At 45.9% G+C, this 137727-nt stretch overlaps 3 protein-coding genes and 1 non-coding gene across 5 annotated transcripts; 2 read left to right on the forward strand and 2 right to left on the reverse strand.

Annotated features, from left to right (window-relative positions):
- Positions 1 to 11597: 11597 nt before the first annotated feature.
- On the reverse strand, positions 11598 to 39170 carry Plekhd1 (pleckstrin homology and coiled-coil domain containing D1). The gene is made up of 13 exons (XM_041658600.1): positions 38797 to 39170; positions 28931 to 29024; positions 28428 to 28517; positions 28155 to 28231; positions 27340 to 27431; positions 26391 to 26443; positions 17884 to 17978; positions 16457 to 16550; positions 14732 to 14910; positions 14147 to 14279; positions 13308 to 13452; positions 12750 to 12899; positions 11598 to 12520 (listed from the first exon to the last, which is right to left on the reverse strand). Exons 1-13 carry the CDS (start codon positions 38943 to 38945, stop codon positions 12354 to 12356), a joined length of 1518 nt encoding a protein of 505 aa, XP_041514534.1. The 5' UTR covers positions 38946 to 39170; the 3' UTR covers positions 11598 to 12353.
- Positions 39171 to 48830: 9660 nt separating this feature from the next.
- Trnag-ucc lies at positions 48831 to 48902 on the forward strand. The gene has a single exon. It is a non-coding gene; the product is annotated as a tRNA-Gly (tRNA).
- Positions 48903 to 51055: 2153 nt separating this feature from the next.
- Slc39a9 (solute carrier family 39 member 9) lies at positions 51056 to 108024 on the reverse strand. Its single transcript, XM_041657997.1, has 7 exons — positions 107189 to 108024; positions 86264 to 86372; positions 73823 to 74023; positions 69610 to 69678; positions 66626 to 66711; positions 56558 to 56692; positions 51056 to 54956 (listed from the first exon to the last, which is right to left on the reverse strand). Exons 1-7 carry the CDS (start codon positions 107282 to 107284, stop codon positions 54726 to 54728), a joined length of 927 nt encoding a protein of 308 aa, XP_041513931.1. The 5' UTR covers positions 107285 to 108024; the 3' UTR covers positions 51056 to 54725.
- Positions 108025 to 108282: 258 nt separating this feature from the next.
- Positions 108283 to 118806, forward strand: Erh (ERH mRNA splicing and mitosis factor). 2 transcript variants are annotated; one of them, XM_041658000.1, is made up of 4 exons: positions 108283 to 108432; positions 111504 to 111591; positions 115601 to 115721; positions 118306 to 118806. In XM_041658000.1, exons 1-4 carry the CDS (start codon positions 108430 to 108432, stop codon positions 118406 to 118408), a joined length of 315 nt encoding a protein of 104 aa, XP_041513934.1. In that variant the 5' UTR covers positions 108283 to 108429; the 3' UTR covers positions 118409 to 118806. The 2 variants fall into 2 exon arrangements, with proteins under 2 accessions (XP_041513934.1, XP_041513933.1); XM_041657999.1 differs by lacking the exon at positions 108283 to 108432 and adding an exon at positions 108492 to 108847.
- Positions 118807 to 137727: the final 18921 nt, after the last annotated feature.

The following is a 137727-nucleotide window of genomic DNA, read 5'->3' on the forward strand; positions in this document are numbered from 1 at the left end:
TAGGGCTAGTTTTGTGAGGCACGAGTATCTTCTCGTTTGGGACAACATCCCCAACGAGACAGCAAGACACACAGGTTGAAATTTTGTTTCCTCTTCTCTGGAAAGTTCTCTGCTACTGGAACTCTTCTCTATTCCTCAACGTTGCTTACTGTGTGCGCCACGGCTGTCACTTTTGTTCAGCAGCATCCTTCAGCCAGACTACATTTCCCAGACTCCCCTGCAAAAAGATATGGCCAAACTTCAGCCAATTAAATGAGAACAGAAGTGCACTTCCAGGCTCAAGGAACAGGGAAAATTCTTATGAGCAACTGGAGACACCAATCCCAGGATAACCTTGGAAACCTAAAACTGATCATCGAAATGTGACTGTCATAGAAATCTCTGGATGCCGTGTAAAGGACTCTGTACAATTATCTCGAGTGGACCGCTAAGGTGGTGCCTCACTTGCTCATTGCTAACCCCTGCACTGTAACAGAGTTCAGTCCACAGAACATATCATTCAGCCCAAGACACCATGGAGGACATGACACTCCGAGTTTATAATCCCATAAGAAACAAAGAAACTATGACACTTAGAACTTCCGATTCCGAGTCACTGAAAAGAGATACGGTATTTCTTATTACAGGTATGACGAGTCGGCGATTGTAAAACCGGAAGTGGAAATGAAATACAAGGAAACCCAGGGAAAAATCAAGGGACCAGGGGAACAGAAAGGCAGTCCTCTCCCCAGAGTCTGGTTGAAATCTGTTGCCAGCTAGGAGTCGAGAATTTAGCACAATTAATAAACTATTCTGAGGACAGCCTACATAAGGATGGTATCTCCTTTACAGAGTATTCCAAAGAAGAATGTTAGAACAGGGACTGGAAAGCTGGCTCTGTGATTGAGAGCACTGGCTGCTCTTGCAGGGAACCGGGGTTGGATTCCCAGCACCTACATGGCAGCTCATAACTGTCTGTAACTCCAGTTCCAGGGGATCCAGCACTCTCTACTGGCTCGGAACCGAGCCCAAGCACACAATCCACATACATAGACTCAGGCAAACAGAAATATAAATAAAAATAAATAAATCTCTCTTTTAAAAGAAGAATATTAAAGTATCAATAAATCATGCTGAAGGCCTAGGCACATATGACTTTAATTATGGCTTTGCTCTCTTCTCAGATGTAAACCTGTGATTTCTCAGAATCTCACAAACAAGACTATAAGCTTTCCTTCCAGGAAGAACATATCTCCCTGCAGAACCTTGTGACTCATGGTTTCATGGGTAACTATGGGGACATGAGAAGGGAGAGCAGCCTGCATCCCGGAGTGGTTGCTTAGCTGAGAAGCAAGAATTCAAGCACAGCCAACACTTGGAACCTACTCTATTAATTATTAATTAATATTCCTTCCATACATAGATACTGTATGTTAAAATAGCAGAGACCCTCAGTTTAAGGCCTGCATGCATATGACCTTAGGTAGGGTTTCAACCCTCTCCTACACATTGCCCACGAATTTCAAACTGACTGTAGAGACTCTACCCTCCTGTGGGCCCTGTCTATTCTAATTGTACAGGTGCCCTCCAGGAACCACCAGAAATAAGACAGTGACTTCCAACTTCACCCAAATCCTATCAAACTCCACCTAAATCCTATATATGACTAATATAAACTTGATAAGCTGTGTCTCCTCGGAGGAGCCCCCTTCTGTAGGTCTTACACTCTTTCTCTACTCCTCAGGGTTACACTTGTATTAAAATATTTTGAATAAAATCTCAAACTCTGTTTAATACACTGGATAGTTCTGAAATTCTTTTTTGGCATTGAAGCCATGAATCCTCATTTGACCTGAGTTAAGGTTCCTGGAATATTCTAGAACTCCTGGGGTTGCTGAAGGTGATGGTGGGGAGTTACAGTTCTAACTTGTACCCCACAAACATGGCAGTTTTCTTGATCCACCTATAGTCCTACCCAATGCACCCCAGCAACTACCCTATGATCTCATTTTACTGACAGAAAGAGAGAAAACAGTTCCTCAGAAAGCCTTTGAACAGCGGGACTTCAGAAGTCACCCAAACCCAGCAAGTGTTGCCGTGACCAACAAGCTGGGTCCCACTTGGCACTTGGTGGGAAAGATTCAACTCTTGCAAGCTGCCCTCTGACATCCACTTATCAGCTCCCTCTTCTCTCTCTCTCTCTCTCTCTCTCTCTCTATCTATCTATCTCTCTCTCTCTCACACACACACACAAAATTAATATAAAAAGTATATATACAACTATTGTTCAAACAGCCGCCACTCTCTTGAGAAATCTACACTTGGGTGTAGCTGTCCTTTCCCTAAGCATCTATTTCTATTAATGCTCACGGTTAAATGCTTAAATATCTTCTCAATGCACTCCAATTCTAGGGCCTGGGGAAACAGTTTAATGATTAAGAACACTTGCTGCTCCAGAGGGCCTGAATTCAGTTTGGTGTTAAGCATCTCAAAGGAGGTTCTGATTTCAGAGGCTGAATAGCAAGGGAAATGGGCCAGAAGTTTTTTAAAAAAAAACTACGCTCTTGATCCTCAAAGAACAGTCATTGAAAGAATGAGTAGATGCCTCTAGTTTTTAACCTGGCATTTAAAAATGCTTTTTGACTCTTTTAAGGTCAAAGCCCTTAGGTATGGGAACCCCATCAACGACAACGCTGAGCTGGTTGCTTACTAGGTCGCTCCTGATAGACAGCAGAAAGTCCAAAGGGGCTAAGCAATAGTGAATGAGCTCACATGGTAAGAAGTCCTGAAATCAGATGGGTCCAGGGCAGTTACCTCCAGTTTCTCAGCAATTCTGGAGGGAGCCAAGATCCATCTCTGCCTGGCCATCCTGCTGTCCTGCACACGCTGGTGTGGTCCCCAGGTCAGTTTTCCTCATGGTCCCAAGTGTCATGGTCAAACATGGCCAAGTCAGTGGTGAGAAGGGACTGTGACTTTCCCATGACTCACCTCAAGGAGGAAACCTGTCCCAGGAGTTCTCTGGCAGACTTGGGTCTTCCGCATCCTCTTGGCCAAGTGCCTCCTCCTGAAGCAATCTCCAGCAGAGAAGGATAATTGCCATGGTTACATTGGGCCAATTAGGATGTATCCTTGAGCTGGAATACAGTTCACCTTCCTCTAGGGGTGAGTGCCTGGAAACCAACCAAGATGCTATTCCTGCGAAAGAAGTGACCCGGTGGCGAGAGGTACTTATCAGAAGGCACCAAACATTTGACTATGAAGTTGCTTAGTGCCACTCCCATCGCAAACACACATTGTCAGAGGAAATATCTCCCACAGGACATCAATATTCATTCTTATACCAAGTTATGGTCACTGTGGACAGTGATAAAGGACAATAAGTCATGTACAAATTGGTAAGTAAACACAATACAGCTAGCAAATGCCCCACCCAAAATGAAGGAGGAAAAGAATCTTCTGCATAGATACACACACACACACACACACACACACACACACAAATACACAAAAAGCCGGGCATTTCAGTACATATTTGGAAAGCTGCAATGCACAAATCCCTAAGAACAATGGCCACCTTTCCCTGAGTGTCTTTTACAGCCAAGCTTATTCATATTGCTTGATTTTTGAGACAGGCTCTCAAATCCGCTAGGCAGCTGAGGATGACCTTGAGTTTCTGGCCTTCCTGCTTCTTCTACCTCTGTGTGAGGATAACAGCCACACGCCCTCTTCTAGTTTATACAGTACTGGGGATTGAACCCAGGATTTTGGGCATGCTAGGCAAGCTCTCTACCCGCTGAACCACGTCCTCAATTCCTGCAGCTACCCTCCAAAGGAGCTGTTTCACACAAGGTCTCCTTAACACTGAAGCTGAATGTCCCATTTTTGCAGCGATACCATAATCACTCACCAGAAGCAAACTCTAGAAGAAATCAGAGGCCACAATAGAATCCTCAGACGAGCAATGTGGTAATTGTTTCTGCCGTGTTACAGGAAGCGGAAAGAGTGGGTTTCATTGTACCAACTTCCACCCACATGTTCATTATCGAATGCTTAGTAGAAGGCAGCATCCTGGGTCTTCATCCTGGACGACAGGCCCAGGAGCAAAACCACTGGCCGCTTTGTTGAAAGGCTTATTGCTGTTCAAAGTTATTTTCAGATGCGTTGATAAAAACAAACAACAAACAAAAGAGAAGCACTGATAATTTCCCTTTAATTTTATCATATGCCTGAGAAAACTTAAATTTGCAATATTGAACATTTTAACAGCCTGTGCCCATAACAAATAGGAAGTAGACTTCTGCCCCATGCCCTTTGCTCGTATCATGCACTCCCTACACACTTAGGACAAATGCCTCCAGGGATGAATGGAATCCCTTCGGCTAGAGCCTGGGTGGCGGTTGCATTCCCCCCCCCCCCCCAAAAGGATCATGAGTGGTGCTGCTATTTGTTTCCTGAGAAGGTGACATTTTCCCCAGAAAGCATCTCCAGAGGTGGGAAGCTGCCATCTACACCGGAACTGGAGGAGGGCTGTGAGAGGATCCAGTCACACGTGTGATAATGATGTTCCAGCGAGCGTTACATTCCCAGGGTGTGCTACAAAGACAGCTGCCTTGAGCTCCAAATCCTTAGCTTCCTTATTTCCTAGTCATGTGACCTTGGGCAAGTCCCTTAACCACTGCAGACTTTTTTTTCTCTTATAAACCAAGGAAGGGGTGTTGCGAGAACACAAAAGAGAAATCAGTGTGAAAGTGTCTGGTATATAATGCACTCGATCCAAACAGAACCTTTGTTTTCTATCCTAAAGGGAAGAACGACCTACAGATTCAAGCCAATCACACAACACTGCGTAGCCACAAAGCCGCAGCTCACGTTCCCACCTGGGTCTGCGGGCCTGATCAGAGCGTGCTGCCATCTGCTGGGAAGAAGGAGGAAATGAACAGCCAAGCATCCCTTAACTTTAGCAGGCGGCCAGAATGGAGGAAACACTGAAGAAAAAAAGGATAGGAACTGGACTATGTATGACCTTGTGTCCTTAGAGACCGGCAGAGCCCCCCCCCCCCCCCGCCCCTGCCGCCCCGCGCGCATTGGCCTTGTCAGAAGAAATGTATTTCAATTCGTTCTTATTTTTTTTTTTTTTTTGGTTTTTCGAGACAGGGTTTCTCTCGTTCTTATTTTTTAAGTGTTAAGATATTACTGAAGGAAAGAACTGTAGGCACTGCCACACTGTACAGCATGAATGAACCTCGAGGATATTATGCTCCTGAAGTAAACTAGTAAAAATAGAATCTGGTTAAGAGCATCAGGTGCTATCGCAGAGGACCCTGGTTTGGTTCCCAGTGCCTGCATGGTGGCTCACAACCATCTGTAACTCTAGTTCCAAGAGATCCAGTTCCTCTCCTGGCTCCTTTCGGGTGCTGGGAATGAATGCACTGAACACACACACACACACACACACACACACACACATGCACACGCAGGCAAAACAGTCATAAACACAAGATAAAATAAATCTTTAACAAAACAAAAACAAACAAACAAAAATGGGTCCACAAGATGTCTCAGTGGGATCAAACACGAAGACTGGTGATTCCTGTTTGATTCCAGAAACCCACGTGGTGGACGGAGAACTGGTTCCAGCAAGCTCTTCTCTGACCTCCACGTGTGTGCTGCACAGCACATATGTAAAGAAAAAAAAAACAAAGATTATGTAGTTCACTCTCTTGAGCTAGCTGTATCTAGAGTTGTCGTGGCCCAGGAAGAAGACTGGTGGTTGCCAGCCCAAGGAGTGGAGTGAGGGAATTATTTCTTCCAGGGTTCAGAGTTTGAGAGCATCCCGGAAACTGATTGCACAACCACATGAATATAGTCAACTTCACTAAGCCACCCGTGTGGTTTACCCCTTCACGGGGTAAATTTTGTCTGCACATTTAAAAAAATTGTTTATTTATATTTTATATATGAGTGCTTTGCATGTATTCTTGAATGCCAGAAGAGGACATCAAGTTCTATTCCAGATGGTTGTGGAGCCACCATGTGGGTGCTGGGAATTGAACTCAGGACCTCTAGAAGAGCAGCTAGTGTTCTTAACCTCTGAGCCATCTCTCTAGCCCTTGTTTGCACATTTTACCACAATGAAAAACAAAAAAACAGTAAAGGACAGAACCAAGCCCATGGACGGTGCATGACTCCACACAACAGAACCACAATAAAAACTGACATCACGAAGATGGGGAAATGACCTCAGACATGGATGAAGGTAACAATGGACATATTCTATTTACTAGAAAAGCTGTCCACATGGCTTTATTATTTTTCTTGAGGTCATAAATTGGTTCTGTTCTTACCTCAAGGTCAAAATTAATGAATTGATATTTGAGACAAGGTTTCACTGTGTATCCCTGGCTATCATGGAACTCACTCTGTAGACCAGGCTGGCCTCAAACTCACAGAGATCTGCCTGCCTCCATGTGCCCAGTGCTGAGATTAAGGGCATATGCTACCACAACTGGCTCAAACTTTTGTATTTCAGATTAATTTTGAGGACAGTGTGGTACTGAGCTCAACCAACCAGTGTGTTTTCCCTGAAGCCTATTTGCCAGATTCCTATAGGCTACAGAGCAGTTAAGTCCTGGGTTATGGAAATCCATAGCCTCCAGGGCTCCAGGTGTCTTCATGCGATTGAAGGGGCCTCTCTTCTGCTGAATAAAAACATATAGATACAGAAATCATTATAAATTGTGGGTCTCCAACACCACAAGGCCAGCAAGTGGCCAGCAGAGGCCTGCCCTTCACCATCAGGACCTCCCACCACCTCTCCACAGCAGCAGGGAGGGAGGCAAGGTCCTCCTCGGGGTCTTGTCACTTCAGGCACTGCTTAGCAAGGGACAGTCTTTGCAGACACTCCAAGTCATGGCTGGGACAGGTAACAGCAGGACTCATAGACCAAAAGCAGGTATCAGGTCCCCTAGAACCATGAATTCCCAAAACACAGTCACCTGGATGGCTCCTGGAGCCCCTGGGTGTACAGTGTCTGTCTCTGAGCAGCCCTGAGTCACTTTGGCCTCCCAACCTGATCACCAGGTTACCCCCACGGCAAAGTCACCAAGACACAGGACAGACTGTATTTCCAACTGTGGGGCTCTGGGAGAGATAGATTCATCACCAAGGAGTTTGGTTTACTAGATCTCCATTCCAGGATTCCTGGACTTGGCCTGTTGTCTAAACTTTTGAAGGACCAGCATTCGATCCCACTGGACAGAGTGGATTTCACTTTCTACGAGGCTAAACCAACTTTTTCCTCTCTCAAAGTGTTACCTCTAGAGCCCTCCACAAGAGGTGGGGTTAAGGAAGTAAGTAGCTCTTCCCTGAGTCAAAGCTGTGGGGTTCTGACTTTGGGGAGACTCTGCAGAGGGCTGGAGAGTTCCATGCTGGCAGGGTCACATGGCTCCATGAACTCTGCTGGAGGTTCCAGGCAACTGCTTTGTCCTGTAGTTTGACAACTGCTGCCGGGTTAGATCTGGTACCCTAGGCTGCTCCTGAGACTGGGGCACGTACTACCCTCCAAACAGGCTGCCCTGGTCAGACTGAGCTGTGAGCAAGCAATAGTTTGAACGTATTATCTCCTTCCAGAGATGGAGACGGGAACCTTGGAGGCAGCTCAAAACACCCCAAGATCAAGTTCTCAGCACAAAGGAGATTTATTTGCCCCAGAGGGACAAAGGGCAGGGAATAAGAGACAAAGACAAGAGACAGAGGATGAGAGAGAAGGGGAAGAGAACAAAAGGAGGAGGGCAGGGGTATTTGTTCCAGAGTGGAGGAAAAAGGACTGTCTCTGGAGAGAAAGGAGACAGACGAGGCTCATAGGAAAATGGCAGCTTATAAAGAGAGATGGGAAGCCTCATGTTGGCATGAGGTGTTTCATTTTAATTGGGCATGTTAATTAGGTGAGCCAAAGGGGGCTTTGATTGCTGAACTTCAATTCTTTGATAAGTGGACCTTAGTAGTCAGACTCAGGAGGAGGAAGCAGCCAAATAAGGAACTAGACCTTGGTGGTTGGCTAGTTTTAGGAATATAATCTAATGGTTTTTAGCAAGACAGAGGGAATGGGGAGAAAGGCAAGGCCTGCCAGAGCCATGCTTGCTATGCTCAGGCTGGCTAGATCCCTTCAACAGGTCCTTCCCTTGGCGGGATCATGGGATCTTCCCAAGTCTCTTGCCTTCTCCTTCAACATGTCTTTGAGTAGTAAGAGGGTTAATATTGTCAACTTGTCAGTATTGAGGATCACCATGGAAACAAACCTCTGTGAGAGATTATCTAGATTAGGTTCATGGATGTTGGACCATTCCCTGGAAATGTGGGCGGGGCCATTCTATGGGCTGGAGTCTGGGGCTCAGGGTACAGAGCTAACCCATAGCTTTCCCCGCTCTCAGCTTCCTCCCTACAAAGGCAGCGTGGCAGCTGTGGGGAAACCTTTTCTGGAAACACTCTCGGCTTCAGAGGCTGAACTTTTGCCGGCCTTGCAACCGAGTTAATAATATACCTGGAGACCACTTAGAGCTATGTACTTAACCTGTTTCCCTCTGTGTATCCAGCCTGTTTGTCTTGCTTTAAGAGAACAGCATAGCCAAGCTTGCTGGGCCTTGGACTTGCCCTGTCCAAGCTAAACTGAGTGCACGGTTTTACTCTCAGACCATACTCCCTCTTTCTCTTTTGTGACTCTTTCATGACCCTAAACTGTGGTGTGTGTGTGTGTGTGTGTGTGTGTGTGTGAGAGAGAGAGAGAGAGAGAGAGAGAGAGAGAGAGAGATCAGTCAAATCATCAGATGAAAGCGGAGCATTGAAAACAATGATTTAATTGTCCTCCTAAATGATGGAAACAGCGCATAGACGCAGGTTGGCAGCATCTGTCTGCAGTTTGGCGTGCTATTCTGGGACGCTAGGGTTCAATAAAGTCAATTCTTCCCTTGTAAAGTCTGGTTTAAAGGAATTAACTCGGGCGATTCCTCAATCCTTTCCTATGCCGTGTTTTCTGTGTTGTTCAATTAATACAGAGTTAAGCCCTTAGGGGCAGACAATGGATGCAGGAAGAGAAGTCAAGAACTCCCATTTGGGATCGCTCTTGGTACAGATTGTCCCAAGAGGAAGACTCTCATCTGAGGTGGTACTGTCTCAACCAGCTGCCCCAAGCTTCTGTTGCCATGACTTCCCCACCGTAAGGGACTGTGCCCTCAAGCTACAAGCCAGAACAAACCCTTGTTTTCGTATTGGGTATTTGGTCACAGAAATGAGAAAAGTCCCTAAAACTGTGGCAAAGCATTAGACGCAAGTGACTCCCTCCATGACTATGTATCCTCCCGGGAACATTCATGATGGGACAAGGGGAGCCCATGGGTATGCTGACCAGGGCAGTACAGACCAGGGCAGCCTGGCTTGACACTAGGAAACCAGTCGAATAGCAGGCTTCTGTACTTGATCCAGTAACTCATTTCTGGCTCTCCTGTTATGAAACAAAGCAGAAACCTCACCAGAGCATTTGACTGTCCATTTCTGGTGTGGATATTGAAGCTAACGACAGTTGGTTTCTTTCAGGCTGCCCCGTAGTCCCTACTCAGATCAGGAGAAAATCCTGCTGATTGTCCTATAACATGGTGACATCAGGACCTCGGGTGGAAACACATATCTTTCAGCTAGTTATTAAGAGGTCAGTCACAGGAGATAAACAGTGGGGAGTTCTTTTGGGGGACTATGCAAAAAGTGATGCTTCAATTCCATGGGTGGCCTCCAGGGGGCAGCATCTCTCTAGAAATGACTCCACAGCATACTTCAGAAACACAGCAGGAAGTAACACATTTAATTAATTGGCCAATGAATAAGAGTTACTTTTAGAAATTGCTACATAATTTTAATACTATCTATCATGTCAATATGTTTCCAGTGAGTAATTCCAGCCCTCCAGATTTTTATATACAGATGCTGCATGTGCATATGCTGTGTTAGGTATGGTTGGAGATAACCCAGACTTGTCTGAGGATGGGCAGTACCAAGTGAGAAAGGGAGGTAATGAACTAGGGAATTGGTTGGTGCTCGTGTCCAGACCCCCTGCTGCGATTTGAGGCTGTCTCCTCCCAGACTCTTGTTAAAACCTAATTGCTATTACCACAGTGTTAAGAGTGGGACCTCAGAGGTTTAGGGGGGCTCTGCAGGAGCGAGGCAGCATGGCAGCGGGTTTTGGAGGCTTTGTCTTGAGACAGGGTCTCAGTGTGTACCCCAGACTGACTTTGATCTCAAACTTGAGGTGGGCCCCCTGCTTCAGCCCCTTGAATGCTGAGATTACAGCCCAGTGGCTTTCCTGCCTCATAAAGTACTTAGTCTGGCTGGGTGCCCTCAGGAGGTGGAAGCAGGTTACCCTCAGTGACCCTGAGTTCAAGGCCAGCCTGGGCTGTAGGACCCTGAATAAAAACAGGATACAATACACGCTCGCAGCTGCTCTGTTATAGCAGAACTTTTTTTTTTCTGGTTAATAGCTTGCCCAGGAAAATCAAAAAGCATTTGAAATTTTCCCCAAGAGCAAACTATTATTAATTCTTTAAAAATGAACAAAACAAGTAATCTTGGTTTTATAAATCTTCATTTCAAAATCCATTCCACATACACATATTATCTAGACGAGCGCCAGGTCTATGCGTGTTTATATACATTTAAAGCTTTGTATTTACACACAAATGCACTGACTCCGAAGCACCCTACCTGAGACCACCCCCACCAAAAAGGACTGCTGAGGACAGGGTAGCCTGGGCCTTGGCAAGGGCTCCTCTCAGGGCCTGCTTCTCCTGTCCCTCCCTCACACTTCAGTCTTTCAAAATATGGGTGCCTTTGTCCCACTGGTGTCTGAGCACCCAGCCCCTTTTAACCACTTTTTAAAAGACTTATTTATCCCATGTGTATGAATGCTTTGTATGTATGTATGTACATGCACCGTGTGAGTGTCCGGTGCCTGTGGAGGTCAGAAGAGGGCGTTGGATCCCCTGGCAGTGGAGTTACGGGTGGTTGTGAGACACCATGTGGGTGCTGGCAAGCAAATCTGGGTCCTCTGTAAGAGAACCAAGGGTTCTTAACCACGGAGCCGTATCTCTCCCCCACCCCCGTCTTGTTTGGAAAGAATGATAGACTCAGGCAACTTGTGAGGGATGGGCCCCGAAGACTGTCACAGAGGAGCATCACATTCCACAGTCCTTGGCCTCCTGAAAGGTAGAGAGAGCTCTTCCACAAAACCTGCAGGCTGGTGTTAGTGCCGCTATGACAACAGTGAACCAACCCGTGGCTACTGGCTCACCGCAGACCCAAGTTCCCCTGTGGTGGGTCCACGGCTGCGCTAATTCACTGAGTGAAGCATCTGCAGGGAGTGGAGACAGACAGGTGAGCCAGCTGGGAGGGAGGCACAGCTCTGTGATCTCTGGGCAGCAGGACCACATTAGCCTGAGGCAGCTGTAGCTCTGCCTGACTGTGGATAATACAGGAGCCTCGGCTGCCTTGCTCCTGATCCAGCTGTGCGGACTTCAGGGGAAAAAGCCGCCCCCCCTCCCCCCCCCCCCCCCCCCCGCCCCAGTCGAGGGCTCCCACTCAGGGCTGGGAAAGAACCGAGTGGGATCACATGCTTCTCCTGCTCCTCTTACAGGTTGTTGAGGCTGAGAAGATCACTTGCAAATAGGAGAGCAGCCCCCAGGAAACAGATACCGCAGAGAGGGTGTGGGTGCTGTGAGCCTGGGGTTGTGTCTTAGGGCCTACTCTCCCCTCTCCAATGACATGGAATAAGTGAGGGGCCCGGACAAAAGTTGCAGAGAGGAACAGGGGTAAAGAGAGTTTGGGGGTGTCCCGTGACCAGGGGCAGAGCAGCAGGATCACAGATGGGTATGGTGGGTACCAGGGAAGTCTTTCAGTCCTCAGCCAGTGCGCAGGCCCTGCGTGTCCTTGCGGAATAAACATTTCTTTTCCTGACCAACGGACACTACACATGGTCAGGGCTCATCATGACAGCCAGGTAGCACCCAGTCGGACCCACCCACCCAGTGGAGACCCAAGGTCAGGGCTTCAGCCTGGAGAGATGGCTCAGTTGTTAAGAGCACACTTGTGACTCTTCCAGAGGACCCAGATTCAATTCCCAGCACCCAAATAGTGGCTCACGACCATCAATAACTTCAGCTCCAGGGGCTCAACACTTCCTTCTGATCTCCAAGGTCAGGACTTGGTGAGGCAGAGGGACGTATCACCTCCTTTGAGAACGAGTGTACCCCTTCCTGGTGGTGCCCTGGCAGAGAGGAGCCAAGAGGAGTCAGGCTTCCCCCCTCCCCTACCAAGGAGGTGGAGGAGGATTCCCATCATTTCCCTCCCCGAGGGAGTGCAGAGGCCCCAGGCTGGGTGGCCATGATGTGGTAGATGGATTCCCGGAAGCGCTGGTCTCGGCTTAGCCGCTTGGCCACCTCCTTTAGCTCTTCTATGTTGTTGGCTTCTAGCTGGGAGGCCATGAAGGACTGAGATGGCTTCACTGGGGAGACAAAGACCCATTGCCCCGTGAATGGCACTTCCCCCATGCTGAGCCCACCCTTCCTCCCTCATCCCAGCCCTACGTGCTGGTGCCTCCTGCCAAAGGCTGGTAGAGCCAGGTTCAAGAACATATCATCCAGCCTGTCTACTTGGTCTCAAACCTGTTGTCTTCCTGCCTTGCCGCCAACAGCCTGCGCTACCTGACCCCGCGCAGGCGTATGAGTGCTCACTGTCATTCCAGGAAGTACTGGACCGGCGACGGTGGAAACGGCAGCTCTTGATGCGGCGAGTGGCTGCCTTATGGATGTACACGGAGTTCTTCATGATGACGGGCATCTTGGCCTCCAGCTCGGCATTCCGGATGCACTCCTCAAAGAACCCTGTGGTGGCGGGAAGGAGCCATTGAGGGTATCTTTTTCCGGGCCTGTCCTTCCCCACCTAAGTGCTCATTTGGTCAGGTGGGAGGTACGTTGATCTGTCCTTTACAGAACACAGTTCCTCCACACACCACACACAGTCTGTAGCCAGCACAGAGAAGATCTGCTGGGAACAGAGCTTTTGAAAAGAGGACAAAACTCCAGGCTTTCCTCCCATTACCTCACCCCAGGCCCAACTGCCACAAAGCGGCAGTGCCTAAGGGACTCCTACAGGACGGTGTCTGGTGTCCATAATAAAGAACTCCAGGAAGGATCACCTCACACGCGCAGGGCCTGTTCCAGGTTCTAATGGGTTTGGGATTAAGGGGCTGAGCTCCGGGATTGGGGCTGGGCCCTGGAGGGAGGCCTTACTTTTCAGGTGGCTCACGTCAGCCCGCATCCTCTCTTCCTTCTCCTTGTTCCGAACCTTGGAATTAAGCCCTTGTTCCAGGCTTCTCAAGGCTGCCTCTGCCTCTCGAAGTCGTCTCTCCAGGTCCATGCGCACCTTCACTTCAGCCTGGATGGTGGGACAAGCGAGAGGGAAGCTGAGTCCAGGAAGCAGTCGCCACCTCCCCCAAAGCCTTCCGTGATGGCTTGTTTTCTTTGCTAATTCGACCTGATTTAGGGTCACCTAAGAGACCCACTGTGTGAGGGCATCTCCAGAAAGGTTTAACCAACCAAGGATGCACCCTGGGTGTGGGTGGCACTGTCCCATGGGTTAGGGTGCCAGACTGAATAAAAAGGAAAGGGGAGAAGGTGTAGATTCATCTCTCTGCATCCTGACTGCAGACACAATGTCACCAGCTACCTCACTCCCACCAGCATGCCTTCCCTATCATGACAGACTGCATCCCCTCAAACCACGAGCCATCCTTCCGTTAGCTGCTTTTGATAGAAATGTCATCACAGCAGGGAGAAAAATGGCTAGTATCCCTTTCCCTATCATCCTGGGCTTAACGGTCTTGGGTGGGCGTTTCCATGTCTTGGTTCCACACCTTACCCAGGACCCAGATGGCTGGCACGGCCCTGTTCCTAACACTTGCCTATCAATGATAGAGCGATTGCTGCCTCCTGTGATAAACCCGCCCCTGAATCTGGCCAGCTGGCCATTCTGGGAGAGGAGTGTAGGGTAGCTGTGAAGAACAGGGACGGGAAGGCGTCCCTGGCTGTGTGGAAGGGCCCAGAGCACAAGGCCCATGCGGGCTGCACACCTTGAGCTCCCGCTCAGCCTGCTGCTTCTCTGCGGTCAGCTCCTGAAGTGAGTTCTGCAGGGCTTGAGACTGGCTTGAGTAGAACTCCCGCTCCTCCTCCAGGGCCCTTGAGCGTTCTTCATTCTCCTTCATCCTGTGGGCAGGAGGGGAGCTCACCCAGGGGTCGCTCACAAAGGGGGTTGCCCCTGCCAGAGACATGGCTAAAGAAGGGCTGCGTCCTCTCTGGGTCCAGTCAGATAGGGGAGGAGGGAGGTGATGTGGAGAGATGGGAGCCCTAGACTTAGAGGTGCAGGGATTGCTACTTCCCTGAACTCAGGACATCCTCCAACCCCAGTGAGCTCAGTTTCTTCATGGGTTGGGTGGACAGACGCTAAGGGAACCTGCTGGCCGTCCATGGGCACTGCTCTGAGGACTTGATGATGCTCTGAATGATTTGTCAAGTCAACTTTGGGAAAGCCAGGTCATGGGCAAAAAGGAAGTGACCCGTCTTGTCAATGACAGCTGGAATTCAAATCCAGTTGTATAACTTGAGGGTAGTGACAGCTCCCAAGCTGCTGAACGACCCAGTGGTCTCGGGTGCCTCACCGCTTCTCTGCTAGAAGCTTCTCTGCCAAAAGCTCCTGCATCCGCTCTTCAATCTGCCTGAGGTTGCTATGGAGACCATCACTGGCAAGTGGCTGCTCACTCTGATTGGCCGATGGCTGTGGCTGGTTCTTATCTTCCTCCAGCATCTCTAGGGTTTTCTTCTTCTCTAGGGAGAGTTCCTGGTGCAAAGGCAGGGAAGGATGAAAAGGAGCATGGGTTAACCCTCCAGCGTGACTGTCCTGGTCTGCTCGCAATTCCGGGGAGTGATCAACTACTCCCTTGGTCCTCCATGCTGGGCACCTTACAGGCCTCATTCCAAGATCTCCTTTCTTACAACATGTCCTGGCTACTCCTCCATCAAGACAGACAGACAAGGAGGAACCCAATGTGACTTCCAATAGAGATGGTACCTATCAGGGCCAGGTCCCAAGGCCTCAGGGCTACATGACTCTCTGAGGTCCTTGTTCCTCGAGGAGAAGGGAGATGTTACTGGGCTCATGTGAAGATGCCCGAAAGGACCAGCACAAGAGTTCTCTGCACTATCAGCCAGGATTTTTTTTTTTTTTTGATTTTTCGAGACAGGGTTTCTCCGTAGCTTTTGGTTCCTGTCCTGGAACTAGCTCTTGTAGACCAGGCTGGCCTCGAACTCACAGAGATCCGCCTGCCTCTGCCTCCCGAGTGCTGGGATTAAAGGCATGCGCCACCACCCGGCTCAGCCAGGATTGTAACATGACAAGGAAACTCTGGGGTTGGAAATACCCACGGTAATCACTTCCCATGCCAGGGAAAGATAAACAAACCAAGGCTCCGGTCACTCCAGGGAGACTAAAACTCTCACAGCCTTCACAGCACTTCATGGATTCAACTAAGATGTACACAGGTCCCAAGCTCCTTTCAGGTGCTGGACTTCAGGAAATGGCTAAGACACGGCCAAGTGAAGTCCACAGTTTTGAAAATACAACCCAGCGTGTTAATCCTATAACGGATGTACAAATTCATGGGAACACAGAGCAAATACCTGCCCAGAAGAATCAAGGAAGCTTGACAACAGAGATATTTTAGCTTAGTCTGAAGACAAACAGTTGCCAAACAAGAGACAAAAAAGATATACATTGTGTAGAAGCAATGGTAGGGTGGAGGTGTGTATGGGGGTGTCAAAAACCTTGCTTTCCTTAGGGACATGCTCTCAGTAGTTGGAGCAGGGGCAAGGGATGAAGGGGTAGCAGGGAAGGATGGGGGGGGGGTGTTGTACTTGCATGCTATGCTAAGAAGCTAGGCCTCTGTCCTTGACACAAGCTGCTTGCCCCTGCCCCTCCACCCCTGCCCCTCCCAGTCTCTTGTATCAGATGAAGGTGACCTGGAAGTCGATTTCCCTTAATGCTCAGTTTCACCCAGGAGCGGCTAAGTGAAGGAACCACAGAAGGATGTGGTGAGTGAGGCTATCGCCCACTCTGATCAACCCGGCCTCTGGTATAACCCCAGCACTAAGAGAGCAGGTTTCCCGAGGCCGTGGTCATCACAAGGGCAAGCCGGAACGTTTGTTCTGGGTCTGGGAGGAACCAGTCCTGTGCCAGACAGAGCTCCCAACCATCCACAGACAGGGTCCTTTAGATAGACTCTTCACGCTCATTCTCCTGTGGGTACCTTCCCTGGGAGATATATGGGAAATCCAGTATTATATAGCCCCACCCACCAGCTCGCCTCCTGGGCGAGCAGCCCCCTCACCTCCAGCGTGTGCTGTAAGGATTCCGTGAGGTGCCTCAGCTCCTTCTTCTCCTGTTCTACACCCTTGAGGCATCTTGCGGTGAGTTCGAGCTCCCTGTGGGGATGGAGAGCTGGAATGGCAACGAGCACCCTTCCCAGCCTCTGCACTCAGACACCTTCTGTCGTACCTGATGCGGCTCAGCAGGGCCCGTGGACAGCCAGCACTCTGCAACGCTGGGCACTGAAAACAGCTGCTGAGTCAGGGCTGCAAGGGCGGCTCAGCCAAATGAGGTGGGTTCGCTAACCAGGTACAGTAAGGTCCTGCAGCTGGGGCCTTAGCTTCCAATTCAGTGTCTAATAAGTACTTAGGGAGATTCTCTTATTTGTATGCTAATTAGAAAAAAAAGAGTCTCTATTCCTTCTCCCCATATATAACTAAATGACTCCCTTTAATAAGGTCCTTCTGGGCTGTCTCTGATAATCCGTGGTGGTGGTGGTGGAGATGGGGATGGAGATGGGAGGGGGTGGTGATGATGGTGATGATGGTGATGGCATTGCTATGACACCGAGCACCATCCATCACAGATGTAGTTTCCAAATTCTGGACAGACTACATCTGAATCGCCTGGGCTGGGGATATACACATGTCCTACATTCACAAGATTATAATGCAATTAATGCCTAGAATGGGCAACTAGATGGGTAAATAATACATCAGACTAAAGATCCCAATGAGTCATTAACTAAAGTGCGGAAGGACTGCAGGAGAGATGGAGAACGTTGCGGGTATTTTTGGGGCAGCACTTCTAGGCCAGGCCAGTTTGCTGCCAATAACTTGGGTAAGTGGCTCTGGCAAAGGTAGGAGGGGCTTGGCCCGTAGGGGAGGCTGGCCTGCACTCACCCACGACTCACACTCTTGTTCATACCTTTGCAAGAGTGATGGGAAATGACCTGCTAGGGACGGAGAGATGGCTCAGCTGTTAAAGGCCAGGCTCCCAACCAAAATGATAAGAAATGACCTACTGAGGGGGGTGGTTATTTTCTGGGCATACTCGAGATCTGGAGCATATGGAAAGACCAGGTCATAAGTGGTTTCCTGGCAAAGCCCTCTCCAGGTCTGACTGCACATGACTGCCAAGGCTAGAAAATCCCCCGTTATCCCTCACAGGGCCAGGGCATCCCCCTGTTCCCCCCCCACCACCACCACCACCACCGGCATTGCCCATCCCAGGGCCCGGTCAATTCCATCCCTTCCTATCCCTCCCAGGGTCTGGGCATTCCCCGTTGCCCCGCCCCCCGGCATGCCCCGCCCCCGGCATGCCCCGCCCCCGGCATGCCCCGCCCCCGCTGCCCGCCCCCCGGCATGCCCCGCCCCCGCTGCCCGCCCCCGGCATGCCCCGCCCCCGGCATGCCCCGCCCCTGCTGCCCGCCCCCAGGCCCTCGGTCACCTCTTGATCTGCTCTTGCTCAACTCGCAGCTCTTGCACCACCTCCTCGAATTGCTGTTTCTCAGCCTCCAGCACCTGGTTCAGGCGCTCAAGCTCCTGAAGAGAAGAGGAAAGTCAGAGGAGACACAGGGCTCCTAGGCTCAGGACGATCCCTCCTTTCGCTAGCCCAGGGGACACCCCAGGGTTTGGAGCATAAGGACAAGCTTGTAAGTTCCGAGGAGCCCAGGCTCCATTCAGCGCACGCAGTCTCAACTAACCCAAAAGTATGATGAAGCTGGCCGGGAAAACGGTTAGCAAGAGGAAAGACAGACAGATTTAGAAATGATCCCAACAAGGGTCTTCCGACAGATGTGACTGTAATTCTGGATGTTGTTCCACTGGGCAACTCTAGGGGTTAGCATCCCAAAGTGAAACTGTCTTCTCATTTTCCAGTTCCAAATTACTCTCTGGTCACCTGGGGGCTTTGTTCTCAAACAGAATGGCATCCTTGCTAGGGAGGGGCACTGCCTATGGAGGGCGATGTTGCCATTGGCTTTGATTCAGATGGGGAAGAAAATATATAGAGGGGAATATCTGATTTTAATCCCCACACCTAGGTTTCTTATCTGCATAAGTTACTTCTTTCTCATCTAATCTTTCCTGGTACCTGGCTACAAACTGCCTCAGTTTGCTAATGTGGTCACCACCTGGGCAGCTCCCTGGCGTTCTGGTGCCCCTGGGCACATGCCCGGCTACAGTACACTGGGTATAGGTAGCTGAGCTCGTGGGAGTAGCTGAGGCCAATGGAATGTGAGCAGGAGGGCAGATAGCTTTTGAAAAGATGATGCATGGTAGGCTATGGTTCCCCCTGGCATAGGTAGGGGTCCCCTTAGCCTGGATCCCCAGGGATGAGGACAGATGAAACAGAGCTCCGACCAGTCCAAGTAGCTGTGTGAGAAAATACATTTGCGCTGTTAAAAGCCATGGACATACGGGGGCTTTTAGTTACTGCAGAAGCTATGACCTAGCCTATAGCTATATTTGACATATCTTATCTAGATAAGATACAAATGAAATTTGTATTCTTGCAATATACCCCCTCCCACAACTGAAGAAAACTTCAGACCTTAAAAAAAAAACAACAACATACATATGAAGCCAGGCAGTGGTGGCACACGCCATTAATTCCAGCTCGAGAGGCAGAGGCAGAAGCAGACGGATCTCTGTGAGTTCGAGGCCATCCTGGTCTACAAGAGCTAGTTCCAGGATGGGCTCCAAAGCTACAGAGAAACCCTGTCTGGAACCCCCCCCCTCCCCAGTCAGAAACTGTGTCAGTTTTGAACAACCTACAAAAAGTCCCTACCCTCTGTCACCTCTGCCCCTCCCTCAAAGCCACAGATACAAAAACATTGGCAAATAATGGGAGGTTTTGTGGAAATCTTCACAGGGAACCAATAGCAGGGCTCACCTCATTTAGGCAACAAAACTCTGCTCCTCTCCCTGCCTCTCGAGTCTCCTCTGTGCTTGCTCAAACTTTCCCTCCCTTCAACAGCTGCCTCGCTCCCGACCTTTACCACACTTTCTTCCAGGGTCTCTCTAAGTCTCAGAGACCTATGGAACCCAGCCCACAAAATAAGGGCTAGCACACAGTCCTGAGCCAAACAGAAGACCAGCGGGGCCAAGGGCAGCAGCCAGCATCTGGTCAGTCCAGGTTTCTACAGCGCACTTGGAGAAGCAGGCAACCCGTGTTGCCCACCAGGTCCATTTCAGCCCACATCTGCCTCCTTCCCAGCTTCCCTCACCAAATCCAGCTTCTCCTTAGACCATCAAATACGACTAATTTCTTTTCCCTTCAGGTATTTAGAAAGAAACAGTGTGTTCCCAAGTCTCCTGTCCTCCAAGCTAAACACATCTTGTTTGCCATGCTTCACAGACCGTGATTTCTCGTCCTCAATAAAACTAATTACATCCGTGAAAAGAATGCAGCTGCAGGGGCCCCTGCTCAGGAAGCCTTGATACAGGGAGGATTCTTCGCAAGGAATTTACAGGCCCAGTGCAATTCCAGGAAATAGCCCGGTGAGATTCTTTTCTATTCATCCATGCCACATCTATTTACCAAGCGCATACTATGTTCCAAGCTCCTGCTGGGCTCCACATGGAGGATCTGAAGATGTTCTTATGGAGCCCGTGGCCGAGCGTAGCTACTGAGAAACCCTGCCCAGGATTTTAGAGCAAATGTAGGAATCCAGTAGTGCTGAAATAATCAGACATCTCAGAGAGTACTACAAAACAAGATACATGTCCTGCAGGACAGGGACTCAGTTCCAGGCCAAGCTCTCCGGGGTGGAAGTAGAACAGAAAACTCCACGAAGGTTAGAATCTGATGATTCTTGAGCTGAGAGACAAAGATGGGCAGATAAATGGGTTGGAGATTTAGCTCAGTGGCTTGTCTAGTAAATACTGGAGGAAAGAACATTCCAGATGGAAGGAATACATACAAAGAATACATACAAAGCCCCCGTGGAAACACGTTGCCTGGAAGAACTAAGCCAGGCCCAGATGAGACATGAGGGCAAATACGATGGGAGAGAGGCTGGGGTCAGAGAAGCAGGGAGGCTGGTAAAGGAGACACTGGAAGTCATCTCTGACTTGGGTGAGGGTCTTACTGGGTTTTGGGTGGTTTTTTTTTGTTTGTTTGTTTGTTTTCCCTGAACAAGAAGCAAAGAACATTTTGTTGTTTGGTCATTTTGTTTGGATATATAGTGAGACAGACTATCCTAGACTGGCTTTGAATAAGTTCCCCAGCCCAGTCCAGCCTTAAATTCACAATCCTCTAGCCTCTGCCTACTGAGTGCTGGGATTGCAGCTGTGCACCGTTGCAGCAGCTGCAGTGAACATTCTGAGAACAGAAGGATGGTGATGCGCTTTCTTTTCCCTTTAAACACTGAGTTGGCTACTTTGTAGAGGAAGAGACAAAAACGTAGAAACAGTTTAAGGGCACCAGGTGGGAGGTGGCAGCACCAGTGCCTGCTAGTGGTGGCTCTTAGAAGTAGGGTGGGAAAGAGAGGAAGGAGGGAGGACAGGGTGAATGTAGCATGATCCCCAAGTTCCTGGCTTGAATAAACCATGGGTGGTACATACCCTGAGATGGGTATGTGAGAGGAGACCCAGTCCTTTCTAGGAAAGGTAAAGGCAAGACATCTTGATCTCAGACAAGGTGTGCTCTCAGCATCTTTGGAAGTCTGGCTGGGATGTGAAGTCAGCTGTTGGGAAGCAGAGGATGGACGGCAACAGAAGGAAGGGACTGGGGATATCATCCTGGGAGTCATTTGCACACAAATAGCAAAATGTAGTGAGGGACTGTAGTCTAGACAGCCTTAAGACCTAGAGCAGAGAGAGGAGGGGAAGTTCAAGTACTGTGCAAGACAGCACGGTCTGCAGAGTTGCCGGGATGGTCGCACAAGTTCATTCACACAAGCTGCTTGTAATTTAGTAAGTGCTTATCGCGTGCTCCCCAGGCCAGGCTTTCAATCTTAGCACTCACAAGGCAGAGGCACGTGGATCCCTGTGAGTCAGAGGCCATTCTGGTCTGTGTAGTAAGTTTCAGGCCAGTCAAGACAACACAGAGAGACCCTGTCTCAAAATGAGGTATAATACACAGTTTGAAGAGACTATCAGAGTCAGATGGGAAGACTGTTAAAATTATCAGACCAGCGGGGCTGGAGAGATGACTCAGTGGTTAAGAGCACTGACTGCTCTTCCAGAGGTCCTGAGTTCAATTCCCAGCAACCACATGATGGCTCACAACCATCCATAATGAGATCTGGTGCCCTCTTCTGGCCTGCAGGCATACATGTAGACAGAACACTGTATACTAAATAAATAAATAAACTTAAAAAAAATTATCAGACCAGGAATTAAAATCAAAAAACAAACCCAACTGTAGGTTATATACTAAAGACTTTAATAGAAAAAATAGACATGTAAAAATAGATGACTAATATATGTAGGGAGATGGATTTTTATACACATACATGCACACACACAAACGTGCATGAGCGCACACACACACACCAAATTCAAAATTCAAAACACAAGACAATTGGATAATCGCCAAGTATGATGGTGTGTTCTTGTAATCCCAGAACTCAGGAGGAGGATGCAGGAAACAAAGATGATCAGGAGTTCAAGGCTGGCATAAACTACATATCACTCTGCCTCACAAAGCAAGCTAGAAAAGAAAACTCAAAGCAAAATAATAAAGCCACACCAGGAAACAATAAAGAATGCCTTTGCTGAGAGAAACTTCTAACTACACCAGAGAGCTTGCTTGTCATGCCTTCCCACGTGTGTACAGGCAGGACACAGCGTACACCATCAACTGGCAGCTGCCTATAGAAGAGGCCTCAGAATAAAACAGTCCTTTTGACAACTTGATTTTTCATTTTCTAGTCTCCAGAACTCTGTGAAATATATTGCTCTTGTTGAAGCCACTTGGCCTGATTTTTTCATGGTAGATTAAACTGAATAAAATCGATAAACCACACTATTCAATGATGGCAGTATTCCATCAGGATCAATGAACCGCACCATTCAACAAGGGCAATATTCCACATTATTCCCAAGCTCGCAGAGAATAGTCGCCAATAGAGTCTGGACTCTGCAGGAGGAGAACAGCTTAACAAATTTAAAAAACTAGAAACCACATAATGTTTGATTTTAAGCAATAATGAGATTATACTAGAAACTAAGAACAAAACAATAACAAGAAAATCCACAGTGACTGGCGATTAAACAATATTTTCCTGAGTAACATGAGCTGAAGAAGTGATTTCAAGAGAACTCCCCCCAAATTAAATATTGAGAACTAAGTCTTTTAAAAAAATTAACATTCCTTGTCACTTATTCAAGTGAACTGACAGTGTCTGCCCACACAAAAACTATCTCTGAGCGTTCATAGCAGCTTCACTCAACCCAGAGGTCCGCCTGTGGGAAAAGAGATAAACCAAGGTATACACCCGGGTAACAAATTTATTCAGCTCTGAGAAGAAACCAGTGTTCAAGCCATGCAAAGGCATGGTGGTCGCTTAAATGTACCTCACTGAGTGAAAGACGGTGAACTGAGAAGTCACGTGTGGCATGCGACTCCAACTCCATGAGCTCTAGAAAGAGCAAAACTTGGAGACAGTAAAAAGATCAGTGGTTTCTGGGTTAGGGGTGGGAGAGATGAACACACAGAACACAGGATTCTTAAGGCAGTGAAACTATTATTTGTGATATTCCAGTGGGGAATTAGTGGCGTTTTACACCTGTCAACAACTACAGAATATGGTATACTGAGTAAAGCCTGCTTGGTGGTGGTGGTGGCGTACGCCTTTAATCCCAGCACTCGGGAGGCAGAGGCAGGCAGATCTCTGTGAGTCTGAGGTCAGCCTGGTCTATAAGAGCTAGTTCCAGGACAGCCAGGGCTACACAGAGAAACCCTGTCTTAAAAGAACAGAGAGAGATAGAAAGAGAGAAGGAGAGAAGCCTGATGGCCCTAGCAGATAGGCCCAGGCAGCTCCCCATGAATTCTCGGCTAAAAACACTTAGGCTAAGAGCCCAAGGATCTCTCTTGGAAAATGCCATGGCTACAGGTACATGGTCACACCATCATATGGAATATTTCCCTGAATTCTAGTCTGTTTAGCTTCTCGGTAACCCAGAAGAACACAAAGAAGCAATTACTTTTATTAAGCATTGGAGATGAAGAACACAACGTCCAGAGGAATCAGATGACAATCACACCAGAAGTGTTGAAGCTGAAACTCTACCGGTCTCCTGGCTGTAGATTCTGAGGTTCCCTATGGTTCAGACTATCTCCCAGAAACCTCATACTTATCAGAAGAACCATCTTGCCTCTGGGATTCAGAATTCTTGCTATGTAGCCCCAAACCCCTTTGCCAATTTTGGATCTAGGAGGGGAAGGTACTCGGGACAAGTAGACCTACCCTATAGGTGAGCTACCTAAGGAAGAAAAACATTTAGGCACAGGGACTCAGTGTGACCAGACCAGGAGCAGAATGTGGGCTCTGTTTCTGGCCTAGAGCACATCACCGACAGGGAGCTTGACCCTTGTGTAGTTCTCTTCCTGCTGCCGGCTCCAAGCATCCCCCACCATACCAACATCTGGGCTTGCACCTTACTCATATTCTGTAGCTGCCAGCGTCCCACTTCAGTGTGGCATTAGGGAGGCCTGTGTGCCCTGGGTCTCTGCTGCCCTAATTTCCAAGCTAAGACCTAAATAGTGTGTCTAAATTTTCCTCGGGCCAATTTCTGCCCCAGATTCAACCTCTGTTGGCTAAGTGTCCTCGCCCCATTGGGGGCGGTGTCTCCCACTCCATCCCATGCTGGGTCTCCCAAGTCACCTGTCCTTAAAGTTTCTGACAGTATACCAAAGTCTCACTTTAAATGTACAGGATGCTATGGAGAAAAAGATCAAACTAACGGAATCTAGATGAGAGTGTGTAAACCTTAGGGTTCAAACTCACTATGGTGAGACCAACTCAGGGTCCCACTCCCTCATTTGCTCTTCCTGGGCACTGGGCACACATGTGGTGCACTGACGTGCATGCAGGCAATACACCCACACACATAAAATACTTTTGGGGGGGTGGGTTGAGACAGGGTTTCTCTGTGAAACGGTCCTGGCTGTCCTGGAATTCCCTTTGTAGACCAGGCTGACCTAGAACTCACAGAGATCCACCTGCCTCTGCCTCCTGAGTGCTGGGATTAAAGGTGTGGGCCACCATTGCCCGGCCATAAAATACTTTTTAAAGACACTTAATCCCATTTTCTACTCCAAATTAAAACCTTAAACCTTATGCCGGGCGGTGGTGGCACACGCCTTTAATCCCAGCACTCGGGAGGCAGAGGCAGGCGGATCTCTGTGAGTTCGAGACCAGCCTGGTCTACAAGAGCTAGTTCCGGGACAGGCTCCAAAACCACAGAGAAACCCTGTCTCGAAAAACCAAAAAAAAAAAAAAAAAAAACCTTAAACCTTGTTTTTCTTTTATTTGTAATCAACAAAAAGACTCTAAAGTCTATTTGGAAGGCTAAATGGGCACAGGAGGTGAAATTTTGGAAGAAAAATGGAAGTGGAGTCCTAGTGGCTTGAAATGAAGCCATAATGTAAAGCTGCCAGAATCAAAGTTGGCTTAGTCTTGCTTTTTCCATGGTTGCCATGCTCTCCTCTCACACTGGATGCTGTGACAGGACCTGGGGGTTTGAGACTTGTGCTTCTGACTTCAGGACATGTTTGAGAGTCCCATGAGGGCGGGTGGGGAAGGAGCGGAACTCCTGAGCTGAGTCAGTCAGGCACTGAGCTACAGCTGATGGCCTCAGCCCTGTGGCTGACCTGGAAGAGGACCATAAAAAGGGACAAGGCTGAAGGCAGGGGGTTGGGTCAGTCTCTGCCGTGAAGGCTCCTGTGAGCACCACTCTGCCAGGCCAGGCCTCACCCATGCAGGAGTTGCCCATAATTGAAAATAACATGAGCATCCCACGAGCTGAGAAAAACAGCTGCTCACTGAGCACACACTGCACGCACAGTGTGCCAAATGCTTTCAGTGTAACATCGTGCCTCATCTTTACAACATCCCTGAAAGGATGGATTTCATTATTTTCCTCGGGTTTTTGGATGAGAATATTGACATTCAGAGAGGTTAAGTAACTTGTCAGGGACCATCAAGTTAGAAGGACTAAGGCCACATACAACCCCAGGAAGCTGACTCCAGGGCTCCCCGCTTACTTACCACATGCCCTGCCCTTCAGGTGTGGGGACGGAACAAATGGTCAAATGGTTGAGACAAGAGTCCCCTTGGCCTTCAGGCTGCTTTAAATCTGTGTGAGCCTCCACAAGGCTTGTACTGCTGGTGCCAACAGGATGAAGGGATCTCTGATGTTCTCAGACCCCATCACTCTTATGTACCAGAAGCCCTCACCCCAAAACCGAGGCCATTACATCATCCTATGGATACCAGTAAAACTGCCTATGAAGTATTCAGACGGCTTTGTCTCTAAGACCTGCTCACTCATTTTTTCCCGAGGGCTCATGGGAGAAATGTTGCTTCCCACCAAGATGCTGGAGCAAGATGAAGACACTGTCCTCTGATGGTCTCGCTGCTCCATCCCACCTGAGGTCCCTCAGGCAAGTCTCTGGATGCCTAGTGCCCCCCACCACTAGTACCATCCCCTAATGTGGTGGTTCTCCACCTTCCTAATGCTGAGACCCTTAATTACAGTTCCTCACATTGTGGGGGCCCCCCAACCATATCATTATTTTTGTTGCTATTTCATAACTGTAATTTTGCTAATGTTATGAACCAAACTGTAAATATCTGTGTTTACGGATGGTCTTCGGTGACCCCCGTGAAAGAGTCATTTGACGCCCCTGCCCAAGGGGTTGTGGCCCACTGGATGAGAAATATTGCCCTAATGGCATCCATGAGGGGGAGCTGAGTCTTCCTGCGCAGTCACACTGGTGCTTACCTCCCTCTGCTCCCTCTGAAGGCACAGTTCTTCTGTCTCCTCCATCAGCTTGTCTGCCAAGGCAAACACACACTCACTGAAAACAGCAGGGTCCTGAAGGCAGGGGCCTTAGGTGGCCTCTGTCACCTAAGCCATCTCCCAGGGAAGGGGTCTGCCCTCCTAGTCAGAGGTAGGGTCCTGCTCTGCTGAGCAGAAGCTGTCCCACTGGCCCGAGCTGCCTTTCGGGTCATCTTCCCTGTTCTGTGCACCCATAGATCCACAGAGGACTTGACCGCGGAGGCTCGGATGGGTTTTCAAAGCCTGTGGTCTCTGCGGTTTCCTACTGTCTTGCCCGGTTAGTCAGAGAGGGCACATTCCAGGTAAGGGAGGGGTGAGGAGCCGGGGTCCTGGATGTCTCAGCCGGCTCCCAGGAAGAGGATCAACCCACGCTCATCATCTCCCCATGTCATTGAGGGTGTCATTGAGCAGACAGAGCATGGGGGCTGGATCCCTGCAGCTAGGTTTAAAGTGACTATGGTTAGAGATGAAGAGGATTGGCACAGGACTTGAGACTCAGGCAGGATAATATTTTTTCCACTTTTAGGTCCTTCAACCGAAGGCCTGACACGTTCACACACCCAAGGATTTTCCCTTTAAACTGCGCTCCACCCTATGTCTAACACGAGGGACCATTTTGGTCTCTTCTCTAAGGAAGAGGAAATTGAAGTTTATAGAGACTGGGTGACCTACAGATCCACACAACAGAAAGGTAAGTGACAGAGTTGGGTTTAAAGCCGAGTTCCTGGTCATGAGTCTCTCCTGCCTCTAGCTTCCTGGTCAAAAGGACATTTATCGCACCAAAATGCGCTCTAGGTGTCAAGCTCCCTGCCATTCCCCAGAGAGATCTCCCGTACCACTCTTCTCTGTCTGTCACCCAGGTTCCCAATTCCAGCTCACCCCGGTAACCAACCTAAATATTCCTGCTTCTCCTTAGCCAGCTGTAGCCCCTGTGCCTCCAGGCTTTTGATCATAGCTTCTCCTAACTGGGCATTTTTCCAGGTCCTGTCGAGGGAAGACAGATGGGAGAGAGGAGAAATACAAACAGTTAAACCAGAAGGAAGGCCCGGGGAGAAGGTGGTTGTACATTTTCTGTTAGCCTCTCTTCTGCCCCACAGAATCTTGGTTCAGTCTGGCACCCAGAGCTCTGGGCAGGCCACCAGCATTGATCAGTTACAGTAACTGGAGGCTGAGGTTGCAAAATGGGCCACAAGGACAGAGCCAAGAGCGCTCACAGAGGAGGGAAGAGGCTGTTTCTCTCGCAGCCTTCTACGCCACTGCATGTCCACCGTCTGATTCAAAGCTGGGTACTCGGTGTTATTGTTTGGGTTAGAAGATGAACTGGCTTGAACGGGCACGGGCTGTGTTGGTCACGTGGGTTCTGTGATTTGTAAACACCATCTCTGGTCCTTGCTAGGGTTAATTACAGGTCTCGGCAGGCAAGGTGGACATACTGGGGTGTTGAGTATGAGGAGCAATGATTGATTAACGCCTGAGAATTGGAGGCTTGTGGTGTCCACATCTGCCACCTGTCAGTGCAGACGCCTACCCGAACTCACCACCTAGGGCACCCTCATAGACGATCTATGGTTCTTCCCATACACCTTAGCCAGCTCCCACAGCCCTGTCTCAGGACCCAGCAAAGAGGCAGGTGGGTAGACCAGTCTCGCCCATCCGCTCTCATCCTGGCCCCTCAGAGACCCTGCTGGCAGACACTCAGACACTTACACCTTCCCAGACTCCTGCAGCATCTCGAGCCATTGCGTCTGCTCAAACTCAGACTCAGCAGCCAATAAGACATTCCCCTGCCGGGAAGAGGAGCCAGAGTGAGAGGTAGCAACTCCAAAGGAGAGGGAGGCAATCTCTTCTCTTCTCCCGCCCCCCAACAGGCCTGGGCCCTGACAGTCCTTTCATGTTGTACTATACAGGGTTATTTCCAAGGGATCAAGACAAAGCTCATTTGTCCTGTGGACCCTGGGCTAGGGGAAGGTCCCCACTCACATGGAAGTCCTGGTGTGAGATCTTCATGGCATAGGGCATGCTGGGCTCTTCTCTGGCCTCCACTAGGCAGCCGCCCAGTGGGATGACACCCTGAGGAAGAAGCAGAGCAGGCAGTTCCCACCCGACCCAGCTCACATCACTTAAGAGTCCCAGGAGGTCCTGGAGAAAGCCAAAGGCTTTGCTAAGCACTGCAGACGGGACCACATCCCAGGGTTATGATACCAAGGCTAGAACTGACTCCCAGAAGGAAGAGAGCTAGGGCTGGCACTGTGACTCAGGAAGAGTGTGTGTGTGTGTGTGTGTGTGTGTGTGTGTTTGTGTGTGTGTGTGTGTGTGTGTGTGTGACGGGGGACCCAGTGCAGAAGCTAGAAGGCATGTCTTGAGCCCTGAGAGGATTTGTCCTCCACATTCTACCCAAATCACACAACAGATAGTTCCCTAGCATCCCCGAGTGTCCCCAGTGGTCCCTCCCTCGCTGTGGCCCTGGAAAGGAGCCTCCTTACCTTAGGATGTATATTAAAGTATTTATTGGTCTCGAAGCTCTTTCTTTCACTCTCAGAGTAGTAAAGCAGGAAGCTTTCTTTGATGATGAAAAACCTAGGGGGGGGGGCATGAGAAAATGGTGAGATCTTGTGGGCCAAGAATACCCTTGGGGGCCCTGGACTCACGTGGAAGCCCGCGGGGACCCTAGCTCACACTGCACATGGCTCAGAGGGGCCTCAGATGACCTTCTGTATAGGCAGTGAAGGAGAGAGGCTCGTGGCTGGCTTCCAGGGCTGTCCCTTCAGTTCAGTAGGAACCTGTTGTCTTTCTCCTCAGGTCCCTTTACCCTCTGAACTACCCAGTACTCCAGTCACGTGGGAGCGCCTGTCTAGGTGTGGATGGACGATGAGACACACGGTTCTAGATGAGTGTTTTGGTGTAATCAAATGGAATCGGGTATCAACTGCTAAAGTCTGCAGCCCTGATACCCCAAGGTGATCCCTGCATTCTCTTTTGTTTCTGACTGCTCACATCCTCTTTCTGGGACTCAAGTTTAACTTGGAATCAAAGTGGCCATGGTACTTTCTGGGTACCAGGGAAGCAAATCCTCCATGCCAACAGGTACATTCTTTGACCTGTCTTGGGGACCCTTACAGAACTATCAGTGGAAACTTTAGGAAACCAAGTGTGCTCCAGGGGGAGCCCCAGTTAGGTCACAAAGCTCCCAGGGCTTAAAAATGCCAGAGTTCTCCTTCCTCCAGGGACACTGCTCTGATGTGACCTGAAACGGATCTGGAGGGATCCTGAGTTGTGAGGCATGCACCTGTGCATGCATATGTGTGTGTGTGTGTGTGCATGCATGTGTATGTGTGTGTGTGTGCACATGTGTGTGTGCACTCCTGGGCGTATACACAGGGAAAAGTTCAGAGCAGTGACACAGTGGAACCTGCTAGGACAGACTCACAGTGGTCAACGGTGTGACTCTCTTAGCTGCTTAGCATTCAGTGACATGACACTGGCGACAATAGAGGCCACAGCAGGAGTATTTGTACTATGAAAATCAAATGCTGCAGAATCACCCCAAGAGCCTGTTATTAAACTGTTCCCTTCTGATGAGGAGCTTGAGAAGATGCTGGTGGCATCAAGAAGTCAGAGGACCCCTTCAGGTTCCACCATTCCCATGATCTTTCCTGTGACCACAGCGACTTATGGGGCAGAGTGGAGGGGCAACCTGAATGGCTGCAGCAGCCCCTTTCCCGAGGGAACTTAAGCTCAACTTCATACTTTGTTGTGAGTTCATAATTTTGTTCTCCCACTCCCTTTTGAGATGGAGGTCTTGCTGTGTTGCTCAGGGTGGTCCTGAAATCATAGACTTGAGCAATCCCCCCATCTGCTGAGACTGCAGAGCAGTCTGACTTCAGCCCATTTTCTGTGTTGTGCCAACCATCCAGTAGCCACAGAACAAATGCAGTCCTGGCAGACACTGTGTTTGGGTTCTTGCACTTGGCACCGAGTACTCCCTGGCACACCTGAGTGCTTCTTTATCTGGAGAGGGTCACTGGGTTCCTGAAGGGTAGGACCATGCCATATCAGTCCCATGGGAAAGACAGATGTCCTCCGATGGTTCCAAAAGAAAGTTACAGAGTACGTAAGAGCTTAGACCTTCCATTTTCCAGCTTGGGGATGGGGAGTTTGGATAAAGACACTCAGCTCCCTGACCCTCAGTCTCTATAGAAGAGAAATGAGGACACCTGCATTCTGGGATGGAAGTGGGGACTGAATGAGACCGGAGTCATAACCTTGCTCATGTGTGAAGGACCCAAGGTGGGGTGGAGTGATGCATGGCCTGGCGAGGTCCCCTGCAGGAAATGCAGGCAAGCAGAATAGAGTTGCCTCCCCACTCCCACAATAGTATGACACGAACCCCTTTCTATGTTGACTCCCTATCTGCAGAGGGATTCTGTGTCTGCACACAGGATTTTTAGGCAGTATCTATGGTTCAGCGAACTAATAATTAGGCAGGACCACGATCTAATGGAACTGTGGCTTTATAAAAGAGGAACCTGGACTGGAGGTGTAGATAATGGTCGTTAGTTAATGGTCGTTTGTCTAGCATTCTCCAGTACCAAGTAAACTAGCATTGTAGTACACACCGCTAACCTCAAATACTCAGGAAGTAGAAACAAGAGAATAAGAAGCTCAAAGTCAGCCTCCGCTATGTAGTGAGTTCAAAACCAGCCTCAGCCACATGAGGCTCACTAGTGGCATATGCCCCTAATCCCAGCATGTGAGTCGCTGAGATCCAAGGACTACAAGTCTGAGGTCAGCCTGAACTGCACAGAGAGCCCCTATGTCAAGAAGAATCAAAAAAAGTAATCTCCGAAGAGAAGGCAGATACCTCAGACACAGGGCCCACAGGTACCAAAGTCCGGGCTGAGCTGTACTTGGTTCTAAAAGGAACCAGAAGGCTGGAGCAGAGGAAGCAAGACTGCCATCCCTATATCTAGACTACCGAGGGCCTGGGGCTACTGTGATAGCAATAATGGCAGCACTTACATTTACTAAGCCCTTACCGCCCCAACCTACCCGACTCTACAGTTACCCTCCCAGGCAGGTGCCCCATGCTTCCTGTGTGCAGACACAGAGCAGAGAGCTGGCACAAGGACCTGAAACTCCCTGGTAGAGATTGGCTTTCTCTCAGAGTAAAATGTCCATGTATGTGTGTGGTGGTGGGGCTTCAGCAGGAGTGACGTGACCTGACTTACACAGTAAAAGGCTAGCCCTGGCTACTGCATGGGAAACAGATTGTCCTGGCATAAACAGGGGATCTGCTAAAAAGCTATCGCCACATATCACTGGATGCAAGTGGTATGTAGAGTGGATCGAGGCATGTAGAGTTCCAGGATCTTCCTGACACACAGGGCGTCCCCAGAGGCTACCCCTCTCCTAAAGCAAGCCCAGAAAGGCAGAGGAGAACACTCCAGGCAGCCTCTGCTCCACGGCGGCCACACTTCAGCAGGCTGAGAGTCGACATGGACTGCCACGTGAGCCATACCCAGCACAGACCTAGAGGCCGAGGGCCAGCTCCTACCCACCATGGCTCATCTGACAAGACCCACAAGATCTTTGCTTGTCAAACAGCTGTGGTGGTGGCCACTCTGGTTGATGTCTTTTGGCTTCTCAGCAGCTGAGACCCTTGCAAGTCTAAAGAGGCGTTCCTCTTCTCATACCTTCCTTCAAAGTTGCCCTGTTCTAGACACCCTCATTCAGGATGCAAGGCTGGGGCGCCCCTTTTGGGTCCTGCAGAGCTGGACAGCCAGTGTAAGGGCTGGTCACAGCTAATACGTAATTTCTACGTATTAGCTTCTGTGAGGCTGAGAGCCTGCCTCTCGGAACAATGCTGGAGGTGAGGGCTTTCACTTCCGGTTCACAGGTGAGGAAAGAAGGGCTTGGATGTGAGGTAACACACAAAGCCCTACAACTGCAGATGAAGGATCGAAACCCAGAACAATCACACCCTCCTCCCACCCCCTATATGGCTCGCGGAGCTGCTGTCCTGGCTCAGGACACACACCCAGAAGAGAGACTGTAGGAAACCAAACTGCAGTAGGCAAGGTGGGAGTCCATTAGATACCAGCAGTGGTGGGGCAAGGATCTAGTCTTCTAGGCCCCAGGTCCCGTGAGGAGCTTGAAGACGATAATTAAAGGCTATTATTTCTCCTGCCTGGGAAGGAGGGAAATGAGCCTCATCACACAGAGGCTTAGCTCCTAGCAAACACACGAGAAAAGTTCATTAGTCCTCTGATTACTGCGATTCCTTATTCTTAAGCTCAGCGTCTGTGCAGCCAGCCACTCTGCCCCCCTTCCCATTCGGGCTCACACAGCAGCTACCGAAGAGAACATGGCTGCAGGCCAACTGGCTGGCTTCTTGCTTTCCAAACACATGTCACAGCCATGTCCTCCTCCTGTCTGAAGCCTCCCCACCTCCACATCTGTCCTTGGAGAAGCTTTACTGTCAGCTTTTGCTTTTAGCTCTCCTGGTTACAGGAAGCCTGGAGTGTGTGCGCGGGAAAGGTTTCATGTCGGTCCTGGCTGCCTCCTCTCTCTAGAGGGTTTATTAGCACTACTATCATTATTATTTTATTATTGTGTCTCAGATGCTCAGGCTGGTCTCAGAATCACCGTATAGCTGATGCTGACCTCGAACCTCTGATCTTTCTGCCTCCACTCCTGAGCACTGTGGTTATTTATCGGCGTGAGTCACTATGCCTGGTTTATGGAGAGCTGAGAATGGAGCCCAGGGCTTCATGTGCACTACACAAGCAATCTACCAAACGAGCCATGCCCTCAGCCCCTACCCTGCTATTTCCACCCCCAGATGGAAGAATTTAGAAGTCAGCAAGGTAGGCCCTTCGCTGCACATACTGTATTGACATTATCTTATTTAAATGTCTCTACGTGATGGGTGGGATGTTTGTTTCCTAGTACACTGGTAAAGAAACTGAACCACAGTGAGACCGAGCCGCTGGTGAGTGGTAAACTCGGAGCTCTGTTGCCAAAGCTCAAGTTCTCGGCTGCCTGTGCCCTGTGCTGCCAGTACTCCCCACCACCATGTCCTGCTGTTGGCTCCCTTGAGCTGATCACTGCGGAACGGCTGCAGTGCCCACTTGGCTCAGGTCAGAGACCTGTTATGGTGCCAGTTGCCCCACCTAAGCAGGTGCCGTGCTGGGCCCTGACAGCTCAATGAATCTCTGCCCCGAAAGAGCTCAAGAGTTGAGTGCAGGAGAGAGCATGTGTAAAGAAAGAATTTTAAAACGGCTAATGTATATCAAGCTCCTTCTTGGCACCAGGCCCTGTTTGATCAACCACAGGTTGTGTAGTAATTCATTCGCTGCTTATTCAAGGTCGGTGACGGAACTGGAATACAGAGAAATTCAGGATATGCCCCAGATCACACAATGGGTGAACGGGGAAGCTAACAGTATTGAGTGCTAGACTATAGGGTGACACCGTCAGGCCATCGGAATACACAGCTGCACAGAGTGCCAGATGCCGTGACCCTGCGGAGCACCGGGGTGCATTAGCGTGACGTTATAACATAGCAGGGTGCGTGGCAAAGTTACACGGCACCTGGAGAATACACGGAGATTACAAAGGACCAAGACACGGAGTAACAAGAGAAGTCGGTGTGAAAAGCAGAAGCAGCTTAGGGTTTGACCGAGGTCTGAGCGGAGGTCATAACGGAAGAGGGTTTTGAAGAAGAAAAGTCTTAAGAAGTTGGAGGAGGGGCTGGAGAGCAAGCGACGTTCTCTAGACATAGAAGGGCATCTGTGGAGAACAGTGTGCTCAAGGTTATAAAATATGTCTGCTGTTATAAGCAGATAAGCTCTAAAGGGGTGGCAGGGGAGGGGTCTGTAAACAGGGGCTGAGAGCGGGCAGCCCCCACACCCTGCACAGATAGCAAACAAGTCCTGGGAGGTCAATTTGTGGTTTTAGAATTAAGAGAGGTGGCCCTGAGGAGGTCACATCTGGGCAAAGGGGTGAAGCAGTTATTAGAAGGTAAAAATCAACAGAACACACTGAATAGTCAGACAGGAGCAGGATGACCTAAGTCCCATGACACCACGGCCAGGATGTTAGTCTGACTGACAGGATGACACACAGGTGTCATCTAACATGATGGATTTTCAGAGCGTGGCTTCCCTTCCCTCTACCCTGTGCTCTGAGTCTAAGGGCCCAACCAGAGCTTAGTGGTTAAGGCTGGTCTCCTGAGAGAGCCAGTGGAGGCAGAGAAATATGTTCAGAGCACACATGCCATGTATATCAGACAGGCCTGGGGCTGTTAAAGAAGGACCAGCCTGGGGCTGGAGAGATGGCTCAGTGGTAAGGGCTACTGGCTACTTTTCCAGAGGACCTGACCTGGGTTCAGTTTCCAACACCTACATGTCAGCTCACAACCATCTGTAACTCCAGTTCCAGAAGATCCAATTCCCTCTGTGGCACAGCATACACAAGATGTACAGATATACATGCAGGCAGAACACACACACACACACACACACACACACACACACACACGATACAAGTAAGTAAAATCTTAAGAAGAAGAGGAAGAAGAAATCAAAGCAGCAGCAGCAGCCAGTCTGGTGTCCTGAGCTCCCTGAGCTTTGTTTTGGGGATGTAGACCGCATGAGAGAAACTTGAAGTTGCGGACATCACGTAGGACGGAAAGGAGGTGTGATGGTGAATACAGAGGAGGGAGGGCCTCAGTAGCATGCATGAGTCTGGGTCAAGAAAGTGGCATTGCTTGTATATTGTATACATACATACAAGCAGGCATGCACAAACAGATGTAAATTTAAAAAAAATTGATAAAACCTAAAGTCAACACACAAAAACTGGAAGAAAGGTGTCAAATAAAATAGGCTTCAGAAAACAGAGCAAAGAGCCCGCCTGAAGGCGCTTGCCCTTCTGTGATGTCCCTTAGCTTCCACATTGCCACACTTTCCCTTAAGCGTAGTTTGCTCTGCTCCCAAGACCATGTGATTAGCGGTAGGAGGCAGTGGAGATGGCTGGGCTGCAGGTGGGGAGGCTGAGGAACCAGCCAAGTTCCACCTGGAGCATACAACACCTGCTGGGGAGTATAAGCTACAGGACTTAGACTTCTGTGGGAGTTTCCGTCTTGGAGCCAAGGTTATCTTGCTCCCAAGAGGGCAGCAGGAACCTACCCAAGGTCTGGTTTCCCAGCAAGGAGAGGGCGAGCCAAGTTCTGGAGGCACCATGGTGGTCTGTGGAGGCTGAAAACTGCAGGTCCATTTCCACCTTGTCTGCTGGTCAGAGAGTTTGGAGATTGACAAGCATAGTTGTATGTCCTAATGTAGGAGGTGACTGATTCTTTTGAAATTAAGATAGTTCAATACCATCCTGACAGGTGGTCAGGATATGTATGGTCAGGATATGTACGGTCAGGATATGTATGCAAATGAATTTCTGCTCCTTCTGTTGTAACCAGGGAAGGGTGGTCTTCAGCAGCTGTGACTTAGAGATCTTAGCTACCTAGAGGACAGAATGCTAGTGATTTGATGCCTCAGAGTGATAAGGCCACTGATTGTGTGAGTTATCCTTTTGTATCATGTTAATAAAGTCTTTTGTTACCTTCTCCCCCAGTTTACATAGGGTAAAAAGCTGTGGAAAAATAAACACAGGTGAATTTCAGGATTTCAGTCACTGGAATGCCCTCCTGATTCTTTCTATGTTTTCTGTCTTATTATTTTTATGTGTCTTCATATTCTTTATTTATATCTCTTCAATTCTCACGCCCCTACTCTGGTTAGAAGTAATTTTTGTGGAGGCCCGTCCTCGACAGTGGTCTCAGAAGGGCATCCCATGAACCCCTTGCTGACCCTGACTGAAGCCAAGACCGTCCCCTCCTCCTGCTCAGAGCACCTCGGTCTCTGCATCTGCATTTCTGCTACCCCCAGAGGAAGGAGGGGGCTGTGGTCATTTGTTCCCTAGACACCTCTCAAACCCCTCCTTTCTCTGTTAATGAACTCTTCGATTCCCTTCTTTCTGTCCAGAGGAAAATAAACTAACGAGGAAGGCATCTTCCCACTGCAGTGTGGGCAAGGTGGGGATAGAAATGGGGGACACTGGACGCTCCCCCTAAGACAGAGCCTGAGGAGGAGAGGTTTTACAGAACTCAGCCAGCCACAGCCAGTTCCGTCCTGCCTAATGGTTGGTTATTTATGCAGCCCCGGGCCTTTCCAGGCTCTTCCCCTCAGCTGCCCACTCGGGCATCGATCTCCCTAATGGCAAGTCTCTGCAGTGGTGGGTGTTGGCTGCCCTGTCCCGAGCCTTCCTGTGGCCACTAATTAGCTGAGGTCCAGAGACTGCACTTCACAGATGGGAAACTGGAGCCCGGAGACCCTGCCAGGAAGCAGGAGAAGGCTGGCTGAGCTGGGCATGGGGCCTAATTCTAGATTCTGACTTTTTGACGGCTGTTGCTGACTCAAGGGGAAATCATGTGTGTTGGGGCGGAGGATGGGGAGGCATTCTCCCAGAGGTGGGAACACAAAGGTCTAGAGCTGGCAGGTAAGATGCTGTTTTCTGAGCCGCAGAGCAGGGAGAGTCTTTGCATGGTGACAGCCCTGGAGTGAGGAAGGTGAGGGGTTGGCAGTGTCTTTCAAAGGGTACAGAGTTTGGCTTGGCACTGGGACCTATTGTTTTGACTTAGACTGGTTTGTTTTGGGTAACTGTAGGGACAGCAGATGGAGTTTATCAGGGCCCCAACCCAAGTGCCCCAGCGTCTACAACCATGATTTTAGCTAACAGGTTTTCTGACATTTATCCGCCCCAAATCAACTGTGTATGCAGTAGCCAGGTCCCCCATACTTGCAGGGGAAAAGAGAACCAGGAGACCCAGCTAAGGGATCCCAGGCACCTGCCACATCATGGAAGCCACCAGGTGAAAATGCCTGGCGGGAAAAGTCTTAAACAAGGACAAAAAGTCAGGCCCGATGGAGAGAGAAGACTGCCTGAGGTAGCTCAGGACATTCTGCACAATAGCTACCCCACGCCTCACCAATGCTCAAGCTCACAGGACTCACACAAGTGCTGAGGCAGAGACTGGATGCTCCTGGCCCTCGGTGGCTACAGTTCCAATGGTGCAGCCCTGGGAATCTCTCATAACCTTCACCCTGCTCCAAGCCTTCACTTAAAGTATCAGAGAGAAACTCAACTTGGGAGGGACTGGGGGGGGGGCTGGATCCCATTAAATCCCCAAGAGAAATCAGCCAGAAGTAATAAAAGGGTATGAAACGTCTCCGCAAAACGTGAAAGCCCATCCACACCTCCATTTGTTCTGAGGTCTTACAGGAATAGTAAATTATTCATCAAAAATCGAACATCTGCACTAACCACCACCACCACAAGCACATGACCTGCGGTCCTGAAAACGTCCGAGGCACTCAGACTCCTGGTGTGGGATGGAGAAAGGGCTGTGGTCCCAGGAACGGTCCCTCCCTCCAGGGAGGGGCTGGGACAACGTCTTGAGTTTTCTAGACACCAGCAATAAATCTCAGTTAGCTTGTGGATGAAAGCGATGAAGAAAAACGGTCCATTGCCCTTGCAGCCAGCTTTGGGAGGTTCCTGCACATCCAGGTCTTGTTCTCCGTCTCCCAATACCTGTCAGGGCCGTTTGTACGTAGAAAGTCGTGTTTATCTAGGGCCTTCATTTGGCGTTGCTGAGAACGGGGCCAAGGTTGCTCTGTGTCTCCACAATACTACTCCAAACATCAGGGGTGGACAGGACCAATCTACCTTCTCTCCCACTCCAACTTCAGGGCTGTGTGTGTGTGTGTGTGTGTATGTGTGTGTGTGTGTGTGTGTGAAGGCACAGTTGGAGGGGTTGTGGTTACAGGTTTGTGGTTCACTCTGCTGAGTGTTACAGAACGCCAAGTGATCTGCTGAACAGAGAGTGGCACCCGTCTCCCAGCCCACTTTAAGCCTCAACAAAGGGATGGAATTGGCTATGGAGGTCTCTGCAGAATCTCTGGCTGTTGACGGGAAGTCTCCTTCTGCCAGTCTCCCCCAACTTAACCTCAGTCTCTCTAGCCCACATGCAGCCTCGCCACTTGGGACCCGGGACTCAGTTCATTCCTCAGGGAATTCCCGGCCACTATAGGCCAGTGATTTCATTCTAACTTCGGCGGCCAATTAAAGTCGCACATTGGGGGACAGCACAGGGAGAAACTAGCTGGGCGGGCCAAGGTCACAGAGGAAGGCTGAGGCAGGGCGGTGACTAGAGGAGTGGGAGGGGTCCTGAGGCCCCGGGGCTCCCTCCCAAGGCGGGGAGGGGAGGTCTCCGGGGACCGGGGCACTCACTTACCGCCTGGACCACTTGGCCGACGATCTCCCGAACGGCCGCTTCCACAGAACCCCGTAGAGCTGCACTTTGGTGCTGATGTCCAGCGCGTCCGCGTCGGCCTGCTCCAGGGACGGCGATGGCGACACAGAGTTAGACTTGGACGTGAACATCCTGTCTTGGAGGCGCTGCCCCGGCCGTGCCCACCCCTTTCCTGGGACTGGAAGGGACAGGGAGGACAGCGAGAAGCAGTGGGCGCGACGAGCAAAGGCAGCTCGGGACGCCGTCGGGGCTCGTCCTAGCGAGCGGAGCCGGACGCCGAGGGGCTCGGGAACCGCAGCCAGCGCCTGGGACGAAGCTCGGGAGCGCCGCCGGCTGGGAGGGAACTCCGCGGGGAGGGCAGCTCCGCCGTAGGCTCGCAGCATCCACTCTCCCCCACCCCCTCCCGCGCAGGCAGCCTCAATTCTGGTGGCCTGGATTGGCTGGGAGTGGCAGGTGAGCCGGCCGCAGGCCAGCGGCGAGCGCCAATGAGGGCAGGCGCCGGCTGCAGAGCTCAGCTCAGAGAGTCCTCAGGGTCCCGGCCTGTCGCTCGGCCGGGGATTTGGCCATTGCACCTCCCCATACCCACCCAGGCGCCCAGCACTCTCCCAGTTCCTTATAATCTGTGGCCCCTACGTCAAAACGAGGGCTGGCTAGGTGTGCGTGGTGAAGAGCAGGGTCATTTGCAGAACTGGACTTGTGATTCCCACTCAGGCTTTCAATGACTTTGCAAACCTCTGGACCGTGTTTTTCTCACCTGCTTGGGGCAGGCCGGTGTCCAGCTAAAACTTTTTGGTAAGTGCCCAAAGACCCGCCTTGTAGAAAAGGTTCCAGCAAGGTTCAGGACCCTTCCCTGTCCCCACAGGTGGGTTTCACTTTGCACTGCTGCGCGACTGTCTGGACCAGATCGAATTTCTTTTCCTGGCACTTGGCAGTCTGTGCTGGCATTTGACACTCGGCGTCAATCTCAAACTGTCAAGGCAGCTTGTGTTCGTGATTTATCTGTGCGTCTCCGGTGCTCCACAGGGCTAGGTGCTCTGTCCCCTTCTGCTCTCAGTGAGGGCATTTGTTGACCGCATCACTCTGGCCAGGCCTCAGGACTGCCTTTGGCCTCCTTCTCTGCAGGTGGAAAGGCACTCCAAAAGTGAAGAAAGGGTTTGTTTGCATACTGGAGCCGCACCCCTCCCTCTCCCCCTTTGAGTCTTTTCCAGGTTAAGAACCCACCAGCCCTCAGAGGCAGCCATAATTCACCGATGCCCTTAGTGAAATAAAGAAGTGAAACTGCATCAGAGTTAACAAATAGATGGGTAATCTGAGAGCCAGATCACTTTGCTCAGACTTGATGAATTTGCCCTGAGCAAGCAACATTGAGGTAGTTAGTATACCATATCTCCAGGGCTCATTTGATGAATGCGAACCCCATGTAACCACCACCCAAAGCAAGAGACCGACCTCTCCAGCCCTAGCACCCTTTCCAGTCAACCCACAATCTTGCCTCACTTTTCATCGTTTGCTTAATTGCCTTAAAATATTTGACCTGAATGCCCTAAAAAAGGCATCCTTCAAAGACTTCACTGTCACCTTCTCTTGTTGTCTTATCTGCCCAGCTTTTCTTCTTTATAGTCTATAAAACTGTTTTTATCTTCCCGAGAATCAAGCCTGGGGCCTTCTGAATGCTCGGCAGCTGCCCTACCATTGAATTGCATTGTCCCTTGCAGGCACTAGGTCCCTTGCAGGTGCTCAGGCCCTTGCAGGTGCTCAGGCCCTTGCAGGTGCTCGTTTATAATCCTGATCCTGGATGCTTTACTACTTTAGGAGGCCTGCAAACACAAACAAACCAAACACACACACACACACACACACACACACACACACACACACACAATGGAAACTTGCACCAAGAGCCTTTGGTACTGTGTTCCCTGGAGCACAGCAGGACCTTGAATTGCAGGTGGTAAACACAGGAAGTAGCACGCACTGGCACTTGCTTTTCCAGGGAAGCAGGTGGCGAAGGCACCCGACTTGCGTCCAGAGGTTTCTATGGCTTCTGGGCTGCCTTGCTGAGGCAGCAGTAGCAAGGGTGCCCACTGCAGTGGGAGTCACTTGGAGTCAGAATCCTGGCAGCACCTGACAGCAGCAGCTAATGCTCTGTGGCATGGGCAGGGTTTGAAGGATTGTTCTAGAAACTCCCCCTCAAGCCTGGCTCTCTGGCCCTCCTGAGAGCCTTTTAGCAAACTCATTCTGTCTCCTGAATCGGGTCAGTGGCAGCCCTGGCCTTGTGGTAAAGGCCAGTGATGAGCTTGTGAGCCATGGCACGGGTAGAGCCACTCGTGAGAAATTTTTCAAGGGGAGGGGCTGAAAAAGCCCAGGGGCTCCTGGGAAATGTTCTGTGATGGAAGAAACGGAGCCTAGGTTTCTTTAATGGTCGAGAGAAGCCAGTCTTGCTCATTTCATCTGCGTGCAGGGTATCTGGACAGCCTTCAACTAACAGTTAAGGTTGGGTAGAAAAACTGTAAGAGGCACGCAATGAGATACTTCAGCGGTTCTCTTCCCCTTGTCAGACAGCCCGGATGCCGCCAGGTCAGGCATGGGCAAAGCTTTTCTGTTCCCACTGTGTTCTCTGCCCAGTTGACGGGTGTCTTAGTGCACAGAGTCCTGGGGAAGACAAACAAGCCAGGCCAGAGGACGAGTAGGTGGGGGGTGCCTAAGCATTCTTTTCTTTATTCCTCCCTTCCTTTCTTTCCTAGAGATAGAATCTTGCTATGTAGCCCAGTGTAATAAGAGACTGTTGTTTCCTGACAGCTCAGACCCGAATAACCATATAGAAACCATATTAATTACAACACTGTTTGACTGATGTCTCAGGCGTATTTCTAGCTAGCTCTTACAACTTAAATTAACCCATTTCTATTATTTTATATTTACCACGAGGCTGGTGGTTTATTACTCCTTGCTTCTTGGGCAGTTACATGGCATCTGCCTTCTTTGGCAGCTACATGGAGTCTCTCTGACTCCACCTACTCTCTCTATATATCTCTGTTTGGATTTCCCACTTGGCTTTACTCTGCTAAGCCATTGGCCAAAACAGCTTTATTCATCAAACAATAAAGCAACACATACACAGAAGGATATCTCACATCGGCCCTGGTCTCAAATTTGTTATCCTCCTGCCTCCACTTCTGGAGTGCTGGAATTACAGGCATGTACTACATGCTTGGCCAGGATGACCCAGTCTTAGCATTCCAATGAGATTAGGGTGGAAACTCAGGCTAAAGGTTGCCCCCAGCCTCCTGGTTAGGTGTGGTGCTGCTGTTCTCAGTGTACCGTCTCCAGTTCACCTAATTTAGCTAATTGTGGCAAGAGGCTAAGGGCAACACTTGAATCTTCATTGCCCCATGAGAAAAATCAAGATGAAAAAGGTTTATCTAACTTTTAATTCAAGTCTGTTGAGTCATATGTCCCCAGGAATTTATGGACTTCTAGATCTTCCATCTTTTTGGAACACAGGTTTTCAAAAATATTCCCTAATAAGCCATTTGTATCTGCTGGAACGGCACCACGCCCCACCCCCATGCCTTTCATCTCTCTTTTCTCAGACAATGTCTCGCTGTGCAACCCTGACTGGCCTGGAAGTCACTGTGAAGACCAGGATGACCTTGAATTCATACAGATATCCTCCTGCCTCTGTCTTTAGAGTACTGGGGTTAAAGGTGTGTGCCACCATTTCTTGCTCTAATCTTCCTAATATTGATCTTCTCTTTTTCTCTTATGATGAGTTTTGCTAGGCTTCCTTAGCCTTATTCCCCAGGGAAAGGCGAGTGTGTTTATCTGCCTGTTCCACAGCCCCATGACACAGGACAATCAGACGCGATGGGAGTCAAGTAAAGCAGAACTTAGTTTATTACTGTGTCAGCTTATATAGGTTAAGTGACATCATGTGATGTAGGGGCAACTTCAGCCAATGAGAGACAGCCAAGCCCTCCCTCTGGCTGGAGGGGTATTTTGCTGTCTCATCCTCGGTAGCTTTGAGACTCCCTCAAACTCAAGCCAGGCTTTTCTCTGTCCTACAGGCCTCGCCCTGAGATAATTTTAGCTCAACAGAGCTTGGCTAAAAGCTGCCAATCTTGTTTGTCTTTCCAAAGAACAAACTCTAGGTGTGGGGAGGTGGCCCTGTGGTTAAGGGCATTTGTTGCTCTCTTGTAGAGGACAAGGGTTCAGTCCCCAGTACCACATGGTGACTCACAACCGCCGGTAACTCCAGTTCCAGGGGATCCGGCGCCCTCTTGTGACCTCTGTGGGCACCAGGCACACATGTGGTACACATACATACATGCAGGTAAACACTCATACATATAAATAATCTTTAAACTATTTCAAAAGAACTGTTTAACTTTTTGTATCTTCTCAGTGTGTTTCATCACTATCTTCTGCTTTGGCATTTGGCTTGTTCTTGTTTGCTAAGACGCTGAGGTGCACTGTTTAGTTGTTTCTGTTTTTTAAGTTATCTACCACTCAGGAGAAACACTTCTGTAATCCAAGTATTCGGGAAGCTGAGGCAGGAGGATCACAGCTTGGAGATCAGACTGGGCTACATAATGAGACACTGTCTCAAAAAAAAAAAAGTTGGGCTGGAGAGATGGCTCTGAGGTTAAAAACACTGACTGCTCTTCCAGAGGTCTTGAGTTCAATTCCCAGCAACCATGTGGTGGTTCACAACCATCTATAATGAGATCTGGTGCCCTCTTCTGGTGTGTAGGCAAACATGCAGGCAAAACACTGTATAATAAGCAAATCTTTAAAACAATAATAATAATAATAATAAGTTGTGTACCCAAGGTTACATAGCTAGGCTTTCCCTGAAACATGCCTGGGTCTGTGTATACATGTGGAGTGGGGCAAGCTGTCGATCAGACATCTTGATTTGCTCTGAATCTAGACTTTCCCACTGCAGTTCACGGCTTGTCAACTGTAGTGGGAACTTGGGAAATGCTAAGCCACTTTGAGTATTCTCCATGTTAGTCATTTCTCAATTGAGAACTTACCTGAGGGTTCTTTAAGGGTTATCTAAGGGTTCTTAGGATGTATTTTACGTGTTCATATGTTTAGTTGGGTGAGTTTTGTGTGCACCATGTGCAGGAGCCCTGAGGAGGCCAGAAGAGGGTGTCAGACCCTCTGGAACAGGAGTGTTAATACCCCACTCTACGTGAACAGCAGCCTCCAGGAAGGAGCTGTGTGAGGGAAACCTGATGGGGTTGCAGCTCTCGGCTCTTAGACACAAGACCAACTTCCACACTCAGAAAAGACAATAAAACATTCCCTGAAGGGAAATGGAGACAAGGGCTTCCCTGGCATCAGACCCTGACTGGGCTGCAAAAGCTTCCAGCAACATGTTCAAAAGTTCTTCCCACAGTGTCGTCTCCTCAGCTCCCTACCCACTCTATCCCAGAGCCCCACCCTCGGGCACACAGACCATTTCCTCTGTTTCCAGGCATGCTCCAAGTGAAGGACCCAGGAATGATACAACCTGGTTTCCCTGAGCTACCACAGCACCCAGGTATCCCTATAGGAGCAAGAAGTAGAAGTGGCTAGCTCTGGGCTAGCTCTGGTCAAGCCTGGAGCAGCATCATGTCTCCCTCCGCTAGCACTAATTGCTGGGCTCACATAAAGGCTGTGGCCAGTTTCAGATAACCTTGGTATAGTGGATCTTTGCCTGTTCTACTCCAGCCCACTGCTTGGTTTAGAGTTTCTCTCCGGTGACTGCTGCTCTTCTTTACATGAGCTACTTCAGGACAGGGACGGGGTATGTAGTAGGCACAGGACAGGGACGGGGTATGTAGTAGGCACAGGACAGGGACGGGGTATGTAATAGGCACAGGACAGGGACGGGGTATGTAGTAGGCACAGGACAGGGACGGGGTATGTAGTAGGCACAGGACAGGGACGGGGTATGTAGTAGGCACAGGACAGGGACGGGGTATGTAGTAGGCACAGGACAGGGATGGGGTATGCAGTAGGTACAGGACAGGGATGGGGTAATGTAGTAGGCACAGGACAGGGATGGGGTATGCAGTAGGTACAGGACAGGGATGGGGTAATGTAGTAGGCACAGGACAGGGATGGGGTATGTAGTAGGCACAGGAATGGGGTATGTAGTAGGCACAGGACAGGGACAGGGTATGTAGTAGGCACAGGACAGGGATGGGGTATGCAGTAGGTACAGGACAGGGATGGGGTATGCAGTAGGCACAGGACAGGGATGGGGTAATGTAGTAGGCACAGGACAGGGACAGGGTATGTAGTAGGCACAGGACAGGGATGGGGTAATGTAGTAGGCACAGGACAGGGATGGGGTATGCAGTAGGCACAGGACAGGGATGGGGTATGTAGTAGGCACAGGACAGGGATGGGGTATGTAGTAGGCACAGGACAGGGATGGGGTAATGTAGTAGGCATTCGGCAAGTGCCTAGTGCATTGACGCATCTTTGCCCAGTGGTTTTCTGCTTTTGTTGGTCAGCCAAATGGAGACCAGTGTCTCAAGCTCATAGCTTCCTCACCTATAAGATGGAATCTGTGGCTTGTCTGAGAATGATGTGGAAGTTGCTTTTCCATGACAGACTTTGAGACATTGGCTGTGAGAGCCAAGGGTAATCACTGGGCTTCTGAGGGCCTTGTGTTCTCAGCCTTTGCTACTCTCCACTCCCAGCATGAACTCTCTCCCACACAGCAGGATCATCCAGAGTCCAGGCTTACCGGTTGTCCCCCATCTGATCTCAAAGTCCAAAGCTGGCCACGTGAGCTGGCAATACCCTCTGCTGGTCGCCACTGCCTTGACTCTAGCCCCCGACTCCTGACCTTCAGCTGTAATACCTGACACACACACACACACGCACACATGCACACACGTGCGTGTGTACACACACACAAGAACACTCGCACTTGCACACACACACACACACACGTTCTGATGTTTTGTCATTACTCCTGCGTCTTTTCTCTGCTCGCCCTTCCTTTGGTCTAGAATGTTGCTCTTCCTTCTTAGTTCTGCTCACACTCAGGCCAAACGACTCCCCTGTAATGCCTTCCCCACGTCACGCCCTGATAAACTCCTTTTTGTTGTGCTTTGTTTCTTCTGTGATTGGATTTTCTAATGTCAGGTGCGGTTGCTGTGCAAGGCTTGGCTGCCTCCAGAGTAACCTTGGAGAGATGTGTCCTTGTCTCGTTTCGGTTTCTGTGAAAAAAATACTTCAACAAAAAGCAACATAGGAAACTCTTTACCTGGCTTTTTTTTTTTAAATATTTATTTATTTATTATGTATACAATAGTCTGTCTACATGTATGCCTGCAGGCCAGAAGAGGGCACCAGACCTCATTACAGATGGTTGTGAGCCATCATGTGGTTGCTGGGACTTGAACTCAGGACCTTTGGAAGAGCAGGCAATGCTCTTAACCACTGAGCCATCTCTCCAGCCCCCTTTACCTGGCTTATAATTAACTCCAAATTACAATCCATTTTTGGTAGGTCAAGGCAGGAATGCAAACAGCCAATCACACCACATCCATGACCAAGAGCAGAGCATATAATCGCTTGCTTGCTTAGTGTTCAGCTAGCTTTCTCTACTCACACACAGGCCAGAGCCTAGCCCATGGTACCCATCCACCATCAATTAACAGGACAGTCTTCCACAGGCATGCCTACTGCTCTAGGTAATTCCTCACTGAGACTTCCTCCCAGGTGATACTAGGTTGTTAAAATTAACCAGTGCAGGAGGTAATGTGGGGTGCATGCACCAGGGGTCAGGACAAAGCCAGGGAAAGTTGAAGGTAGGGGAGGCAAATCAGAGCATGGAAGACTGGTCCCCACCAGCCCTGCAGGAAGGCTTGCCTGCCCAGAGCATGCCCACCTGAGGCCACTCTGCGGCCCCCGTTAGAGATTTCCCTGGCAGGCTCCCTTGCACCAGTCTCAAAGATCAGCTTGTTCTCATCATCATCAGGCGGCCTGTTGCTCTAACTGCCCACAGGTGCTCACACCCAAGGATGCCAGGGTCGATGTTTCTGGGGGGAGCTGGAACACCTTGCTGTCCTGCCACTTCCCAGCACTAATATGGGCTTTGGGGACCCCAGGGCAGCACTCGGGCAGCAGACTTCTCAGAAATGCATATGCTGCTGCCTCTTAAAGGGTGCTAGGTGGATAAAAATACATATATTAATTTAGCTTCTATCCAGGCAGTGGTGGCACATGCCTCCTAGCACTCAGGAGGCAGAGGCAGGTGGATCTCTGTGAGTTCGAGGCCTGGTCTACAAGAGCTAGTTCCAGGGCAGGCTCCAAAGCTACAGAGAAACCCTGTCTCAAACACACATACACACACACACACACACACACACACACACCACACACACACAATTTAGCTTCTAAGAAGATGGGTATTTTATTTGGGTCTTGGTAGATATGTTGAGTTTGGCTAGTAAAGCCGTAAGCCATTTATTGTTATAATCTTACATGTTCCTAAAACATCCCCGAGGGAGATCCAGGGAGTTGGTCCCTCATTAGAACTGAATACAAAATTCAGCAGGCCAGATAGGCACCAGTGTTAGTTCCAGCTTCACTCAATAAAAAGGTTGAAGGCAAGTTACTTTGAAACCCTCTAGAACTCACATATCAAAAGGGGGCCCTATCACATGGTTTGGTGGTGCATATCTGAAGTCCCAGCAATTTGGGAGGCTGAAGCAGGTGAATCATGAATTCAGGGCCAGCCTGGGCTACACAGTGAGACCCAGCCTTAAGTGGGGAGAGGGCCTTCCACTACTCAGCACCATATTAGCTTGGGATGTTGGTGCAAGTCCCCCAAGGTTGATTTCTGATTCTCAAAGTACTGAGTTAATCTGTCTATGACCAACATTCAGGATAATCCCCTAAACATACCTAATCTTGTAGGACAAGGGCTGCAACAGAAGAGAATTTAAAAAGGCATGCTTCTTCTGCCCCTACCTTTTATCCTGAGCCTAGAAGATCCAGCTAAACCACAGCCAGGAGAGATGGCTTAGTGGTCAAGAACACTTGCTGCTCTTTCAGAGGACCTGGGTTTGATTCCCAGCACTGACATGATTCACAAACATCCCTAACTTTGGTTTGGATCCAAACCCTCTCTGGTCGTCTGAGGTTACCAGACAAGCACATTGTGCACATATAAGCATGCAGACAAAATGCTCACGCACATAAAATAGTATACACACACACACACACACACACACGCACGCACACATTTTGATGAGAATGGTAGTGGTCTATGCACAGAGGAGGGTGGTGGGCAGGGTCACTCTTAGGACATGCCTTTTTTTATAGCTCAGGAGCAGAGAGAACAGGAACATTGGGGAAAGGCCAGAGGCAGGGCGAGTCTGCCAGGGTGAAGCAGGACTCTGCTCAGAGTGTGGAACAAGGGAGACTTTAGTCCCTGGTCAGTAATTCAGGGAGACAGGAATGCAGGCATGGGAAGGGGAACATCTCCCAATCACTAGAATGAAGAGACCCAGAACTCCCCAGCTACTCCATCCACGTATCACCCATATGGCGACCAGGCAGGACCGCGCCTGGCAGGGGACACTGATATGACCCACTTATCTCTAGAATTTTATATTTCTCTGAACCCTCTCTCCCCTTGGCAGGATCCCATGTAGTCAAGGCTGGCCTTAAACTCCAGATCTTCCTAAGAAATAACACAAAGTAAGGACTGCTCGCTACTTGGCTAGCGTCTTTCACTCTCCCAGAAGTGAGGGCAGGGTACAATGCTAACTCCCTGACTTCAGATTTCACTTCTCTAAGAGGTGGCAGGGACCACAAGTAGTGTGTCCTCTTTGCTGGTTTTTATCTTTTTAAATTTTTATTATTTATTTAATTTTAAAAGCTGGCTTTATTTGTTAAAACATAAACAAAATATCACTGTAGGCAATTGTCAGAAGAACCAAGTTATGGAATCAGCTTAGCCACTTATCAACAGATAAATGGTTAAGGAAAATGTGGTGGCATTGGTGGTATAGTGGTGAGCATAGCTGCCTTCCAAGCAGTTGACCCGGGTTTGATTCCCGGCCAATGCACAGTACCCACCTTTTGGGGGCTGGAGAGATGGCTCAGAGGATAAGAGCACTGACTGCTCTTCCAGAGGTCCTGAGTTCAATTCCCAGCAACCACATGGTGGCTCACAGTCACCTGTAATAAGATCTGGTGCCCTCTTCAGGCCAGCAAGCATACAGATAGACAGAACACTGTATACATAATAAATAAATCTTTAAAAAAAAAAAGGAAAGAAAGAAAATGTGTATGCATATGTAACAGGAGGAACGGCCTGGCTATCTTACACCCAAAATAATCACACAGAAACTGTATTCATTTAAACATTGCCTGGCCCATTAGTTCTAACTTCTTATTGGCTCATTCTTATATCTTAATTTAATCCATTTTTATTAATCTGTGACTGTGGCTTACCAGCAAGATTCTAACCAGTGTCCATCTCAGGCAGGAGATCCATGGCATCTGCCACTCTGCCCTTCTTCCCAGCATTCAGTCTGTCTACTCCTCCTACCTAAGTTCTGTCCTATCAACTAGGCCAAGGCAGTTTCTTTATTCATTCTCCAATGAAAGCAACACAGAAACAGAAGGAACTCCTACACCATGTACACATGGTGGAATATTATTTGGTCCTAAGGAACAAAATTACAACCTTTGCAGGGACACAGGTGGAACTGTAGATCACTGTGCTATGTGCAATAAGCCACACAACAAATACTACATCTTATCTCAGCTCTGATCTCAATTTAAAAGAGATCACCCACCTCAATCCCAGACTCTGCCTTTATTCCCCAAAGGAGGCAGACTTCTGAATCTAAGGCTGACCTGGTCTACATAGTGAGTTTCAGATGAATTCCGACTACATAGTGAGACCCTATCAAAAGAAGGCAGACAGTTTGGGAAGGAGCCAGCAGAAAAGGGAGAGGAGGGAAAACAGAGGGCAATAAAGGGATTAATATGATTAAAGTGCATCATATTATCTGTAGGCAGATGTCATAATGAAATTCCTATTTTGTACAATTATATATATGATATATATATTATAAATGATATATTAAATATATGATTTATTGAGCTGGGGGGTCTCGTGCAAACCAGGCTGGCCTTGAACTATGCAGTGAAGAACGACCCTGAACTTCTGACCCTCCTGCCTCTACCTGAGTGCTAGAATTATGGGCACCAGCCACCATCCCTGCTGCATACAGTATTGGAAACTGAACATGCAGGGTCTCTTGCATACCAGACAAGCATTCTACCAACTGAGCTACATCCCAGAGCCTGTCGTTTTTGTTGTTTGGTTGGCTTTGCTGAGACAGGGTCTCACTCCTTAGCGCATCTTGAATTCATGGCAGCCTAACTGCTTCTGCCTCTACAGTGCTAAGTCAACAGGCATGGGCATGCCATTAATAAATACAATAAACATGTTACTAATAAATACAATTTAAAAAAACAACTCCATGTGCCAGTGAGATCGCTCAGTGGGTAAAGGTGCTTGTGGCTTGTCAAGCAAGCCTGGCAGCCCAAGTCCAAACCAACCCAGAGGAGGAAACTCATGAAAGTTGTTCTCTGCCCTCCAGACTGAGGCATGCCTGCGCCTGACCGCCCCCATGCCTAATTCAAATGTCAGCAATTCCATTTAAGTATCTTTCTCCAGACACAACTGATCAGAGCATTTATATGCTCATATAACACCCTTAACCTTTGGAAGGGGCACATAATGATCCACTTGCCTGCTTCTCTTTTGGAAAAGCTACTTTTATAAATTAATATCTGCTAATGAGCAGCAAGAAAGGAGATGATTACCACTGGGTTTGTCTTTTGGAGCAGTGGCATTCAGGGTTCCTCATTTCCCCTCTCTTTCCTCCTCTGTCTAAAGGGTACCCTTCTTCTGTCCTTTACAACCTACCATTACCTAAAAATATTTATATTTGTTTTTATGGGGGTGGGGCACACATACCACAGTACACATGTGGAGATCATAGGTCACTCATAGGAGTTGGCTCTCTCCTTCCACCATGTGGGTTTCAGGATTGAACCCAGGGCACTGGGCTTGGCAGTAGGTGTCTTTACCAGCTGAGCCATCCTGACTACCCACCTGTTTGATTGTTCAAATCTGCATCAGGCCTGGTTGCCAAACACAAATACTGCCATTGTATAAATAAAGAACCATTCACATAAGATGTGCACTAATAAAAATTTAATATCATAAAACAAATCAAAAAACAGCAATTTTGAAACCATTCACAATTAAAGTGGAAAGAGACAAAATTATAAGGCAGCCATCCATGGAATGAATTTATGTGTACAAAGGATCCAGAAAAGGAAACATCTGAAATCACCGTTCAGGCCACCAGACCAGGAGAACTATGATGTCACCACACCCTCAGACTCCCGGCCTACAGGAAGACATCACCAGACAAAGAGCGGACAAAACCAGTCTGTTCAGCAGCTGTGCTGGACTGAGCACATCTAAAGCAGCGCTACGTGATCTGCCAGTCCTGTCCCTGCAGCCACACACCTGCGGGGCTCCTGAGCTGAACTGCAATGTCTCAAGCACAAAAAGGTTGTCGTTGTACAGTATCTCCACCAGTGCTCTTCAGGGGCGAGGCCCATCTGTGCTGCGCAGAAACCTGCTGCTGCAAGCCTCTCTTGTAGAACGGCTGCCGAGGGCGTGGCCCTGGGCTGCAACAGTCTGGGGCTCTGGTTTGTGCTGTTGGCATACAGTTCCCATGATCACAACTTCACTACCATGAGTTTCAGGGCTTAACACACTCTGTCGCTGGTGTGTCCCTCCTAGTTCTAACCCCTGAAAAAGAGACCCAGTCAGGGACAGACTGTTTTTTTTTTTTTAATCTTTTTCCCTTTTCTACAAGAAATGGCACCTTTTCTTTTCTTTTCTCTAATAATCCAAAAACCCCAGAGCAGGCTGACCTGGCTGTCTTTAATTGAGAAATTTGAAGACTAGGGTGGAATGGGGAGACACACTGCCTCGGTACTGTTCCAACTGCTGGTGTTCCAGGCCAGAATGTCTGCCTGTAAGACACAAGCTGGCAACAGCACAGACAGAAAAGCAGAATCAAACAGGAACACCGCTGCGACACTGGGGACCCAGTGAGGGGAGTGGATCAGTGTTTTCAACTTATAGTTGCCTTTTAGCAGCATGACTGGAATCTGAAGTACATCCATGTCTCCCAGAGAAAGGGGCTCCAATTGTAATTAAGACTGCTTTGGTTATGAGGAAGGATGGCCCATGCTTTTTATGTAGTACTTCTTTGGTAGCCCATAACTCCACTGGTAATCACGGCAGCAGCCGAAGCATCACCAATGTGTTCAAATGTGTTATCGCATTAAGGCATCCACACCTCTGGAGGGAGTTTTGAGGAGGAAAATGACAGAAACACGTTGGAAAGTGAACATCAAGGTGGCCTCTCTGAGGTCACTGCCTGCCCGTGAGCAACCTCTCCCTCCCTAGACAGAGGCTCTTACCCTACGGCATGGTTCCTGCTGCCTAAAATGCATTGGACCCCTATTAAGGTTCTATGGCTATTTGAGCCTGATGTCCAGGGAAGGGATGAGTGGTTCCCAGGCAGCAGCTCAGGGCCTGCGAAGGGCCCCAGCTTTGGAAGGCTCATTACCACTGAGGTGGGGGTGGGGGGCAAATTTAGCAGTTTGATGGTTCAGTCCTTGCCAGAGTCCAAGGCCCAACCCAGCAAGATATTCTAACCAAGCTTAGAAGCAAGATGGCAAGGCACTGCTGAGTGAAAGAGGCTCTGGCCAGCGCAACAATCCCTGACTACTACATGTAGTAAGATGACAGAGGTTACTTCGATTCAAACCAAACCAGACACAGAAATTGGCTATTTACTTGACACAGTAAAGTTTCTAGAAAGAATCATGATAACTGTACTTTGGAAGGACTTGATGAGCCCAGACCTTTCCCAAGTTAGCTGTTTGTGCCTCATCAGGAGTCACCCAGCTCCCACACTGCACGCCTTCTGTCACCTCACGTGGGCTGCAATGGCTACCAGCCTCCAAACAAAACTGCACTTCTGCTAACTTTCTTCACTGTGGCCAGCAGAGGGCTTGCGAGTTTAATTCCACAGCTGCTGCCCTGGTGGCAGTTTAGGAGAGAAAAGGAAACCACAGGCATGCTGGCAGTGTCCTAAAAATACAAATGACTGGAGCCACTGCGCTGAAGAAACTAGTCTTGGCTCTCTCTTTATGTAAAGTGTTTTGACATGATACAGAAAATATAAATTAATACAGTATTATACACTTGTCTGACAAAACAGGGTTTAGGCAGATTTTGGCAAACATGGAAAAATCACCTTCGTTTGTTGAATACTTTCTCTGTCTCCACTGCTTAAATTATCAAAGTATTAGTGATATGTCAACTCACACATGAGGAGGTGACATTTTTAAGGGCTTGAAAAAGTGGTATTTGCCACCAAGGTAACTCATTTGAAGGAAATGAAGAATAGGGACAGTGCTGGCTGTCTTTATCATCATGGTTCAGAAGTGGTTGTCCTGATGAAAAGTCATCTCACACCAGTCCTGACATCAGCAGGAGCAGTGAGCAGCACACAGGTAGCGGGCAGGAAAGAGCACAGCACGGGGAGAGTGGACACTGACATGATTACAGGAGCTTGAGGCCAGCAGCGGACACTCCCTTCTGACGCTCCTGCTGCTCCTGCACAGGAGCTGAGCAGAGGACAAGGACTCAGCCAGAGGGACTGCCGGCTGCTAAAAGAAATAACAGCAGTTCTCAGCCTGTGGGTTTGTGACCCCCACAGGTGTTGCATATCAGATATCTACATTACAATTCACAGCAGTAGCAAAATTACAGTTATGAAGTAGCAATGAAAATAATTTTATGGTTGGGGGTCACCACAACATGGGGAACTGCATTAAAGGGTCATAGTATTAGGAAGGTTGAGAAGCACTGACTTAGCAGAAAAGGACAACACACTTTGTAATAGTGTTACTTAATAAAAGGCTACTACAAAGATGTCAGTTACTAGCCAAATTCCTGGAAAATTTAACATCCCTTAATTCACTGTGATCACGCTGTTGTTGAAGGCTGTGCCTGAACAGATCCTGGCTCCTCAGGAAGAATGTGCTGCAGACAGGCATCCTGCAAAGGCTACTTCAGGAAAATGCTGTAAGATACCGGACCCTCTTCAAAAGCCAGCCCCACCTTCACTGCCCTACTGGCAGGGTAGGCTCTGTTTAGGGAGGCACGTGCAAAGGAGATGCTCAAGACTCTAGACATCTTTCGCTGGACATCTCTCTCAGGTACAAGTCAGCTTGTGTCTTCTGCCCTTATTTTCCTTACTCTAACCTCAAATTAATTACCATCACCTTTAGCATCAAGAGGGTGAGTGTTGCCACCTTCTCTCAAGGTGTGTGGCACAGATGCTAAAGCACCAGTCAGAGACGGTGGGACCCATGTTAAAAACCAACGGAGAAAGTGGTAGAGCCTCTACACTAAGGGGAAAAACTTTAGCATAATTACAGAACACTGTATTGTCATAATTACTATTTCATTGTATGAAGTTCTCCACTTTTCTTTAAAACTAAATTCCATCTTCCCTGAGAATAGGGTTAAGAGAAACATCAAAACTCAATATGTCAAAGTCCCTTTAAAAGACAACACAAAGTCTCTGTCTGACTATAATGTTCCTGCTACGCGCTGTTCCGCTTCTCCACGATTGACCCTCATCTCCCTCGGACTCTAGGAACACGGTGGAGATGGGCAAGGTGAGACGAGACACTGAGGAAGTGAGGGGCGTCCCACGCTTGCTCTTCTTCCTGGATGGCAATGGCCGTGGACTGAGGCTGGAACCTGAACGTTAATGCTGGTGTCCTATTGATAGGATGAGTGGAATGAGGCACCCCAGAACCAGGGCGGCCACCTCGAGGCGGCTGAGGCCTTTCCCTCCAGTGGAGTCTGCTTTGTGGCTGTGCCCCATTCCACCCACTTCAGGGAGGACGTGAACAGTGGCAACATAAAGAAATGTCCCAGCAGAGAACAGCATGGCCACTCCAGTGGCATTGACCTCTGAAAGGGCTTCTTTGCTGCTCTGTGAATTAGAAGAGAGAACGAGGAAAAAAGTCACATCAAAGTTGGAGACAGGAAGATGTCCCAACTAAATCTGAGTATTTATTTATGCTTGGTGCTGCTTGGTACATGGAGGCATCTTGAGATAGAAAATTCAAGGGGAGGTCTCAAATAAAAGACTGAGAACACCAGTGACAACATGCAATCACAGATTTAAAATTTATTTAAAATTCATAATTTTCATTATACAGATACTATGATTTGAGAAAATAATAAAATAAAAAAAAATCAAGCTAATTAATATCTACGCTTGTGTTTTTGCAGGAAGAACATTTAAAATTTACTCTTACCATTGTGAAATGAAAGCTGTATCAATAACAGCTGCTTTTCAAAGCCACTTTCAAGTGCTGGTTAGGAGGTTTCACTTATGTCTGAGATGAATCTCAGAATTTTAGTCATAATTCATTAGTTCTAACATTTAATAAGTATCCTCTATGTACCAGGCCAGGTGCTTGAGACAGACTAATCAAGATGCAACAGAGGCAGGCGGATCTCTGGGTTTGAGGCAAACCTTGTCTACATTAAGAATTCTAGGACAGTTAGGGCTACACAGAGAGACACTGTCTCAAAAACAAAACACAACAGAAGTACGCAATAGCTGCCCTCACAACATTTAAAATGTATCCCATTCATTTGTAGCAGGCTTTCTAGAACCAGCAGTCCCCAAATCATGACATGGAGACTTATTATTAATTATCTTATGCTTGTTCCACTAGCTCTTACAACTTAAATATAACCTGTTTCTCATCATCTACATTTTGCTTTGGGGCTTTTTACTTTTCCTTCAATCCTGCTGCTCCTGCTGCTTCTGTGGCTCGCTGGCTGGCTGCTACCTGGCTGGCCTGGGGCATCTCCCTCTTTTCTCCCTTGTTCTCTCTTCTCCCCCAATCTAGATTCCTCCTCCTACTTAATCTCTTTGCCTACCAGCCCTGCCTATCCCTCTGCTGTCTAGCTATTGGCCATTCAGTTTTTTATTAGATAAATCAGGTTCCTTAGGCAAGCAAGATAAAATAAATGTAACACATCTTTACATAGTTAAACAAATGCAGAATAAATAAATGTAACATCTTTGCCTAAAGTACTACTCCACAACATTCAGTAATCTGGGTTTGTAGTTTTTGATTATTTAAGACAAGGTCTCATAATATAACCTGGGCTAGGCTTGAACTCTCCTGCCTCAGTCTCCCAAGTGCTGGGATTACAGACATGTGCCACCATACCTGTGATCATTTGCTAATCTTTATACAGCCAGCCACAGTCTTTTCTATTAAGAAGAGTAAATCTGTGTGCCCAGGCCATTGGTTAAAACTTCACACCTTGTCCCAGACACAGCATGTACTGCCATGCTTCCTGTGGAAGGTTCTGAAGCACAGCAGTCAGTGAAGAGATACTTGTATTTGAGAAGAAACTATCAGGGCTGCATCATGTTTCAGTAAGTTTATGGTTTTGTGTTGGGTCAGTCATAGCTCTCAGTCCCATTAGTTCACGTGCTGCAGACTTTACATCTATATCTATGTGGGGAACTAGGTACATGACCGTACAGTAAGGGATGCTCACACTTACCTTACTTAATCCTAAGTATGTCAGCATGGACATGGCTGGTGCTGCCAATGCAAATACCAGCAAGTGCTTTCTAATTCGATTCCGCTCCAGGCCAGCATGGATCAGGAAGGAAACCAGCCCAAATGCTGCTGGAGCCTGGAAATGACAAAGTAGCCCTTATTATCACTTGACAAATAGGGCTTGCTTCCATCTCAAGAAACATACGGTGTCGTCTGTGGCCTGCCTGCACCAAGCGGGGTAGGCGCTTTGCCTGCGGGCTGCCCAACCAGCACGGAGGCCTGATCTTTCGGCGCCAGGAGACCCAGCATTGGGGTGAGTTTCTGGCCCACGGCGCCAGCCTGGGACGGGGAGCTCGGGGGTTTCTTGGCCCCCTGTCCTGCTTGGGCTCTCTGCTGCCTCTTTCTTCCTGGCCCACCCAGCTTCCGTCCAGACCCCTCCCCACTTCGCCCCCACTGCCCTCTTTTGGCGCGTAGCATCGCCCAGCGCAGCCTATCTGGGCGCTGGGTCCGAGTAGCCGGGGCTCCCGGGGGGCAGCAGTTCCTTTGTTTCTGTGGCCTGCCTGCACCAAGCGGGGTAGGCGCTTTGTCTGCGAGCTGCCCAACCAGCACGGAGGCCTGATCTTTCGGCGCCAGGAGACCCAGCATTGGGGTGAGTTTCTGGCCCACGGCGCCAGCCTGGGACGGGGAGCTCGGGGGTTTCTTGGCCCCCTGTCCTGCTTGGGCTCTCTGCTGCCTCTTTCTTCCTGGCCCACCCAGCTTCCGTCCAGACCCCTCCCCACTTCGCCCCCACTGCCCTCTTTTGGCGCGTAGCATCGCCCAGCGCAGCCTATCTGGGCGCTGGGTCCGAGTAGCCGGGGCTCCCGGGGGGCAGCAGTTCCTTTGTTTCTGTGGCCTGCCTGCACCAAGCGGGGTAGGCGCTTTGTCTGCGGGCTGCCCAACCAGCACGGAGGCCTGATCTTTCGGCGCCAGGAGACCCAGCATTGGGGTGAGTTTCTGGCCCACGGCGCCAGCCTGGGACGGGGAGCTCGGGGGTTTCTTGGCCCCCTGTCCTGCTTGGGCTCTCTGCTGCCTCTTTCTTCCTGGCCCACCCAGCTTCCGTCCAGACCCCTCCCCACTTCGCCCCCACTGCCCTCTTTTGGCGCGTAGCATCGCCCAGCGCAGCCTATCTGGGCGCTGGGTCTGAGTACCCGGGGCTCCAGGGCGGGCAGCAGTTCCTTTGTTTCTGTGGCCTGCCTGCACCAAGCGGGGTAGGCGCTTTGTCTGCGGGCTGCCCAACCAGCACGGAGGCCTGATCTTTCGGCGCCAGGAGACCCAGCATTGGGGTGAGTTTCTGGCCCACGGCGCCAGCCTGGGACGGGGAGCTCGGGGGTTTCTTGGCCCCCTGTCCTGCTTGGGCTCTCTGCTGCCTCTTTCTTCCTGGCCCACCCAGCTTCCGTCCAGACCCCTCCCCACTTCGCCCCCACTGCCCTCTTTTGGCGCGTAGCATCGCCCAGCGCAGCCTATCTGGGCGCTGGGTCCGAGTAGCCGGGGCTCCCGGGGGGCAGCAGTTCCTTTGTTTCTGTGGCCTGCCTGCACCAAGCGGGGTAGGCGCTTTGTCTGCGGGCTGCCCAACCAGCACGGAGGCCTGATCTTTCGGCGCCAGGAGACCCAGCATTGGGGTGAGTTTCTGGCCCACGGCGCCAGCCTGGGACGGGGAGCTCGGGGGTTTCTTGGCCCCCTGTCCTGTTTGGGCTCTCTGCAGGGCCTCTACTCCCCGGGTGCTGCCTCTTTCTTCCTGGCCCACCCAGCTTCCGTCCAGAGCCCTCCCCACTTCGCCCCCACTGCCCTCTTTTGGCGCGTGGCATCGCCCAGCCCAGCCTATCTGGGCGCTGAGTCCGAGTAGCCGGGGCTCCCGGGGGGCAGCAGTTCCTTTGTTTCTGTGGCCTGCCTGCACCAAGCGGGGTAGGCGCTTTGTCTGCGAGCTGCCCAACCAGCAGGGAGGCCTGATCTTTCGGCGCCAGGAGACCCAGCATTGGGGAGACCCAGCATTGGGAGAGCCAACATTGGGGAGAGACAGCGTTTGGTAGGCAAGGAGACCTAATCCGGTAAAAGAAGATCCATAGGGAGCATTTGGAAGAAGAGATGGGCCGACGTCAAGGCAAGAATTCGCCCAACAAGCTGAAAAGCAACATGAAGCTACCAGAAACAAGCGACCTCACAACGGGAGGACAAGAACCCCTTAATCAAGAGGAAGGAGAAAAGATTGACTTCATGAAAGTGATTGACACCCTTAAACAGCATGTAAAAAACGCCCTTATAGAAATGGATGAGAAATATAACAGAAAGTTTGAAGAATTGAATAAATCAGTGAATGATACCCTAGAAAACCAAGGAAAAACAATCAAACAGATAATGGAAACAGTTCAAGACCTGAAAACTGAAATGGAGGCAAAGAAGAAAACACAAACAGAGGGCCGTCTGGACATGGAAAATCTAGGTAAACGAATAGAGACTACAGAAACAAGCATAACCAGCAGAATACAAGAGATAGAAGAAAGACTCTCGGATTCTGAAGATACCATAGAGAAAATAAACACACTGATCAAAGAAAGCAGCAAGTCCAACAAACTCTCATCACAAAACATTCAGGAAATATGGGACACAATAAAAAGACCAAACCTAAGAATAATAGGAGTAGAAGAAGGAGAAGAAGGGCAGCTCAATGGTCCAGAAAATCTATTTAATAAAATTATAGAAGAAAACTTTCCCAACCTAAGGAAAGATTTTCCTATGAAGGTGCAAGAAGCATACAGAACACCGAATAGGCTGGATCAAAAAAAAACATCCCCTCGCCATATAATTATCAAAACACAAAGCATACAAAATAAGGAAAGAATATTAAGAGCTGCAAAGGAAAAAGGCCAAATTACTTATAAAGGTAAACCTATCAGACTTACACCTGACTTCTCCATGGAAACCATGAAAGCCAGAAGGTCCTGGTTAGATGTACTGCAGAAACTGAGAGACCATGGGTGCAAGCCCAGATTACTATACCCAGCCAAGCTTTCATTCACTATAAATGGAGAAAATAAAATTTTCCAGGATAAAAACAAATTTAAACAATACGCAGCCACAAATCCAGCCTTACAGAAAGTAATTGAAGGAAAATCACTAACCAAGGAGTCCAACAATGACCACAATACCTCAGACATCTAGAGACCCTTCACCAACACAAAACAAAGAAGGGAAACTCACAAACTCTACGACTAAAAAAAAAAATGACCGGAGTTAACAACCACTGGTCATTAATATCACTTAATGTCAATGGACTCAACTCACCTATAAAAAGGCACAGGCTAAGAGATTGGATAAGAAAACAGGATCCAACATTCTGCTGTTTACAAGAAACACACCTCAACCACAAAGACAGGCACCTACTCAGAGTAAAGGGCTGGGAAAAGGCCTATCAAGCAAATGGTCCTAAGAAACAGGCAGGTGTGGCCATACTAATCTCTAACAAAGTTGACTTTAAACTTAAATCAATCAGAAGAGATGGAGAGGGGCATTTTATACTCATAACAGGAACAGTTCATCAGGATGAAGTCTCAATCCTGAACATCTATGCCCCTAATATAAAAGCACCCACGTACATAAAAGAAACATTGCTAAAATTCAAGGCAGCCATCAAACCGCACACACTAATAGTAGGAGACTTCAACACTCCTCTCTCACCAATGGACAGGTCAATCAGACAGGAACCTAACAGAGAAATAAGAGAATTAGTGAAGGTAATGAATCAAATGGACTTAACAGACATCTATAGAACATTCCATCCAAATAGGAAAGAATATACCTTCTTCTCTGCAGCTCATGGAACCTTCTCGAAAATCGACCACATAGTCGGTAACAAAGCAAACATCCACAGTTACAAAAAAATATTAGTAACCACCTGTGTCTTATCAGATCACCATGGATTAAAGTTAGAATTCAACAATAATGCTACCCCCAGAAAGCATACAAAGTCATGGAAACTGAACAGTCAACTATTGAACCATAGCTGGATTAAGGAAGAAATAAAGAAAGAAATTAAAGTCTTCCTGGAATTCAATGAAAATAAAGAAACAACATACTCAAACTTATGGGACACTATGAAAGCAGTCCTAAGAGGAAAGTTCATAGCACTAAGTGCCCACTTAAAGAAAACAGAGAAAGCTCACATTGGAGACTTAACAGCCCACCTGAAAGCTCTAGAAAAAAAAGAAGCAGACTCACCTAGGAGGAGTAGAAGACTGGAAATAATCAAAATGAGGGCTGAAATCAACAAAATAGAAACACAGAAAACAATACAAAAAATCAATGAAACAAAAAGCTGGTTCCTGGAGAAAATCAACAAGATTGACAAACCACTATCCAAGCTAATCAAACGGCAGAGAGAGAATTTGCAAATTAATAAGATCAGAAATGAAAAGGGGGACATAACCACAGACACAGAGGAAATTCAGAGAATCATTAGATCTTACTACAAAAGCCTATATGCCACAAAATTGGAAAATGTAAAGGAAATGGATACTTTTTTAGATAAATATCATATACCAAAGTTAAATCAGGACCTGGTGAACAATCTAAATAGACCTGTTAGTCGCGAAGAATTAGAAGAGGTTATCAAAAACCTCCCTACCAAAAAAAGCCCAGGACCAGATGGTTTCAATGCGGAATTCTACCAGATCTTCCAAGAAGATCTAATACCTATACTCCTTAATGTATTCCACAAGATAGAAACAGAAGGGTCATTACCAAACTCCTTTTATGAAGCCACAATTACTCTGATACCAAAACCACTCAAAGACTCAACCAGGAAAGAGAACTACAGGCCAATCTCACTCATGAATATCGACGCAAAAATCCTCAACAAAATACTGGCAAATCGAATCCAAGAACACATCCGAAAAATTATCCATTATGATCAAGTAGGCTTCATTCCTGAGATGCAGGGCTGGTTCAACATACGAAAATCTATCAATGTAATCCAGCATATAAATAAACTGAAAGAAAAAAACCATATGATCATTTCATTAGATGCTGAAAAAGCATTTGACAAAATTCAACATCCATTTATGTTAAAAGTCTTGGAGAGATTAGGGATACAAGGGTCATACCTAAATATAATAAAAGCTATATACAGCAAGCCGACAGCTAACATCAAATTAAACGGAGAGAAACTCAAAGCCATCCCACTTAACTCAGGAACACGACAAGGCTGTCCACTCTCCCCATACCTCTTCAATATAGTGCTTGAAGTTCTAGCAATAGCAATAAGACAACATAATGGAATCAAGGGGATTCGAATTGGAAAGGAAGAAGTTAAACTTTCGTTATTTGCAGATGATATGATAGTGTACATAAGCGACCCCAAAAACTCCACCAAAGAACTCCTACAGCTGATAAACAGCTTTAGTAATGTGGCAGGATACAAGATCAACTCCAAAAAATCAGTCGCCCTCTTATACACAAAGGATATGGAAGCAGAGAGGGAAATCAGAGAAGCTTCACCATTCACAATAGCCAAAAACAGCATAAAATATCTTGGGGTACATCTAACCAAGGAAGTGAAAGATCTATTTGACAAGAACTTTAAGGCATTGAAGAAAGAAATTGAAGAGGATACCAAAAAATGGATGGACCTCCCTTGCTCTTGGATTGGGAGGATCAACATAGTAAAAATGGCAATTCTACCAAAGGCTATTTATAGATTCAATGCAATCCCCATCAAGATCCCATCAAAATTCTTCACAGATCTGGAGAGGACAATAATCAACTTTATATGGAAAAACAAAAAACCCAGGATAGCCAAAACAATCCTATACAATAAAGGATCTTCTGGAGGCATTACCATCCCTGACTTCAAACTCTATTACAGAGCTACAGTAATGAAAACAGTGTGGTACTGGCATAAAAACAGAGAAGTCGACCAATGGAATCGTATAGAAGACCCGGATTTTATCCCACAAACCTATGAACACCTGATTTTCGATAAAGGAGCTAAAAGTATAAAATGGAAGAAAGAAAGCATCTTCAACAAATGGTGCTGGCACAACTGGATGTCATCTTGTAGAAGAATGAAAATAGACCCTTATCTATCACCGTGCACAAAACTCAAGTCCAAATGGATTAAAGACCTCAATATCAGCCCGAACACACTGAACCTGATAGAAGAGAAAGTGGGAAGTACCCTACAGGAGCTGGGCACAGGAGATCGCTTCCTATGTATAACCCCAGAAGCACAGACATTAAGGGCAACATTGAATAAATGGGACCTACTTAAACTGAGAAGCTTCTGTAAAGCAAAGGACATAGTCAATAAGACACAAAGGCAACCTACTGATTGGGAGAAGATCTTCACCAACCCCACAACAGACAAAGGTCTGATCTCCAAAATATATAGAGAACTCAAGAAACTAGACTTTAAAATGCTAATTAACCCAATTAAAAAATGGGGCACTGAACTGAACAGAGAATTCTCAGCAGAGGAAGTTCAAATGGCCAAAAGACACTTAAAGTCGTGCTCAACTTCCTTAGCAATCAGGGAAATGCAAATCAAAACAACTTTGAGATATCATCTTACACCTGTCAGAATGGCTAAAGTCAAAAACACCAAGGATAACCTTTGCTGGAGAGGCTGTGGAGGAACGGGTACCCTCATCCATTGCTGGTGGGAATGCCATCTTGTGCAACCACTGTGGAAGTCAGTGTTTCGGTTTCTCAGGAAATTCGGGATCAACTTACCCCTGGACCCAGCAATACCACTCCTGGGAATATACCCAAGAGATGCTCTATCATATGACAAAAGCATTTGTTCAACTATGTTCATAGCAGTATTATTTGTAATAGCCAGAACCTGGAAACAACCTAGATGCCCTTCAATGGAAGAATGGATGAAGAAAGTATGGAATATATACACGCTAGAGTACTACGCTGCGGTAAAAAACAATGACTTCTCGAATTTTGCAGGCAAATGGATGGAAATAGAAAACACTATCCTGAGTGAGGTGTCCCAGACCCAAAAAGATGAACATGGGATGTACTCGCTCATAATTGGTTTCTAGCCATAAATTAGGGCCACGGAGTCTACAATAGGTGAACCTAAAGAAGCTAAGTAAGAAGGTGAACCCAAGGAAAAACATATAGTTATCCTCTTGGCTAAGGGAAGTAGACCCAATTGCCGGGGAGAAAATTAGGATTTTGGGGGTGGGGTGGGATGGGGGTAAGGGGAGATGGGGAGAGAAAAGGTAGAAGGGAAGGAGGGGGGACTTGGGGAATCAGGAGAATTGGGATAAAGGAAAGGTGGATAGGGGAGCACGGAACCACAATTCTTAGTTAAGGGAACCACTTTAGGGTGAGCAAGAGATTTGACCCTAGAGGGGCTCCCAAGTGCCCAACATGAGGTTCCCAGTTAGTTCCTTGGGTAGCTGAGGACTGGGAACCTGAAATGACCCTATCCGAGAGCAATACTGACGAATATCTTGCATATCATCATAGAACCTTCATCTGGTGATGGATGGAGACAGAGACAGAGACCCACACTGGAGCACTGGACTGAGCTCCCAAGGTCCCAATGAGGAGCAGAAGGAGGGAGAACATGAGCAAAGAAGTCGGGACCACGAGGCGTGCACCCACCCACTGAGACAGTGGAGCTGATCTACTGGGAGCTCACCAAGGCCAGCTGGACTGTGACTGAAAAAGCATGGGATAAAGCCAGACTCTCTGAACATGGCGAACAATGAGGGCTGATGAGACGCCAAGGACAATGGCACGGGGTTTTGATCCTACTTAATGTGCTGGCTTTGTGGAAGCCTAGCCAGTTTGGATGTTCACCTTCCTAGATATGGACGGAGGGGGGAGGACCTAGGACTTGCCACAGGGCAGGGAACCTGGACTGCTCTGTGGACTGGAGAGGGAGGGGGAGAGGAGTGGGGGGAGGGGTAGAAGGTGGGAGGAGGGGGAGAAGGGTGGGAGGAGGGGGAGGGAGATGGGAGGCTGGGAGGAGGTGGAAACTTGTTTTTTGTTTATGTTTTTTTTCTTCTTTTCTTAATAAAAAAATTATTAAAAAAAAAAATTCAAAAAAAAAAATTAATTAATTAAAAACTTTAAAATAAAAAAAAAAAAAAAACACTAAGCCCTTCACTCTGAAGACTTTCTGCTTCTTTGAGACTTTCCATTTCCCATCATATGTTTTTGAGAGTAATTTTTTTTCAAAAGATTTTTGGTGCTAAATTTTTTTTTTTTACAGTAACTTAAATGTTGGATTTGTAAGTAGTGAATTGTCAAAAGGAAAGGCAAGAAAAGAAAGGAAGTGTGCAGAGCCGACAATGCTCTTCGTCCATGTGTACATGGAGTCCCCCAGGGTCTTGGGATTGGACCAGACAGCCACTATTTAGGGGGTGGCATGAATGTGCCTTGTCATGCGAGGAAGAGAACAGAGCAGGGCTGAACTGGGGGTGATAAAGTGACATGCGGGGTTTCAGGTACGATCCTCAACAATGTCTCTAGCTCTCATGATTGCGGAGTGCTGTGGGAATCTGTGGAGATGGTTTACTTGCCATAAAGATAGAAACTCTGCTGATGGGATCCTAGCCACACTGCAGTACAGATACTATGGCTCCATACTGATTCCTAAAGGTGACTAACCTAGTTAGAATTACAGAAGTTGCAAATGTATTTTAACAAAGAAATACGTGGCATGATGCTTTAAAAAATCCTGTATTCCTCAAGAACAGAACTGTTGTGTGAAAAGGGGGGGATTTTGTTCAGGGATATATCTGTATCTCTATATATCTCTATGTAAAGGAATATATGTAATATATATTAATAAAGGAAGCTGTTATATATAAAAAAAAAAAAAAAAAAAAAAAAGAAACATACGGTGTCATCTGAATATGAACGCTCATTACAGAAACCTAGGCATCCCACCAAGAGCAAGCTTGCCTTTTAGGGATCAGTGTTCCCACAAGATAAGCCTGTGTGTGTCCATATATATGCATCTTGTAGAACTGTACAGAAAATTATTTGGAATTTTTAAATTCTTATTTATTATTATGTGTGTGAATGTAACCACCTGTGCACCAGTGTGTGCGATGACCAGAGGACAACATTGGGGAACTGGGCTTGTCAGACTTGCTCAGCAAGCAATTTTACCCACTGAACCATCTCTTCAGCTATGTGAAAAAAATTCTATGAAAAATAGAAATTGAGAGCCAGGTGGTGGTGGTGCACACCTTTAATCCTAGCACTCGGGAGACAGAGACAGGCAGATCTTTGTGAGTTCAAGGACAGCCTGGTCTACAAGAGCTAGCCAGGGCTGTTACACAGAAAAAACAGAGAAATCCTGTCTCGAAAAACCAAAAAGAAAAGAAAGAAAGAAAGAAAGGAAGGAAGGAAGAAAAAAAGAGGGCTTGAGAGATGGCTTGGTGGTTAAGAACACTGGCTGCCCTTTCAAAGTTCCTGAGTCCCAGCAACCACATGGTGGCTCACAATCAATGATAATGGGATCCTGTTCCCTCTTCTGGCATGCAGGGGTATATGCAGACAAAGCACTCATATACATAAAATACATAATAAAATAGATATTTTTAAAAATGGAAATCAGTAAGAATTTATCCCTTTGTATATATGATAATACAAAAAAATAAAGCCCTTCAAATAAGATTTTAAGAAAATAATAGTAAAAAAATTAGCTATGAGCAGACATATTTAATTCTGTTAAATAGATAGCAATTAAGAAACAAACAAACAAAAAAGGCTATCAAGATGCCTCAATGGGTCAAAGTGTTTGCTACGAAGGCCTTGAGACCTGACTGAGTTCAAACCCCAGGACCCGGTCAAAGGTAAAAGGAGAAAACAAACTTCACGCTAATGGTCATACATGTATATGACCATGTACACACACACAAAAATAAATACATTTTAAAAGCTAAAAAAAACCCCAACAACCAAAAAACAAAACAAAACAAATAAAACCCCATATATCAGAAATACTTCTAGGACCAAGACAAATTTTAATTACAAATATGTTCAATACCCAATCTTGGCTTACCTTGTGTAGCATTATCGCCACAAACACAATTAACTGAACGCTAGTCTGTGAAGTAGAAGCTGCTGCTCCCAGAGCTACACCATCCGCTAAATTTGGAGACAAGGAAAGAGAAGATGCTATGAAGGACACAAGTGCAGGGCTGGGTGCATGGGCTCCAAAGCCAGGCAGAGTTGGACTTGGTTCTAGGGAAGTTACTCAACCTCTCTGAACTTCATCTTTAAGATGGGGCAAAACATGCATTTTTAGGGCCTCGTGAGGGTGAAAAATGAAAGAAAATTCATCTTAGCAAAGAGCTTAGCATCTGGCCCTGAGTAGTCCGTATGTTAGCTGTTTTGATTGTTAAAAAGAAAGTATGAAACACAGACAACTACTGAGGAGTCAAACTGTAATATAGTAGTGCTAAAGAATCTCAAAGGAAGCAGCTTTCTGTCTTCAAGGCTTGAGGCCTCAACACAGATGATTCACGTGGGATGGGGACTGCCTTAGTTTGGGTTGCTATCTCTGTGATGAAACACCATAACCAAAGCAATTTGCAGAGGAAAGGGTTTATTCAGCTTACACTTCCACATCACTGTTCATCAACGTTAGTCAGTTCTGGAGCTCCAGCAGCGCTGGAACCTGGAGGCAGGAGCGGATTCAGAGGTCATGGAGGGGTGCTGCTTACTGGCTTGCTCCCCAAGGCTTTCTTAGCCTGCTTTCCAGGACCAACAGCCAAAGGATGGCACCACCACAATGGACTGGCCCCTTCTCATCAATCACCAATTAAGAAAATGCCCTACAGCTTGATCTTACTGAGGCGTTTTCTCAATAAAGGCTCCTTCCTTTCAGATGACTCCAGTTGTGTCAAGCAGACATAAAATTGGCCAGCACAGGGACTTTGGCTGAATGGGTGTGTGGAAACACAGTTTAGGAATGGAGTTGTATGAGGAGAAGTCTGAGTGCTTTGAGAATACTGCCAAGAAAACAGGACAAAAGTCTTGTGACCTCAGTTGGTTCCAAACACAAAACTGTTCTTGGAACGTAAAGTTTTTGCGCTCTTCCCAAGTGTGGTAGATAGGAGTGAGTTCAGATTGCTCATTGTTGCTTGCTGTTGCTTCTCAAACATTTATCCTTTATTATGTCTCTAAAAACATGCTTTTGTCATGTGCGGCTTATCCTTACAATTGTATACTGATGGAGGTGGGTCTTGTATCTTATCTGTTGCTTTCACTGGTTAACTAATAAAGAAAACTGCTTGGCCTGATAGGACAGAAAATTAGGTAGGCGGAGTAGACAGAACAGAATGCTGGGAGAAAGAAGCCGAGTCAGGCAGTCGCCATGATTCTCCCACCCGACACAGCCGCAGGTTAAGATCTTCCCTGGTAAGCCACCTTGTGGGCTACACAGATTATTAGAAATGGGTTAGATCAATATGTAAGAGCTAGCCAATAAGAGGCTGGAACTAATGGGCCAGGCAGTGTTTAAAAGAATACAGTTTCCATGTAATTATTTCGGGTATAAAGCTAGCCGTGCGGGCGGCCGGGTACCAGGAACATAGCCCGCCGCTCCTACAACAGTATACAGCTTGAATTCATGAGAACTTTATTCATGTGACCTTTCCTTTTTTTAAAAGATATATTTTTATTATTTTTAGATTATGTGTACGTGTGTAAGTGTGTCCAGGTGCTCGTGTGGACCAACAGTATCAGATCCCCTTGGAGCTGGAGTTGGAGGTAGTTGCAATGCCTGCTGTGGGTGCTGGGAACTGAACTCAGCTCCTCTGCAAGAGCAGTACATGCTCTAAACAACTGAGTCACCTCGCCAGTCCCATGCAACCTTTCTTTTTTTTTTTTTTTTTTTTTTTTTGGTTTTTCGAGACAGGGTTTCTCTGTGGTTTTGGAGCCTGTCCTGGAACTAGCTCTGTAGACCAGGCTGGTCTCGAACTCACAGAGATCCGCCTGCCTCTGCCTCCCGAGTGCTGGGATTAAAGGCGTGCGCAACCACCGCCCGGCCCATGCAACCTTTCTTACCCTCAGAGTAAAATGCCTGGGGCTCTGAAGAAAGTTGGCTATTGCATGAGACTTTAGTCTATTGCATTTATTGGCTCCATTCTCCCAGGTCCCACTGCCTCCGGATCGGTGACATCAGTGAATTTTATTAGAAAGCAGAAAACAGCAGGCTAGGAGTGAGCTACTTTTCACACGCCTTTATTTGATTCTGACAGAATCCTACCATCAGGGTCTAGGTTTGGGTTGTGGTACTAAAGCGAGTCCCATCAGCAATGCTGAGTCTTCTGCTTAGACCTCAGCCTACATGGGGCAGCAGAGCTGTTTGGTGCTGAAATGCCCAAGCTCGTCTCCAGAAAGATCTTAGGGCAGAGGTCAGCAAACTTCAAGCCCAGGCAGGAAATACCTGGTCTCTTGTAACTACTCAACTCTGTCACTACTGCACAAATCAAGCCACAGGTGGCATATAAACATATGAGTACAGCTATCTTCCAAACAGCAGCAGTATTACTTTAAATGGCATAGTTTCCCAGTGACATGAAATATCCTTTCTGTTTGGTAGTGCTGAGGCTTGAACACAAGCCATTCACACACTAGACAGATGTTTTTCCACTGAGCTACAGTCCAGATTCTTTTGGACAGGGTCCGGATATATAGCTCTGGCTAACCCTGAACTCTAAGTAGCTCAAACTGATCTTGAATTTGTGATCCTACTGCCTCCACTTTCTCAGTGCTTGGATTACAGGTGTGTGCCCCATGTCCACCTTATACCTTGTGTTTAGGTATCAAAAATACAGAAATCACATTAAAGGAGGCCACTAAAATTTGAAATAAATATATACATATATCAACATACATATATATGGTTTAATATGTGTATGTAAAAAAAAAAAACAGAAATCGCTCTCAGCTTGTAAACACAGATAACAGGGCCGTGCTCAAGCTAGAGGGCTTTGTTCAGCACCCTCCCCAAGAGCATTCACTGCACCCCAGACTTACCTGCAGCGTGGACAACCAGCCCCAGCGTGGTGGTAATTTTGGAACTGCTAGGCCTTGCTGTTTCTGGATCTACATGAGAATGAGAAAGAATCATAAAGTGGTATGACATAAAGCAATAGAGACATCTGTCTGGAGATGGTCTGTTCGTTATTATTGTCATTGTTACTGTTTCACTGTGCAGCCCTTGTAGGCCTTGAACTCAAAATCACCCTGCCTCAGCTTCCTGAGTGCTGGGATTAAGATATACAAGACCACATCCAGCTGGATAAGTATTTTGAAAGCTCAGATTTCAAACTTTGATGTAGATTTTTTTTCTCATTGTTTTTTTTCTACTTCAAATACTTAGATGTTCTCCTTGCACTAAAGAGATGGGTGTGTGGGAACTCCTGGATAAATTCCTGAAATGTAAAATCCCCAACTGCCTGAACTTCCTCAGTCTGCAGAAAGTGCTCTCTGGCCTCTGTTTACTTCTTTGCAGGCTCATCTAACCCACCTGCAACTCTGCTCTCATCCCCTCTCCATTTTGCAGCGACCACCCTAGCATGAGCTTTCACCAAGTTACTACAGTTGCCCACTGCTTTTCTTACTTTCCCCAAACTCGGCTTAGCCAGTCACATCAGAGGCACCTGTAAGCACTACCCTTCCGCTGTACCATTAACCAGCTCAGGTCAGCTGCAACCATGCTGTTACGTAGGTTGTTCCTTCAGGACTGAGAACTGAACCCAGGGCCTTGTCCATGCATCTGAGCACTCTTCCACTGAGTCCACTGAGTTATAATTCCCAGCCTCCTTTTTACTTTTTTTTTTTTTAAATTTTGAGATAGAGTTTCACTAAGTGTCAGACTGGCCCTAACTAACTCTAAAGACCATGCAGGCCTTGGGTTTGTGACTTCCCTGGCTTAGCTTCTGATTACAAATCAGAACCACCACACCTGGCATGAGGCTAAGCATCACCTAGGTCCGTAGTAGCTCTTAGTATCTAGACCAGTTAACACAGTTTCTCTAGTACTTCCTAACAACATTTTCACCCCCCTTTCCCTAAATCTCCTCATCTCTAGTTCTGGGCAAGTATTAACTTTCCCAGAGTATTGACCCAAAACCTAGACACTAGTCCAAGTCAAATCCTAGGATCACATCCATCAAGAAGGGATCAGAGAATAAACCTAGCTCAAAATAACTGTCTCTTGGCTCAACTAACATTCTGTGTAGCTGCAGAGGTTCCGTATCCCCACCTCAGAGAGAGAAAACCATGTCCCTGCTTCCATCCCAGGCCAGTTGTAACCAGTACACTCTGTCCTTCTTCCTCTTCCCGTATAACATGTCTCACGTACTGTATGCAGCACTGGGCACCCAATGCTGCTTTATAACTCCTTTTTCTGGGGATGGTACTGCTTTCATGGGAAACATAGGGGTGGGAGTGGAGGCAGGGAATGAAGATCCAGCCCTAGCTAAGGAGCTCTTGGCATTTGGTAGCTGCTAGGAGAGAAAGAGACCATTCTCCTTAAGAGTGGATCCCTAGTAGGTCAACTACTCTCCAGAGCAGCCTCCACACCCCACAACCAAGAGTATTTGTGCAACACAAATTAGACTTCATGGAGAGGGAGAGGAAGGATGGAGGTGTACAGTTCTACTCTCAGCACTCACATCTGATGGCTCATAGCTACCTGTGACCAGCTCCAGGGGATCTAACTCCTCTGGCCTATGCGGGGACCCTCATGTGCAGAGACACACACATGGAAAATCATGTAATATTTTTTTTTTTTCGAGACAGGGTTTCTCTGTGGTTTTGGAGCCTGTCCTGGAACTAGCTCTTGTAGACCAGGCTGGTCTCGAACTCACAGAGATCCGCCTGCCTCTGCCTCCCAAGTGCTGGGATTAAAGGCATGCGCCACCACCGCCCGGCCATGTAATTTTTTTTAATCAAGCAAGAGGACACAATGGTTGTTATAAACCTACAGGAAGAGACTGCAGTTCAGCATAATGTTGACAAGTGAATTAACTTTTACTGACATTTAGTAATACATAAAACCAGAGCTATGTATGTGATATGATGGAGGAAGGTCATTGGTTAAATAAAAAGAAACTGCTTGGCCCTCATTGGTTAGAAGATAGGTGGGAGGAGTAAACAGAACAGAATGCTGGGAGGAAGAGGAAGTGAGCTCAGACTCCACAGCTTTCCTCTTGGGAGCAGACGCCTCAGAGAGACGCCATGCTCCCAGCTCCCAGGCAGACGCACGAGATGAAGCTCCGACCCAGGATGGACATAGGCTAGAATCTTCCCGGTAAGCGCACCTAGGGGCGCTACACAGATGATTAGAAATGGGCTAAATTAATATGTGAGAATTAGCCTAGAAGAGGCTAGATAGAAATGGGCCAAGCAGTGATTAAATGAATACAGTTTGTGTGTTGTTATTTCGGGCATAAGCTAGCCAGGCAGCCGAGGTGCTGGGGACGCAGCTCCGCCGCCCTTATTTACTACAAATGGCGCCCGACGTGATGGACTAAATCCACTTAGAAAACCTGAGAAGGCTTAAAAATAAGGGAGAAAGAGTTTAACACAGATTTTTGCTGTTTGTTGGTGGTGTGCTGTAGAGAGATTTCCTGATTCGGCAACAGCAGCAGAAAAAACGCTGTGTCATTTTAAAGCGCAGCTTCTTGGGGCTGTGCTGCCAGCGTGAACTCTGGCTTTAAAGCATTTGTGGCACTCTGCTTGCTAGAGGCAAGCAAGCGCTCTCATCTAAGAGAAGCTTCCTGACTCAGCTTTAGCTGCAAAACCCTGCAGCTCATTAAGAGGTCCTGCCACGAAACACTTAAATGGTGTTGACGAAAAGCTGAACACATGCTTTTCGGTTTTCAGCTGTAGCAGGAAAAAAGCTGTGCCGTTTAAAAATGCCGGCTTTCTGGGCCATCCTGCCAGGGAAAACTCTGACTGTTTGAGGCAGGAGGGCCAACTACAGAGAGAGGACTTGTGTGTTGTCTGTGGACATAATGCTGCAACTTACTTGCTGGCAGGAACCTTGAAATGCCGTAGAGTTGTGGCAGTAAACATGGCTACAGCCAGTACCTCAGCCATGAGGTTGGAAAGCTAAGGAATGGACTGGATCTAGCTGGCAAAGCCACGGCTTTAGTCGTACTGATATTGCTTGGTAAATTAAAGACTCATGTGGTCAGAAAAAGAGAGATATACAGTAAAGAGAGATTCAAAGACAAAGAAAATTTTTAAATGGTTTACAGTGTATTAAAAATATATGCAGACTAAAAGTTGAAGTTCTTAAAGTAAGAAACAAAACAAAAAAAAGGAAGAGCGTTGTTGTGTGTGGTAGTAGACACCTTTAATCCCAACACTTGGGAGGCAGAGGGAGATTGACCTCTGTGACTTCAAGGTGTGGTAGCACACGCCTTTTGTAGTAGTAATAAGGGCGGCGGAGCTGCGTCCCCAGCAGTGATATACTCCTGTAATCCTAGCACTTGGAAGACAAAGGCAGAAGGCTGTGTTTGATGCCAGCCTGGGTTACATAAACAGAAGAGGCCTATATAATTTAAAATTCTTTTATTGGGGTAGGGGGTTAATAGAGAGATGGCTCAGCAGTTAAGAGAACTGGCTGCTCTTCCAGAGGGCCTGGGTTCAATTCTGCGCATCAACATAGTTAGCTGTAGGAGGCTGGTCTGACGGCTCCCTGAGCTACACCAAAGCAGACTTCAGATCTTGATCATCTGGTCAAAGCACTTTCAAACTTCTTTATTTACTTCTTTCCTCCCTGTATCTAATAAGCAGATAATAATTTACTCACTATCAAGTTCTTTGCTTGTTTGGTTGGTTGGTTTGGGGTTTTTGTTTGTTGGTTGGCTAGCTGTTAGATAATTCTCACTGTGTATCTCCTGGCTGGTCTGGAACTCAGTATGTAGACAAGGATAGCCTTGAATTCTCTGTAGTGCTTTGTACTAAGTTTATAAAGATCAACATTCCAATAAGTGGGCTACAGGCTTTAGCCTGCCTAAGGGTTTCATAGCACAGAAGAGATAAAGGACTTCTACCCTAGACTCTCACCCAAATGCCACTGCTTTAAGCCCAGCAGGGTCGATAGATCAATAAACAGTTGTGCCATGCCACAACTTACTAGCTCCACAACACCTGAGGAAAACAAGTTTGCAATTAAGGCTACTGGTGCAGACTGAAGTGCCCACACAGCCCCCAAAGCCTGAGAGCTACTCACCGTCAGTGGAATGCACATGGGAGCTGCCAATCTGGTCCACTAACAACATAAACACAAAGCCCAGGACAAGGGACACGCCTATGTAGGCATGCAGCTGTGTGTGGTCGTGGCCGTGCTCATGTTCATGGACAACTGGTATTTCTGCTGCTTTGTCTGATGCAATCACATTCTGCTTTGTTTCACTGGCTTGGTGGTGTTTTCCTGGAGCAAACAAACCACAAAATGTGATAGCTTCCATTTGTGTTTTAAGTGCTACTTAATTTACTGCAAAGACCCCTAAATTCCTATACTGAAGCTGAGGCAACCATAAACTCCTTAAGTTAAAAGGCTATAAATGAAAACATTCCCAAATGCCTTTTTTTTTTTTTTTGCAGACCTTCTGACTGCATATCAACTCAAAATCTTGGACATGGAAGCAAATCACCATACAAGAATGCAGTCACATTTCAAAGGGCCCCAAACCTAAAACTTCCCTTTTCATCTGAGAAGTTCATGCCAGTCTCCTCAAAAAGCACACAGGGTTTCACTCTGATGAAACCAGATGAAGGCAGGACAGTGGCAATGAAAGCAACTGTGGGCAAATTCACATTTTCATACCTAGGTTGATATGACATTTACAAATAAAAAGCAAACAAGATAGAAAACATTTAGGTTTCATAAAATATTAGTGAGTAATCATACACACACAGGAGTCATATCCAGATCATCAACGTGGTTGGGACACTAATAATCAACCAAAGGCTATTCCAATTTATAGTTATGTGTTTGACACTTCAAACATAAATGCTTAAAGACCAACCTTTTTTTTTTTTAACATTTTTATATAATACATTTTGATTACATTCTTTCCCTTCCTGCAACTCCTCCCAGGTCCTCCCCTCTTCCCTACTCATCCAACTTTATATTTTTTCTCTCTGTAAACAAAAAGACAAAAAAACAAAAACAAAAAATCCAACTATCAAAACAGACTAAAAGAAAAGAAAGTCAACAAGACTAAAAAATACCTAAACAAAAAAAAATCAAAACAAAAACACACACACACACACACACACACACAAAAACCATAGGATCAATTTTATCTCAGTAAACTACTCCTGGGGATGTGGCCTGCCTTGAAGTGTGGTTGATCTACTTGGTTTCCATTGAAAAAAATTAACTGTCCCTATCCTAGCAGGTTTCAATTGCAAATAGCTTCTTGGTTATGGGTAGAGGTGAGACTTTTTATCTACTCCCCTTCTCAGTGCTGGGACTTGTCTGGTTTGGACCTGTGCAGTTTGTTCAAGCCTCTGTGGGTTCATATGGGCATCAGTCCTGTTGTATCTGGAAGACGGTGTTTCCTTAGTCATCTATCATCTCTGGCTCTTAGAGTCTTTCTGCCTCTTCTGCATAGATCCCTGAGTCCTGAGGGAAGGACTTTGATGAAGACATCCCATTTAGGACTAAGTGCTTCAAAGTCTCCCACTCTCTGCACATTGTCCAGTTGTGGGTCTTGTCGTTAATTTCTATTTACTGCAGGAAGCTTCTCTGATGAGGGTTCAGCCATGCTCTCCACTATGGCTATAGCAGTATATTACTACAAGTCATTTTATTCCATGATCCTTAAGCAGAATAGCAGCAGGTTTTCCCCTAGGCTCATGACCTACCTAGTCTCAGGTTTTTGGGCACTCTAGCAGCGTCAAGTATAGGTTCCATCTCCTGCAGGTCTTATATCCAATCAAAAATGACTGGTTACTCCCATAACAAAGGCCAAACATCTTTGTATGTGCGTGCATGTGTTATACATGCATGTACTCAACTGTGTGTATGCATGTGGAGGCCAGAGGACAGCTTGAGGAAGTCAGTTCTCTCCTTCCACCATGTGAGTTCTGTGATCAAATTCCCGAGACCATCTAGCTTGACACTAAGTCCCCTCATCTGCTGAGCCACCTTGATTGGCACACCATCTGATTTTTGGAGTCAGGGTCTCTCACTGAGCTTGGAGTTTGTCATTTTGACTACAGTGACTGGCTACCATGCCCCCGGGATAGGTTTACCTATGTTCTATCCTCCAACATCTCCCCTCCCAGCACCAAGAGTACAGATACATACAACCATGGCTGGCTCTAGTTTTTTTTTTTTATGTTTATTTTATTTGATCAAGGTTTGCAACAAAGTTCCAGAAATCCTCTAAGGCCAGGCAATGTGAGAAAAGACCCAATTCCCTGAGTGAGCTGTTCATGAAGCTTACTGTAAGGGTAAAGGCTAAGTTGTGGCAGGGGGGTCACTGGGACAGAGAACACAAGCCATCTTCTTCTGAACGCAGTAGGACCCAGTGGAGACAGCACAAGAGAGGCCACAAATGCTACAGGAGACAGAGCTATGGGGCAGGGCTACATAAGTCCATCAGAGCACATGAAATGCCACCCTGAATCGCAGTCAACAGACACTGAATGGCAGTGTTTGGTGTTTGGGTTTCCAGTTGACTTTGATCTCATCTTTCCATAGTATAGAAAATGTCCTCAACCTCCTGTGGTAGTTTGAATGTAATTGGCCCCCATAATCTTATAGAGAGTGGCACTATTGGGAGATGTGGCCTTATTGGAGGCAGTGTGTCACTGTGGGATAGTCTTTGAGGTCTCCTATGCTGTTTCAATCTACTTCCTATTACCTGTATATCAACATGTAGCAGCTACCTCTCCATCACGTGTCTGCCTGCATATTTCCATGTCCCACCATGATGATAATGGACTGAACCTCTGGACTGTAAGTGAGCTGCTACAATGAAATGTTTTCCTTTGTAAGAGTTAGATGGGCAGGGTGTCTGTTCACAGCAATTGAACACCTTCCTGATGCTGTGACCCTTTAATACAGTTAGTTCCTCACGCTGTAGTGACCCCCAATCAAAAAATTACTTTTGTTGCTACTTCGTAACTGTAATTTTGCTACTGCTATGAATCATAATATGAATATCTAATATACAGGATATCTGATACGCAACCCCAGCAAAAGGATCGTTCAACCCCCAGGTTGAGAACTGCTGTTCCATACTATCTTCCAAACGTTTACTCTGTGCTACTGTACACTAGGAAAGACCTAACATGTTTCTTATTTTGCAGGGGCTCACAGTTAAGAGAATGCCTTGAGTCCCAGAGGAAACTTTGGTCCTTTTAACAGTTTCTGAGCTGCAAGAGTGTAACGGCGTAAACGAACGCAGACAGATTGTAAAAATATATATACAGCTTTAATGGTGAAATAGACTTACAGAACCACCATTCCCGTGGAGACCAGGAAAGCAGAAGAGAAGGCTGGGAGCACGCTCGCCAAATTTATAGGCAAACATTAGCCAGAGGCAAACACGTCCCCTTAGGGGCGGGACTTATCCCTACATTTCCCCTTTTTGTCTAAATAAGACAGAACTAAACCAAATACAACTATATACAATAATAACAAATAATAAATATAACAAACAATATTGAGAATAAAAGTTTTGCTAAACATTCTATCTCAAGGAGTCTAAATAATGTAGAGAGTAACTATAATTATATAATCTTCAACTCTGTCAAAGATCTGAGATGGGAATAAATATTACTTAACAAACGAGATATATCCAAAATGTGCAACAATTGACAGAGACAACTGACTACCTGGGCAATCACCCAAAGTCTCGTTTGCAATGTTGAGTCAACCAATTTTGGCTAAGGCCTAACATAACTGACATACCATTATTAAAGGCAAGGGAATTTTCAAAACTATCTTACCCTGTCTTGGCAGGATATGACAGTCCTGTTTTATCCATTGATGCACGCTCTGTATCTCTGTCAGTGGTTGAGGTATGGGCATTTCTTTGCGCAAAGGCCAGTTCTGCCAAATAGAAAGGCTCCAGATGGAGTGTCTTTGGTGCTCAACATTCTCTCGAGAATAGAGCGGTGTTGCCAGGAGCAATTGTGTCTCACTATCACGAAACTCTGAGTTAGATTAAAGGCCATTTTCTACAGCTCTTTGAAGAGGTCGAAGATTATCTATCTATACTGAGTATAATCTCTATATATCTAGAGAACCTGATTAGTCTAATTATAAATGACAAACTTAGATGACTATTTATCTATATAATTCTCAATATCTATCTAACTTAAAGACTAAGACAATAAACAACTGTGTAACAAATGAGGATAATGACCTCCAAATATAAACACTGTACAAATATACATTGCAATATGGTAAATATATATCGATACACAAACATTATATAAGTATCTTAATCAGAGGTAGAAATATACACTGCAATATGGTAAATATATACAATATATATTTACCAATACATGTCAATACATAAAAAATGTTTTAAACAGAGATAGAAACATGCATGCATACAATAGTCAATATAATTTAACTTTGTATCAATATACAAGAATGGATACCAATATATTTGTCTAAAAGCAGTAACTCACAATTATAAATCTATTATCCCATCATTCCCTCTTTTTTTTTTTTTCAAAATGATCCCTGAGCTTATAAAATTCCTCCCCCAACCTCCCAACCCCTAAATGATGTCCCTAAACCCAGGGGTAAACTTTACTGGGAGAGGGGACGTCGTCCTCTAGAATTACTTCCAGCTGTCATGGGGGCGACGTTCTTTCTGGGGGATCCTGTGAAAGTAAAATGATGGTTAAATTTCAAGATCAATGTCTTTTAAAATTGCAAATAGTCTCTGAGTATTTTGTGCAGGTCTGGCCAGAATGTTGTACAAGATGTGCACCATTTCAGCTAACCAAGTTGGGATCGTCTTGTGCAGCTGGTATCCAAAACAGGTCTTGTAGTAGCGCTATCAGTATCATGACGTCATATCAACCAGGTAGAGTTGTTGTTGTGGGGCCCCATCTTCTTCCTGGAAACTTCAAATGTCACTTCAGGAAAAACTCATTGTTCATTGTGAAAAACTTAAACATTAATCATATAGACATATATAGACATACATATATATATTCACTGAAAGGCATGATAGATATATTCAATGAAAAGTATGATAGATATGAAGAAAAACAAAGATGTTTTCTAAACTCATATTTCTTTCTGTCCCATATCATGGCTCTTGACATGAGACAGAAACTCCAGAAACTCTGGGTTTTTCTCTTACTAACAGGCTTGGAATTGGAGAGGGACTGAGCCAGAGTCCAACTTCAAAACCAGCTCTACATATTTATAAAGAAATGTTTAATAAGACATATATATATATATATTGATACTTACAAAATGTGTCCATCCATCAGTAATTAAATATTAGGGTCCCTTAATTTCTTTGAAGATGAGTATTTTCCTGTGGAGATAAGAAAAGAACCCTGCCTCCAACCTATCTGTATTTCTTACCATCAGTATGCTCACCATCCTTATGAAAGAATTGTTATTTATCTTTTCCAAGTGGCTTCTCTTCTTCAAACTGAACCTTTATTAATTTTGACGGTATCCACAATTTTTCCTCACCTGTGGAGATAAGAGCAAAACCCCTTCCCCAACGTAGCACATCTCCTGGCTTCCATTGTGAGGTCAGCACATCCTTGAAATAAACTGGTTGATTTAGTTCAGTAGACTTTTCCATTATCCAATGTCTTTCTGCAGCTGTTGTTCCCTTCTCATTAGCGTTGAGAAAATTCAAGGTTAACAAAGCATTATGTAACCTATTTCTGGGGGTGTTTTCCACCCCTTTCTGTTTGTTCAACATATACTTTATAGTTCGATTTGATCTTTCTATGACTGCTTGACCTGTAGGATTGTATGGTATACCTGTAACATGCTTGATATTGTAATAATCAAAAAACCGTCTCATTTTCCTAGAAACATAAGCAGGACCATTATCCGTCTTTATTTGTGTAGGTATACCCATGATAGCCATGACTTCTAATAAATGAGTGATTACTGAATCAGCTTTTTCTGAACTTAAAGCAGTTGCCCACTGAAAGCCTGAATAAGTGTCAATGGTGTGATGAACATATTTTAATTTGCCAAATTCTGCAAAGTGGAACACATCCATCTGCCAGATTTCATTCCTTTGAGTGCCCTTTGGATTAGCCCCTGCAGGCAGTGGTGTTTGGTTATAGAAAGAGCAAGTAGGGCATTTCTTTACAATCTCCTTAGCTTGTTGCCATGTAATTGAAAACTCTTTCTTCAAACCTTTGCTATTAACATGATGTTTTTTATGAAATTCAGAGGCTTGTAGCACACTACCAATCAATAATTGATCAATTTCTGCATTACCTTGTGCTAGAGGACCTGGCAGACCCGTATGGGATCGGATGTGTGTTATGTACATAGGGCAAAGCCTGTTCCTGATCAAATCTTGAACCTGGAGAAACAATGAGGTTAGTTCTGTATCATCAGGTATAAATTCAGTAGTTTCAATATGTAAAATAACTCTTTCTGCATATTGTGAATCAGTGACTATATTAATAGGTTCTTTAAAATCCCTTAGCACCATAAGAATGGCATATAATTCTGCCTTCTGGACAGAATTATAAGGACTTTGTTCCACCTTACCCAAGTCTTCTGATTTGTAACCTGCCTTCCCTGATTTATTGGCATCAGTATAGAATGTTCGGGCTCCAGTTATTGGAGCATCACGGACGATTCGAGGAAGAATCCAAGAAGTTCTCTTTATGAAGTTAAGCCTCTTGCTTTTTGGATAGTTGTTATTAATGTCTCCCAAAAAATTAGCACAAGCTCTTTGCCATGGTTCATTATCTTCCCATAATTTCTTTAGTTCATCAGCAGTGAAAGGCACTATAATTTTTGCTGGGTCTATGCCTGCTAGTTGACTAAGTCTCAGCTTGCCTTTTATAATTAACTCAGAGACTTTTTCCACATAAGTTTTCAGTTTCTTACTTGGTTTATGTGGTAAAAAGATCCATTCCAAAATAATATCATCTCTCTGCATTAAAATTCCTGTAGGAGAAATATTTGATGGTAGTATGACGAGAATACAATCGAGCTCTGGATTCACCCTGTCCACATGTCCCTGTTGTAATTTTTCCTCAATCATTGTCAGTTCCTTTTCTGCTTCAGCTGTTAATTCTCTGGGACTGTTTAAATCTTTATCACCATCCAAGGTTTTGTTCAAATGAATTATTAGATCAGGTGTTATTCCAATAGCTGGTCGTAGACTGGAAATGTCTCCTAACAGTCTTTGAAAGTCATTAAGAGTCCGTAGGCGATCTCTCCTAATTTGTGCTTTTGGTGTCTTAATTTTTTGCAAACCTATTTTATAACCTAAATAATTAACAGAATCTCCCTTCTGAATCTTTTCAGGAGCGATTTGCAATCCCCATTTAGGTAAAAGTATCTTTATTTCTTCAAACAGTCTGTTCAAGGTATCCATGTTTGAATCGGATAACAAAATGTTGTCCATGTAATGGTATACTATAGATTTGGGAAATTTCTTGCATATTATTTGCAATGGTTGGTTCACAAAATATTGGTACAGGGAGGGGCTAGTTAACATACCCTGGGGGAGGACGGTCCAGTGGTACCTCCTCGAAGGTTGAGAATTGTTATAAGTAGGCACCGTGAAGGCAAATTTTTCTCTATCTTCTTTTTGCAAAGGTATAGTGAAAAAACAATCCTTTAAATCAATAACTATGAGAGGCCATCCTTTGGTAATAAAGAGGGCAAAGGAATTCCAGATTGCAGAGGGCCCATAGGTTGAATAACCTTGTTGATGGCCCTGAGATCTGTCACCATTCTCCATTTACCTGATTTTTTCTTAACCACAAATACAGGAGAATTCCAAGGGCTGGTAGATTCTTCTATATGTCCAGCATCTAATTGTTCTTGTACCAGCTGTTTTAAAGCCTGTAACTTTTCCTCAGCTAAAGGCCATTGCTTTGTCCATATTGGTTTCTCAGTCAACCATTTTAGAGGCAAGGCTGTTGGTATCTCTGAAGGGACATCAATTACTTGTTCTTGTACAGCCCAAATGGCCGGTTTTCTCCGTTTGTAATATCTTTTAATATTATTCTCAGAAATATAGGCTCTAGATTTAGCAGGAATGTTAATTTCAGTATTCCATTGTTGTAATAGGTCACGACCCCATAAATTCATTGCAATATTGGCTACATATGGCCTTAATTTTCCTATTTGTCCCTCTGGCCCTATACATTCAACCCATCTCGTGCTCTGCCTTAATCGAGATAGGGTTCCAATTCCCAGGAGCTGAACATTTACATTCTGAAGAGGCCAATACGGATGCCAAGATTCTGGGGTAATGATACTTACATCAGCACCTGTGTCCAGCAGGCCAGTAATAAAAATGCCATTTACACACACTCTCAGTTTAGGTCTTTGATCATTTATAGAAGTTTGCCAAAACACACATAACTTATCTTTCTGATCATTATTGCTTGTAACAGTAGGCATGGGGCTTCCTAATTGTCCTGACGAGGCACGTTCTCTGCAGAAACTGGAAATGACTGAACCATGTTTGCCATGGGGGCCTGTGAGGCCCCCCCCTCACATTTTCCATCTGTATCAGGTTGCCTTGTCTATCTCTTGTAGACCTGCATTCATTCGTCCAATGTCTGCCTTTTCCACACCTTCTACATAAACCTGAAGGCTGAGTCCTCCTATTTCTGTTATTTCTAGAAGATGCATTATTATTATTATTATTATTATTATTATTATTATTATTATTGAGAGATGCATTATTATTATTATTTCTGAAAATCTGTTGTCTACAATTCCTTTTCATATGACCCATTTTGCCACAATTAAAACATTTGGTATTCTGGTGTCTCCTTTTACCATTGGAAATTGCTTCTTCTACCCATGCTTCAGTGCCATAATCAAATGTATCAACATTGAGTGTATGCAAGACCCATTCTTCCAAGGGCACTGATCTGAGCTTTAAAGGACCCAAAATTCTTTTGCACTCAATCATTATACGTCTTTCTTCTGGGTCAGATATTCCTATTTGTACAGCCTTAGTTAATCTTTGTAAAAAGTCACTAAAGGGTTCTCTCTGACCCTGTTTAACTCTGACAAATGATTCCATTCTCTGTCCTGGGTCTTGTACCCTGTCCCAAGCCCTTAAGGCTGCTGTAGTACACATGGAGAGTGTGTTTTCATCCAAATTAGCTTGTTCCTGAGGGTCTGAAAAGAGCCCTTCACCTAGAATTTTATCTAGGGAAATGTCAATTCCCTTCGCTTTTTCCTGCTGTTCTAAGAGTCTAGCCTCTTGCCTGAATAAGCATTTCCATTTCAATTGCGGTCCACTCTCAAGTACCGCAGAGCTCAGCTGGAGCCAGTCCGAGGGGGTTGCTCTGCTTGTCGTGGCCCAAGATCTTAGCATCTCTTTAACAAAAGAGGCTTGCATCCCAAAAGTCAGGACAGCCTGTTTTATTTCCTTGAGATCATTCACACGGACAGGCTCCCATGTATCCTCCTTGATGACCCTAGGGTTTTTGGAACCAATTACCTGCTCTCTTGTTATTACTGGAAAGGCAGGTAGAGCTGTAGGTAGAGCTTTGTGGAAATTGTCCCGGAGAGATTTACCCACAGATGTAGTTAAAATTTGCCTTTCTACCCTTTGCTCTTTTTCATCAGAATTTAGAAATTCCTCAATCTTTTCAATTCTATTCACCATTGCCTTTTGCAATGTCTGAATCTCCTGTCCAGAATTATGTTCCAAAGCCTTCATTGAGGATTCTAAAGTATGAAGTTTGTCCATTAGAGATAACATCTCATCTTTGGACATAATTTTTATGGCATAAACCGTGCCTTCTTGTATTGACAATCTTTCCGTCAATCTGTCATAAGCTTTAGACAAAATCCGATTGTCATGTTCAGAAGTTTTGATTCTCTCAGTTAATGTTTCATTTCCTACAGAAAGGGACTGAAGCTTACAATCCAAATCAGCTGTTCCCTCTTCCATAGTAATGAATTTCTCCTTAATATCAGCCACTAATGTTTCATTTCCTACAGAAAGGGACTGAAGCTTACAATCCAAATCAGCTGTTCCCTCTTCCATAGTAATGAATTTCTCCTTAACATCAGCCTGGAGAACGTCAAACTGATTCTTGAGAAGATTGTTGTCATTCTCAATTGTTTTTAAGCATTCAATCTCTGCCTTAAGAATCCTGGATTCGTCTCGTAAAGACTTTATCATATTTCTATTATCAAACCATTTAGTGCCAATGAAAACTATGAATCCCAGAAGAATCCATAGATGTGGGGTGATAGACACCTCTTGTAAAATCTCCCACATGGTACAATTAAAAAAACTGTTAAATTCTTGAACAGTAACGTGTTCAGACATTTTATTTATAAAAGAAAAAAATTTTACCTGCAATGATCGGTTCCTGCCAGTGGTGGTCTCTGTGTTTTTGGAGCCTGTCCTAGAACTAGCTCTTGTAGACCAGGCTGGCCTCGAACTCACAGAGATCCGCCTGTCTCTGCCTCCCAAGTGCTGGGATTAAAGGCGTGCGCTACCACTGCCTGGCCGGCCTCAAACCTCAAACTCACAGAGATCCGCCTGCCTCTGCTTCCCAAGTGCTGGGATTAAAGGCATGTGCCACCACTGCCTGGCGGGCCTTGAACTAACAGAGATCCGCCTGCCTCTGCCTCCCAAGTGCTGGTATCAAAGGCGTGCACCACCACTGCCCGGCCGAGTCACTTTTTACCAGACCAAATCTGCTGCTGTGGCAGCTTTTGTTGCAAAACCGCAGGTACTTGAGCTTCTGCTAATTCAGGCAGTGGGGTTCCGCTGCAAACTTAGCCAAGGCAGGCAGAATGGGCCTGTGTGGCCGAGTGTGTCTCGGACTTGGCACTGGGGCTGGAGTCACGAACTAAAAAACAGCACCCAGGAGGGTGCTGTGTTAACTAGCGGGCTACCCGCTTGGGTCGGGGGCAAAATAGCCCGACGTTGGACGCCAAAATGTAACAGCGTAAACGAATGCAGACAGATTGTAAAAATATATATACAGCTTTAATGGCGAAATAGACTGACAGAACCACCATTCCCACGGAGACCAGGAAAGCAGAAGAGAAGGCTGGAAGCACATTCGCCAAATTTATAGGCCAACATTAGCCCGAGGCGAACATGCCCCCTAAGGGGCGGGACTTATCCCTACACAAGAGTATGGGGACTTTCAAAGTCGTATTGAACATATTTTATATTATGAGATGACCATGACCCTATGAGGGCCAGGGTCAAGATGTGACGGTTGGAAGTTAACAGGTTGTTTCCCAAAGACTTGTATGTTTGAAGACTTAGCTCTTAGCCCTGGTGCTATTTTAGGAGGGTATGAGACTTTTAAGAGGTGGATCCTTACTGGAAGAAATGACTTGCTGGTACAAGCCTTATGGGTTATATATACACACCTCTCCCTGAGTCAGTTGGTCAGTCAGTCAGTCAGTCTGTTTGTCTCTCTCTACTTCCTAACGGCCAATGCAATGTACCAGCCACTCTACACTCCTGTCACCATAGCTTTGAGTTACTATTGCAGCCAGACTTTTCCTGCCATGAAAGACACGATCCCTTTAAACCATGAGCCAAAGTATCTCTCTTCCTTTCAAGTTGCTTCTTCTCAGGAATTTGGTCACAGCAATGAAAAAGTTACTAATATAAACACCTTCCAACATAAAGACACCAGGCCCAGATGCTAAACCCATCAATAACTCTACAAAACACTTAAAAGAAAAATAGCAGTTCAGTAACTTCTCCCAGAATATGGGCAACAAGGGAATATGTTTCAACTCTTCTGAGTTCAAATCTCCAGCACCAGCCAGGCATGGTGGTGTGTGCCTGTTTTTCTAGCACTGCTGAGGCAGAGGCAGAAGGATCTGTACAGCCCTTTGGTCATACAGTCTAGCCAAATTGGTGAGCTCCAGGTTGAGTCAGAGACCTCATCTCAAAAAACAAGGTTGAGTATGACGAGATAGCTGAGTAGGTAAAGACAATTGTAAGCAAGCTTACTTGATCCCATGGACCCACATGGCAGGAGGAGAGAACTGATTCCCACAAACTGCCCTTTGACCTCCACACATGCACCATAGTACGTGTGTACCCACCCCATACAAAATAATAAATAAACATAACAACAATAAGGTACTGAGGGAGAGAGGAAGAGATCTGACATCAACCTCTGGCTTCCATACTCCACGGAGACAAATACATACATGTACATGAATCACACACACACACACACACACACACACACACACACAGAGAGAGAGAGAGAGAGAGAGAGAGAGAGAGAGAGAACTCTTAGACTTTAAAAGACTGAAATCACTCATTATTGCAAATGAATATTAAGTAGTTAATGAATTGTGGCATTCAACTGCTAAGGATGCATTCAATATCTAAGGTGTCTAATGTTATCTATGTAATACCCTTTTTAAAACAAACATGAACTGTATCCAGAAGAAATTTCACTCACTCCTCTACCAACACTTCTCATGTAAGGCTTTCTCTCTTACCCTCCAGAACCTCTTCATAAAGTGCATGCACCCCTTCAGGCACGATAACCGCCAGTGCAGTTCCACAGAGAAGACCAGCGCCCAAAACAGTCACCAGCTTCAGTCGCTCCTGGAAAAACAACAGAAGACAGTATTAGAACACAGTGCTTCTCAACCTTCCTAATACTTGACACTTTAATACAGTTCCTAGTGTTGTGGTGACCCCCAACCATGAAATTATCTTTGTTGCTATTTTGTAACTATACATTTTGCTACTATTAGGAATTGTAATGGAAATATCTGTATTTTCCAAAGGTCTTAGGCAACCCCTGTGAAAGGTCATTCAACCTGCCTCCAAGGGGTCACAACCCACAGGTTGAGAACTGCTTGCTATGTTAGAAAGACTGATTGATGAATGGGAATGGCCAGTAAGCATGAAGAATGATTGGCTTCATAAATAATACAGTTAAAGATGAGAAGCTGGGCACACTGGCTTCTGAGGAGGGTGAGGGAGGAAGACTTCTTGAGCCCAGAAGTTTGAGACAACTTGGGCAACACAACAAGATTATGACTTCTTTGTTTATAGACAGGCAGAGTTTTGTATAGCCCAGGCCAGCCTCAAACTTGATAATGTAGTTAAGGATGGCCTTATTGTAGGATATCTGATCATACTATGAACCCCAAAATTGTGTTATTTACTAGAAAAAAAAATTTCTCGCTGTGGTGTGGCTCAGCCCTAGTACACACTTTTAATCTCAGAGCTTTCTGGCAGAATATTGTAAATAGGATTAAATAAAGTCAAGCATAGGTTAGGAGGCGGAGCACGCAACCAGTTGACAGGAAAAAACCAGAGAGTATGAGGGAGTCAGGAGGCCAGATAGAGAGATGCACTGGAAGGAGAAGGAGAGGACATTCAGTTTGAGGAGTTTTGTTTGGGCCAGCGTAGGAGACATAGGAGAAAGCTCTTTCTGGGATGTCAGCAGAGGAGGAAAGTCAGCCACGAGCTTTCTCTGTCTCTCTGAGCTATCAGGTTTTCACCCCAGCATCTGGCTCCCAAGACTTTATTGGTAAAATTGAATGGCTGAGATTTATATAAAAACAACATGACGTTGAATTTATGCTCCTCCTGCCTCTAGTTCCTAAGTGCTGAGACTATGGGTGTGAGATCCACACAGTGCATCTGGTTTTATGCAGCGTTGGGGCTTCATGCATTCTAGGTAGCACTTAGGCACTTTACCAGCTGAACCACATCCCCAGTCCATTTGTTTGTTTTTAATAAACAGCTCATTTTATTAGTTAAAAACATGCATACAAAGTAATAGGTCTCATTATGGCACTGAACCACCGAGGCGCTGCTCCAGTCCATGGCAGTTATGTATTCTGAGCATACGTCCTTCCCTATTTCACTTCCACTAGTCCCTCTCCTCTTCCCCCACTAGCCGCCCTGCCACTTTTGAGTCTTTTTTTCTTTAAAAGATCATGAATTTCATTAGGGTATCATACAGGAGATGGGTAAGGCTTTGTTTACAGAAGCATGTGCACCTCACAATGGCTACACCACTGAAGAAAATGTCTCAGGCTGGAGAGGTGGCTCAGCAATTAAGAGCACTGACTGCTCTTCCAGAGGACCCGGGGTTCAATTCCCAATACCCACATGGCAGCTCAAAACTGTCTATAACTTCAGCTCCATGGGATAACTCCCTCTTTTCGTTTCTGTGGGTACTGCACACATGTGGTACAGACATAACATGCAAGCAACACACACACACACACACAAAAAAAATACAAAATAAAAAAAAATTAAAAAAAAAAAAGAGAATCCTTCTTCCTCCCCCATCAACCACTAACTTTCTCAGGAAATAGTAAGGTCTCACACTGTCCTGGCCAGGGACTACCAGCCTGAGCAGGCTTTGAACCTATGACAATCCTACCTCAGTCTCCCAACTGCTGGGATTGCAAGTATCAGCCAGTGAGACTACAACTCTTGAAGCAAAAAGAGAAAGTTGGCAATGATGTAGGGAAACATTTACTATTCATGAACAGGAACAATGGGTGTATTTCCTTAAACGTGACAGGAATATAAACTGCTATAGCTTATTTGGGCCACAATATGACATTTTAGGTTTAAAGTCTCAACGATGTAAATTCTTGATCTAGAGAGATGACTTAGTGGGTAAGAGAACTTGCCATACAAGTATTCGGATCCCAGAAACTTTGTAAAAACTTGGGCAAGGCTATGTGCCTGCCTGTATGTAACCCCAATGCTGTGGGGAGGCAGAGAAGGACCACTGGGTTTGCTGATAGCCAGCCTAACTCCAGGTTCAGTAAGAGATCCAGTCTCAAAGGAATAAGGCAGAGTGACAGAGCAAGGTACCTGGTGTCTTCCTTCACAAGCCACCTTCACACATGTACATATACCATACACACACAACATTCTTTCATTCACACATACACACACACTCAGAATAAAATTAAAGAGTGACTTTTGCTCAGGCTCTCCCCACTCCCTGCTCCCCGTCATACCTACCTTCCTACCAAAGCTGATTCACAAACTTCACTTCCAGAAATTCACCCAAAGAAAGAGAAAAGCAAAAATAAACACGCACTTATGAAGAGTCCTAACTTAATTTAAACTAAGTGTCCAAGAAAGGAAAGAACAACACCTAAGCCACAAAAGCTCTGGGAGATCAGTGTCTAGTCATGGGTTCGGGAAGTCATGACGTACTGGTAGGAGGAAAGTATGATAATATACACTGATAAGCTCATATCTGTGAGAAAAGTACTTGTAGATGGATTTATTAAAAAGTATTTATAGTTACTTCTCCAACTGCTGCAATGAAATCCTGGACCAAAGCAACCTAAGCAAGGGGAAGTTTATCTTGGTCCAAGGTGAAGGCAGATATCAATTATCAAAAAAAGTCTGAGTATAAGACTGGACAAAAATGTAAGAAAGCATCCTCCCTTGATATATAGATTGAAAATCAAAGAACAAGGATGAGAACTGATTTATCTGAGACCCATGCTGTATGGCTGGTTAAGGCACGGGGTGGGAGGGCCACACTGTCCAAACATCCCATGATAATATACAGTCAGCACAGTGCTACAGTCCATCCTAAGCTCATCTCAGAAGAACAGTAGTCACACAGCCTATTCAACCAGGAACATCCTGCGTCATGAGGAAAACAAGAATTATGCCTCTTTTGTGAAGGGTTAAAATAAATAAAGAGAGGGCTGGAGAGCTGGCTCAGAGGTTAAGAGCATCGCCTGCTCTTCCAAAGGTCCTGAGTTCAATTCCCAGCAACCACATGGTGGCTCACATCCATCTGTAATGAGATCTGGTGCCCTCTTCTGGCCTGCAGGCATACACACAGATAGAATATTGTATACATAATAAATAAATATTTTAAAAAATAAATAAATAAAGAGAACAGGAAACAGCCAGTGCTTCACAAAATTTCAGTGTCGTCCCTATGCCACCCCTGACAAAACAGGGCCTCACTATGTGGCTCTGGCTATCCCAAAACTCACTATGTAGACCAGGCTAGTTGGAAACTCACAGCCTCTGCCTCCTGAGTGCTGGGATTAAAGGTATGCACCACTATGCCTGGCTGCTTTGGTTTTTTACTATAAAGGGTTATTTATTCTGACAGGAAATGTCACCTACTTTTTTGTAGAGAAATTCTGGAGAATTGGGCACTGCCACTTCACTGGCTTTACCTCAGGAATGCAATGGAGCCCCTTTTGAAAGCTGTACTGGAAACAGTCCTGACATATTCCTTACCCATGAAGCCATGTCAAGAATTCTTAGAGCTGGGCTTGGTTGTGCACACCTTTAATCCCAGCACTCGGGAAGCAGAGGCAGGCAGATCTCTGAGTTTTAGGTCAGCCTGGGCTATGCAGAGAAACCCTGTCTCAAAAATCAAAATAAGACTTAAATGTTTTAATACTTTGTCCCCAGTTAGTGCACTATTTAGACAGATTCAGGAGGTGCATTCTTGCTGGGGGAAGTATGTCACTGGGGGTAGGCTTTGAGGCTTCAAAAGTCATGTGTTGTTCCAAGTTTGCTCTTTCAGCTTGCTGTTCCCCATGTCTTCCTGCTGCCATGCCTCTCTGCCATGGTGATAGACTCAGCCTCTGGAACTATAAACCCAAATAAACTCTTCCTTCTATAAGTTGTCTTTGTCAAAGGTTATACAAATACTTAAAAGACCATAACAGGATTCTGTCTCAGTAAGCATGAAGCAACACACCATTTGTCTCATTAATGCAAATATCTTTGATCATAACTGGACTTTTTCTCAAAGAGCAGAAAACCTTGTTCATTTATTGTTTCAATCTTCAGTATTAGAAAGAAAAGATTATCCTACAGTAAATTTACAGCTTGGTGATGACCAACACTCTGATGAAAAGGACTAGTTAAATGACATAAGCACCACTGCCGTGAGCTGCAGTGCCAATTTTTATTAGAAAAAAATTCTTAACTACCAGTCTTATTTTGGGTTACTATTACTGTGAAGAAACACCATGACTAAAGCAACCTAGGGAGGAAATGGTCTATTTGATGAACACTTCCACAGCACTGTTTTACCTCAAAGGAAGTCAGGACAGAGGAACTCAAAACAAGACAGGAACCTAGAAGCAGGAGCTGATGCAGAGGCTGTGAAGGAGTGCTTCACAGTGCTTATTGGCTTACTCAGCCTGCTTTCTTAAAGAACCCAGGGCCACCTGTCCAGAAATGGCACAGCCAACAAAGGGCTGGGTCTTCCCAATTAAGAAAATGCCCTAAGGGCTTGCCTACAGCCCAATATTTCCGAGATTTTCTCAATTGACGCTTGCTCTTCCCTGAAGACTCTAGCTTGTGTCAAACTGACATAAAACTAGTCAGCATACCACCACAATCATTTTAGACTCGATTTGATTTATTTCAACCCTGGAAATAATGGCTCTATGGTGTCTGTATGGCTGTATTCTCTCATATAACTTTACAACCAGGGATTTAATCTCAAATTTAGTGTTTATCAAAGTTAACAAAGTGCTGGCAACTCCTCTTCCCTGCCTGTGGCAAATCACTATGAGTATATTTAAATGAAGAACTACAAATTCCAGGCATATTCAAGATGGGAGGAGAGCTCCCCAAGCAATAGTTTCTGTCAGAGTAATGAACTGTTTTCTCGAGAGAGGCACAAACTACGCAGTGAGGTTTTGTTACCTCATTCCAAAACCTCACAGTTGTAGCTGATTGGGCTGAAGAATCAGCCAGCTGTATTAATTAAAACAACAGCTTGCATCAATGCCATTAACTATCAGTGCAAAGCTTTGAAGTCTGTTTAATTTCCTTGGCAGACAGCAAGAAAATTAAATAGTTTTTCTTTTCCAGCTCATAAAACAGTCAACAAATTATTCTGTTCAACCAAATACAAACCAACACTTTTAGAAGCTTTTGATAACTGAAAATTCCTGTTTCCATCCTTGTGTTCCAGCCCACTTTAGCACTCAAAGCATCAACAGAGTCCAAAAAACAGGTCAGTCTGTTAGAGCAAGACAGACTCCATCCACGCACTGAAGAGATAAGAAGATATGGAATAATTCTTGTTCAAAACAACAAAGCTTTTCTCCACACTCTTGCAAACAAGGCCGATTCAAGGAGCTCTTGCTTAGGATTAATTTAGCCACTCCATGACCTGTCATTAAGTATTAGTAACTCAGATCTGAATTTTGTTCAAGTTCTTCTGTCTGAAACAAGGCACCCCAAAGCTCCTGGGCTCTAAGAGGCAGCTGCATGAATCTTCCCTGCTTCCGTGTCCTCCTCTGTAAGAGGCTGCTGCTATCACTGCAAAGCAGCAGGATGTCAGCACACTGCACAGAGTCACCGTTAGTGCTTATCTTCCACATCCTGTGCTGCACAAACACAAAGCTTCTCACACTGGGGAAATGTCTGGAGCAGCTGAAATGAACAGTGGCTGGGGGCATCTACACTTCCCTTTTCTAATTCATTTAACATAAAGATTAAGGAAGTCTTCCAGGAAGCAATAATAAGCATGCACTTTATTAATGCCACTTCCTCCAATCTTGGAAGATAAGATTAATCTGTTTTTCTTCCTAAACTTAAAAGAACTAAATATGCCAGTTGGGAGTGATGTGTGCTCAGAAGCCGGGGTCTTTGAGTTCAAAGTCAGCTTGGCCTTCAGAGCATTCCACGACAGCCAGGGCTACACACGAAAAACCCTATCTTGAAACACAAAACAAAAAGAGAACTTAACATAAATACAAATCCTATGTAGATTCTTTCAGTTGGCCATAAAAACAAAAGCAGAAACCCACTAGCAAAGAAGCTGGGGAAATACTGGCAATAAACATACCAGTAATATATAAAGAGCCCAATAACCAGACTAAAAATAATATTTTTTCTCTATTAAAGTTATTTTAATGATAATGTGAAAACAAAATGTCATTTGTGTTTGTTGGCAAATATATTCTTAAAAGATTGAGAACCTTCTTAGGGACATTTATGCCCTTTCACCCATCATTCTACTTCTCTCTCTCTTTAAGGCAGGGCCTCTCCATTACGTAGCCCTTCTATCTTGGAACTTACTGTGTAGACCAAGCTGGTCTTCAACTCACAGAGATCTACCTTCATCTGCCTCCAAGGGGTGTGTGAAGCCACTAAAGCTGGCTCCTGTACTCCATTCCTTAAATCTGAAATATGTCCAGAGTTTTCAAAAATTAACTGAATCTAATCATGTCAAAAACAAATGAATATACAAGAATTTCACTACATAAAATGATTGAATGTAGTAAAGACATTTGAAAACACCTGCATTAAATTTGAACAATAAAGGAAAAAAAGAAAATATTTAAATATTTCCCAAATAAAAAGGGAAAATGTAAAATTATGCATACCTCACCTACGCAACCACGTTAAAAATGTATACAGAAGAAAGTGGATATAAAATTATTAGTGATCCTACTAGGTTGTGGGAAAACATTATTAAACATTATTTTCTTTTCCTTCTACACATTATATTAAATTTCCTACAAACTATCTGTAATTGACTATAAACAGGCCTTTAAAAAAAAAACAGTGCTGAAAGCAGGAGAGATGGCTGAGCAGTTAAGAGATCTGGCTCTTAATTCAGAGGACCTGGGTTCAATTCCCCAGAACCCATATGGCAGCTCACAACTGTCTATAACTTCACTTCCAGAGTATAGATACTCTCTTAGACATGCATGCAGACAAAACACCCATACACATAAAAATAAATAATTTTAAATGCTAACTATGGGCTGGGAATATAGCTCAGTGCTTGCCTAGTATCCATGAAGCACTGGGTTTATTTCTAGCGCCACATAAAACTAAGCATGGTGGCACACACCTGCGATCCCACCAGTAAGGTGGAGGTAGGGGATTTGAGTTTCAAGGTCATCCTTGGCTACTTTGCAATTTCCAGAGCACCCTGGGTTAACATCAGATCCAGTCTCAAGTGGGGAAAGAAGCATATCTTTAATCCCATGGGGCAGAGGAAAATGGATCTCTGTGAGTTCTAGGCCAGCCAGGGTAACATAGCGAAATCTTGTCTCAACAACAAAAACTGCTGGGACCTGGAGAGATAGTTCAGCAGTTAGGAGTGCTTACTGCTCTGTCTGGGAAGGTTTGGATCTCAGCACCTACATCAGAGGCTAAGGAATATTTGTAACTCCGGCTCCAGGGGATCCAACAATCCCATTCTTGGTCTCTGTGGGCTACACATACACACACGCACACACACAAACAGACATACAGAGAAATAATTTTCTTTATTGCTTAAACTGCTAAGTTAACTAAAGACCATATAAATAGGCATTTAAATTATACAATGAAGCTCAGTTTCCTCTCTACTTAACAGGGTTTTAGACTTCTTCCTCATCAGGCTTATCACTACGGAACTTACATGTAAATTTAATGTAAGCCACTACCAATTACTGTGCTCTGATTGCATCAGAGAGTGCAGTGCCTAAGTGTGATCATTAAGATGTCCTCCTGGAGGAGGGAGGGGTAAATGTGATCAAAATACATTGAATGAAATCCTTAAAGAATTAATAAAAAATATTGTAAAGATTTATGCATAGGAATGCTTTCTCTGCATTTATGTATGTGCACCAGGTACATGCCTGGTGCCTATGGAGGAAGAGATGGTATAATCCCCCAGAACTGGATTAGGGATGGTTGTGAACCACCACGTGGGTGCTGGGAACCAAACATCTGCAAGAACACATGCTGTCCCACTAGCCCCTAAACATACTCTTTAAAAAGGTTTTCTTCTTTACTGAGTGGTTTTAAACACTGTATTTTGAGGTTTTATAATTAACTAGAATGCTTGTCAGTCTCTTGTTCTTTCTGTCTTGTGTATCTACTAATCACTGTCCTCTGCCGACAGTTGAGAAAACCAGCCTGGGCTCTCACAACTCAAAAGTGAGTTGATAATGTATAAATCTTTAATCTAAAGAGACACTTGGAGGATTTCATACAAAAATCCAGACTTCTAGTTCTGGAGGAACAGAGAGCTTTGGCAGTATTGGGCAGCCTGTATCAATGGCAGGGACTTTCTGCTCATCAGTTCTGGAGAACAGAGAACTTTGGCGGTATGGGCACCTGTATCAATGGCGGGGGCTTTCTGTTCACGATTCTCACTCACTACTCCCTGGCGATTCTGGGGCAGATGCTAAAGGTCAGTTGCCACACATGTATTATGATAATGGACTTTCCCATCTATTTCTTTTGTTCTTTAAGACATGGGAGCCTGCTATGTTGCTTCAGCTGTCCCTCAACTTCTAGGCTCAAGTGATTTGCTTGTTTCAGCCTCCAGCTTTGCCCCAGTTACTGTTGGATCTCATGCCAGACTGGAGTGACTGCTCAGCCTTGGTGTTGCTTGATTTTTCTGAACAATTACCCAGCTGAATCAGTCAGAGTCCAACCAGGAAAGAGAAACCATAAAGCCACTTGAACATAAAGAATAACTTTAACAGGGGACTGAGCAATGGGAATTGGCTAGTTAGGAAGAACTCTAAAGAATGTACAAGTAGCAAATACAAGGAGTGGCTGCAACCTAAGGACAGAGATAAGAATGCCTCAAAAATAAATAAAATAAGAAGACTGAAGTCCAAACAATGTAGAAGAGGGCATGGCTGTGGTCCAATGAACAGCAGAGGCTTCTGAGTTACTATGCTGGTAGAACTTGCTGGAGACAAGCACTCCAGGTTGTTGGGAAAAGCTGTTTGTGGGTTTCTCACTAGAGACTATCCTATAAAACCACCCATGAGGGGTGCCAGTGAAAACTGCTGAGTGCCCCAAGAGCCTAGGCTGAACAGCCAGCTGCAGTGTAAGAGCTGGGCACAGAGAAACCTAACCTGGTTTGCTAAGACTCCAGGCATGCTGCAGGCCCTGCCAGAGCTGGACACTGTATGGCAAGGCTGGCCTGCTACAGAGATCAGTGCCAGAGAAACTACCTAGAAGCCTGCTGAGCAAGCATGCAAGAATTAAAGGGTAATACCTCCCTCTTACAATTTCTCTCCAGTAACCTCTATTGACAAGGAGTTAACATCCTGCCAACTGGCAAAAGAAATAGAGGACACACATTTTTGCAGAGGATGATGAAAGCCGAACTTGGAACAAAAGGCACCCAACTGATAACTGGCACACTAGTTTACTAGAAAAAGCAGGAGCACGTGAGGACCAAATGCAATAGAGAGCAGACAAAATGCTTGCTCTCAGGATGTCTAATGACAGACTTGCTGCTTCTTGGGATTAACTAGGTTTTGGGATGACAAAATTCTAGACAGGAAAGGTATCGCCAATGCTCATCATCACTGTAACTAGCAGCTGTCAAGTACCTGGTAAGCCATACACCTTACATATGTCAGCCCAGGTAATCCTGCCAACATTCTATGAGGTAGGTGCTTCTATTGTCCCCACTGTACAGCTGGGCAAACAGAGGCCTAGAAGGTGATGTGCCTAACCTCACATAGTCAGCAAGCAGCAGAGCAACGACTTATACCTATAAAGTCTAGCCCCAGAATTTATAGTCATAATCAGCATGCTAAACTGCCTGCTGGCAAAACTTGTTTGTTGTTTAACAGTTTCTTTGCTTTTAGCTAGTTTTCTTCCATTTGCCTGTAAATGCATAAGAAATAGGCTGAGTGTACAGCTAGATGGAGAACCCAGGATTAGATTAAAATACCTAGCATCAGGGCAGCAAGGAGAATCTTTCATGATTGATATCGTCATCTAGACCTTGTCACTCCAAAGCCCATATAATTGAGACAAAAGAATTTCTAACCCAATAAATAAGCCAACCTTTTCTGGCTTAGGAAGTTAGAAATCAAACACTAGTATTCAAGCATAATTGAGGGGCTTTTGTTTTTCTTTTCTCTTTCTTCTTTTTCCTTGTTTTCTTAAAGTCAGGGTCCTATGTAGCCCTGACTGGCCTGTAACTCACTGTGTAGACCAGTCCAAGCTGGAACTCATAAACTCCACCTGCCTCTGCCTACGTGTGAGACTAAAGGCTTCAACTACCACACCTGGTCTTTTTTTTCCATTTCCTTCTTTCTGACTTTTTTTTCTTAAAGAGTGTTCCCACTATGTAGACCTGAATGGCTTTGAACTCAAATCTGCTTTGACAATCCATCCCACCTGGGATGACAGACATGCATCCCACACCTTGCTGAGGGTTCTGAAATCCCACCACAGTCTAAGTACCACACTCAGTACTATTCTTTGTTACCTAGAATTTCAAACCGAGACTTAGTGGATGTTAAATCTCATTATTCAAAAAAGCCTCATCTCTAAATTCTTCAATTATGGGGTTGGGGATATGGCTCAGAATTTGGTAGATGAAGACCCGAGTTCAGCTCCTTGGCACCCATGTAAGAATCCGGGTGTGATGATGCATGTCTGTAACACCAGCACTTGGGGGCAGGGACAGGTGGATGAGGCGGGGGAGAGCCTCAATGGCCAGCTTGTCCAGTTGTAAAGGGCAAGCTCTGTTTCTGTGAGAGACACTATCCAAAAATCAAGGTGCAGAAGCACTAAGACAGACAGACACACACACACATTTTTCAGTTAAAGGCTAGGTTAAGCCTGTCACCTACAGGAATATTCCGATAAAGTTTTCTTCTTTATCACTTTTTGCACCACAATACTGAAGACTGATTAAATAGTGAAGATGTCAAGTTGGAAATTAATCTTAGATCAAAATGGCAACTACTTCAGACTCCAACTGGGCTTCTGGGCCTTGCACATATGCAACTATTTACCGTGGAATTTGAAGTCTTTCTACCCTAACTAAGACCATGGCAGGAGAGAAACTGGGAAGACAAGACATTAGTGGTGTTAAGATGCTCCTGGGCTGGTAGGTGAAAAGAACCCATTTAAACAGATCCTGTTTTCATGCCATCTTTACAGGGCTCATAAGGGCAGTATCATGCAGTGGACAAACACTCTGACACGGGAAGTCAAAGTCTCTGCCCACCTAAGTGTGTGGCTTCTCCTGCCCTAGTTTACTTATTTGTAAAGCTACATGAACAACATCTCTGGATCTTTGTCCTGGGGATTAAATAAAACAGCGTATCCCAGTGCCTGGTACACAGGAAGAGTTCAACAAGCACACACTGGGGTAGAGGTGTATGCCCTTGTTCCCAGCATTCAGGAGGGAGGCAGGTGGGTCTCTGTGAGTTCCAGAGTTCCAGGACAGCCATATATAATAAGGATCCTGTCTAAAAGAAAGAAAGAAAGAAAGAAAGAAAGAAAGAAGGAAAAAAGGCTATTTTTACTATGCCAGCACATTTTAATTATGCATATCCACATAGCATCTTAGAGGAAATAAAATCTCCATAAAAACATTGAATCTGATTATATCCTAATTTTGTCTCATTTAAACTTAGTTTTATCAGCCATAGAACATTATTACAAAACAATCTGTGGTTCAGACTCTGAGGAAAGACATGTTACTGGCTGCTTTCCACATAAGGATAAATTTACTGAGGTAAAATTTAAAATCTTAGAACTCAGAAATGAAATTCAAAAGAGGCCCAAAACACTGCATTCTCAAAAGGAAATAAGAGAGTAAGACACCAAACAATACAAAAAGTCCTAGAAATGCCACTTGGTCAAACCTACCTCAAAAGGGACAAACTGACAGAGAAAATGCAAACTGAACAAACTTGTTCTTTAAACACATAGCCTTTCATTTGGTGATTAAGTCAAAAATACCCAAAGAATCATGAATTAACCACTTACTATAATCAGACACAAAGAAAACTTCAAAACGTGAAAGGACAAAACAAAGCTTAAAACTAACATTTAAGCAAAGAAAGAGAAAGAAAGCTAAATGCTAAGAAGTCTCCCACAACACAGGGAGGCTGTAGGACAAAGTCTGGCCTCTCTGAAACACTACCCGTGGACGCTAAGGCCAACCATCACAAGACTTCTGCAGCACAGATGACACAGAACCATTCCTGTGATTCGGAAGGAGGTGAATGTGGAAGTGTAGCATGGCTAATAAAAACCCAGAGACAGACAGATCGTGGGGTTCAACCTGAAGAGGAGAAAAGCAAAGCAGCCAGTCACTAGAGAGTTCTTACCACTAAGAAATCCTCAGACTGAAAAGCTGAAAAGCCCCGTCATTATTAGATGTTTGTTCTCAGCTGGACAGTGGTGGTGCATGCCTTAAATGTCAGTGTTTGGGGACAGGCAGGTGGATTTCTGTGACTTTGAAGCCAGCCTGGTCTAGAGAGCTAGTTCCAGGACAGCCAGGGCTACACAAAGAAACCCTGTCTTGAGAAAAAAAAAGTTTGCTCCCAAATAAAAAGTAAAGATTATAAATCAGGCTGGGAGTAGTGGCACACTCCTTTAATCCCACTCAGGAGGCAGAAGACCTCTGTGAATTTGAGGTCAGCCTGGTCTACACAGTGAGTTCCAGGACAGCCAGGGCTACAAAATGAGACCCTGTCTCTAATAAGAAGAAGAAGCAGTTGGAAGAAGAAGAAGAAGAAGAAGAAGAAGAAGAAGAAGAAGAAGAAGAAGAAGAAGAAGCAGAAGCAGCAGCAGCAGTTGGTGTCAGAGAGGGTCAGGGAAATGGGAGGGGGAAAGTGCAGAGGGAGGATCAACTAAAACTAAGGATATATTAAAAAGCCTTAAGAGACCTAATTAACGGCAAGCTAATAAAAAGAAATAAATAATGTACATGGAAGTACCCTATAAGGATAAATAAAGTTGCTTCCAAATTTGTTTTTAAGTTAAAATTCCAGTACCCGGGGTAGCTAGTTTTATATCAACTTGACACAAGCTAGAGTCATCAGAGAGGAGGGAGCCTCAACTGAGAAAATGTCTCCAGTAAGGCTAGGCTGAAGGCAAGCCTGCAGGATATTTTCTTAATTGGTGATTGATGTGTGAGGGTCCAGTCCACTGTGAGTGTTGCTACCTCTGGATAGGTAGCCCTGGGTTCTATAAGAAAGCAGGCGGAGCAAGCCAGTAAGAAGTACACTTTCATGGCCTCTGCATCAGCTCATATCTCCAGATTCCTCCCTGCTTGAGTTCCTGCCCTGACTTCCTTTGATGACGAATGTGATATGGAAGTATAAGCCAAATAAACCCTTTCTTCTCCAAGTCGCTTTGGTCATCACAGCAATAGTAACCCTAACTAAGGCAGGTGGGCTACCTCTCTACCAGTGGTTGGCCAAGGAGGCCTCTGAAAACCCCCAAACAACATAAACATTTGTCATGTCTGTTGATTGCTCATCAAAACTACATAAGATTCTGGTGCTAAAGACAGCATATACTTTGTTGCAGGACCAGATAAATCAAACTGGAACAGAGCTGAAAGCTTCTTTCCTGTTAGCTAGTACACATCATACCAGAGGATGCTATGCAGGTTGCTGGGGGAGAATCATCACTATAAGTCTCACTTGGTTGTTAACTGTGTGCTACACCACCAGTAAGGCAAGAAGTGCCTGCTGGTGCAATACTGGCAAGAGAGTAATGGGAGTAATCCTTATCTGAGTTGAGATCTCCACAGGTATGTCATAAATACTAGTGGGAAAGCTACTGGTACTGGTTGGCTAGATGGACATGATGTACCCTTTAAATTGCTGTCTAAATATTACATTTATACCCATAGATTAGTGCTACTGTTACCTTTGGTCAGAAAAGCTTCTTCTTAGCAGTGGTCTGTAGAAGGAGCTGTGAGCAGGCCTGCTTTTTGTCCCACCCAGCTCCCCGAACGGCTAGCTTTACACCCAAAATAACAATACATAAATTGTATTCATTTAAACACTGCCGGCCCATTAGTTCTAGCCTCTATTGGCTAACTTTCACATCTTGATTAACCCATTTCAAATGATGGAGGAGGGTCATCTGTCTATGTGTTATTCTCATTGGTTAATAAAGAAACTGCCTTGGCTTTTTGATAGGGCAGGATTTAGATAGATGGAGTAGACAGAACAGAATGTTGGGAAGAAAGGAAGTGAGACAGATGCGATGGAGCCAGCCGCCAGGTCAGACATGCTGAATCTTTCCCGGTAAGCCACCACCTCGTGGTGCTACACAGATTATTAGAAATGGGTTAATCAAGATGAGAGAGTTAGCCAATAAGAGGCTAGAACTAATGGGCCAGGCAGTGTTTAAATGAATACAATTTGTGTGTTGTTATTTTGGGTGTAAAGCTAGCTGTGCGAGAGCTGGGCGGAATGAAAAGCAGGCCTGCCCGCAGCTCATCACTACAGTGGTCAGTGGTAACTGCAAGACTCTTAACTCCAAGTGCTAAGAATAAGAAACTGTTGAGAAACCTGCCATCGATGGGGCTTTTATGTCACCCTCTCCAAATTTCAGGGAACACCATGGAAGAGAGGATAGAAAGAATTTAAGAGCATAGGAGGGAATGGAGTGAGGTATAATGCTGCCTTCAGAACACCACATCACCACTGTGCTCTTGATCTCCATGCATCTGTGATGACCAGCACAAAACTGGGTCTGTCAACATCCTATCATGGAAGGGACAAAAGCTCATGAACCACCCTTTCCAAAGTCACCTCCTGTAGAACCTAGAAGCAGATAGCAGATATTGGCAGCTGGAGGAAAAGGGGCACATAAGGCACAGCCCAGCATCTCCCTGTCTACCTAAAGGTAGTTGGTTAATGGTCAGTCTGGGATGACTTCAGATGTAAAGCTACTAGTAAGGAGTTCATGTACCTGTTATTAACCATTCACCCAGGATCCTGTAAGCAACCCTAATAAAACTCACTGGGTCATCAAAAAGAAATAAAGACATACAAGTTGAAGAGAGATTAGGTGGGAAGAAGGGGATCAGTGGGAAAAGAAGGGGAGCAGGGAAGGGCAATGAGGGTAGATATGATAAAAACACATGTATGCATAAATACCCTGTAATGAAACCCACTGTCATGTCTAATTAACAAATGTTAATAAAAATAAATTTTAAAAACTATAAATCAGACTCTCTGCTCCTCCCTGTTCCAGAGACAGTTATATCTTTAAGTGCAGTGCCAGCCTCATCCCTGAGACATGATGGTGAAGGCTGACATTAACAGATTTGGCTATATTGGGTGTCTGGTTACCAGGGCTGCCTTCACCTCTGGCAAAGTAGATACTGTTGCCATTAAGGACCCCTTCATGAACTTCAATTACATGGACTACATGTTCTAGTAAGACTCCACCCACAGCAAGTTCCATGGCACAATCAAAGCTGAGACAGGAAACTTGCCACAACGGGAAGACAATCTCCATCTTCTGGGAGGGAGATTCCTACCAACATCAAATGGGGTGATGCTGGTACTGAGCATGTTGTGGAGTCTACCGGAGTCTTCACCACCAGGGAGAAGGGTGGGGCCCATTTGAAGCAGGGAGCCAAAAGTGTCATGACACCGCTGACACCCAGAAGACTCCCTGGGAAGCTATGGCAGTGGAGCTGCCCAGAACATAACCCTGCATCCACTTGCCAAGGTTGTGGGCAAGATCATTCCGGAGCTGAACGAGAAGCTCAGCAGCATTGTCTTCTGTGCTCCTGTACCCAATATGTCCACTGTCGATGTGACATGCTGCCTGGAGAAAGTTTTCAAGTATGACAACATCAAGAAGGTAGTAAAGCAGGCATCGGAGGGCCCATTGAAGGACATCCTGAGCTACACTAAGGACCAGGATGTCTCCTGCGACTTGAAACTATACACCAACCCTTCCGGCCTTGATTTTGGACTGGCACTGCTCTCAATGACAACTTAATATCATTTCCCAGGATGACAATGAATATGGCTACGGGAACAGGGCATTGGACCTAATGGTGTCCAAGGAGTGAGCAGCTCTGGACCACACATCCCAGCAAGAACATGAGAGGAAGAGAGATCCTCAAAGGCTGAGGAATCCCTGTCCCTACTTAATTCCCAACATTGAGCATATCCCCTCACAATTTCCATTCTCAGATCCCAAGAAGGTGAGTTTAGGGAACCTTACTTTCTTGAATACCATCAAAAATAAAGTTTACTGCACCCCCCAAAAAATTATAAATCATATGAAGACTTTAAAAGGCTTTATAAGTAGTACTGAAAACCCTTCCCCACATTTCAAATGTCCTTCCCATGTTCTAGGCCTAGGTTATGTATTCCATTTCATCCTTACAACAGTCTGTAAGACTGGCACAGATGAGATCTGAGTGCTGAACTGCTGCCTCAAGCAATGACACTGAATTGGATTTTTTTTGTTGTTGTTGTTTTGCTTTGGTTTTTCGAAACAGGGTTTCTCTGTGTAACAGTTCTGGCTGTCCTGGAACTAGCTCTTGTAAACCAGGCTGGTCTCAAACTCAATGAGATCCACCTGCCTCTGCCTCCCACGTACTGGGATTAAAGGTGTCCACCACCACCACCCAGCTTGTTGTTTTTGAGATTATAAATACATTTCTTCCTTCCCTTTCTTCCCTCCAAATCCTTCCATATACTCTTCTTTGTTCTCTTCAAATTCATGCCTTTATTCATTTGTTGTTATTGTATATCTATATGTGTGTGTGTGTGTGTGTGTGTGTATACATTCCTGAATATAATCTGCTCAATTCGTATAATCTCGCTTGTATGTATGTCTTCAGGGCTGACCACATGGTATTGAATAACCAATTGGTGTGCTCTTCTTTCTTGTTTTGGTTTTGAAACATGGTGTCTCTAAGTAGCTCAGGCTTGCTAGAAACTCACTATGCAGCAGAGGCTGGGCCTCAAACTTGTGATCTTCATATCTTAGTCTCTGAGTTCTGGGATTACAGGCCTGTTCTGATGACACCAAGTGACTTAGTGTCTCCTCCCCGAGATCGGGAGTTAGTCACACTGAGTTCTAAAATCTTTGTTTGCCGACTATGGATTCCCACTGTCTCAGCAGATGAAAACTCAAACTGCTTTCAGTCAAAAAAGTCCCCAAACTGAAAGTCTTCAGAAACTTTCATAACAATATAATGATTACAATTACAGAAATAATTTTATGTCTGCTGACTCTACTAACAAGACCTGTGGGATTGCATTTTCTACACCCCCCACACACACACTTCATTTCATTTTTGCCAATGTACTGGTCTGGACTGGAATAAAAATTTAAAACAAAAATAACCCTCAGCCAATCAACCTAAAATCCCACTCTGGCCATCTGTATCTACTTCATTCATCAAGCGTAAACTAGTAAAAGAGGTTTAACCTATTTCCGCAGCACTGTTACCAACTGCCAGAGAAAGCTGCTCCTTAGCAACTGAATCTAAAGCACACAGGATGCCACACACGACCTCATTTATGGAAGGCGAGCTGTGGCCTCTTTTACAAGTCTAGCTTTTCACTTCCCCATATGCTGAAAAATTAGCATCTTCATTACCATAGTTATATATAATTAATTTGACAATTAAAATTTGCCCTTTGTTGTTGTTTCCTAAACCAAAAATTCATGAAGGTACAGTCAGTCTCCAAGCCTAAGGGCAAAGGACGCCACACAAGCATGGAGAAAGGCGGTTTGTGGATGAGGAGAAAGTGAGGTGACATCAACGTCAGACCCTTTTTAATGGTCAGTTGTAACAAGTGGACTTTGCTACACCAATTTCACCACTAATTTCTAACACTAATGCTGGTTAAGAATTACTGGTTCCATCGCTCATCTGGTTTTATTTCTGTTCTGAGAAATTCTTCAGACAGGCATGGAGGGGCACATCTTTAACCCCAGCTTTAGGGAGGCAGAGGTAGGTGGATCCTTGTGAATTCAAGGCCAGCCTGGCCTACAGAGAGAGTTTCAGGACAGCCAAGGGTATACAGAGAAACCTTGTCTCAAAAAACAGCCAGGCGGTGGTGGTGCACACCTTTAACCCCAGCACTCTAAAGGCAGAGGCAGGAGGATCTCTGAGCCAGTCTGGCTTACAATGTGAGTTCCAGGACAGCCAGGGTTGCTACACAGAGAAACCCTGTCTCGAAAAACCAAAATAAATAAACAAAAATTTAAAAAACCAAGTTTGAAAAAAAGAAAACTCGCCAGGCATGCTAGTACACTCCTTTAATCCCCAAACTAGGGAGGCGGATCTCTGTGAGTTCAAGGCCAGCCTGGTCTACAAAGTGAGTTCCGGACAGCTAGGGCTGCTAAACAGAGAAATCCTGTCTCGCAAAACAAAAACAACAGAAAGAAGGCCAAAAACCAAGCTATAAATTGCTTACTTGAATTTTGTCCCAATTACTAAGCCTGGTGGTGCACACCTTTAGCCTTGAGAGGTAAAAGCAGGCAGATAGATCCCTGTGAGTCTGAGGCCAGCTAGGTCTACAGAGAGAGTTCTAGACCAGCCAGTGCTATATGATGAGGTCTTGTCTCAAAACAACAATAAAAAACCTAAATAAATTTTACATCAATTAAATATTTAAATATAAAAATCAATCCAAGCCTCACAAATGTAACCCTAATAATGCCAATACAATTCTAACACATAAGAAAATATATTGGGACTGGGGAGATGGCTCAGTGGTTAAGAGCACTGGGCTCTTCCAGAAGATCTGAGTTCAATTCCCAGCACCCACATGGTGAAAAATATTTTAAAAGGAAGAAAATATGTTAGAGGAAAAACAGGAGGTTCAGAAAGCCTAGGCAGGAAAGTGATCCAAAAGTGAGGCTTCACTGGTCGAGAACTGTGTGACATGTCACCTGCTGTCCAGCTCTATCCAACTGCTACCTTGACAGAAGACAGGAAACAACAATAACAAATATTTAAACACGCTAATCTAACAGTAAGTCTGTGGGCTGGATCTGTCCATGAGCTACGTAGTACATGTACTATGTACCTATGCCACGACAGTGGCTGAGAACGACTCTGAGTCAGAGCAGCTCTCACTCCAACATATTTGATGAACTTTTCCAAGTCACACAGCCTTAGCTCCGTGAGTCTGCTGTGAGTTTTGCTTTGTGACAGTGCTAGGTACCAAACCTAGGCCTTGTACATTCTAGGCAGACACTACTATTGGCCAGACCCCAGCACTTTCAATGAGTCAAGATATATATACATATATATATATATAAACTTTTTTTAAAAGAGTATTATCGTTACAGTTGGACAGATGGCTCAGCGGGTAAAAACACTACCTGCTCTTTCAAAGGACCCAACTGTGGTTCACAACCCTTTGTGACTCCAGTTCCAGAGGACTCCATGACTTCCTCTGGCCTGTAATGGTACACAGACACACATGTAGGCAAAATATCCATACACATATCATTATATCCCAAAGGGCACAGTGAAAAAGACAATGGAAAAGGAAGAGACAAGTCGGAGCAAAGCGCTCCTCCTCCCTGGCTGAAGGCTGTTTATCCTTCCACTCACCACCTTTCCACAGCAGGCTTTCCACCAAAGCTGTTTCCTCCGACTCTCTTCAAGGCTACCTCACGCCCCATCTATACCTCATCTTCCTTTAAGAATATCAGTCCTTTTCAGGAACAGAACTCAGGCAAGGGCTTCTTTTAGTGCTGACCTCGAGGACAAAACCATGAAATTCTCTTGAACGGTGTACTTTTTTTCTCCCTAAACCTTTGAGCACTGCGCACATAGGGAACTCTTTGGTGACAATCTAAAGAATGGAGGTGCGGATCTTTCCCTCCCCCTCGGCTAACCTCTCAAAGGGAAGACAACCTAACAAAAAACCAAAGCATCCAAACATAGTAGCCAAAAAGTTTATTTCTAAGCAAACAGGTGTGAAAATAATGGCAGAATGTCCATTCCAATCCTTGGCTTCTTTGAAAGGAAATGATAAGAACATCTAACTTTAGTTGTTTTTCCCCCCCTTACACTGATTGTAGGCTGGCAACCTAAGCTTTCCTCAAAAAGCATTCACAACCTCTCAAGAAATTATTCTACTGACTTTGACTCACATGGACAGTCAATAGTCTCCATATGTTTTTATCTGGTATCTTGTTTCATTGAAACCTCTGGCGACCACCAGAATGTAACTATGGTGTCTCTCTCTAGAAAAATGCACAGAGCCCCAATTTTATATATAGTTTTCAGACAAGTCTGAACATTCCTGCTTCTTCAGCGGGCTATCCATCACTCTCGGTTAAGATTTATTTATAGGGCCCAGCACTCGAGAGGCAGAAGCAAGCGGATCTCTGTGAGTTCGAGGCCAGCCTGGTCTACAGAGTGAGTTCCAGGACAGGCGCCAAAGCTATAGAGAAACCTTGTCCACAGCTACACAGAGAAACCCTGTCTGGAAAAAACAAAAACAGACGAAACAAACGAAAGATTTATAGGGCTGAACGCGAACTTCGTTTCTACTATGAACTGCTAAATATCTTTTCCTTAAAAAGACCTTAGAGCTGAGAAACAGCTTCCCTGCAAATATCACTGGCTAGCACCGTCCTAACACTTGGCAAAAAAAACCAAAACAAAACAAAAAAAAAAAACCCGGAGAATTTCTTACCTCTGAGAAATTAACAGCCAAAGGAATGATTCCAGCCACGTAACATCCCACCAACATTGCCAAAGACAGCAGACTAATGGAGAGAAAATCATCCATTCTGCCCTCCTGCAGGTAATCTCTCCCACCAGGTTTCAAAATTCCAGCGGTCTGAAAAGGCGCTTAGGCTCTTTAAACGTGTGGGGTTTTTTTCCCAAGAAAACAAGGGAGTTTCGCACGTCTCTCAACCTTGCCACCAGTCGGTGTGTTCACGAAGCACGCTGCTCTCGAACGCACTAAGACGCAAGCTCCTTTTTGCTGATACTAGCACCAGAGAAAACTTTGCGAAATCTCAGGCTCTTGGACGCCAGTCACCGGGATTCCGGTGGGTGACAGATGGAGAGATTGCGCGAAAGAGATCTCTTCAATCTTCGGAATGAGGGTGCCACAACGACCCACGCCCCTAGGCAGTGTATCTGGTTGCAGCAGGAAAAAGGTAAAGCCCAAGTGTCTTCTTCCCAGGCGGCACCTGGTTCCCTAGGGTGGCCCCCGCAGGTGATCCGCCCCCAGGGAAGGGACCAGCCCACCAGTCCCAGCAAACTCCCTTCCAAGTCTAGGGTCGAGCAAGCTATCCTGCAAGTCTCTAACGGCGGGCCCCGAGGACTCAGCAGCAAAGTCGATACAAGGCTGTCCCTGCCCTCCACGGGGTGCTGCCCATGGTACTTCCCTCAGCCAGGCCCTGACCCTCAGTCGCCAATAGTACAGCGGCCATGGCCGCCAAGTGGCACCTCTTCTTTACTCCCACTTCCGGATTGTCTGACCGCCCCCTCAGGCAGGGCACTTCCGGGTTACAACCGACCTATAAGCCGCGGTACGTATATTGCCGCCATTTTTTTAGAAAGGCTTTTTTAAAAAGAGACCGGTATCACCGTTACGTTCTCCATCACTTTAGCTACCTGGCTGCTTACTGAAGCACAGAAAGCAGCGTCCCGAAGCAAACTACTGTCTCTAAAGCGGCAAAAATGTCTCTTACACAGCTCAGAGCCCTTACCCAAGATGGCTAAAACGGCGTCAATATCCGCTCTAGAAACCGGAAATGTGTGAATCTCTGTGGTCAAAAAGGCTCTTTCGCGTCGCGCTTCAGGCCATTTCCGGCGGCTGCTCTCGCGGGATTGGCTGTTGGCGGCGTTGCGGCTGAGCTCGTGTGCGACGGCGGCGGTGGCGGCGGTGGTGTTAGCGGCGGCTGCAGCAAAGCATCTGACGAGATGGTGAGGCCCCAGCGCTTGCCGGGGGTCCTCAACTTCGAGGGGCACCCCTGCTCCCGTACATCTTCCCGTCCCTCCTGTCTCCGCCCATCCAGCGCGAGCGAGCTGCTCCCCGCCCCCCACGCTCACGCTCAGGGGTCGACCCTTCCCCTTCCCGACGCCGAGACGCGGGGCCTGACTGTAGGCCCCGGACCTGGTCCGCCCTGCGGCTGCGCGCCCGCCGGCTGCTGGGAGCGAGCTGTGCGGAGGGCAGAGGATGCACCGTTTGAGGATGGCTGCCGGGAAGAGGGAGGCGTGGAGTGCCCCTTCTTTCTCTCCAGATGCACTAGCGAGCCGTTGGGACAATAGCCGGGTGACGTGTGTCAGACCTATGACTGAAATTGACAAACTCGCCGCCTTGCTGTTCGCCGAACGTGGGGTGAGGGGGGAGGGGTTGGATTTGCTTTGCGTCCTCAGCGGTCCCCGCAGGTTTTTTTTTTTCTTTGCATGTTTATTTGGTTGGTTTTTTTTTTAAAGTATTTCCCTTTTTTCGGTATCCTCAGTTGCCCCGGTTTGGCAGGTCCGTCCGCCTTCAGTTTTGTTCTTAAATTTTCTTGAGAGTGGAGCCTGCACAGACCCCAGGGTCTATAGTCTATCGTCCGACAGGGATGCTAGGGAACTGTGGTTTCTCCGTTCTGTAAAGGCTTTTGTTTCACTTGGTACATTATGTGTCTGTGTTTGTGCGTGCGAGTACAGGTGCCCGCTGAGGCCAGAAGAGGGTGTGAGGTCCCCAGGATCCACCAGGATCGTGAGTGGCCGATGTGGGTGCTGGGAACCAAACTCTGGTCCTCCGTGAGCGTAGCACGTGCTCTTAACTACTGGGCTGTATCTTTAACCCTCTCGTTGTGGTTTTGCTTTGGGCGGGGGCGGGGGGGCGGGGGTCTTAAGAGATTCTTTTTTTCTGTGTATTGGTGTTTTGCTTGCATGTCTGTGTGCCACTTGCATGCAGTGCCTGCAGCGGACAAAAGAGGGTGTCCTGTCCTGGAATTGGGGTGATTATGAGCGGCCCTGTGGATGCAGGGAATTGAAAAACTGGTCTCTTGCAAGAGCAACTTGTGCTCTTAATTTAACCTCAGCCATCTCTCTAGTACCCCAGCTCGCCTGGGAGAGGTTCACGGGTTTTTAGTTGGAGCAGGATTTCTGTGTGTGTGTGTGTGTGTGTGTGTGTATTTGTGTGTACACTTTTCAAACATTACTATTTAAAATTATTCCTTAATTTGCCTTAAAATTTTAAAAATGTGGCAAAGAATAGCTTGTCTAGGATAAACCGTTACAAGAGTACAACTATAGTTCTCTTAAGACTTTTTTTTTTTTTTTTTTTTTTTTAAATTTCGAGACAGGGTTTCTCTGTAGCTTTTTGGTTCCTGTCCTGGAACTAGCTCTTGTAGACCAGGCTGGCCTCGAAGTCACAGAGATCCGCCTGGCTCGTAAGACTTTTTTGCTTCACAAGTGACATAGTGAAGTGCTTTGAGTAGCTGGCCTTTATGAACCTGTATAAAACAAATTAGTCCCACGCTTTCTCTGGCTATCGATCAAATCACTAACATTGTTCATGTCAGTACAGGTGAAAATTAGTGTTTCCTTTGTTACCAACTTAAGAATTTTGCCTCAAGCCGGGCGATGGTGGCTCACGCCTTTAATCCCAGCACTCGGGAGGCAGAGGTAGGCGGATCTCTGTGAGTTCGAGACCAGCCTGGTCTATAGAGCTAGTTCCAGGACAGGCTCCAAAGCCACAAAGAAACCCTATCTCGAAAAACAAAACAAAAAAAAAAAAAAAAGAAAGAATTTTGCCTCAAGTCTTAAACTTAGTCCAAACAGCTCAAATCTTGCTGGGGTGCGGGAAAATATAGTGCTTTCTTTGGTATATGAAATTTGAAAGTTTTTGTTTTAATCCAGAAAACCTAGCTTTCAAGACATCTCAGTTCCAATTTGTTGACAGTTAAATTTTTGGATCGTCTCACAACAGTTTGGGCATCCTGACATAGGAATAAACTGATTACATGGGGTTTGGTGAGTGGCTTAACCCCAGCACTCAGGAGGCAGAGGCGTCTCTGTGAAATCCAGGACAGCCAGGGCTACACAGAGAAACCCTGTCTTGGAAAACCAAAAAAGAAAAAAAGAAAAGAATTATTTTTTAGCCAGAAAACAAGATGAATAATTTAAAGATTGGACTTGCAGTGGAGTTGCATCAGGCATGGAAGACATTAGGTAAGGCCACATAATCCCAGTGGACCAGTGAGTCTGCGCTCCGCAGGATTCCTCACCTCAGGGACATTTGGAGACATTTTTGATGATTTATTCCTACTTTGAAAGGGTTGGTATTAGTGGCGTCTAATGAGTAGATGCCACACATTATCCTACAAGGCACAGGACAAACCCAAAGAATTCATTTCTGTCCCAAAGTATGAGAAGTCAAACCATGAAACTGACCCCAACACCTCCGCCCACCTCCAGTGAGCAGGAAAGGAACAGTTACAGTGTTTTAGGGTGCATTCACGTAGCTTGCAGTGTGGTAAGTGGTTTGGCTATGAGCTAGCTCCGTAAGGCAAGTCATCTACTAGGTTCAATAGTTTAATGGATTTTTTTTGTTTTAGGATAGTATTTACTAAATACATTTTATATTACTAATTTATCTTATACCTTGATGTGAAAGTAATTTCTGAATAAAAGTGTGTCTCCACTATTGTGTTCAAATTGTCAAAAGACCTTAGGTTGATGCAGTGATTATAGTATCCCTTTTCCTCCCTCTCTCTTTCTCAGCGTTAATAGAGCTGGAAACCAGTGGACAGGTTTTTGTGAGTACTTTCTGGCAGGTATATTTGGAGTTGGAGAAATGACCCAAAGTAACGTGCTGACTTAGGGGAGTTGTAAACCCAGCACTGATCACATACTTGGACAGCAGCATCCATATTGTGGGAAGAGCAACCTAATTAATTATGTTTTAATAACTAACATTCGTGTCATATACAATGTTGTGATTATGACTTTCTGAAATGCATATTAGGATATACATTGAAATTGTTTTTTCCCTTCAGTCTCACACCATTTTGCTGGTACAGCCTACCAAGAGGCCAGAAGGCAGGACTTATGCAGACTATGAGTCTGTGAATGAGTGCATGGAAGGTGAGTGGACACAAGAGCTAAACTGATCAAGAGGGAAATCTTGACGTCGCTGAATACACACACCATTCTCCCATGAGATAAATAGCATTTAAGAACTGCAATTGTTTTTCCCCCTAGATTTTTTTTGAATTACTATTTTAAACAGGGAAAATCAATTTTTAGCATGGAATATTAAAATATTTTATGACTTGTGGGAATTTGACATAGAGCTCTTATGTATTCTTGCTAAACTGTAGCACTAGAGAGCTGTTATGGCCTTCTCTGAAAATGCCTTATGAAACTTCATAACCTGCCTATTAAACTAATAAATGTTAAAAGCTAGCTGGGTGTAGTGAGTGGCGCACACCTTAATCCCAGCACTCAGGAGGCAAACACAGGCAGATCTCTATGACTTAAGGCCAACCTGGTCTACAGAGTGAGTTCCAGGATAACCAGGACTGTTACATCGAGAAAGCCTGTCATGAAAAACCAAAAGAAAAAAAAAAAGAAAACCCAGCCAACAAAAGCCCATGAGAATGTTGGAAAAAAATAAGTTAGCTAAGACAAAGCCAGGGTTCACAGAGTCAGATCAGTATGAATTATTGTGCGTTTGCTAAATTTTCACTCCACCCAGGGAACAATTAGCTCTTAATGTTTCTTCACTGGGTAAACTATTAGCACACAGACTATTCTTTGCAGTGTGGATTTGGTTTTGTGCTTAATCATTACAGCATGTTAACTGGTTGTGTTGCCCTACACTGTCTCTAGGAAGTTGTTCTTTGCCTCTTTCTATTAAAAGGTTATGTAGTTGCTTTCGTTTGGCTGCTCAACAAGTCCCTAAAACTGTTGATTATTCAGAACTGACTGGGTTAAGTTCCAAATCTAACAGCGATTAATAATGCCTATAAAAACAAAAGCTACTTATAATCGAAGGTGGCTTCAAAGTAGCTAGTGCAATACCCTTGGCACTGCCATCAAATTCTACTCTTAAAGATGAAATGGGGAGCCAGGAGGTGGTGGCACACACCTTTAATCCTAGCACTTGGGAAGCAGAGGCCTACCACTTTAACATAATGTCTCTAGGTCTGGGTTGTGGACAGTGGCCTTTCCTAGTCTTGGTTAATCTTAGTAAAGTCTAACTTTGTCTATTTATGACAGTTTTGATACCTACCCAGGCTATCCTAGAATGCAGGAGTCTCCTACTTTGACCTCTTTTGAGTACTGGGATTATAGATATGTACCACTGTGTCTGCCTCTGGTTTATTTTAATTAGTGTACTTTAATTGATGTATGGCTTTAGAATGCAATCCTCCCCCATTAATATCTTATATTGATGTGGTACAGTTGTTACAATGGCTGAAAAAGTCTAAAAATATTCAATACCTGTGGAATTTGTATTTCAGATCTTTTCAACCCATGGTTAATTAAATCCATGAATGCTGACACCACACACACCACGAACCCACTGTATCCGTTGCATACAAACTTTTTTTTTTGTTTTGTTTTGTTTTTCGAGACAGGGTTTCTCTGTGGTTTTGGAGCCTGTCCTGGAACTAGCTCTGTAGACCAACCTGGTCTCGAACTCACAGAGATCCGCCTGCCTCTGCCTCCCAAGTGCTGGGATTAAAGGCGTGCGCCACCACCGCCCGGCTCATACAAACTTTTTATACTGGTTTCTGCAACAAAGCAGTGTACATTTCAGGTTCTTCTATGTTTTATAACTGCCATTTTCTTTTTTAGGTTAGAAATTGTAGTTTATGGGCTTGGTGTAGCTCATTTTACAGAGTGACTTGTCTAGCATGTACAAAGCCTGAATTTATTCATTGGCACCCCATAACAGGTATGGGGTGTGTATTTGTAATTCCAGCACTTGGGAAGTAAAGGCAGGAAGATCAGAAGTTTAAGTTTATTCTCAGCTATAGTGAGTTCAAGGCTAGGCTGGGCTACACATGACACTGTTGAAAAGACAAAAAGTGGTGGTTTGGTTCCCACTTTTTTTTTTTTTAATTTTTTATGATTTATATAACTTTATGTGAATCGGTGTGAAGGTGTCAGATCCCCTGGAACTGGATTTTCAGACAGTTGTGAACTGCCATGTGGTTGTTGAGAATTGAACCCGGGTCCTCTAGAAGAACAATCAGTTCATAATCGCTGAGCCATCTCTCCAGCCCCCTAGTTCCCACTTTAGAAAGTTAAAAATCTCGCTGGTCATTACCATCATCGTGTATGCTAGCACTTAGGAGACTGAGGCAAGAGGCGTACAAGTTTGAAACCAGCCTGAGCTGGGTACTGGGTTGCTTTTTGATAAAACCCGTTGGAGGCGTGAGGTAACTGAGATACTGGGGTATAACTCAGTAGTAGAGCATTTTGGTTTTGGGGTTTTTTGTTTTGTTGTTTGTTTGTATAGAAATAGACTGATTGTCATGCAATGATCTTGTATGTTTCAGCCTTGATACCTCATTTATTAGTTCTAATAGTTTTTTTTTTTTTTAACTTCTTGCCTCCTTGCTCTGGCTACAACCTGTAACAGAGTGCTGAGTAAATGTTGGTTCTTCCTGGTGGTAGCAGATTAGCATAGTCTGATCACTAAACGTGACAGTAGGGACAGGTCAGTAGTGCTTTATACACCTGAGCAGTGAATTTGCCTTCCTGGGCTTCGCTTCCTTATAATTTTTTCAGTCCTATGATGTGTGTGTTTGTGTTTTGTTTTGGGGGACAGTTTTCTCTGAAGCTTTGGAGCCTGTCCTGGAACTAGTTCTTGTAGACCAGGCTGGCCTCGAACTCACAGAAATCCACCTGCTCTCCCTCCCAAGTGCTGGAATTAAAGGCGTGCGCCACAAGTGTCTGGCTCAGTTATATGATTTTAATGTAGTATGCTAGTAGCAATTAAAAATGATGGGGATAGCTTAGTAAAGGAATAGGCACCAGTGAGTGTGAAAGCCTGTGTAAACAAGGCAACCCTGGCAGAATGTACTAATCCTAATGCTGAGGTGTAGAAACAAGTGGACCCTAGGGACCGGCCAGCCTAGCCTGAGTAAGCTGCAAGCTAGTGAAGAGACCTGTCTCAAAAATGTCATTTCATCTCCGTGTGTGCAGACACACAAACATGTAAAACTGAATGTGGCCTTTCTCTGAAATTTATAAGAAGTTGCCTTAGAGGTGCCTTAAGGGCTTTTGTATTACAGAATAGGGCATGTTGCCCAAAGGCAACTAATATTGATGGCACTTTTCCTTTTGAGTAGTTGGTGGTAGCAATGGACTGAAAAGGTTTATTCCCCCAGTATAGAATGCTTTACTGGTTGAAAATTAATAGATAATGTGCTCTGTTGATAATTGTTAATATACTATAATTATTGATTGGGGGTTTTGTTTCTGGTTTTTGGAGACAGTCTGGTGTATCATAAGCTGGCCTTAAACTCACTATGTAGCTGAGGCAGAGCTTGAACTTCTGATCCTTCTGCCTTAGCCTCTCAAGTGCTGGGATTACAGGTGTGCCTACCACACCTGGTTTTATGATCTTATATTATTTACAAGGTTTCATTTGTGCCGATGTTTATATGCATTATTTCAGATAATCTGTAAAACCATATGGAAATGTATTTGTCAGGTAAGGTTTCTGGGTGGAATCATTTGTCCCCAGTTTTATGATAAAAGAGCTGGCTTTCTGAATTCCTAATGAATCCAGAGTCTAGGATCTTCAGTACCATATCAGGATAAGCTCCAACCTCATTGCTAGTTATTGTGACTTTTTCCATTGCACCAAAATTTGAAGGTAAAATAGGGAATTGTGCTGTTTTTCTGCTCTATTAGAATGATTAGAAACCTGATAACAAGAACCACAATATAATATGGATGTAGTGGCACAAACCTTTAATTCCAGCACTTGGATCTCTTGAGTTCCAGGCCAGCATGGGCTATGTAGAAAGTCCCTGTCCAGGGGGGTGGAAAAAGACAGCCTGGAAAGGGTCATTGCTAAGGTTTTTCTAACATAGATACATTGACAAGATAGCTCTTGTTCTCTCCCCTTTAGGTGTTTGTAAGATGTATGAAGAACATCTGAAAAGAATGAATCCCAACAGCCCCTCCATCACATATGATATCAGTCAGTTGTTTGATTTTATTGATGATCTGGCAGATCTCAGCTGTCTTGTGTAAGTATTAGCAACCTTATCTTTTAATTTGTATTTTTCTACTTTTGTCTATTGTTACTAGTTTTTCACTTACATATATATCAAAAATTAAATTGACAATATAAAGCCAAAGGCATAGGAAACTGCCAGTTGATATTGTAGGGTGAAGATAGGCTAGTTTAAAAGCTCCACATTATCTATGCTCTAAACCTAATAGTTTTTTTTCTGGAGTTTCTTGTCCTCTTAGGCTTTTCCCTAAAGTAACTGATTTCATGTTAAAACCAAAGTTCTTTGCTTGTACTTTAGCTTTAGTCCTAGCCTGTGTGTAAACTTGTTTTTGTTTCATTGGTGTGAGGTTTTAGATTTTAGTATTCTTATTATAGTTATATTTAAGTTTTATTGAGTAGTACTATTTAAATATTGCACTGTAGTCTACCTGTTGAAGTAGACTAAATTGGCACTTAATTAGGATGTATGAACAGAGACCAATCCTAGAAAATTATTCACTCTTAGAATATTCCTCATAAAGCAGCATTAGTAAACAACTGGCTGTTTCTTTGCATTTGGTAAGGTAAGGCATGTTAGGCAGTGGTCTGTGTGCTTGTAATAAACCTCTGGCTTTATCGTTCAGGAAAAAATAGGTATTGCTTAGACAAAGCATTCCTTCTTTGGAGTTTATTTCCATTATTGAAAACTGGTCCTGTACGTAGGGGTGCAAGCTTGTAATCCCTGAATCTGGAGGATGGAAAGTTTAAGGCTAGATAACTTAGCTAGCTCCTGTCTCAAAATAAAAGGTAAGAGCGGACTGGGGTGTATGTACCTCATCATAGACTGCTGCTTACTAGACACAAAGCCCCATATCAGTCTTTAGTACCATGAAAAAAAATAGCATGTAGATTTTTACGTTAATGGTTAATAGGGTTCTGGTGCCAGGGATATTTAGCAATGTGTGTGTGTAAAATGGTTGACAAGATTTATGTTCTAAAGAAAAAGAGAAGGAATATTGCTTGTCATCACTTAACTATTAAGTTGCTTCACTTTAAGTCTTGATTTGCTCACTTATTTTTTATTTTTAAAGATAACTGTAGTGGGCCAGGCGGTGGTACCGCACGCCTTTAATCCCAGCACTCGGGAGGCAGAGGCAGGCAGATCTCTGGGAGTTCGAGGCCAGCCTAGTCTACAAGAGCTAGTTCCGGGACAGGCACCAAAGCTACAGAGAAACCCTGTCTCGAAAAACAAAACAAAACAAAACAAAAAAAGATAATTGTAGCTACTTGCAGGATTATTTTAAAAAAAAAAAAGATTGAGTTAATTCGGATACTTAAAGTAATACCCTATGCTTGATAACGTCTTTAATTTTAATAAGTACTATTGATAGTCTAATTTTTTATGTGTATGAGTGACTTGCTGGATGTATGTCTGTTTACTATGTGCATTTCTGGTGCACATAGAGGACAAAAGAGGTCAAATGGAGTTACAGGTGGGTATGAACCATCATATGGGTGTTGGGAATTGGACCCTAGACCTCTGGAGACCAGAAAGAGCTTTTAACCACTGAGCCATCTTTACATCCCTGCTCCCATTTGGCTTTTTTGTTTCTCAAGACAGGGTTTCTCTGTAGCCTTGGCGATCCTGGAACTTGCTCTGTAAACCAGGCTGACCTTGAACTGATCACCTGCCTCTGCCTCCAAGCCCTGGGATTCTGTACCACCACACTTGGTGTTTGTCTGCCTTTTTATACTACAGGGTTTTGTTGTTGTTGTTGTTATTTTCTGTGTATGGTATTTTGCCTGCATATGTTTGTGTACCATGTGCATATAATACTTTTGGAACTGAAATATTGAATTTCCGGGTACTGGAGTAACAGAACCTTGTGAGATGCCATGCGGATGTTGGGGATCAAATCCAGGTCCTGGGCCGAGCAACCAGTGCTTTTAACTGCTCACCAAGCTCTCTCTCCAGTGCTATACTGCAGCTCTAGTGTGTATTCCTCACCAGATAGGGTTCAGTTTAAGGCCAGCTGCTCTGTTCAAGTCCCATAAAATTACCTTGACTGGATGGATGCTCAGTGTCCTGTAGGCACTGAAAACCTTCATTGTCAATAGAGTTCTACTGCAGCTGGTCTTCCCTTCTTCTGAAAGATGTGTCCTTCTGAAATTTTCCTCTGTAGGCCTTTGGCTTTTATTTTAAAAGGCAAGTCTTAAACTATGAGTTCCTTAAACATTAGCAGAAAGTTGTTGTTAAAGTAATATTCTTTTAGAGATTTCTTAGTTGATTCAAAACAAATCTAGCAGATCTAAAGCTTGTACTAGAGTTTAGCTTTTGCTTTTATTCACTAAAGGAACTTTGAAAATAGAAATATGTGAGAGAGAGAACATGGGTTTTGGTCAGTAGGTGTGTGACAGAGTGCTTAGCTCTGAAACTTGACTTCTTTTACCATCATAAGATTATACTGGGTGATGCAAATCTTCATTAAAACCACAGCATTGTCCACTTTGAAATCACGTTATGTGTGAAAGTGCACGTATTAAAGCCACTCGAGGGGAGTTATAATGTGTGCTTTAACTGACCACGGTGACTTTGCATGTTTCTTTCTGTTCCTCAGTTACCGAGCTGATACACAGACGTACCAGCCTTATAACAAAGACTGGATCAAAGAGAAGATCTACGTGCTTCTTCGTCGACAGGCCCAACAAGCTGGGAAGTAGTTGAGTTAGAAGCATTAGGGGCTGGGGGTGGGCTTGGAACAGGTGCATACAGCGTGTTGTAGTGAACATTTTGTATGATAGTAATCCTGTTTCCATTTTGTTACGCTAGAGCCAAGATTGAATGTATGACATGGAACATGAATGATACTTTCATTCTGAAAATCACCATTATTGCCCCTTTACTCTTTTTCTTTTCTTTTTTTTTTTTACTTAAACATTTTTATGATAATTCAGAGAGTGTTCTTTGCCATTTAAGGTTGGTTCCAGTCCTTGAAACTGTTGGTGTCTGCTTTACAGCAGTGAGTGCACTAACCCCTGTGAGGGGTGGGGTGGTGACAAGCTTGGTTATGTCCTCTGGGAAAGTCTTAGTGAAAATAAAGAAATGTTCTGTAGTTGTATTTCTCATTGAGTGTTTTGGTTTTTTGTTTTTGTCTCTGAGCATTGAATACTGTCTGGAAAAGCCTTAACAGTTTAAAATCAGTAGGTTGCTACACAAAGAACTTGAAAGTTTATGTATTTGGACCCATTTTGCTGTGATTTACTTATATGAAGCTAATGAGCTTTTACCTCAATTTTCCAGCAATCAATAAATCTCAGTTGAAGTGACAATATTTGTATCTACTGTGGGTGCAAACATAAGGTGCTTCTGGAGTCAGCAATGGAAATATCTCCCTTGACAAGTTGGAAATAGTACAAATGCATTTAGCACCCCAACCTGTGGAGCATCACAACTGCAAACAGTACACTGGATTCAGTGCCTTCCTCCCCCATGACTGTGGCTCAATGCAGCTCCCTTCCCGGCATTACTTCCGAGCATTAGACCTGAGAGCGCTAGCTTGTAGAAAGAATTCAGAACACAAAATGTTCCTCTTTCACAACATCCTAAGTTGGGAACACTCTCCAAGAGTCTCTGGGAAGTCAGAGTCTGCAGCAGGGAATACTAACTATCCACCCTTCCGTGGAAGGTATTAGGGTGAGGGGAGGATCACAGAAAAAGCACAAAGCCGTCTCAGTTGGAGTACGGTGGTTCTGTTATGTCTTGAACAACAACTGTCCTCGTCATTGAGTACTGCATACTCCTAATTCTGTTACTTCCCCAGTGGTCAGCGTCTTCACACACCATGAGGTTGATAGTTTACAGGGAGGCTGGCTCATGATCTGCCTACTGTTCCTTTTTCCCTGCTCCTCTCCCTATATTAGACCCTTAACTCTGTTTTATGCAAAATAAATTCAGAAATTAATGGCCATCTATTGCAGTACTGCAGATGAACTTGAGGCCTTTACACATTGAAGTCATGCCCTCTTACCACTGTGCCTATCCCTGCTTGATCGTAATGGAAATATCACTCTGCCATAGACTTATCTAGGGTACCTATCAGAATTCTAGTCATGATGTTCACCGGGAATTAGCCTGACTTAAATCTCAAAAGACATAGCTACAGCGGTCACATCAGGTGGACATTTTTCCACAGTACCTGTCCTGCTGACGTAGTTCTCATGGTCTTGGCTTTGTTTAAGGTGGAACAGCAGATAGGAAGGGATCGGTACACTTCATTCATACAATGTAGTGTATGATGTTGGACATGGAAGAAAATGTTTCAGCCATTTCCAGTGTCATACATGAGAGGTCAAAGTGGCCTCTCAGGGTGCTGGTAAGATGGCTCAGCAGATAAAGGTGTTTGTCATACAGACCTAGCTTGATCTCAGTAACCTGAATAAAGTTGGAAGGAGTAAACTGATTCCATACAGCTATCCTCAGACTTTCCAATTGAAAATAAAAATTTTTAAATTTAAAATATAATTTTTTAAAACAGTCTTTTAAAGTGAGGTCTGTAATAAAACTTACTGGTTCGATCCAGCTATTACCACTGCCCAGTGTTGGCAAAGATAGTTACAGTCACTGACTTTTCTCCATAAGTAAAACAGTTTTGATTTCTGCTGCCTAAGACTGAGACTTGAAAAACTAATATGCCTTGTGCTATATACCTGAGGGTTTCTAAACTGTTGATCATGGCTGTCTCTGTCTTCCAATACCTGATCTGGGAGCTCAGGAATATTAAAGGGAGATTTCAGCTACCTCATTTCTCTTCCAGTTGTTTGGCTCAAAAGACTTGCAGCACAGGCCAGTGAAGTGGCTCAGCAGATGGTAAAGGCGCTTGCTGCCAAGCCTGACATCCTGGGTTTAATCCCCAGGACCTACATGGTGGAGGAAGAAAACTGACACCCAAAAGTTGTACTCTGATCTCTACATGCACACTTGTATACCCACACAGATGATAATAAAATTGAGGGGCGGGGGGTTCCAGCAAGTTGCAATAGCCTTGTCTGAGTTGCAGTGTTGGGTAGGAGTGGTGGTGAGCCATTTTATGTGCCGCAGGGATGGACAGTTTTATCCTTGTTATGAAATGGACCAGACTGAGTTGGGAGAAAGGTCAAGATGGTTCATTATCACATCAGCTTACATGAAGGTGAGCTGTATTATTTGTATCTTGTAGTATTTGACAAAACGAGTCAGTTATGAGTGCTGTCTACTCAACACTGCTCTGTAGGAAACCCTTAGAGATGGACAGTTTTTACACCAGCTTGATGAGACTGGCATTAACTTAGGCCAACATTCTGCTGCTTAGAAACCAGGGTTAGTCTCATCATCATCCCTGTAACACATTATGAAGGTTTTTGGTTTTTTTGTTGATTTGGTTTTGGTATTTTGGCTTTCTATTTTTTCCTGTATCAGGGTCTTCCTCTACTGTCTTATCTGATCTGGCATTTGATATGCATCCTATTCTAGGATCCTAACTAGAATCTGCAGTCCTGCTTCAGCCACCAAGTACTAGGATTACAGGCATATGCAAGCATGTTTGCATTTATTTCTATAAAAGATGAAAAAAAAATAGAACCAGGCTGTTTGAGTGATTTGCTCAGATTGCATAGCAGTAGACTTTGCTAGGTGGAAAAGACAAGATTTTAACCTCAGATCAGAGCTGGAGACTACAAAATGAATAGCTGTGAGCTACATAATGCATCTGGCTGCTGTCATGGGCCTGATCAGACTCAAGCACATAGATTCACAAGACACATCACTCAGTACTAACTTACTCATAAGCAACAGCATACTGACTGAGCTGTGTTAGGGTTACCATTGCTGTGATGAAACACCATGACCAAAAGTAACTTGGAGGAAAGGGTTTATTTGGTTTATATATCCTGAATCACAGTCCTTTGAAGAAAGCCAAGGCAGGAACTCAAATCCAAGGAAGAGTGATATGTACTGGCTTGCTCAGCCTGCTTTCTTAGAACACCCAGAACCACCTGTCCAGAGGTGGAACCTCCTGCAATGGACAGGGTGCTCCCACATTGATAGTCAAGAAAAAGCTCTACAAGGCTTACCTAAGCCAGATCTTATGGAGTCACTTTCTCAACTGGGGTTTCCTCCTCTCAGCTAACTCCAGCGTGTGTTGAGTTGACAGGAGCGGGCAGCACATCAGCCTGGCAAGTGTTTCTCTTCTGTGTGGTGTTCATCCATCTTCCCAAGGATTATCCTCTGCACAAAGATAGAGCTCATGTACAAGAGATGACGTGTGTGAGAGCCACCTGGTTTAGATACCTCATGCACAAGTGTCACCTCTCATAGCCGTGTAGGTGTCTTAGACCAAGCTGTGCCCAGGCATGAAGAGTCACTACTGAGAGAAATTGTTGTGTGATGTTTTATTCTTTTGGCTCTTTTTCCGGGGGCCCGCCACCCTGCTCCCAGGTAAACACATGGAGGTTTGTTTTACTTAGAAATGCCAGCTTGACTTGTTTCTAGCCAGCTTTTCTTAAATTAACCCATCTGCCTTTTGCCCCAGGACTTTTTCTTCTGTACATCTTACTTTCACTCTCTGACTGGCTGTGTAGCTGGGTGGCTGTCAGGGTCCTAAACCATTTCTCGTGCTAGAGTGGAGGTGTGAGAATTAAAACAATTCACATGACTAGATGGGAATATAGTGATCTTTCAAGAAGTCCTGAACTCATATCCTGAAAAATCACCCATGTTTATTCTCCAAACAGCTTTTATATCAAAATGTAAACTGAGGGGGAAGCTCATTAGCATTATGTTTCCTAGGCAGCAGGGAGAATGACTTAGGTCACTGCCATACCTATGCCTGTTCTGTCACATTCTGAAAAACACCTCTTCCTAAGTGGCCTCCTAAATTACAATAGGAGGAGCAGAACATATCCTGACCCTTTATTGGGATGGCGTCAGGTTGTCTCACTATCAGAAGGCTAGGCGACTACCTTCTATGTGAAAGGTGCAAATTGTGCCTTGCCAGGTCGCTCAGAATTCTGACTGCCATAAAATGTAGGAATATGGCCTGTATAATCCGGCCTCTACAGGTAGCTGGCCCTTAGCTTTCTCCTCTCCTTGTTCTCTCATTGCTCCTCCTCTTCCTCGTTCCTCTGTCTGCCATCCCCGCTTTTCCTTGTTCCTGCCTTGCTATTGGCTGTTCAGCTCTGTATTAGGACCATCAGTTGTTTTAGACAGGCAAAGAATCACAGCTTCACGGAATTAAACAAATGCAGCATAAACAAAAGCAACACACCTTAAAATAATATTTTGCAAGAAATAGCTGTTCTCCCTCCTTGAGTCTGTAATTTCCCCCGTTTAGGTATAATTTGCCAGTTGAGGGCCATTATTTCCATAATAGGCAATCTTGTCTAGTAGCAAATTATTCCATCCTCTCAAGAATAAAGCTGAAAGCCAACCCACAGTCAAGTTTGTAGAGCAGAACTTGTGTCAACCCCTAATCCGCACTTGAGGAGTTTAAGGTAGAGGGCACATCTAGCCGGCTCCACGAAGGAAGCTCCTCTCTCTAATTCTGAGGGATTTGTTTCCGAGACATTCTAACTGTTGCCAAACCTGGCCTCAAACTTGTGGGCTCAAGTGGTCCTTGTCTTCTATCTCCTGAGCAGCTGGAGTCACAGCCTGGCTGGAGGGCGGCTTAAACAGGACGTGGACGGACAGGAAGATAGGGCAGGCAGGGAGGGGATGTGGCCTTGGATAGTAAGCCACCGTGCTTGGTTGGAGTAAAGCGACCATATAACATAGATAAAAGTCAAAACTATGGCCACAGGGCCTTAGAAATCAAGCTAAGGCTTAGGCTACAGGTAGCCTTAAAAGATTTTTCAGTCATAACCTGTCAGGTCTTTGCATGAGAAGGAGTAAGCACTCTGCTGTGTAGATGACTGGAAAGCCAGAGAATATAAAATCATCGAAGTCAATCCAGGTAGTTTTCAGTGAGGCAGGTAAGATGAGAAATTACAAAAAGGCTTTTGACTTGCATTTCAGGAGCTCTCGGCCATGCACTTTACAAGACAAATAGCACGTTTGCAGGTAGAGTACAGGAGCGTGGTGTGTGATAAATGAAATGTCTGGGAAGTGGGGCTAGGGAGGGCTTCTCAGTAGCACCCTATAACCATTCTAGCGTGCGTGTGCTCGTGCGCGTACACGTACAGGCCTTCCCAGTCCTCAGCTACGATCCCGGTGCTTTTACTTTTGTCAGAGATTTTTATCCTAGCAACAGGAAAAGTAACTCATACAACAAAGTTCACTGAAAACTTAAGAGTGGTGATATGGTAATGTGGAAGGGTGTGTGTGTGCGCACACACGCGTGTGTGCACTCATGATAGTGCACATGTGTGTGTTTGCATGAGGACAGCCTTGGGTGTCATACATTCCTCAGGTAATTTGAGACAAGCCTAGAATTTGACCTAGAACTAGCCAAATAGGCCAGAACGCCTAACCAGAGGCTAGGAGATGGGTCCCAGGGGTCTGTCTGTGCTTTTCTAAAGTTGGAAGTTACAGATGACTTTTTGTTTCTTCCTTTTGAGACAGGGTTTCTCTGTGTAACAGCCCTGGCTGTCCTGGAACTAGCTCTGTAAACCAGGCCGGCCTCAAACTCACAGAGATTTGCCTGCCTCTTTCTCCCAAGTGCTGAGATTAAAGACGTGCGCCATCACTGTTAAAAGTCCTGGGTATTGAACTTGGGTCCTCACACTTGTCAGGCAAGCACTTTACTGAACTGTTTCCAGTCCTGGATTTTTTTTTTTTAAATGAGGGCAATTTACTTACATGTAAGCAGAAGAAATGTCTAAAGTTTTCATTTCTTAAATCTTTTGAGATTATAACATAATTACATGATTTACCCCTTCCCTTTTCTCTCTCCAAACCTTCCCATCAACTTCTTCCTGCTCTCTTTCAAACTCATGGTCTTTTTGCTCATTAATTGTAGTTACATATGTGTGTGTATCAAATATAACCTGAGAAAAATTATAAGAGCCAGAGGAACGGGGTTTTGCTGCGAGAATGTCAGAAGCTACACCTACAAAGTCTCACCATCATGGCTGTCTAAACATGAGCTGAACAAGAACAACAATAATCTGGGCATGATGGTGCATGTCTTTAATCCCAGCCCTCAGGAGGCAGAGGCAGGTGGGTGTCTGTGAGTTTGAGGTCAGCCTGGTCTACAGAGTGAGTTCCAGGACAGCAAGATCTGTACAGAGAAACCTGGGGGGTGAGGGAAGGGGAGGCACACAGCTGATGACTGACAACGCTGATGTGTCTGGGAAGGCTCAGCAGAACCACAGACAACTAAGGAATGCCGAGAAATAGTCTTCCCCAGGGAAGAGCTCGACAATTGGCTATCCAGCACCAAATGTTCAGCCCTGAAAGCATATAACGTAAAAGTAACATTATACAGATTCAGCTGTTCGTTTGTTTTTCATGTATTGGTTTGCATGCTACAGATTTTCAAACTCTAGAGAACTGAATTCAGTCAGAGTTCAGACCAGAGAAAGTGAAAAACAAAATTATCCAGACATCCACCTCCAGCCATAACAACCATAAAGCTCAGACTAATGAACGAACAGTTTCACTTTTGAGACGCTAGTCAGCAAGGCAACAGCAGGCTGGGAATCCTGAATGAGGAGAAACTTGCGGGAGCCCCACACCTCGGATTTTTCTGGATGGCAGTCATGGGGAGGATCCACACGGGGCCAGTCGCCTTCTGATTGGAGAGACTGATTTAAGAATCTAAGTGAAGCTGGGGGCAGCTGGCAGTCACAGGGCAAAGATCTGGATAGAGGGAAGCTGAAACCATGATTAGCTAGGAAAAATGAGTATCTAGGGCTGAAAAGGTGACTCAGTAGTTAGGAGTGCTTACCGCCTTCGCGGAAGCCCCATGATCAATCGCCAACACCCACAAGGTGGCTCACAAGCATCTGTAACTCCAGTTCCAGGGGATCAGTGCCCTCTTCTGGCCTCCTCAGGCACTGCACACCTGTGCTCATACATACATTCAGGCAAAAACACTCAGTATTTTTTTAATTTATTTATTTATTATGTATACAGTGTTCTGCTTGCATGCCAGAAGAGGGAACTCGATCAAATTACTGATGGTTGTGAGCCACCATATGGTTGCTGGGAATTGAACTCAGGACCTCTGGAAGAACAGTCAGTGCTCTTAACCTCTGAGCCATCTCTCCAGCCCTACTCAGAATATTTTTAAGAGGAAAAAAAAAGCATTTATCTTCCAAGCATTTCCCTTTAAGAGGAACCTTGGTTCCATAGAATCTAAACATTAAGAGCTTTAAAAAATAGCCTACTTCTTGGCCATTGTAAGAGAAAAGAGAACCCAGCATAAGCCAAGGCAATCCATTCACACTTGAGGCCTCTCTCCAGGAAGCAGCCTTGTTATATTATTCCCATTTAGCATAATGCGACCTAATGCAGTCAAACCCTGTGATACACTCCAGCATCATGTTGGCACAGTCATCAGTCATCAAGTCCTAGAAGTGTCCCAAAAGGCTCTTTAGCATCTTTATCACAAGGTGAATTCTTGAGCCTACATTACCTGCCCACAGCTCTCATGACAGGAGCTGCAAAGGGGTGAGTGGCAACATTAGCCACCATGGATGTACTGGAAATATCGGTGTCTTTTCATTTGAAGTCGTTTACCACAAAAATATGTAACATTACATGCTAATTACCTTGACTTGGGCATTCTACAATGTGAATACACACACACACACACATACACATACACACACACACACACACACACATACATACGCACATAAGCTTTTCTGTGTCTCACTCCATTTCTGGGGATCAAACATAGTATTGTGCATGCTAGAATACAAGGTTGTACTTTTTGAAGTTTTGAAACAGGTTATCCCATATTCCTGGCTGGTCTCAAACTCATGTGTATCTATAGATGACCTTGAACTTTAATCCCAGCACTTGGGAAGCAGAGGCTGGTAGATCTCTGGGAATTGGAAGTCAGCTTGGTCTACACGGTGAGTTCCAGGAAAGCCAGGAACATAGAGACCTTGTCAAAAATTCACTGTTTAAAGTAAAAGCATACTGTCAGGTCTCTAACAAGCAAGCTGTATGCCATCATAGCTGTGGCTACAGCTCAGTTGGTAGCGTGCTTGCCTACCTAGTCGTGTTTGAAGGCCCAGGTTCAATCTCTAATACCATATAAACCATGCGTGATGGCACAATTTGTAATCCTGGCACTTGGAAGGTAGAGGCAGGAAGATCAGAGGTTCAAGGTCATTCTTAGCCACTTAGGGAGTTTGAGGTCAGCATGGGCTACATTAGACCCTGTCTCAAAAATCAAGCTCCAAACCAAGCAACAAATAATCCACATGCAACAGATGGCTCCTGAGGAGATTCAGTAGGCACTTACTCTGAATGTCTGGGTATGTTACTCATTGGCCTGAGGTGAGGCAAACATTCTGCATTTTGCAAAACTTTCAGGTAACCATATTCTGAATAGCAACAAACTGCACGTCACACAGCTTCCCGTGAAGTAAAGAAGAAAGTGCCTGGTCCATTTAGATGCACAGTTATTAGTAACTGGAGCAGACGGTGCACTGTAAGACACAGAATCAGCTACAAAAGCAGACTGGTCCTCGGCACTGTGGGGAAGAGCGTCCACTTTAGTACCAGGCACTGTACAAAGTTGTCGTGGGAGAGGATGTTGGTGTGAGAGGAGAGGACAAGGAGAAAGATGGCAGGCACAATACGGAAACAACAGCCAAACAGCAGGCTAGCCTTTCAGGTGGAGAGACAGGTGGAGGGGCTGAGAGTCCGAGATCATCAGGACATTTGAGAGATAGCAAGGCCGGGGGAAGCTAGTTGACGATGGGGGCCATCACTGATGGAGGCCTTGGGGGAACCACTTCCCAGTGATTTACTCCTTCTCTGCTCCAGTCGGGAGCTTGAGTCCGTTGTAAGCCAGCTCTAAGAAAGATGTTTGTCTTTGAAGACAACAGCAATACTTTCTGCTATGTTTGAGGGCCTGTGCCAACTCATCCTCCACACACCTTTCTCTTTTGTAATTATATCCTTGCACTGGATGCCAGATTCCAGACATATTGTGAAAAGGTTGGTCTAAAAGCCTCTTCGCTGCCAAAGGTAATTTGCTTTATGCTCCTCAAGAGAGCAGGGAGACGCTAACAAGAACTGATTGCATCACTTAGCTGAGACAGGCCCTGGGTCCTTGTCAACAGATGTTTGAATTTAAGGCCTCTGGTCTGTAATTTAAGAGAAATGGGATAGATCATCGTTTCTTCCTTAGAAGTCTGGGGCTGGAGAGTTGCCATGGTTAAGCTAACGCCCACCTCCACCTCCAGGCTCTGGTTGAGGAAGTACCTACCCGGCTGCAGGATTCTAGGTCTAGCCACTCTGTTGCTCCTGTGGTCTCAGAGGAAGAAAGTGTGAGAGAGCCTTCTGGAGCCAGTGTCTGCTCCAGGGTGACTAAGCAAAGGACACCCAGTAACACTGGTCCCCTCAATGGCCCTGGCCATTCCAGGGATTACTCTGTCTTTGACCCTTTGTGAGCCCTGTCAGAGACACAGCTATCACTTCCGCCACGATGCGGTTCCAGCAGGGGCTGCCACAGTCACCTGCCATCACCCCAGTCCCTATGGCAGGCCACGGTTTGGATGACAGAGGAGTTGTTAGTGGGGGATTTGAGGTGCTGGTACTGAAAGGTCATCAAGAACAAAGACTTTCCAGACAGACTGGGGGACTGCTATGGCTCTCCAGGACCTAAAAATCAAAAACCTTGCTGTTCCCAGAAGTGGTGGCTTCTGAGCCAGGCCTTCCAGAAAATTTCAAGGATTGAGACAAGGCCTCTTTCTTTTGTGGGAAAATCCGTGGTTGCCTCCGACGTAACTATGTACAAGAGACCTGTATGGCCTGGGTGATGGGAGAGCATTTCTGTGGATCATCAATTTTTCCTGCGCTGGCGAGTGCAGAAACTGGGATTGTGTGTTTGGTCTAAGAGTCTCTGAGTCAGTCTTCAGCAGGCCCAACAGGGGGCAGTGTTGGTGGCCCCCAAAGCATGCTGTCCCAGAGCTACCCATTGGGGGTCCCTTAGGCATGCCCACACAGGCCACCTCTTCCCTTCCCATAAGCAGTTTTCTGAGCATCTTCCCTGTAGGTCTGGTAAACGCCCAAAGGTTTAATAGAAAGATGGGGCTTGGGGTGGGGAAATGACTTGATGGGTAAGGCACTTGCTGTGCCAATGTGAGGACCTAAGACTGCACCCCCACATCCACTGAGATCCAGATATGATAGTGTCTAGAACCCGAGCTTCCATGACGAGGTGTAAGACAGAGACACAAGAATCCTGCAAGCTCACAGGCCCGCCAGCACGATGCGGGCAAACAAGAGACTCTGTTGCAAACAGGATGGAAGGTGAGACATCCAAGGTTGTCCTCTGACTTCCAGGCACACGCGGTGGCAGTTGAGTGTCAACACACGCATCGTCACATCATATACACATACATACACAAAGAGAAGAGGGGAAGGAGGGAAGGAGGGACTTGGGGAGAGGCTTTGATGCTAGCCTTCTGGTCACCCTCCGCATGACATCTCTCTGCTTGGGTTCTAGTCCCCTGCTTGGGGTCATTCCTGCGTAGTCACACTGCTAACTGTTCACATCCACATAGGTGACTTCACATTCCTGTGACAGCCATCACATGGCAACTGGCCTGCTTTTTTCCCCTCACTTTGCCCGAGTAGATGTGAGCTCAGTGAGAGCTGACGATCGTCACCCAGACATCAGGCTCCTGGGCTTTCATGCCTTATGCTTTATTAACACTTAGTGCTACTGATAAATACGACTAGAAACGAAGCCTGGAACGATTCCTGTTGCCATCACCTCGCGTCTGCCCCTGAGAGGCCTGGGACCCTCTGCAGCCCAGCTTCACAGATGGAATCACATTTCATGAAGATACTTTGTAGTTCTCCCTGAAGCACCAGAACATTGCCTTGAGGTTTGGTGAGGCTCTGAGGGCTGCTTTGGTTTTTCTACTGTGTACTATATCAAAAGGCTTTGAATTGAAAAGGCTGCCAGGCATATTGTTAAGATTCCGCTGGGCCGTGCTGTCTCGTCCATTGTCTCCTGTGTAGTTTCAGTATCTGGCCCAGTATCCTGAGAGAGATTCGAGACAAAGGAGGATGCAGCACCTGCAGCTGGTTGCTTCAGGATGAAGGTTGCTGTACCCACGCTCCCGGTGCTGATCTAGGTCTACACTGGCTCACGTGACAACAGGGCAGCTCTGGGTCTCCAGAGTGAACAATTCAAGAGCGACAAGAGAACGCCCAAGGTTGAAAGTGATTGCTTTCTTAATACCCTGGACTAGAAGAAGGTGCCATGACCTCCGATGTCTTCTATTTGTTAGGAAAGTGTTATTAACGAGTCCTCTCTTATTAGGATTTGCACAAGGGCATGCCACCATTTGGTGGGGACCCTTGAAGGGGATCATACTGGAGATTGCCCATCACCCAGATGTACCCGCATGAGACACAGGAGAAGGTCGCTCAGTGAAGAGTTCTTTATTGTCAGCAATGGAGAGCAGGCTCATGCCAGAAAGGACTCTCGAACCTCAAACCGAGTGTGTGTGGGGGGGTATCTCTAAGTCTGAGGTCTTGTCATACTTAGAGATACCCTCGTCCGTCTTGCTAGTCATTTTGCCTGAGAGCCTCTTTCACCTGCCCTGAGGGCTGGGATTACAGGCTGCCTGCCTAGCTTTTTGTGGGTGCTGACATCTGGATTCAGTCCTCGTGCTGACCAGGTCAGCGCTTTATCGGCCCAACCATCTCCCCAGTGCCACTTTGAGATTCTTAAAGACTGTCAAAGACACTCTGCGGCCCGTATTCTCATTTGTACCAACCCCCTCCCCCGCTCCCCCTCCCCCACCCCAACAGCATCCTGCTCATGATGCTCGCTGCTCCCAGAGAACTTGCCTCGTGGTCAGATTTCAAGGACCCTGAGCACAACTGTGAACAATCTCAACAGAACTGTTCAATGTTTAAAGAAATGTAAAGAATATGTGTTTTTCAGAGATAGTATAGTTTAAGAATAAATTCTGTGAGTTTATTCTTTGGATTCCAGGTCCAGCCCTTTCCTAGCTGTGTGACCTTGGGTGTCGCACATGGCATCTCTGAGTCTGGATTTCTTCATTCCAAACGGAGATGCGCGCAGGGTCCAGCCCATCGAGCTGCTGCGGAATTGGATGAGCTAACGCTATAAGCACCCAGAGTGGGCCCTAGACATCCTAAAGGCAGGTTCTCTCCACCACCCCCTTTCTTTTCCTGTTTCCTCTCTCCTGTGCACTCCTGGGATGGAAAATCTGGGTCAATGTGAGTAGCTGCTTAAGTGAGAGGAATATTGACGAGAAAAACTCAGGAATTATAGCCTTCGGGGGAAGCAATAACATTTCACTTAGAAATTGTTTGAGCGAAGACCGTAGACATCTGCAATTTGTATGCAAATAAATGAGACTCTTCTGCTGTCCTGAGCTGAGACATAGCCCTGGGCTAAAGCTTGCAGAGAAACCTCTGTGAGCTTCCTTCCGCTGCCAGCTTAAGGAAAGCCTTCCCCAGTTTGGAAGCTGCAGCCTCCACTGCCTTAGCCCCTTAAGGACTTCATTAGTATGTCAGACAGCTAACTCGCAGGCCTTTCTCACGGGGGCCCTCCGCATCCTCTCCGCTGTGTAATCCACGAGCTCACACTCATCGTCTGTGTAATCAAGGACTAATGCGGCATTAACTTGCAAACGCCGAGTCTCCTGCTATTGACGGAAAACGAATTTGCACTGGGTCAAACCTCACCTGGCTTCCTAAAAAGCCACATCAATCGACAAATTAGAAGAGGAAGCCGAGAACAAGCTGGCGTGTGTCCTCAGACTCTGACTCCCAGAATCAAGGGACTGCAATTGTATTCCACGCCCTTGCATTCGTTCATCCAGCAAGTACTTATTGAGTACCTACTGTGTGCCTGGCACTGTACTAGATGCGGCGGATAGGTCTGCATCCAGGGAGTTTGTGATTCAGTAAAGCAACAAAAAAACAAACAAACCTGCAGGCAACTCTAAGAAAACCCTGACTCAAGATGCAGGTAAAGAGCAGACAGCCAGGGTCCCTCCGCCAGGTGTCTAGGAATAGAGGAGCCAAACCTCATGAAACCCTTACCACTTATTTGTTCATTTTATTTATGTAGCCCCGGTTAGCCTGTAACTCACAAGATAGACTAGATTGCCTTCAAACTTGTGGGTGATCGTCCTGCCTCTGCCTCCCAAGTCCTAGGATTCCAGAGGATCACAGACAGGACACACCCAGTAGTATTCGGCACCCTTACCTTATCTTCCATCACTTGTCCATGTCTTGGATCCTTCACTGCCAGGCTTTCTCGACCTGCAAAATTGACAAGCTCAGGGCATGTCTGTCTATGTAAGAGGGGCAGGAAGGTGAGCCAGTCTAGGGAACCTAGGCTACCCTCCAGCTCACAATCCTCCTGCCTCAGCTCTGGAATGCTGCGCTTACAGGGGTTTATCACCGTCCAACATCAACACATTCCCTTTTTGATTCGTGCAGACACAGCTGGGGCTGGCGTTGAGGTCAGACTCAAGAAAGACAACCTAGTTGGCTTCCTGTTCCAGAGATAACACACTCAGCAAAAACAGCCTGGGGAGGGATGGATGGGTTTATGTGGCTGACAGCTCACAGTACACCGTCAAGGGAAGCCAGAGCAGGAACCATGGAGGAACATGCTACTCTCTGGCATATACTCCATGGCTTACTCAGTTTCCTTCCTTAGATACCCAGGACCACTGCCCAGGGGAGGAAATCACCTACAGTGGGCTGAGCCCTCCCACATCAATCATTATTAATCAAGAAATGCCCCCATCGACTTCTCTATAACCTAATTAGATGGAGGTATTTTCTCAATTGTTCCCTCTTCCCAGATGATCCAAGCTTGTGTTAACGTGACAAAAAAAAAAAAAAAAAAAAAAAAAAAACCTAACCAGCACACAACTTCTTTCTAGAAGGGTCCATTTTGCCTTACATAGAACCTCATTCATTCGTTCATTCATTCATTCATTTACAAATGTTTACTGACAATTTTTGTGTGTATGTCACACTCTGGTGGTGCAGCCATGAACAAGGCAAATGAACCAGGTTTCCTTTGAGTACCAGGCCCCCTTCTATGCATTTACTGCAGTTCACTTTTAAATGTCACCTAATCGCAGAATAGCTCCAAGAATCTCTGGCCGACCACAGCCCCTCTTCTTTGCTTCAGGTTACTGGAGACCCGAGTATATGAGGCAGGGGAGGTAAGTACATGAGAGAGGAACCAGTTCTGCTCTGATGACCTCAAGTGGAAGCCGCCATACGCTCCTCCTCCTGGCCTCCATATGCCGAGGACATTCAAGGCCTGGTTGAGTAGAAGTTCACTAACCAGCTTACATCTCAAAGTCAAAAGCAACACTCCAAGAAAGCTTTCTTAGACAGATTATAAATGGCCAACTCAGAATGGAAAAGGATGCCAGGATTCCCACATTTTCTATTCCTGGCTTACCTCCACCCGCTCGGGCCACTGTGCCTGAGCTGAAAGGTCTCCCCCTGTGTCTGGGGAAGGTCCGAGGCAGCTGGGTCACAGACACATGCCCTGATACACTCTGGACTGCTGCACGGGCTTTCCAGGGTAGAAGGCCTGCATAACATCACCCCACTTCATCTGCCGCTGTGCTGTTCCCTTTTTTTTTAAATCACCAAATGGCAAAGCCAGAGCTGGAGTGATTGCTTCTGCGAGGCTGGTCCCCCCGGGGGGGGGGGGGCGAGGACAATCCGGTGGTCCCACATTAAAGCCGCCGGGAAGTAACGGGGACGGACACATTCGAGTCTAATCAAGTAAAGGTAAGAACACAGAGCCCAGGTATCTGGTGCACACTTTGGGTGATCCCACCTTGCTTCCTGAAACACCTCGTGCCCCACAGGTCTTGGTGTATACGGATCTGAACAAGCACAAACGAACATCTGAAGATATTAGTTTAATGGCAGGTCCCAGCTAGGGAAAGGCAGTCTGCCTGGGGTGTGAGGGGTGAAGCTGGCCAGCCAACCAAGCAGCCTGGGGCCTCAGGGCTGAATCACTCAGGGGTTTCACCTCCTGACTTCCAGAAGGTACCAAACCTGTGGTGAGGGACACCAGGTCCTCAGGTCTGGCCTGTTTATTCTGTGTGTCTCTGGGAAATTCAGCCTCTGCATTCGCTTCTGCCTGTGTAAAAGATGATACAGCAACTGAGCCCGAAATGACTGAACCTTCTCAGTATCCATCCAGGGAAGGAGATGGGACGAGGGACATGGTGGCCGGGGGAGGACTTCACTATGAGAATGTGTAAGTTTTGTGTTGGCTTCAGTGTCCTCAACATGAGGCTAACAGTTCAAAAGTTCCAGGGTCAATGTGAACTCAGAACCGAGACATACAAAGCAATCAATCAGGATGGTAAGAAACAAGTATCCTGGGTCAAAATAGTATTTTTGTTTTATTTTGTTTGATTTAGGGTAGGGTCCATAGCCTAGGCTGGCCTAGAACTTATAGGACTTCTCCTGCCTGAGCCGCCTATCATAATTTTAAACATTTTTAAATGTATTTTTTGTGTTCATGCAGAGTATATGCATGGCATGTGTATGAGGTCAGAGGACAATTTGGAGAAGTTCTCTCCTTCCAACCATGTGGAAAATGGGGCTCACTATTCAGGTCAGCAGGTTTGATGGCAAGTGCCTTCATCTCTTAATCTATCTTGCCAGACCAGATCTCAGGATTTGAGCACTGACTCTGCCTTCTGTTAACTGGACACTCTTTAAAAATTTTAAAGATTTTCTTTCTTTTTATTTTATGTGTATATTAGTATTTTGCCTGCAGGTATAGCTGCGCACCATATATATGTAATGCCTAAAGAGGCCAGCAGAGGGCACCAGATCCCCTAGAACTGGAATTACAGATGGCTGTGAGCCACCATGTGGGTGCTGTGAACTAACCCCCACAGGTCCTCTGCAAGGGCAATCAATGCTCTTACCCACTGAGCCATCTCTCCAGCTCACACTGGCTAATATTGATCGGAGTCCTTTCCTACCTTTGTGGATGGCGTGACCTCAAAGAATTGTAGAAAGGACTGAGAAAGTGAAAATGGCAGCTCTGAGGTCACAGGTGAAGCAGCTCCAGAGAGGGCCCACCATGTACCTTACAGAGCCGGTGGTGCGGCACTGATTCCTTGATTAATGGGGTCTTTGGGGCAGAAGCTTGTCTAGAAGGAAGGCAGCCACACGTGGCTGCTTTCAGAAGAGACTCATAAATCACAGAAAGAAATGCTGGCATGTGGTAGCTAGCTCAGTCGCAGCCCCCAGCCTGGACTCACACCCACCCCTGCTCCAGAGGGATCCATCACTGTCTAAACCCCGTGGCAGGCACCCTGCTTAGCATATGTGAGGGCACAGCACACAGCTCTGAGCCTTCTGCCCCAGGCTGTGGCCCACAACTTCTAGTCAGAAGACCATAACTTAGTCATCAAACCAGCTTACTCAAATAGGAGCAGGCAAACTGGGTACCGTGTCCCCAGCCTGGAATCCCAGTGCTTGGGAAGTGGGACCAAGAGGAGCAAGAGTTCAGGGACATCTTTGGCTCCTTGGCAAGCTGAAGTCAGCCTAGGCTATATGAGACCTTACTAAAACAAACAGAAACCAAAAATCAAACCAAACCAGAAAAAGCATGCATCAGAACCTTGCCGAGGTAGTCTTGCATGGTGGCACACGCCTTTAATCCCCACACTTGGGAGCAGAGGCAGGCAGATCTCTGTGAGTTCAAGACCAGCCTGGTCTATACAGCAAGTTCCAGAACAGCCAGAACTATATAGTGAGACTCTGTCTCAAACAAAGAAACACAACCCAAACCACAGCAAATACAATGATGCCCTAACCCTCCAGGTTCTCCCTCCCAGTGCAGAGGACAGAAGGCTTACAAAGACGCCTTCAATCACTTGGGCAACTGAAAGAGAGGAATCTGGCCAGTAAGTCTAAGGCAGAGCTAGGTGTTAGTATTCAGGCATCTGTACCTGGCAGCCATTGGGGTTCTGATAGGCTAGGTCCTCAGCTGTAGCCACTAAGAACACCTCCTGTGCACATTCACTACGTCCCCTTTTAACAGGTCCCTGCCCAACTCCCATCTCTTTCTGCTTTTCTGCTCCCCCCTTCTCTTCTGCTGCTTCTGTCCCCAGAGGCCAGTAGTCTCCTCCTCCTCTTTCCCCTATTTACACTCCCTTTTCCCTAATAAAAACCTTTCCAGGTAAGTTCTGTAGCATAGCATGCGTCTTTCTCGCGCTGGTCTTTTTTTTTTTTTTTTTTTTTTTTTTTTTAATTGTAACATTGGTTCCCTGACTGGGAAAGGCTCTCTTGGTGTTGCCTCCTGCTCACCGGCAGTTTGAGGCACGCCGAGATCCTGGAACCCGGCCCACATAGGACAGCCTCGCTTCTCCAGCGAGTCTCTCCATCCAAAACTGGCATGATTAGTGAGCCCCTCCCGCTTCTCCACCGCTGGCTATTTCCCACGAGTGAGGAGTTGTCTCTTGAGCACGATTTCTCACCTTTTGACCTCGTTAAGTCCTGGTACCAGGCAACCACGACTCTCTCGGGCTCAAAACCCTCGGCCCCCACCCTTTGCATGACGACTCACTGTGTCTCTCGGACCCTCGGGTCCTTCGGGCTTTGCCCTATGGTCTCCGCTCCTTGGATGATGACTCTCCTGGGTGACTTGTGCCTTTCTCATTAGATCCTCGCTTGATAAAAAGCTATTGGATCTCGTTCTGCCTCGCTTAAGGGGAATAAGCCTACCAAAAGTCTGCTTCCCAGCACTCTATGCCCTGATGTTTTACGGGCCCATTGCAATGATCCTGATGGAAGGAAGGAGGCATCACCCCTTCACCCTTTCACTTTCCCCTCCCCAATAAACCTTTTACACTAACTCTGTGGCATGTGGCGTATTTATTTGCTCAGTGACAGAGCTCAACAAAAAGAAAGCACTTCATGCTGGGACCCTGCCCACCTGCCCCACCCTCAACAGATCCGCTCTCTTCCACCTGCACCAAATCTGCTTTCTCTCTCGTTCACTGGCGGCTTCGCCTTCCATTCAATATTGGTAACTGGGGCTCTGGCTGGGTTACCTACCTCTGACCATTCCCCTGGACATGAGGCGTTTTTTTCTTAAAACCACAGCCCTCCTCGCCTTCTGGCTTTTCTCGAAGTCTTAGTACCAGGCGACTGTGTCTCTCTCAGACTCAGAGCCCTTGTCCCCAACTCTGTAAGTCTGACAAAACACAAAAGCTGTTTGTGCCATCTCAAAATGGACCCTCTCTGAATTCCAGGGACACTGGGAATTGCAGCCCCTTGGGTCTTACCTCTCTGCCTCATTCATGGGAACTGTGTCACCGTTTATACCTCCTTGCTCCCATTGGGATGTTTTTTGGAGACCCACTGACCATGCCTAACCAGTGTTGTTGCAGGCTTACCAGCTGTTGGCCACAGAGCTGGAGACACAGAGCTGGTGATGCCGTGCTGATGGGAAAGGATCAGGTGCTTTTTAAGTCCTTGGGAATTGACTTGAGTCCGCTTTGAACAGGATTTTGCTAGATCTGGGTGGCGCATGATGGTTCTACAGAGCCTGGACTGTCAAATGGGTCAGCCAGCTACTCCAGGATGTGGCCAGCACCCCAGCTTTTCCAAGTCCCCAAAAATGAACGACAGCCCCCAGATCAGCCAGAAGTAGTCTTGAGAACATGCATCCTTGTCCTTGCCTCACCTGCTGCCTTTTATAAGAAACAAAACGGGAGGAATCTTAACATTCAGGCATCTGTACTGGCCTGACCTTGGGGTCCTGTCAGGATCCATCCTCAGCTGCAGCCACTAAGAGCACCTCCTGTGCACATTCACTATG

The sequence above is a fragment of the Microtus oregoni genome, unplaced genomic scaffold, assembly GCF_018167655.1.
Source record: "Microtus oregoni isolate MIOR12 unplaced genomic scaffold, Mior012 000009F_ref0000495, whole genome shotgun sequence".
In the NCBI taxonomy this organism is placed as follows: domain Eukaryota; kingdom Metazoa; phylum Chordata; class Mammalia; order Rodentia; family Cricetidae; genus Microtus; species Microtus oregoni.

What these genes read in the sequence shown, in the direction of transcription:
- Erh (XM_041657999.1), top strand. Translation starts at nt 108,686, where the DNA reads ATGCACCGTTTGAGGATGGCTGCCGGGAAGAGGGAGGCGTGGAGTGCC. An exon ending in TGCTGTTCGCCGAACGTGGG is followed by an intron (nt 108,848 to 111,503) that starts GTGAGGGGGGAG and finishes TTTTCCCTTCAG; the next exon opens with TCTCACACCATTTTGCTGGT. An exon ending in GCAGATCTCAGCTGTCTTGT is followed by an intron (nt 115,722 to 118,305) that starts GTAAGTATTAGC and finishes TCTGTTCCTCAG; the next exon opens with TTACCGAGCTGATACACAGA.
- Plekhd1 (XM_041658600.1), bottom strand. Translation starts at nt 38,945, where the DNA reads ATGTTCACGTCCAAGTCTAACTCTGTGTCGCCATCGCCGTCCCTGGAG. An exon ending in TCTCACACCAGGACTTCCAT is followed by an intron (nt 28,232 to 28,427) that starts GTGAGTGGGGAC and finishes TCTTCCCGGCAG; the next exon opens with GGGAATGTCTTATTGGCTGC. An exon ending in GAGCAAGAGCAGATCAAGAG is followed by an intron (nt 16,551 to 17,883) that starts GTGACCGAGGGC and finishes CCATCCCCACAG; the next exon opens with GGAGCTCGAACTCACCGCAA.
- Slc39a9 (XM_041657997.1), bottom strand. Translation starts at nt 107,284, where the DNA reads ATGGATGATTTTCTCTCCATTAGTCTGCTGTCTTTGGCAATGTTGGTG. An exon ending in TTATGAAGAGGTTCTGGAGG is followed by an intron (nt 74,024 to 86,263) that starts GTAAGAGAGAAA and finishes TGTTTGCTCCAG; the next exon opens with GAAAACACCACCAAGCCAGT. An exon ending in CATACTTAGGATTAAGTAAG is followed by an intron (nt 54,957 to 56,557) that starts GTAAGTGTGAGC and finishes TCTAATTCACAG; the next exon opens with AGCAGCAAAGAAGCCCTTTC.